Raw genomic sequence first — 144,179 nt, 5'->3', positions numbered from 1 at the left:
ATGTAGGTTTGGCCTGCCACTGTCGACATTGGTTCATTAGATACAATGGCTTTATCTCTTCTTTTGCTTTTGTGAATACTGCTTTTAGCCCTAGAAGTGATGCACATTGTTTAGTGGTGTGATCCTTAGTACAGATAGCAGATGTCTGAACCATATCAAACGGACACTCCTGTTGGCTATGCTTCTTTCGGTAGCGTGGGTAGAAAATGGCCAAGTTTTGTTCTGCTAAGGCTTGTTTCTATTTATCCTGCAGGATGTCCAACTTCATTGTGAGGGTGCCCAGAATGTCTGTCTTGAAATCTTCCAGGAGGTTACCGATTCCCATTCGTGTTACACCTCCACTGTGTGGTTTGCTTCCCCTACTCATGGGATCTCGGCTTCATGTTCCTGTGCATGTGCTTCCTCATGAACACCTGATACACAAGCGAACAATTTCATCATAATATTCTTGAGAAACATCCCCTTTCCCCATGAATTTTAGAGTTTCTATCCATTCTTCTTTCACTCCTTTAATCAATATAGCTCTTAGGACTTCTTTTGGAAAGGTGGTGTATGGAGATCTTTGCAAATTATAATGAAACCATTCGACATATTGTTCTAGAGTTTCATTATCCTTTACATCCATGTTAAATATTTCATCTTTTAGCTCCCTAGTCTTGCAAAAGTCCTGATATCTTATGAGAAAGGAATTTTCATATCATCCTAAGAGTCAATAGTACATCCACCCAGACCCATGAACCATCTTAAAGCTACTCCTTTCAAAGTAGAAGGGAACAATATTAGCTTTTGATGGTCAGTGGTTTAGTCATACCCTCTGTAGAGGACGTCAAACGTGAACAAGAAGGCATCTAGATCCTCTGTGATCATCCCATGAAAATTTGGGATGCTCTGCAAAGGAATGAACTTCATAGGGGCATTGGCCACTTGGTTGACTATGGGATATTCTAATGTCGAGGTTTGACCCTGAGGTGGTTGATTTTCCATTTGGTCAAAGATGTGCCAATATCCTTCAGGGATTTCAAAAGGTGTTATTTGAGTAAGCGGAGGATTAGAAATCCGGGTTGGTTTTGCAGCATTGCCTAGATCTAGGATTACAGGATATCCTTTTTTAGATAGCTGAGGTCCTGCCTTAGCAGTTCCACTGGTTTCCCCCTCTCCTTCTCTTAAGTTCCACGATTTTCCCTCTTATAGAGGATTATAACGTAAAGTTGTTGTAACCTGAAGACTCGGTTCAGATCCTTCAATTTGGCTTTTAATCGTAGCGTAAGCTGTAGATTGTGAGCCTACTGCCTGAGGGATTACAGTAGAAATTTTTCCAGATACAATCCAGAATCCTACTAATGCTTGAGTCTCTGCTTTTCTTATGATTTCATTGATAAAGGTCATTCTCCCAAACTTCACCTATCCCTTGGGTTTTTCGTATTTAGGTCGGGGGTTCTAATCTTTTTCTATCTTTCTATTCCTAGTAATTCATAAAAAACCTATTCCTATTTAGCCTTTAAGCTTTTGCTGAAAAGTGGGCTGGTAAGCAAGCACATTACTTGCTAGGTACGTAGGTCCTTACCTCCTGTTTTTAAAACCCAATTCTTTTACAGCAAGATAAAAAGGAAATAACTTTGAAACACTCTCCCTAGAAACAACACCAAAATTTTGGTGCACTAAGATGTCCTTTTACAGATCATATTAATTCCTACATTAATTGTCAACCCAAGGCAAGTGTTTTTATTTCAAGAGTGTCACCACGATATATGTAGTGAATTCATAGGTTAACTAACAATGAAAGAAATTGGAATCATTACAATAGCTAATGACTATCTCTTTTAAATCCAATCCAAACCACTCTGGAAAAAATAACTCTGAAAGAATTTCATAACACACCTTGCAATTCTACATAACCTGTTATGAAAGAAAATGAATCTGAATCACACTTGGCAATCTTAAACTAACTCGCTTAATCATGAAAGAGAATTATAACAATTGAACAACAAATAGTAATTGAACAGTAAATGCTAATTGAACAACAAATGATAAATGAACAATAAGTAATAAATGAACAACAAATAACCATGTAATCATCCTATGGAAAGAAATCGATTATGTCTCTAAGATCTATGATAACATTACTTGGAATGAACAATGATCTAATCATAACCAATTCAATCAAGAGCATCACACATATCTAACGTACAGCTAAATCTGAATCTTGAATAAACAACAAATATGAATTGGAATAGTAAATCCTCACGGTAATCAAAATGATATTAACTTAACAACAACAAACAGTAAAGAATAGGCAGAAAGAATTATAAGACAGGTAAAGCAGCATATAATCTCTTGACTAGGCCCAAAGTCTCTAGAAGTCCCCACTATTAGATACTCAGAAGATGACTATAAATTAAATGCAATCTTTTTCATTAAAACAAGTAATAGAGTTTCAACATCACCAAGATGAAAGTATTATATGTCCAAAAGAATAGCTACAAATTGTGTATTTCTAAATTAGCCATGTAGTTTGCCTTTCAGCCTTATATATAACATTTAGAAAAGTAAATAGATAAAAGCGAATCCTCGGGATGTCGTCCTCATGATCATGGGATATTGAGGATTTCGCGATACTTGATCTGATTCCATCATAAAATAGGACCTGTCTCCCCAGTCTTCCGTTGTCCTTCTTTGCCTCTAATGCAGTCTTTTTCCTTTATGGGATGCTGTTGTTCTGTTGATTAAACGACCATCGTCCAATTCACATCTTCTGCACATAAAGATAGTAAAATTCGGTTTTTCCTGCTTAGATTCATCTAATTTGTTACTAATTAATTTTACCCGACTTCAACTATGTTTCCTCTACTTTTATCCATAAAATGAAGTTATACATCTGAAAACAAATGCTAAATAAAGCTATTTACAAGCAAAAAATGTACCTTTTTCTTGTCCCAACAGTGGGTTGAGTTACTATTTCTTGGACCCTTGGTTGGACAAGTGCTCTGGAATCCCTGTAACAACTTGGGTTGAGTTACTAGTCTTGTAAGACTTGGTTAGAAAAACACTGTGGAGCCTTTGGTGGGTTGAGTTACTAGTCTTGGAAACCATGGTTGGACAAATTCTCTGGAGCCCTGTAGCAATTGTTGGTTGAATTACTAGTCCTGGAAGCCTTAGTTGGAATAAATGCTCTGGAGCCCTGGACAACTTGGGTAGAGACCGATCAGGTGATCATTAGTGATGTCTGACCATGAGGTGTGTTATCGCTAAGCTAAAAGAGTTGGGTTGTGTGTACCTTCAACATAACATAACTATTTCAAACCACTTGTAGCTAGAAGTTAGCCTTTCTAGAATGGGAGGGTTCTCTCAAGGAAAACTAGATAATATTCTAAATAAAACTCAATTTGAGATGGCTAACTCTGGATTTTTCTATGATTTCTTGCAATTGAAAGAAAGTGTGATAATAACCACCATTGGGCATGGATTCAAAATAAAAACTCAATTACAGATAAACATCGTTTTGTGGAAGCTAAGGTATTTTTTGGTTTATTACTATGAACATGAAAATTTACAGTAATCACAACCAATTGAAGGAAGTTGGAGCAATATAACATTGAATTCTAGGTAATCAAATAAGATATGAAAAATTGTAACAACATAGAAGTATGATGAGATAGAACTGAAACCAACAATGAATCTCAGGTTAAAAACAGAGTATTGTTGCAAATTGTACTTCTTATTAACCTGAAAAAAATATACAAAAGTGGTCTTCTGACATCATCCATCCAACTTTTTCTCATATGTCCCTATGAATATATAAAATGAGAGTATTAAAATACAATTCCTAATAAAAATAAAATACTAAGAAATATTTGACACATATCTTAACACTATGCTTCCACATAATCTAGCTAAGTTGAAATGTCATTCATAAAACTCTAGAATGCTAAGTATAATTGAAAATTCCTATTTAAAATGGAAGTCTTCAAACTATTGGTTTTCTCATGCTACAACCTCTTGACTTCGTAAGAAATAAATCCTAGTATGGGGAGTCGAAATCCATCCTTTGTTGAAGATAGAGTCCTATTACAAACTTCAGGAATAAAATATTTGAAAATTTTGTCCATATCCTGTTATCTAGGATTTGATTTTTGACCCACCAAAAATGAGGAAAATGAAGATTAAATTATGGTATTTGATAAAATATTAATCAGTCTTCATTATCCAAATCAATTTGGAGTCAACCTTGCTGAGATGGACCTCCACCATGTCGAATTTCAAAATGTCTGCAACAAATCTGGCTAGGAAAACTTCTATAAACTAGGCCTCAAAGATAAAAATGTATCTTTCAAACCTAGAGAGTTGTGTAGAAATGGAGAGAGGCTTTTGTATACTAACTCGTGCGGAACAAAAACCACCTTCATATTTCTAAAATTCCTTTCCATGTGGTCCGAAAGTGAGCTTGAAGTTGATTACTAAAACAGTCATTTCCAGAATTTATGTAGCAAAATTTTGGTAGCACATTTCAAAAAACACCTTTCTGTTAGCTATTTGAAATTTCTGACCGTGCCTAATTATTCATTGATGTTTATTATCTAAAAAGAGGTCGTTTACACTCCCTTAGATGAGGTTTAAACTTGCTTTTTTCCTCCATGAAAAGCTACAACAATTTTGTAGCAAATATTCACCTTCAGTATGGGCAGTTGCTATGAATTTTGAATTTTCTACTAACCTGTCTTCCTGAAAAATAATATTCCTTTGATTGATGATGTGGACACTCCTATGAATTCTATCCCATCTAGTTTCCTCGATTTTTTATGCCCAAGAACTTCCAAAACACAGAAAAAACATAGTTTTGACAATTCTGTAGCAAACCTTAGTAGCAAATTCAAAAAACACATTTATGCTACTCCTCTACTCTTTCTACAAGTTCTGAGGTCTTCCTTCATGTTCTTAAGCTAAATACATTCCCTTAGAACTCCCTTTTCTACGTTTTTAGCTTTTATTATCCTCCATGAAAAGCTATAACAGTTTTGTAGCAAAAAGTTGACGGGAGTTGCTATGAAACTGTGCATTTCTGGGTTTTTTTAATTTTCGTTATTTTTTCCACCTCAATGTCTTTTCTAATAGGATGTATAAGCCTGTATACTACTAAAATTATTATTTAAACATAATATAGGAAAAATTAATGGATGTTACCATTTTTAAGGCATCGTCTCTACTTCAGCAAAAATCTTCAGATTCTTGATACTCAAATATACCTGCGATAACATTGGTTTCAACTAGGGATGTTGTCCCCCCTATGGGGCAACAAAGAACAAGAAACTATTGTGCCTGACCATTGGGCTAATCCAAATCTGAAGACTACATTCAAACCCACTCACCAAATTGAAAAGTAAACTGCAAACCAACTAGAAACCAACTACTACTACTACAATATGATATCAAACTGTTGTACAAAATGAAACAGACAACTGCAAAATGTAGTCTAAAACTTAAGGAAATTCTTTCCCAAAAAGGTTATTTATATAGCAATAATCCTACTCTAACATCTGAAAATCCACGTCCTTAATTCAAGTAGTATGAAACCTCTAGTATAACCAATTAAAGAGTTGATTCAATGCTTGTACTGCTTGACTATATTTAAGTGGACCATCTATTGGTAACTGATAATAAAAAATAAATCCATCATCTGAGCTTATAAATCAAATAATCTCCACCTTCACTGATGACTCTAAAAGACTTACCAAAGGATTTTGATAATCATGAAAAATCACCTCTTCTTGATATGTAAAATCATGAGGGATAAATTTATTAATAATTGATAGCTTCTTTTGTCATATGTCTTCAATTCCAAGAACATCATCAAAGAAAAAGACAATAATAGATTCGTCTTCCCTTTCGTGTAAATCAACACATCATCAACGAATCCTTGAACAATTTCAGATATGACATCCATATTATGTGTATCAAAACTAATATTTTTCTTATCAAACAAATCAAATATAATCTTTGATAGTTTTCTTGAGGAATGTCATCTTGATTCTGAACACTAAAATCTCCTATACAAATAACTTTATGCATATCATCCATGTCATTTTAATGATTCCCAAATATAATAGGTAAAACCTGTATATTCAGCTCTTCATGTAGCTTTGGTGTACCTAAAAGTGAACTTTCATGTACTTTAACTGGGACAACATCATTATGATTTTCAATGGCAAAAAGTTATTTTCTAGTTTGACATCTTTCATCATATGTTACTTCACTGTTCAGAATTTTCATGCATGTATTTTCAACAACCTAATCTTGAGGACTTTCTTCTTGACATAAAATCTCAGAAAAGGAATGGGTTGAAAAACAATTTGAATGATTTGCCTCATACCTTTGACTACATATAGATTGACAAGGCTACAAATCCTCATGTATTTCATGTAATATGACTTGACTGTCAAATTGTTGATCCATTTCATCTTCAGCTGAAGAAAATACATCTACTTATTGGAAAATTTCTTGATCATCATGACAACTTTCTTGAGAAGAAAATTCACAAAGTGCCTCTAACATCTCCTCATCCATACCTTATACATCATCATCAATACTTTCAAGATATTGAATGAAACCCTTACAAAAATTACAACAATCTTGAAACAATGGTAAGGAAGGATGAGACTTCCCATAACGTCCAAAGAATATTCTATGGAAATATTTACAAGAACACAAACTTCCTGATGGAAACCCTTCATACCATACTCTAGCTTTGTCTTCTAGGGTAGCCATAAACATCTTCATGAGACAATCCTCATGAAACTCAACCCTCATTCTACATGCATGCATATGAAAATCTAACCAAATGCAAAACAACATCATATTTCTTTTCATCTTTGGACATGGGCAGATGGGTTAACCAATCAACACAAGGCATAGGATTTGGAAAACCATAGATGTGAGACTGATCCATAGGAGCATACCTGGCATTTCTTATTGTAGTAGAACTCATCTTGGAACTTCTTCAAGCTATTGATCTTCAAGCAGTGGAGTCACCATGAAGCTTTGATCTTATATATCTTTTGAGATTGGAGTCACCAGGGTAATATCACAACCTTCAGAAAACTCTGATTTCTTGTTACCCTCAGGAATTAGAATGAAGAGACTCAAAGAAAATCTAGGAAATGGAGCTTTTTGACTCCCGACAGATGCACCAAAATATTATCACAAACCTAAAAGAGTTAGGTTTTGTCAACCTTCAACCTAGTATAACTATTTCAAACCACTTGTAACTAGAAGTTAGCCCTTCTAGCATGAAAGGGCCCTCTCAAGGAAAACTAGATAATATTCTAAATAAAACCCAATTTCAAATGGCTAACCCTAGATTTTTGTATGATTTATTGCAAGCGAAAGAAAGTGTGATAATCACCACCATTGGGCATGGTGTCAAAAGAAAACATCAAGTACAAACAAACATCGTTTTGTGGAAGCTGAGGCATTTTTTGGTTTACTAATGTGAATATGAACATTTACAGTAATCACAGGAAATTGAAGGAAGTTGGAGCGATATACCATCGAATTCTAAGTAATCAAATAAGATGTGAAAATTGATAACAACATAGATGTTAGATGAGATAGAACTGAATCCAAAAATGAATCTTAGGTTAAAAACATAGTATTGTTGCAAATTGTACTTCTTATTAACTCGAAAAAATATACAAAAGTGGTCTTCTCACATCATCCATCCACCATTTTCTCATATGTTTCTATGAATATATAAAATTATATGTTAAAAATCCAATTCCTAATACAAATCAACTACTGAGCAATACTTGACACATATCTTAACACTATGCTTCCACATAATCTAGTTGAGTTGAGTTGTCATTCATAAAAGTCTGGAATGTTGAGTATACTTGACAAATCCTATTTGAAAAAGAAGTCTTCAAACTATTGGTTGTCTCATTCTACCACCTCTTGACTTCCCAAAAATGAAATCCTAGTATGGGGAGTTGAAATCCATTGTTGAAAATAGAGTTCTATTACAATATTTCATGAATAAAATATTTGAAAAATCTGTCCATGTCTTATTATCTAGGACTTGATTTTTGAACCACTAAAAATGAGGAAACTGAATATTTAATTATGGGATATAAGAGAACATTTATAAATATTCATTATCCAAATCAATTTGGAGTCAACTTTGCTGAGTTGGACCTCCACCAAATCAAATTTCAAAATTTTTGCAATAAATATGGCTAGGAAAGATTCTGTAAACTAGGCCTCAAAGATCAATGTGTATCTTTCAAAACTTAATAGTTTTGTAAAGAATGAGAGAGGTTTTCGAAGAACAGATCATCCTAAACAAAAACCTCCTTCACATTTCCAATATTCCATTCCATTTGGTCCAAAAGTGAGCTTGAAGTTGACTACTAAAATGATCATTTCCAAAATTTCCGTAGCAAAATTTTGGTAGCAAAATTCAAAAAATACCTTTCTGCTAGCTATTTGACCTTTCTGACAGTACTGAAGTCTTCATTGATGTTTATTAGCTATATATACGCCATTCTCACTCCCTTAGCTAAGGTTTAAACTTTCTTTTTCCTTCATGAAATGGTACAACAATTTTGTAGCAAATATTCACCTTCAATATGGGGAGCTGCTACGAAATTTAAATTTTCTCCTGACATGTCTTCCTGAAAAATAGGAGTCCTTTGTGTGAAGATGTTGAAACTACTATGACTTGTATCCCATCTATTTTCCTCACTATTTATGCCCAATAACTTCCAAAACACAGAAAAAACTGAGTTTTGACAGTGTCGTAGCAAACTTTAGTACCAAGTTCAGAAAACACCTTCCTGCTACTCCTCTACTCTTTATGCAAGTTTTGAGGTCTTCCTTGACGTTCTTAAGCTAAATACATTCCCTTATAACTCCCTTTTGTATGTTTTCAACTTGTCTTATCCTCCATGAAGAGCTACAACAATACCGTAGCAAACAAATGGATTTACTATGGAGAGTTGATACGAAACTGTGCATTTCTGATTTTTTTTATTTTTCATGATTTTTTCCACCTCCATGTATTTTCTAATAGCCTGTAAAAGCCTGTATACTACTGAAATTATTAGTTAAACATATTATAGGCATAATTTATGGATGTTACCATTTTGAGTGGGTGGTCTCTACTTCAACAAAAACCTTCAGATTCTTGATACTCAAATATACCTAAGATAACATTGGCTGATCCCCATGTTGTCCCCCCCTGTGTGGCAACAAAGAACAAGAAACTCCAGTGCCTCACCACTAGGCTGATCCCAATTTGAAGACTACATTGAAACCCACTCACCAAACTAAAAAGCAAATTGCAAACCAGCTACAAACCAACTACTACTACTGCAATATGATATCAAACTATTGTTCAAACTGAAAGTAACAACGACAAAATGTAGTCTAAAACTTAAGGAAATGCTTTCCCAACAAACTTATTTATATACCAATAACCCTACTCTAACATCTGAAAATACACCTGCTTAATTCAACCAATATGAAACCTCCAGTATGACCAGTCAAAGAGTTGATTCAACGCCTACGCTGCTTGACTGTATTTAATTGGACCATTTATTAGCAACTCAGAATAAAAACTAAATCCATCACCTGAGCTTATAAATGAAATAAACTCCACCTTCATTGATGACTCCAAAATATTTACCAAAGGATTTTGATAATCATAAAAAATAACCTCTTCTTAATATGTATAACCATGAGGACTAAATTTATTCATAGCTAATGCCTTATTTTGTCTTATGTCTTGAATTCCAGGAACGTCATCAAATAAAAAGACAACAATAGATTTGTCTTTCGTTTCATGTAAATCAACAAAATCATCCATGCATCCTTGAACATCTTCAAACATGACATCCACATTTTTGTATCAAAACTAATCTTTTTCTTATCAAATAAATCAGATATAACCATTGGTAGTTTTGATTAAGGAATATCATCTTGATTCTGAATACTAACAGTTCCTATACAAACAAATTTATGCATATCATCCATGTCATTTTGATGATTCCCAAATATGATAGGTAAAACCTATATATTCAGCTCTTCATGTAGCTCGGGTTTACCTAAGACTGAACTTTCATGTACTTTAACCTATTTAACATCATTATGATTTTTAATGGAAAAAAGTTCTTGTCTAGGTAGACAATTGTTGTGTCCCTATAATACTAGTGATTACCCCATTACTATTGTAGTTATACCCCTTATTAATATTGTTGTGCCCCTATTGCCCCCATATTGTTATTACTGTGCTCCATAGAATCCCTCTATTATTATTTTTGTGGCTTTATATTATTATTGTTAGGTCGGCTGGATTATATTGTGACTCCTTAGACTCCTATATATAGAAAGGAGGTTTTGTCATTTGAATCATTGAAGAATTTTTCGTTTATGTAATGTAAAGGAGGTTGCCCCCTCGAAGAGGCTGAATTCTAAGGCGTTGATCTATCTTTTCTATCTCTTCTTGAGCTGGTTTCATAACATTTGGTATCAGAGCTTTGGATTCTAGGGTTTCGCGGCTCCAAATAGGTTATCGTGGAATTTTCGCTATAACTTTTTTTTCTGTGATGTTTCAGAAGTCGCAAAAGGAACCCATATGATAAGAAATCGCTCTGAACCTTGGGTCCGAATTTCAGAGCTTTTCGCGCTATATCTGCGGAGATATGATCTGAGGAAGTTGGTCTTTTGCAGACTCCTGAATTACATTCCAAGCAGGTGACCCGAGCAAAATCATCATAACTTTCTCTCTGGGGATCGGATTGAAATTTCGTCAGAAGGTAAAGAAAGGGAACGGACTATAGTTTCTTGTATGCATTTTTCAGATCCAAAGGTCAAAACAGTGACTCGTCGCTTGTCGTACAAGTTCGCTCTACTGAACTAGTCTATAATCAAGTCACTGTGGGAGATTTCGCATAACTCTTCCTTGGAGAATCCAATTTGGGTCAGACTTGTGGCATTGGAAAGAGGACACAGAGGGCTACTACAGATCACAAATTTAGAACTAGATGATCAGAAAGTACAGAGATACATTAGAGGCAATATCGAGCTCCTACAAAGTGAAAAAAGGTGTTTAGATTTTCTTACATTTTTGCTTAAGCTTGGTTTGAAAAGTTATTTTGAAGGAATTCAAAGGGCATAGTAGAGCATTATTATCGGTAACTGATGCCCAGAGGAAAGAAAATGCAAACACCTAGTAAGGAACCTGAAAGCTCTAGCATGACTCATGAAGAAGAGGAAGAAATGCAACATGATATATCAAAATTACAAGACCAAGTGCAACAACTGTCCCTTACACAAAAAGGAATAGAATCTAAGATGGATGGTTTAAAGAAAGATGTAGAAGCTAAGATGGATGGTTTAAAGAAAGGTGTAGAAGCTAAGATCAACTATTTAAAGAAAGGCGTAGAAGCTAAGATGATTGATGTGGAAGCTAAGATGGATGATTTGAAGATAGATTTGAAGACAAACATGGACGAATTGAAGATAAATATGAATAAGTTGCTACAAGAAATGGGCACTAAGGGTGAAAGGGTACTAGAGGAAACTCATGATGAGAATAAAATAAATGTTAATCATGATTCCATAGATGCTAATGTTGGATCGAAGACTCACCATATTCCAAAAATCGATATGAGGAAGTTTGATGGCAAGGATCCTGCCACATGGATATTACAGATAGAGCAATTCTTCGATCTCAATAATGTGCAAAACACACAAAAGGTACATATGGCAACTTTATATTTGGAACCAAATCAGTTTTTATGGTATCAATGGCTTTGCTCTCATAAACAATTTATCACTTGGGCAATTTTTACAGAAGAATTGATAGCACATTATGAGGATACAAAAAGCAACACTTTTTTAGCCAATTGATAAGTCTCAAACAAAAGGGTTCAATAATGGAGCACATTGAGGAGTTCCAAATTGAACATAAGGGTAAAAGATATTCCAGAGGAGCATATGATTGATGTGTTCATAGGGTCTTTAAAGGATAATATCCATCATGATGTTCGCCTTTGGGAACCTGATTCATTAGAGAAGGCATTCAAGTTAGCAAGAAAAATGGAAAGAAAAACTATGGCAACCAGGAAGCATACCCCTCACAACTATAAAGACGGAAGTGTTGTTGCCCCTAGTCTTCCACAACCTATAAGGTTGACACCACAACAATTGGAAGAAAAAAGAGCAAAAGGGCTTTGTTACAGTTGTGATAGCAAATACACTAAAGGTCATAAGTGTGCTGAGAAGAAATTATTCTACATAGATTATGAAGAGGAAGAAGAAAAGGAGCAAGAAAGGTCAAAAGAAAAGGATATACTCCAGGAACAAAGCCTAGATGAAGAATAAATAAATCCGACCATACCTTGTAATGCATTGGTGGGAATTACCACTCCTCAAGCCATCAAGATAGATGGACTAATCAAGAAGAAAAAGGTAATAGTTTTGATTGATTCAGGAAGCACCCACAATTTTATTCATTGTAAGGTAGCAAAAGAATTGAATTGCTTCCTATATCCAGCACCAGAGTTTCAAGTGATGATTTCAAATGGAGGAACAATAAATTGCTCTGGAAAGTGCCATAATATCAAGCTATCCATGGGAGAGTATGCATTGACTAGACCAATGCTTTCCATTCCAATGGGAGGTGTTGATGTTGTACTAGGAGTCCAATGGCTACAATCCCTGGGTACAATAGCTTTTAATTTTCAAGAACTTTTCATGAAATTTTCTACGGAAGGAAAGGAAGTTGAATTAAGGGGTATTGCAGGGAAACCAGGAAAGATAATCAGCTCTAATGGTATGACAAAGCTTCTAAAAAAGGAGCAAAGAGGTGTAATTGCACAATTATGCTCGCTAGATGTTTCCACATCGGAATCATCTATTTCTCTAGATCTCCAAAAAGTCCTGGACAATCATTCCAAGGTATTTGAGACTCCCAAAGGTCTCCCACCTATGCGTGATCATGATCATGCTATTCATCTGATTCCAGGAAGTGTTCCTCCAAACATCAGGCCGTACAGATATCCCTATGTCCAAAAGAGTGAAATTGAACATATGGTTGCAGAAATGCTAGAGGCTGGTATAATTCAACCGAGTCAAAGTTCTTTCTTTGCTCCAGTAGTATTGGTGCACAAGAAGGATGGATCATGGTGCATGTGTCTGGATTATAGGGAGCTCAACAAGCTCACTATTAAAGGATATCATCAAATCAGAATGAAGATTGAAGACATTCCGAAAACAGTGTTAGCTACCTATACCAATAGGTTTCATATTTCATGTTTGCGAGGGGAAGTGCCAATATGATCTGCTTTGGTGATGGAAAGATCTCATATTTTGATGAAAGACACATGTTTACAGTTGGTTGATGCTGCCCCACTTCTGAATGGGTGATCCAACAGTCTAAGCTGGGTCATGCCATGTTTCAATTTTTGTTGTAGATTAGACAAAGAAATGTGTCCAAACAGTTCAATCTTGGCAGATAAAGTAGTTAGGTAGAGAATGAAGGTTCCCTATTGTTTAATCTGGGGCCTTGGAAGCAATAAGGATAGCCTTAGATACAAAATCAAAAGAAAAGGCCAAAAGAAAAGAAAAGGCACATAAGGGTTTGCAAGTCTAAATGCACCCTCCTTGGAGTAACAAAAAATGCTAGGCAATAGTGTGGTTAGGTAGATGGGGTTGCAGAAGCATGATTTCCTTTTTGTCACTGGCCCAAGCAAAGGAAAAACATGGTGCCAGTGCAGGTCTCTTATTCAGCAGTTTTGCAGCAATACAATGAAGCATGTCTAACTCCCTGATTATCCCCCATTACATTCATTGCTAACATCCCAATACTACCTATGCTCATGGAAGAAGTCAAAGTCTTTTGTTGGTTGTTTCTTTAAGAGCCAGATTTCCTGTGTAAAATTCTTTTCATTTTGATCTACTTCCTAAACTAAGTTGATTTCATATAAAACTTAATGTTTTCCCCCCTCATCCACCTCTTCCACTCATATTAACTCCTAATTTCTTACTACTTAATTCCCTATGTTTCCCTTTCCCTATTACTATAACACCATGGTGTGTAAAACCCCAGCAATATGTATATTCCCTTCCCCTTGGCATTATAGCCATATGTCCAAATTCAGGGATTAAATTGACCTCTGGTCAGTTTAATAACCTCAGTCCTACCCCTTTTCCCCTCTACAACCTTTCGAAATCATTTACCAACTTTACCTACAAAAAACCTTGTATAAACCCATTTTTCCTTTTATCCAAAGTTTGGATGTATAGCGCGCTTTACACAGAAATACATTGAAAAACACATATTCCTTTGGTCTTCAAAGTACCGCCCAGGCGCACATTTCAAAGAATATAATAGAATATTCTCGCCCCGCTGCCGCATGGTCCTTGCATATTATCGACCCGTCGACCGTCGGATCTGGGCTCTCCCATTCAACGGCCCACATCCATATCGGGTCGGCCCCGATGGCCGGACGTTACCTCCCGAGAAATGGCAGAGGGTGACGTCGGGCCTCTGCCACGCGTCGCTCCCAAATCTCATCGGGAGGCCGCCTACCATTACCACCACCGTACCATAAGCAGTCTGATGGAACCACTTACCGCCCTTCATAAACCGCCTGCCCACATAATCGCTACGTCACGCCCACGTCATGCTAACTCAGCGCCGCGTCAACGGCCAGCCCGCCACTGCTCCAACCTGTCCGCCACCTCACAAGTCCCCGTGGACCACTCGCAGGCCGCCACATCACCTTTCCGTACCCGACCCCACCCGGTGACGTCATGCTGACGTCATCCAAAAAAAAGCGCCAATAACCCAAAAAGTCCATATTTTCACCAAAATTCGTGTTTTTTGTCACTTTGACCAAAAGAACTATTGCTCTGGTTTGCATGCAAAATACGATCTTTTCGCCGCCAACCTGCAGAATTCAGCTTAAAGACCGTGGGCGCTTCCAATCCACCTGCATTGTAACCATTGCTGGAAATTCACCAGGTATTTATCCGAATTTCCCCTCCGCGCCTGGTTTTGAGTATAATTTACCAAGCAAGCATAAAAAGAGTCAAAATCACTATAATTACCAGCAATTCTCCAGTGACCAGCTTTATTTTCAGTCGTAAGGTCGAAATTCGCCTACGAAAGGCAGCATTGAGCTAAATTTCCATAAATTAACAGTCAGTCCGCGCATTCGTGGACTTAAAACCTGAGCTGCACTAATTCACCGAGAAAACAGTGGTACTAGTCCCAGTAGTTGCTCATTTATCTCTTGTTGGAGCATTTCAACTGTTCTCGCCTCAATTTACCCCGTTTTCCCCTGCAAATTGCCTCACTCTTGCAAAATACCCCTCTGTGTTGCTTTGTCCAGTAAAACAAGTCCTAATACAAATCAGAGTCCTAATTAGCCATGGAAACACCAGTAACACTGAACATTCCACCTTTGAATGCCCCACACAGAGAGTTAGAGTGGAAGGCCCTGGGTGATAAAGATTATCAGATGACAGAGTCATTCTCAATGAATTCCAAGTTTAACATCCATATGCTAAATGAGTTAAAGGCTCAACACCTTAGTGGAGCTGATATTTTAGGGATTTGGGACTCAAATTTGCCCATTTTCAACCTTCCTCAAGTCAATGTCCTTCCAGACTTGATCCATAGATGTTGTGAGAACTACGATCCATGTCAAAGAGCTATTCTCAGTCCCTCAGAATCAGTTCTGTTCCATATCACCACTGAGGCCATAAATGAGATGTTGCGCTTTCACACTGCAAAGCCTCTAACTCCTCTTTCCATGATGGACTTGTTAAAGAAGGGTGGCGAGCTGTCCAGTGCCCAGATCATCAAGATTAATCAATTATTTGTTCAGCCAAGCTCTGAAGCTATGAGAACACCTCCTATTGGAAATCCATATCTAAATGACTTGGGAAAAATGCTGGTGGACTTGAGCAGTTATGTCCTGGGATACAGGTCCTGTGAGGATGTTGATGACACCATTATGGCCATGCTGTCCATTTTTTCCCCCGGAAAGCCTCCTGCTGTGCACTATGATTATGCTACATACATTGCCAATAAGATTCATGAGCAACTGATGAATCTAGAGAGGGAAAAGGTGTTCAGATACACCTCATACATCTATCACTTGTTCTTATTTTATGAACCTGACAGTTTCCCTATTCCTCTCAAGAAGCTTAATGCTCAGGGAAACCCAAGGTCTGTAGTATTTTGGACTTCAGTTTTTCATCACACCTCCTGTTCACCATACACCTACTGTGAATTCATAGACCTTTTTATTCATCCAGCTATGACCTTGTTATTTGGTGTCCCTCCTCCAAGATTGACCGATGAGATGCAAAGAATACGCCAGCTCTCAAAGACCTACAACATTGGTGATTGGTACTTTTACCAACACCATACAGTAATCAGAATATATGGCTGTGAGTTGGACCCTTATAGGCTACCAAGATATGTCCCTATGAGACTCTTTGCCTTGGAGTATTTCAGGCAGTTTGGAAATGCAGACCAGGTCCATTTCCACAGTAAAAACAAGAAGGAGCAGCTAAAGGTCAGGAACCAGCTAGGCCCATTTCTTTACAACAAAAGGAAGGAGGGATGGAAGGAAGCATAGAGGATCCTAGAGACCCTCCAATTAGAAACCAGTTTCCGTTGGGTACCTTATGAACCTAATCATTTCATTTCTCTCAGAAGGGTAAAACATAAATTGGGTGGCTATGCTCACATCAGACTGCCTCATATTGAGAAATATGCCAATTTGTTAAGTTGGAAAGAGGGCACTCTAGAAGAGGCAATTACTAGAGAGAAAATGCTACAAAGAGAGGCAAAGAATATTGAGAAAGAGGCTGACTTGGAAACTTGTGGGTAGGTTTCCTCTTCCTATCAAAGGCAACTTGGAGCAGTTGCTTCATCCTCTACAGCCCACTAGCAAGCAGCTAGAACTGATCATCAAGTATCAGATAAGGGTAAAGAAAAGCAGATGGAGCAGGAGCAACCACCTCCTACAGCAGAATAGCAACAAGAGCAGCCAATGCAGCAAGAAGAAACAGTTGAGGCCCCAAAATCCAAAGAACTGCAGGCTCAAGAAACTGTGTCTCCTAGGCAGGAAACGACAGTGGAGGCTTCGGTGCTCCAAACTCCACAAAATGAAGAGAGAAACCGAAAGAGGGATAGAGAGCAGGAGACTCCCCTCACCACATCCACAACTCAAGGGGAGAAAAGGCAGAGGATAAATCCCCTTTCAAAAGAAGAGATGCCTATTGGGCAATCCTTGGGCATGGGCCCACCAAGCATAGAGGCATCTGCCAGTTCCTTTCAGCAGGAACAAGAAAGAATAATTGGAGGAGAGGTCAGCTCCTCAAGTCAACAAAGGAGAGCTGAAACAGGCATCAAGCAACAATTCATTGACATAAAAAAGAGAAATGAGCCACTCAAGCTCCAGCTCTATAATCAATTGCTTAAAATGGCCCCTACAAACCAGCAGAGGCTTATGTCAGTTTATGACATAACAGAGGGAAAAATGACCATGAGTCATTTCATGCCAACCATGCTGCAGCCACAGTCAGCTGCAGACTATATAAGGACCAACCTTGAGGTTCTGGCAAAAGACATCCACCCTATGGATCAAATAGAACTTCACAAGCAAACGGGTGAGATGGTCTATTCGACGCTAGCATACAAGACATTCTTGGCACATAGGTTGGAAAATATCCTGAACAATACAACTGCCCAACTTGAGTTGGAGAAGGCATCCTCTCAGGCCAAAGACAACAGGATCAGGTCTTTGGAGGATATAATCATAGAGCTTGGGCATGACCCAAAGGATCCTAAAGCTATAAAGGAGCTGCTAAAGATAAGAGATTCAGACATTGCAGCTTTAAGAAAGATGATAAAGATCCCAGCAACCCTTCACCCTCAAACAGAAGAGGTTGCCCAGCGAAGGCAAGACCAAGATGTAGCAGCCATGTTGGTGTCACTCCATAAGCAACTGGTACAGACAGAGGGAAAATTGGTAGAGACAGAGGCTGCATTGCAGGCAGCCCTACAACAGAAAGAAGGAGGCCAAACATCTCAACCCCCTCAACAAGTAATCAACCTTGAGGACCCCCCTCAAATTGTCACTCCTCCTACAGAACAGACAGTTGAGACAGCTCCATCAACATCAACACCAACACCAACACCAGAGCAGGCTCCAAGCCTGGACATGCAGAAGTTGATGAATGAAATTCAAGTCCTAGAAGCCCAGATGGCAGAGCTAAATGACGCCAAGGAAAAGCTAGCTACTCTTAATGAAAGATATGACAAATCCAAGCAAAGTGTAGCTGAAAAAGGAAGAGAAATAAAAGCTCTTAAGGAGAAGATAAAGGAGCTGGAAAAAGAGCTCACTCTTGACAAAGTAGTGGCCGAGATCAAGATGGTTTTATGGGCCAACATTGGCCAATCAATAACAGACCAATGGCAGTATATAGAGACTATTCATGAGCAGATGGATCTCATCAGCAGGGCTCACAAGGAAATTCAAAAGGCAAGGACATCTCTTGGAAACATGCCTGAGATAGCCAATAGGATGATCAACGTCCTCAACAACCGTACAGGCTCTCAGCTGACAGCCATGGGTATCTCTGGCAAAACTGACACCATATTACTGATAAAAAGAGTGCTCACTTTGAGAAGCCTGGTGCAGACCTTCGATAGAAGGTGCCAGGAGATGCAAACATAAGTAAATAAATTTGTGGAAAAATTCACAGTATTGCATAACAGAGGCCTTCCCAGCTTACTGAACAGCGCAGGAAAGCTACTATCACATGAGAACTATGCAAAAAGGGTAAATGCATTTTCCACTAATCAGATCACTGCAGGATCAAGCACTCCAGAGGAAGTAGGGCCTGCATCTGGACAGAGCCTTTACGAAAAAGTGGAGAATTTGTTTTTTATTATGAATGAAATCAGGCATTTGTTCGAGGTGCCTCCAAATTTCTACAAATATACAGAGGCAGATGAAACCTTAGGTGCAATTTTAAGGCATCAATTGCCTACACAGGAATGGTGGACCAGCATGATACAGTTATTACTATAAACAACAAGCTTTCATCAAAGTTTTTCATCAAAATGCAAGTCATCATGTTTAGAAAATTTGATGCATTCAGTATGACTGGAAAAGACTGGGCTGAGCCAACTCAGTAGATAGATTCAGCCACCACAGCGACACTGACAGCCACAGGTGACATGGCCGAGAACTCTACAGCACGACACAACCATAAAGACACATCATTCAGCATTAATGCAGAACACTCAACCGACTCAGTGGCCTCCAAAGGTCAAAAAGACTTCTGACAAAATTAAAGAGCATTCATTTTGTATTTAAAGCAGCAATAACTTCTTTATCTGCTGTTCTGAAAGTTGGTGAACGCATTTATTGAGTAATTGACTCAGCGTTTAGATATTTTGTAAAACTCATTGTATATATATCCCCTCGCATAAGTTTGCAGAGGTTGTTGATTTTCTCTTCAAGACATCCTATGCTGTAAATGTTCAGAGTTTTAATACAAAGCTGATGGAATTTCCAAAGTTCTGTGTTGTTTGATGCGTTATGGTGTGTTTGCTGAATGCTACAGGATTCCTGCATATTTCATGGAACAATAAGTTGCTTTAACCTCCTCGTTATGTTTGTAATCTCCTTCATAATCCATTCATGTTCTATGTTTCACAATTTAATGGCAAAGAAAAAGAATAGTTTCAGGATTTATTCTTAGAATACCCTGAACTCAATCTATGCTGTTATGAATGTTTTCCTCAGTTATAGTTATAAGAGTGTGATTCTTAATTGCTGCACCTTCAGACTGTACCTTTCACAGTGATTGTTGTTCAGGAATTCAAACCTGCTCCTGAGCAATACATCTCTTTTTCACATCACCAGCTTAGTGGAAAATTCTTAATTGCCTTCCACTGGTTAAACATACTTCATCATCTCAATTTCAAGTTTGTTTCATGAAATATTTAAATGGCCCTGCAGTTTCAACAATCCCACTTAAGCATTTCAAACAGTCTGTAACCACAGACTCCATTTCCTAATGAACTAAAACTGTCTAAAGATATCATCTTAGGTACTGAAAGACATCATTCAACCAAAATATAAAACCAAAATCCTCACCTCATAGCTAGCCTAAGATCCCTAAGAACTTAGTGAAAAATCATAAGAGAGAGCCCTCTCTGATTACAGGTTGGCTAGAACCTGTAATCCAAAGCTTGGTTAGTGGTTACCCCGGCCGTATTCCCTCAGGAGTCAAAGGGAACAACCTGGGTGTTAACATAAACAGCGACTCCGCTAGGGACTGAATAAACTTTATAACCCCCTGTCTGATTCTTAATACTGTAGATAAAGCCTGAGTGACAGCCAGAAAGCCTTAGAAACTACCTCTGCTTTGCATTTGCAGGAGTATATAAAAGCTGCCTCAATTAATCTTTATTCAGTCTTAAGTTCCATATAGTTGCGCTATATCTGATCAGTCCTTATCAAATATCGTTATCCTCCTCGAAAATTCTCCTAAATAAAAATCATAGAAGCTGGCTCCTAAGAAGAAAATTCGCTATACAAGATCTAACCCAGATCCTGATCCAGCACCTGAGTTTCAAAATCCAAACTTGATTTCAAGAATCCTCAAGAGACACAAATCAGAAGGGACTTTATCAGATTCGAGTTCTGAAGTAGGTCTCCAAACTGACATTCCAACCCCTGCTAAGGCTTCTCTACATCCCCATACAACCAATCCACAATCTCCTAGTTCTTCATCCACTTCACAAGGTATCCTTTCAACCACTCCATCAACTACACATACCCCTTTCATCCCCTTTCCCCCACTTCTCCCATTCATCCATGTTATTCATATCATCCCTCCAAACATGGCTAATAGATATGCCCCACTGCAGTTATCGACCAATCGAGCTCCTATGCCTCAAGAGTACCAAAGCAAGATCTCATACTTTGATGGTACTGGCTCTTATTCGACCCTTCAACATACTAAGAAAATGCAAGACTACTTTGAAAACTACGAAACAGATGATGATGGGGTTAGAATGAAAATTTTTGTGCAAAGCCTAGCAGGAGATGTAAGAACATGGTTTAGGTCACTTACAGCAAACTCAATAGCTGACCCTGAAGTCCTGTATCAAACATTTATCAAATGATGGGAGAAGAAAAAGGATCCACTTCATATTTTATCCGAATACAATACAATCAAAAGAGGTCCACAAGAAACTGTCCTAGACTACTGTGCTTGGTTTAACAACGTCTACGATGCTATTCCCCAAAATATTAGACCCCCACCGGATCTGGCCCTATATACCTTTCCTGATGGTTTTGATTCAAATATGGCATACCAATTGAGAAAGAGGGCTCCCCGAACTTTAGCTGAAATGCAAAACATAGCAGTGAGTGTAGAAGCCAACCTGATAGCCAAGAGAAATAGGACAAGAACTGAGAGAAAGACTACCTTTAAAGAAGGGCCTTCAGGCTGGGATCAAAAACTGGATGCAATAATCACTGGTATGCAGAGATTAGGTGACAGAGTAGAATCAGTTGAGAGGAAGTCATCATGCGAAGCACCACAAAATAACCCAATCAGGAATCCCAATTTTAGAAGAAATCAAAATCCTAATGTTGGTAGAGCAACCCCTGAACCAGAAATTAGACCACCATTCCAGGAAAACTATGCTGAAACATCCACTTCAAATGAACAGATAGATGATACCCACATTAACCTAAAGGGCCTGAATGCTGATCAGCAAATTTTTCTAAGTCAAGAAGATCATAAGGATGATGACATTAAGCAGTTCCAAACCAAATCAGGTGAGTCATTTGATTTTAAACAAGGCTATGACACAGCTGTTTATGAAGTTCATAAGCAATACAAGCTAAGGAGCAGAACTATAAATGTGACACAGCCTGACAAAACAAAGGACACTCCACTGCCTAAGAAAACCATTGTCACAGAGCCAATTGACAAAACTGATCCAATAGGAAATGAAGTAACAGTTGAAGAAATAACTGAAGCATCTCCCTCCAAACCACAACCAATGGCTACTTCACCCTTGCAGCATAATCCAGGCAACACTTTTCAAAAGATAAACAAGAAGGACAAGCCTCAAGATCAAAGTGAGAGTCAAGAAGAAAACTTAATTAGTAAAGAAAAAGTTGTTAAACAAGACACCAAGACCCAATCTGAAAGACCGCTTGATTTAGAAGCTGAAATTGGAAAATTGAAGATAGCCATCCCTCTTTTAGAGCTAGCTAAGCATAACATATACAAACAACAAATCAAGAAATCCCTTCAACTCACTCACAATAAAGATGATGTCAATGTGTTAGATGGCATCCCAGAACTACTTTTCGGTCCAGAGGTTGATGGAAAGACAGCAGTTACAGGAATCTTACCTTTTTATGTCAGCCTGCATGTTCATGATAAGGTATTACATAATGCAATGTTCGACTCAGGCGCCTCTCATAACCTTATGCCTAAATCAGTGATGGAGAGACTCAATCTAGACATTACAAGACCATATAAGGACCTATTTTCATTCGACTCCAGCCAAGTTAAGTGTTTAGGTTTGATAAAAGATTTATGTGTATCCCTTGTCCAGTATCCAAACAAAACAATCTTAATGGATGTTGTAGTTGCTGATATCCCACCCAAATATGGTATGCTATTATCAAGATCATGGGGGGCTAAACTCCAAGGTTCCCTGCAATTAGACATGTCATATGCCACCATCTCAGTCTTTGGTCAACCCAAGAGGCTATATAGAGAGTCACTTATGAAATACATGGTGAGCAGTGAAGAAAAGCCTCAAAATTTCCCCATTTATGCAGTCCATTCAGATATGGATTCCTTTATTCTGTTCAATGATGATACAAGTCCAAAGAGTGATAATAAATCTGTCACACTTGAACAAAATATGCATGAGAATGAGCAACCAAGTCCCCAAGAAATCAAGATTGAGAAACCAATTGATGAGTCAGTCCTAGAAGATAAACCAGATGAAAGACAAGAACTCCAACTTATAATCCCAAGTTATAGAAAGGATGTTGAGAATCCCTTAAATCAGGAGATCTTATGGTTTCTTGAGTTTGATGGATCAGTCAACAAATTAGGGGCAGGAGCTGGAGTGTGGATTCATAATAAACAAAGTAATCATGCGCAAGGTCGGGCCTATAGGCTTAATTTCTGATGTACCAACAATATGGCAGAATATGAGGCTCTTTTGCTAGGCCTCAAACTAGTAAAATCATTGTAGGCCATAAAACTTTCAATCATGGGAGATTCAGACCTTATTATCCAACAAGTGAAAGGCAATTTTGTCACCAATGACAAAAGACTAAGGTCATACAGGTCTGCTGCTATTGAAATGCTTAAAACCTTCACTGAATTTCAAATAACCAAAATAGCTAGAACCCACAATCTTCATGCACACAGTTTGGCTACATTCGCTAGCACATGCAAATTGCCTTTTGAACCCAATCATTGTTTCACAGCTGAGATAAAACACAGACCTTCTGTCCCAAACAATGTTAAAGACTGGCAAGTATTTGAGGATGACACACAAATAAATACTTTCTTAACCTTGCAGCATGAATTTTCAAGCTTGAACATTGATGTTGACACTGTGAAAGACACACAACCATTGAGTGAACAGGACCAAACAGCAATATCACCCAAAACAGCAAATCAAATGCTTTGTCCAACTAACTTTGACAAGGAGAAAATACAAGAACTTGAACAATTCCATTTTGATGAAGCAGCTGGAGCAGAGGCTGAAATCATTGAGCTAAAGGATAAATTTCTACCAACAGGCCTAACTCCATTGGAGGATATTTTTGACTCAAATGATGTCCCTAGAAAACCGAAAATGCAGCCCCTCAATGCTGCCATTGAAGAATGCAACATTGGGACCCCTGAAAAACCCAAAATAATAAAATTATCTACATCTTTACCTCCTGACCAGAAGCCTAAATACGTTGACCTCTTTAAAGAGTTCCAAGATGTCTTTGCATGGAGTTATGAGGATTTAAAATCCTATGACACCTCTGTTATCCAACATACTATCCCTCTCAAGCCTGATCAAAAGCCATTCAAGCAGAAATTGAGAAGGATCAATCCCATGCTTCTTCCTTCAATTGAAAAGGAGGTACAAAAAATGTTTAAAGCTGGTATCATAGCACCAATCAGGTTTTCGGAATGGATTTCAAATTTGGTGCCCACAAGAAAGAAAACCGGTGAGATTAGGCTTTGCGTTGATCTAAGGAATTTAAACCAAGTATCCCTCAAAGACAATTATCCCTTACCAAAAATGGATCACATTCTCCAAAGAGTGGTGGGGGCTTCAAGAATATCATTACTTGATGGATTCTTAGGCTTTAATCAGATCCTAGTCCACCCTGATGATCAAGATAAAACAACATTCACAACCCCATGGGGAACTTTCAAATATGTCAAAATGCCTTTTGGGTTGAAAAATACAGGAGCTACATTTCAGAGAGCAATGGATATTGCTTTTGCCAAAGAGATCCATGAGTTCCTTGTTATTTACTTAGATGACCTCACACCTTTCTCAAAATCTGACCTAGAACATCTAAAACACTTGAGACAAATTTTCATAACATGTAGGAAGTATGGTATTTCCTTAAATCCCAAGAAGTCTCTATTTGGTTTGGAAGAAGGTAAGCTGTTAGGTCACATCATTTCAAAGGATGGCATTAGAATTGACCTAGACAGAATACAGGCCATCTTGCAAATGCCCCACCCAAGAAACATCAAAGAATTACAAGCCTTCTTGGGAAAAATCAACTTCTTAAGGAGGTTTATCCCAAATTTAGCAGAATTGATCAGATTACTAAACGACATGCTAAAGAAGGATTCAAAGGTAAAATGGACAGTAGAAGCAAATCAAGCTTTTGAAGGTATAAAATTGGCCCTTACCCAAACCCCAGTCCTAACAAATCCTCAATTTGACAGAGAGTTTATCATTTTCTCTTTTGCCTCCCAGCATACCATTGCTGCTGTCTTATTGCAGAAAGATGACCAAGGAAATGAAAAACCTATTGCTTTCTCTAGTAGAGCCCTTAGAGATGCACCTCTGTAATATCAGATCATGGAGAAGCAAGCTTATGCCTTGGTCAAAGCCATCAAAGACTTTAGGATCTACATCCTATACTCCCATGTTATAGCTTATGTACCAAGTCCCATTGTGAAAGACATACTCACTCAAGAAAACTTAGAGGGTAGGAGAGGAAAATGGATTGCCAACATTTTAGAATTTGACATTGAAATAAAACCTACGAAACTGATAAAAGGGCAAGGCTTGGCTAAGTTAATGTCTGAAACAAATTTTCAAGCCTTGGATATAAACCAACTGGACAATGAACCGGAGCTGGCGACTCCAAAGATCAATGTAGCCTTTGAACAATCCATGTGGTATTCTGATATTTGTTATGTATTGCAAAACCTGTGTGCTCCCCCAGGATTGTCCAGAACCAAATCTAGGTTTCTAAAAACGAAAGCTTCAAAATTCTGTGTTATAGATGGTAATTTACTATGGAAAAATCATGAAGGCATACTGCTGAACTGTTTGAATATGGATGAGACTAACAATGTTATGAAAGAATTTCATGCAGGAGATTGTGGTGGACATTTGTACTGGAAGTCCACTGTGGACAAGATACTAAGAGCAGGTTACTATTGGCCTACTCTGTTCTCTGATGTTAAAAAATTTACCACTTCATGTCACAAGTGCCAAATATTTGAGGGAAAGAGAAAGTTACTGCCACTTCCTTTGAGGCCTATTGCAACAGAGAAGCCCTTTCAGCAATGGGGTTTGGACTTCATTGGGGAAATTCATCCTTCTTCTTCAGGCCAACATAGATGGATTCTAACAGCCACAGATTACTTCACTAAATCGATTGAGGCTGTTCCATGTAGACAAGCAAATGACTCTACCATTATTCAATTCCTTGAGACTAATATCCTCTCTAGATTTGGCTGTCCTGACAAGATTATAACAGACAATGCTGCTGCTTTCAGATCCAAGAAAATGGTGAACTTTTGTCACAAATTCCATATCACTTTGGGTCACTCTACAGCATACTACCCTCAAGGAAATGGGTTAGCTAAATCATCTAACAAAAGTCTTATCAACATCATTAAGAAGGTATTAGAGGAGAATAAGAAAAATTGGCACAAGAAGCTTGTAAATGCCTTATGGGCAGACAGGCTAACAACCAAGAGATCTATAGGGGTCAGCCCATATGAATTGGTTTATGGAATGGAAGCCAAATTCCCTTCATCCTTAGGGATCCCTGTCATGAAACTTCTTCAAGAAAGTCAAGCTGAACCAAATGACATGCAAAGAAGGGTAAACCAAATTATATGCTTACAGCAAACCAGAGATCAAGTGTATAACAGAGTTCAAATCCTACATGAGAAGCTAAAAAAGGCCTTTGATAGAAGAACCAAGGCTGAAGATTTCTTTATTGGTGATAAAGTGCTTAAATGGGATTCAAGAAGAGAAGACAAGGGTAAGCATGGCAAATTTGACTCACTTTGGAGAGGGCCTTTTGTGATTCAAGCAGTACAAGGAAATAATACTTATTTCTTGGAAAGTCTGGATGGCACTGAAACTGAAGAGGGCCCTGTAAATGGCCGGATGTTAAAGCACTACTTTGATTACTTCCCATGTGTATAGCATAGCTTCTCCCCTGTACATAATCTGTTGTATATACTATTTTCTTTCAGCATGTAAATAGCTCAGTTTAAGAAGTATTGTATATAAGCAGGAAAAGGCTTTTAGTTCAGCAAGTTCCACAAGTGTGGCAGATTCCAGTTTTGAAGTCCAAAGAGAAAGTTTTCAAGTTTTGAAGAGAAGTCAAAAGCCAAGGCAGTCTGACCTGCTGTTCTTGGTCTTTCAAAAAGAAAAACCATCCCCAAGTGGAGCCACTGTTAGCTACCTATACCAATAGGTTTCATATTTCATGATTGGCAGGGGAAGTGCCAATATGATCTGCTTTGGTGATGCAAAGATCTCATATTTTGATGAAAGACACATGTTTACAGTTGGTTGATGCTGCCCCACTTCTGAATGGGTGATCCAACAGTCTAAGCTGGGTCATGCCATGTTTCAATTTTTGTTGTAGATTAGAGAAAGAAATCTGTCCAAACAGTTCAATCTTGGCAGATAAAGTAGTTAGGTAGACAATGAAGGTTCCCTATTGTCTAATCTGGGGCCTTGGAAGCAATAAGGATAGCCTTAGATACAAAATCAAAAGAAAAGGCCAAAAGAAAAGAAAAGGCACATAATGCTTTGCAAGTCTAAATGCACCCTCCTTGGAGTAACAAAAAATTCTAGGCAATAGTGTGGGTAGGCAGATGGGGTTGCAGAAGCATGATTTCCTTTTTGTCACTGGCCCAAGCAAAGGAAAAACATGGTGCCAGTGCAGGTCTCTTATTTAGCAGTTTTGCAGCAATACAATGAAGCATGTCTAACTCCCTGATTATCCCCCATTACATTCATTGTTAACATCCCAATACTACCTATGTTCATGGAAGAAGTCAAAGTATTTTGTTGGTTCTTGTTTCTTTAAGAGCCACATTTCCTGTGTAAAATTCTTTTCATTTTGATCTACTTCCTAAACTAAGTTGATTTCATATAAAACTTAATGTTTTCCCCCCTCATCCACCTCTTCCACTCATATTAACTCCTAATTTCTTACTACTTAATTCCCTATGTTTCCCTTTCCCTATTACTATAACACCATGGTGTGTAAAACCCCAGCAATATGTATATTCCCTTCCCCTTGGCATTATAGCCATATGTCCAAAGTCAGGGATTAAATTGACCTCTGGTCAGTTTAATAACCTCAGTCCTACCCCTTTTCCCCTCTACAACCCTTCGAAATCATTTACCCACTTTACCTACAAAAAACCTTGTATAAACCCATTTTTCCTTTTATCCAAAGTTTGGATGTATAGCGCGCTTTACACAGAAATACATTGAAAAACACATATTCCTTTGGTCTTCAAAGTACCGCCCGGGCGCACATTTCAAGGAATATAATAAAATATTCCCGCCCCGCTGCCGTATGGTCCTTGCATGTTATCGACCCGTCGACCGTCGGATCTGGGCTCTCCCATCCGACGGCCCACATCCATATCGGGTCGGCCCCGATGGCCGGACGTTACCTCCCGAGAAATGGCAGAGGGTGACGTCAGGCCTCTGCCACGCGTCGCTCCCAAATCTCATCGGGAGGCCGCCTGCCATTACCACCACTGTACCATAAGCGGTCCGATGGAACCGCTTACCGCCCTTCATAAACCGCCTGCCCACATCATCGCTACGTCACGCCCACGTCATGTTAACTCAGCGCCGCGTCAGCGCCCGGCCCGCCACTGCTCCAACCTGTCCGCCACCTCACCAGTCCCCGTGGACCACTCGCAGGCCGCCACGTCACCTTTCCGTACCCGACCCCACCCGGTGACGTCATGCTGACGTCATCCAAAAAAAGCGCCAATAACCCAAAAAGTCCATATTTTCGCCAAAATTCGTGTTTTTTGTCACTTTGGCCAAAAGAACTATTGCTCCGGTTTGCATGCAAAATACGATCTTTTCGCCGCCAACCTGCAGAATTCAACTTAAAGACCGTGGGCGCTTCCAATCCACCTGCATTGTAACCATTGCCGGAAATTCACCAGGTATTTATCCGAATTTCCCCTCCGCACCTGGTTTTGAGTATAATTTACCAAGCAAGCATAAAAAGAGTCAAAATCACTATAATTACCAGCAATTCTCCAGTGACCAGCTTTATTTTCAGTCGTAAGGTCGAAATTCGCCTACGGGAACCAGCATTGAGCTAAATTTCCATAAATTAACAGTCAGTCCGCGCATTCGTGGACTTGAAACCTGAGCTGCACTAATTCACCGAGAAAACAGTGGTACTAGTCCCAGCAGTTGCTCATTTATCTCTCGTTGGAGCATTTCAACTGTTCTCGCCTCAATTTACCCCGTTTTCCCCTGCAAATTGCCTCACTCTTGCAAAATACCCCTCTGTGTTGCTCTGTCCAGTAAAACAAGTCCTAATACAAATCAGAGTCCTAATTAGCCATGGAAACACCAGTAGCACTGAACATTCCACCTTTGAATGCCCCACACAGAGAGTTAGAGTGGAAGGCCCTGGGTGATAAAGATTATCAGATGACAGAGTCATTCTCAATGAATTCCAAGTTTAACATCCATATGCTAAATGAGTTAAAGGCTCAACACCTCAGTGGAGCTGATATTTTAGGGATTTGGGACTCCAATTTGCCCATTTTCAACCTTCCTCAAGTCAATGTCCTTCCAGACTTGATCCATAGATGCTGTGAGAACTATGATCCATGTCAAAGAGCTGTTCTCAGCCCCTCAGGATCAGTTCTGTTCCATATCACCCCTGAGGCCATAAATGAGATGTTGCGCTTTCACACTGCAAAGCCTCTAACTCCTCTTTCCATGATGGACTTGTTAAAGAAGGGTGGCAAGCTGTCCAGTGCCCAGATCATCAAGATTAATCAATTATTTGTTCAGCCAAGCTCTGAAGCTATGAGAACACCTCCTATTGGAAATCCATATCTAAATGACTTGGGCAAAATGCTGGTGGACTTGATCAGTTATGTCCTGGGATACAGGTCCTGTGAGGATTTTGATGACACCATTATGGCCATGCTGTCCATTTTTTCCCCCTGAAATCCTCCTGTTGTGCACTATGATTATGCTACATACATTGCCAATAAGATTCATGAGCAACTGATGAATCTATAGAGGGAAAAGGTGTTCAGATACACCTCATACATCTATCACTTGTTCTTATTTTATCAACCTGACAGTTTCCCTATTCCTCTCAAGAAGCTTAATGCTCAGGGAAACCCAAGGTCTGTAGTATTTTGGACTTCAGTTTTTCATCACACCTCCTGTTCACCATACACCTATTGTGAATTCATAGACCTTTTTATTCATCCAGCTATGACCTTGTTATTTGGTGTCCCTCCTCCAAGATTGACCGATGAGATGCAAAGAATACTCCAGCTCTCAAAGGCCTACAGAATTGGTGATTGGTACTTTTACCAACACCATACAGTAATCTGAATATATGGCTATGAGTTGGACCCTTATAGGCTGCCAAGATATGTCCCTATGAGACTCTTTGCCTTGGAGTATTTCAGGCAGTTTGGAAATGCAGACCAGGTCCATTTCCACAGTAAAAACAAGAAGGTGCAGCTAAAGGTCAGGAACCAGCTAGGCCCATTTCTTTACAACAAAAGGGAGGAGGGATGGAAGGAAGTAGATAGGATCCTAGAGACCCTCCAATTAGAAACCAGTTTCCATTGGGTACCTTATGACCCTAATCATTTCATTTCTCTCAGAAGGGTAAAACATAAATTGGGTGGCTATGCTCACATCAGACTGCCTCATATTGAGAAATATGCCAATTTGTTAAGTTGGAAAGAGGGCACTCTAGAAGAGGCAATTACTGGAGAGAAAATGCTACAAAGAGAGGCAAAGAATATTGAGAAAGAGGATGACTTGGAAACTTGTGGGCAGGTTTACTCTTCCTATCAAAGGCAACTTGGAGCAGCTACTTCATCCTCTACAGCCCACCAGCAAGCAGCTAGAACTGATCATCAGGTATCAGATAAGGGTAAAGAAAAGCAGATGGAGCAGGAGCAACCACCCCCTACAGCAGAACGGCAACAAGAGCAGCCAATGCAGCAAGAAGGAACAGTTGAGGCCCCAAATTCCAAAGAGCCGCAGGCTCAAGAAACTGTGCCTCCTAGGCAGGAAATGACAGTGGAGGCCTTGGTGCTCCAAACTCCACAAAATGAAGAGAGAAACCGAAAGAGGGATAGAGAGCAGGAGACTCCCCTCACCACATCCACAACTCAAGGGGAAAAAGGCAGAGGATAAATCCCCTTTCAAAAGAAGAGATGCCTATTGGGCAATCCTTGGGCATGGGCCCACCAAGCATAGAGGCATCTGCCAGTTCCTTTCAGCAGGATCAAGAAAGAATAATCGGAGGAGAGGTCAGCTCGTCAAGTCAACAAAGGAGAGCCGAAATAGGCATCAAGCAACAATTCATTAACATAAAAAAGAGAAATGAGCCACTCAGGCTCCAGCTCTATAATCAATTGCTTAAAATGGCCACTACAAAGACAGCAGAGGGTTATGTCAGCTTATGACATAACAGAGGGAAAAATGACCATGAGTCATTTCATGCCAACCATGCTGCAGCCACAGTCAGGTGCAGACTATATAAGGACCAACCTTGAGGTTCTGGCAAAAGACATCCACCCTATGGATCAAATAGAACTTCACAAGCAAACGGGTGATATGGTCTATTCGACGCTGGCAGATAAGACATTCTTGGCACATAGGTTGGAAAATAGCCTGAACGATACAACTGCCCAACTTGAGTTGGAGAAGGCATCCTCTCAGGCCAAAGACAACAGGATCAGGTCTTTGGAGGATATAATCATAGAGCTTGGGCATGACCCAAAGGATCCTAAAGCTATAAAGGAGCTGCTAAAGATAAGAGATTCAGACATTGCAGCTCTAAGAAAGATGATAAAGATCCCAGCAACCCTTCACCCTCAAACAGAAGAGGTTGCCCAGCGAAGGCATGACCAAGATGTAGCGGCCATGCTGGTGTCACTCCATAAGCAACTGGTACAGACAGAGGGAAAATTGGTAGAGACAGAGGCTGCATTGCAGGCAGCCCTACAACAGAAAGAAGGAGGCCAAACATCTCAGCCCCCTCAGCAAGTAATCAACCTTGAAGACCCCCCTCAAATTGTCACTCCTCCTACAGAACAGACAGTTGAGACAGCTCCATCAACATCAGCACCAGCACCAACATCAGAGCAGGCTCCAAGCCTGGACATGCAGAATTTGATGAATGAAATTCAAGTCCTAGAAGCCTAGATGGCAGAGCTGAATGAAGCCAAGGAAAAGCTAGCTACTCTTAATGAAAGATATGACAAATCCAAGCAAAGTGTAGCTGAAAAAGGAAGAGAAATAAAAGCTCTTAAGGAGAAGATAAAGGAGCTGGAAAAAGAGCTCACTCTTGACAAAGTAGTGGCCGAGATCAAGATGGTTTTATGGGCCAACATTGGCCAATCAATAACAGACCAATGGCAGTATATAGAGACTATTCATGAGCAGATGGATCTCATTAGCAAGGCTCACAAGGAAATTCAAAAGGCAAGGACATCTCTTGGAAACATGCCTGAGATAGCCAACAGGATGATCAACGTCCTCAACAACCGTACAGGCTCTCAGCTAACAGCCATGGGTATCTCTGGTAGAACTGACACCATATTACTGATAAAAAGAGTGCTCACTTTGAGAAGCCTGGTGCAGACCTTGGATAGAAGGTGCTAGGAGATGCAAATAGAAGTAAATAAATTTGTGGAAAAATTCACAGTATTGCATAACAGAGGCCTTCCCAGCTTACTGAACAGTGCAGGAAAGCTACTATCACATGAGAACTATGCAAAAAGGGTAAATGCATTTGCCACTAATCAGATCACTGCAGGATCAAGAACTCCAGAGGAAGTAGGGCTTGCATCTGGGCAGAGCCTTTATAAAAAAGTGGAGAATTTGTTTTTTATTATGAATGAAATCAGGCATTTGTTCGAGGTGCCTCCAAATTTCTACAAATATACAGAGGCAGATGAAACCTTATGTGCAATTTTAAGGCATCAATTGCCTACACAGGAATGGTGGACCAGCATGATACAGTTATTACTGTAAACAACAGGATTTCATCAAATTTTTTCATCAAAATGTAAGTCATCATGTTCAGAAAATTTGATGCATTCAGTATGACTGGAAAAGACTAGGCTGAGCCAACTCAGCAGACAGATTTGGCCACCATAGCGACACTGACAGCCACAGGTGACAAGGCCGAGAACTCTACAGCACAACACAGCCATAAAGACACATCATTCAGCATTAATGCAGAACACTCAACCGACTCAGTGGCCTCCAAAGGTCAAAAAGACTTCTGACAAAATTAAAGAGCATTCATTTTGTATTTAAAGCAGCAATAACTTCTTTATCTGCTAATCTGAAAGTTGGTGAACGCATTTATTGAGTAATTGACTCAGCGTTTAGATATTTTGTAAAACTCATTGTATATAGATCCCCTCACATAAGTTTGCAGAGGTGGTTGATTTTCTCTTCAAGACATACTATGCTGTAAATGTTCAGAGTTTTAATACAAAGCTGATGGAATTTCCAAAGTTCTGTGTTGTTTGATGCGTTATGGTATGTTTGCTGAATGCTACAGGATTCCTGCGTATTTCATGGAACAATAAGTTTCTTTAACCTCCTCGTTATGTTTGTAATCTCCTTCATAATCCATTCATGTTCTATGTTTCACAATTTAATGGCAAAGAAAAAGAATAGTTTCAGGATTTATTCTAAGAATACCCTGAACTCAATCTATGCTGTTATGAATGTTTTCCTCAGTTATAGTTATAAAAGTGTGATTCTTAATTGCTGCACCTTCAGATTGTACCTTTCACAGTGATTGTTGTTCAGGAATTCAAACTTGCTCCTGAGCAATACATCTCTTTTTCACATCACAAGCTTAGTGGAAAATTCTTAATTGCCTTCCACTGGTTAAACATACTTCATCATTTCAATTTCAAGTTTGTTTCATGAAATATTTAAATGGCCCTGCAGTTTCAACAATCCCACTTAAGCATTTCAAACAGCCTGTAACCACAGACTCCATTGTCCAATGAACTAAAACTGTCTGAAGATATCATCTTAGGTACTGAAAGACATCATTCAACCAAAATATAAAACCAAAATCCTCACCTCATAGCTAGCCTAAGATACCTAAGAACTTAGTGAAAAATCATAAGAGAGAGCCCTCTTTGATTACAGGTTGGCTAGAACCTGTAATCCAAAGCTTGGTTAGTGGTTACCCCGGCCATATTCCCTCAGGAGTCAAAGGGAACATCCTGTGTGTTAACAAACAACATTTAGAACTCATGAGGGTCATTATGAATTGTTGGTCATGCCTGTTGGCCTTACCAATGCACCTTCAACATTTCAAGGTTTGATGAATTCAATTTTCAAACCATTCCTTAGAAAATTTGTGTTAGTATTTTTTGATGATATACTAATCTACAGCAAGTCTTGGAAGGATCATGTTGAACATGTTGACAGGGTGCTACAACTATTGAAGGAGAAACAATTATATGCAAAAAGATCCAAATGTTTCTTTGGAGTCCAGGAGGTGGAATATTTGGGTCATATTGTATCTCATGAAGGAGTTAAGGTAGACCCTAGCAAAATTAAAGCCATTAAGGAATGGAAAATCCCCACATCCATAAAGCATATGCGAGCATTTCTCGGGTTGACAGGGTATTATCGCAATTTTGTTAAGAATTATGGGAGAATAGCAGCACCTCTAACAACATTATTGAAGAAAGATGCATTTTCATGGACTCCGGAAGCAACAAAGGCCTTTGAACATCTTAAAGAGGCAATGTGCCAAGCATCGGTCTTAGCTACACTGGACTTCACGAAAACCTTTATTGTGGAATGTGATGCTTCAGGAAATGGAATTGGTGCTATTCTAATGCAAGATGAAAGACCCATTGCTTTTTAAAGTCGTCCAATCAAGGGAATGTTTTTAAGCAAAGCTATTTATGAGAAGGAAAGGTTGGAAATACTCCATGCACTTAAGAAATGGCGATCCTACCTAATGGGAAGACACTTCAAGGTAAAAACAGATCATGATATCCTTAAATACTTTTTAGAACAAAGATTATCCTCTGAAGAGCAACAAAAGTGGGTCACAAAGATGTTGGGTTATGACTTTGAAATCATCTACAAAAAAGGGAAGCAAAATGTGGTGGCAGATACACTCTCAAGAAAGGATGAGGATGTGGAAGCATTGTTGTGCACCATTTATATTATCCAACCAGATTGGATAAACGAAGCAAGGGAGGAATGGAAGAATGACGAAGAAGTGTGGGCACTTATTCGAAATTTACAACAAGATTCCAGTACGTCTGATACATTTAGCTGTCAAAATGATTCGTTATGGTAAAAAGATCGCTTATACCTCTATAAGAACTCCCAGCTAAAACAAAAGATTCTTATGGAATTACACTTCTCCCTTAGGAGGGCACTCAGGATTTTTAAAAACTTACCACAGGGTTAAGAAGGAATTTTTTTGGGATGGCCTTAAATCAGATATTCAAAAGTTTGTGGTGGAATGTTTGGTTTGCCAACAAAATAAAGTTGAAACAATTAAGACACCGGGTCTATTACAACCTTTATCCATTCCAAGCCAACGTTGGGAGGAGGTTTCAATGGATTTTATCACAGGTTTACCCAAGTCTGAGGGAAAGAGTGTCATCATTGTGGTAGTTGACAGACTTACCAGGTATGCCCACTTTTGTGCATTATCACATCCATTTAAAGCCAGTACAGTTTCTACTGCGTTCATGGAAACAATTCAAAAGCTACATGGAAACCCAAAGATTATTGTAAGTGACAGAGATCCCATTTTCACTGGAAATTTTTGGACAAAATTATTTTCTTGCCTTGGTACTCAGTTAGCTCATAGCTCATCTTATCATCCTCAATCTGATGGGCAAACTGAGATACTAAATAAATGTTTGGAAGGATATCTTCGTTGCTTTATATTTGATAAACAAACACAATGGGTCAAATGGTTGCCTCTGGCTGAATGGTGGTATAACACTTCCTTCCATAAAACAACAAAAATGACCCCATTTATGGCACTTTATGGGTATCGACCACCATCCATCACATCATATTTAAGAGAAATTCTAAGGTTCAGGCAGTGGAACATCACATCGAACATCAACAAGTCCTCCAACTCTTAAAGGATAACCTCGTGTTGGCACGGAATAGAATGAAACAACAGGCAGATCAACATCGCAGCGAAAGAAGTTTTGATGTAGGTGATTGGGTATTCCTACGGCTACAACCATATAAGCAAATGTCCCTTAAGCAAGCTAAGAAGGATAATAAATTATCACCAAATTATTATGGTTTGTACAAGGTGTTGCAAAAGATTGGTACTATGGAATACAAATTGGAGCTTCCTCCAGCTTCTCGATTGCACCCAGTTTTCCATGTTTCATGTTTAAAGAAGGTTATAGGTGACAAGCTCCCAGTTCAAACAATATTTCCAGAACTTGACGAGGAAGGAAAAATTATATTGGAACTGGAAACAGTCACAGAAACAAGAACTTGACAGCTACGAAATCATTCAATATCAGAGTATCTTATCAAGTGGAAGAACTTATCCGCTGAAGATTCCACATGGGAGGATGAGAATTTTATGCAAAAGTATCCATAACTACTCAAGCGTTGACGACAACTCTTTCTTGAAGGAGAGGGGCATGCTGGGTCCCTATAATACTAGTGATTACCCCATTACTATTGTAGTTATACCCCTTATTAATATTGTTGTGCCCCTATTGCCCCCATATTGTTATTACTGTGCTCCATAGAATCCCTCTATTGTTATTTTCGTGGCTTTATATTATTATTGTTAGGTCAGCTAGATTATATTGTAACTCCTTAGACTCCTATATATAGAAAGGAGGTTTTGTCATTTGAATCATTGAAGAATTGTTCATTTATGTAATGTAAAGGAGGTTGCGCCCTTGAAGAGGCTGAATTCTAAGGCGTTGATCTATCTTTTCTATCTTTTCTTGAGCTAGTTTCATAACAACAACTTTCGTCATATCTTACCTCACTATTCAAAATTTTCATGCATGTATTTTCAACAACCTAATCTTGAGGAGTTTCTTCTTGACATAAAATCTCAGAAAAGGAATGGGCTGAAAAATAATTTGAATGATTTTCCTCATACCTTTGAGTTCATATAGATTGAAAAGGCTACAAATCCTCATGGATTTCATGTAATATGACTTGACTGTCAAATTGCTGATCCATTTCATCTTCAAGTAAAGAAAATATATGTGCTTGTTGGAAATTTGTTGATCATCATGACAACTAGCTTGAGAAGAAAATTCATAAAGTGCCTCTAACCTCTCCTAATCCATATATTTTACATCATCATCAATACTTTTAAGATATTGAATGAAACCCTTACAAAAAATCACAATATTCTTGAAACTGTGGTAATGAAGGATGAAACTTCCCATAATGTCCAAAGAATATTCTATGGAAATCTTTAAGAGAACACAAACATCCTGATGGCAACCCTTCATACCATACTCTAGCTTTGTCTTCTAGGGTAGCCATAAACATCTTCATGAGACAATCCTCAGGAATCTCAACCCTCGGTCTACATACATGCATATGAAATCTAACCAAATGGATAACAACACCATCTTTATTTTCATCTTTGAACCTGGAAAGATGGGTTAACCAATCAACACAAGGCATAGGATTTGGAAAACCATAGATGTGAGACTGATCCATAGGAGCATACCTGCCATTTCTTCTTGCAATAGAACTCATCTTGGAACTTCTTCAAGCTACTAATATTTAAGCAGTGGAGTCACCATGAAGCTTTGATATTCTATATCTTTTAAGATTGGAGTCGTCAGGGTAATATCGCAACCTTCAAAAAACTCTTATTTCCTATTACCCTCAGGAATCAAAATGAAGAGACTCAAAGAAAATCTGGGAAATAGAGCTTTTCGGCTCCCATCATACGCACTAAAATGTTATCACTAAGGTAAAATAGATGGGCTATGTCAACCTTCAACCCAACATAACTATTTCAAACCACTTGTAGCTAGAAGATAACCCTTCTAGCATGAGACGACTCTCTCAAGGAAAACTAGATAATATTCTAAATAAAACTCAATTTTAGATGGCTAACTATGTATTTTGTATGATTTCCTGTAGGTGAAATAAAGTGTGATAATTACCACCATTAGGAATGGAGTCAAAATAAAAACTCAATTACGGATAAACATCATTTTGTGGAGGTTGAGGCATTTTTTGGTTTACTAATGTGAATATGAACATTTACAGTGATCGCAACAAATTGAAGGAAGTTGGAGCAATATAACATTGAATTCTAACTAATCGAATAAGATATGAAAGCTGATAACAACATAGAAGTATGATGAGATAGAAATGAAACCAAAAATGAATCTCAGGTTAAAAACAGAGTATTGTTGCAAACTGTACTTCTTATTAACTGGAAAAAAATATACAAAAGTGGTCTTCTCACATCATCCATCCACCTTTTTCTCATCTATACCTATGAATATATACAATGAGAGGTTTAGAAGCCAATTCCTAAATAAAATCAACTACTGAGCAGTACTTGACACATATCTTAACACTATGTTTCCACATAATCTAGCTGAGCTGAGTGAGTCGAAATCCATCCTTTGTTGAAGATAGTGTCCTATTACAATACCTCAGGAATAAAATATTTGAAAAATCTGTCCATGTCCTATTATCTAGGATTTGATTTTTGAGACAATAAAGAGGAGGAAAATGAAGATTAAATTATGGGATGTGAGATAATATTAATCAAGATTCATTATCTAAATCAATTTGGAGTCAACCTTGCTAAGCTGGACCTCCACCAAGTCAAATTTCAAAATTTGTGCAACAAATTTGGCCAGGAAAAATTTTGGAAACTAGGACTCAAAGATAAATGTGTATCTTTCCAACCATGATAGTTGTGTAAAATGTGAGATATGATTTTGTAGATGTGATCATGTTGAACAAACCCTTCCTTCATATTTCTAAAATTCATTTCCATTTGGTCAGAAAGTGAGCCTGAAGTTTACTACTAAAATAGTCACTTCCAGAATTTCCATAGCAAAATTTTGGTAGCAAATTTCAAAAAACACCTTTTTTCTAGCTATTTGACCTTTCTGACAGTGCTTAATTATTAATTGATGTTTATTACCTAAACACATTCCATTTACAATCCCTTAGCTAAGGTTTAAACTTTCTTTTTCCTCCATGAAAAGCTACAACAATTTCGTAGCAAATATTCACCTTCAGTATGGGGAGTTGCTAAGAAATTTGAATTTTCTGCTAACATGCGTTCCTTTCTGTGATGATTTGGACACTCTTATGACTTGTAGCCCATCTATTTTCCTTGTTGTTTGATGCCCAAGAACTTCTTAAACATAGAAAAAACAAAATTTTGACAGTTCTATAGCAAACTTCAATAGAAAATTCAAAAAACACATTTATGCTCCTCCTGTGCTCTTTCTGCAAGTTCTTATGTATTCCTTGATGTTCTATAGCTAAATTCATGTACTTTGAACTCCCTTTTCTATATTTTTATCTTGTCTTATCCTCCATGAAAAGCTACAGCAACTTCGTAGCAAAAAATTAGCTTTAGTATGGGGAGTCGCTACGAAACTCTTCATTTCTGAGATGTTTGATTTTTCATGATTTTTTCCACCTCCATGTCTTTTATAATAGCCTGTATAAGCGTGTATACTACTTAAATTATTAGTTAAACATCGTATAGGTAAAATTTATGGATGTTACCTTTTTCAAGGGGGTGATCTCTACTTCAGCAAAAATCTTCAGATTCTTGATACTCAAATATACCTGTGATAGCAAGGTGGAATCGTTGCTTGATATTTGAAGTGGTTTGTCCTCTATAAGCCCTTGTTTGTTGTTCTTCGTTTATTCCATGAGATCCCACATTCATGTTTGGAATATGGCGCAGGGGTGATTGGCTGAAAGCGAGATTTGGTTCAGCCCAATCTATGGTTGGGTGGTATGTGGAATTTCCTTAATTGGTTGGATTTTCATATCTTAATAAGAGATCCTTTTCCTTATGTATTTCATTAGTAAATTCTCTTGTCATTATGCAGCTTTAATGGTTGTTTCACCATTGATATGTCTTTGGTTATTTGTTGGTTATAAGCTTGTTTTGTGACAATCTTGATGAATGGATCTCATCATGTTTTGGTTAGTTGATGAAATATTCATTAATGAATGACCTAATACATAAAAATGCAGAAATTGGGAAGAGACATAAGTCCCCCTTGATGATTCTTATATAAGTATGAGATCCTTATGCTCAGATCTATTGTTATGACCTATAGCAAAACTTCTATAAACTAGTCCTCAAAGATAAATGTGTATCATTCAAACCCAGATAGTTGTGTAAAAATGGAGAGGGGATTTTGTAGATGATCTCGTGTTGAACAAAACCCTCCTTCATATTTCCAAAATTCCTTTCCCTTTAATCAGAAAGTGAGCTTGACGTTCACTACTAAAACAGTCATTTCTAGAATTTCCGTAGCAAAATTTTGCTAGCAAATTTCAAAAAACACATTTCTACTAGCTATATGATCTTTCTGACAGTGCTGAAGTCTTTATTGATGTTTGTTATCTAAAAAAATTCCATTTACACTCTCATAGATGAGGTTTAAACTTTCTTTCTCCTCCATGAAAAGCTACAACAATTTTGTAGCAAATATTCACCTTCAATATGGGGTGTTGCTACGAAATTTGAATTTTTTGCTAACATGTCTTCCTGAAAAATAGGATTCATTTGTGTGATGATATGGACACTCCTATGACTTGTAGCCCATCTATTTTCCTTGTTGTTTGATGCCCAAGAACTTCCAAAACAAAGAAAAAACAGAGTTTTGACAGTTCCATAGCAAACTTCAGTAGAAAATTCAGAAAACACCTTTCTGCTACTCTTGTACTCTTTCTGCAAGTTCTAAGGTATTCTTCAATGTCCTTAAGCTAAATACATGTCCTTAGAACTCCCTTTGCTATGTTTTTATCTTGTATTATCCTCCATGGAAAGCTACAATAGTTTCATAGCAAAAAATTGGCTTTATTATGGGGAGTCGCTACGAAACTGTGCATTTCTGAGTTTTTTTATTTTTCATGATTTTTTACACCTCCGTGTCTTTTCTAATAGCCTATATAAGCATGTATAATACTAAAATTATTATTTAAACAGAGTATAGTTAAAATTTATGGATGTTACCATTTTCAAGGGGTGGTCTCTACTTCAGTAAAAATCTTCAGATTCTTGATACTCAAATATACCTGTGATAGCAAGGTGGAATCATTGGTTGATATTTGATGTGGTTTTTCCTCCATAAGCCCTAGTTTGGTATTCTTGGTTTATTCCATAAGATCCCACATTCATGCTTGGAATATGGTGCAGGGGTGATTGGCTAAAAGCAAGATTTGGTTTAGCCCATTCTATGGTCGGGTGGTATGTGGAAGTCCTTGACTTGGTTGGATTTACATATATTAATAAGAGTTCCTTTTCCTTTTGTATTTCATGAGTAAATGTGCTTGTCATTATGTGTCTTTAATGGTTGTTTCATCATTGATATATCTCTGGTTATTTGTTTTTTATAAGCTTGTTTTAGGACAATCTTGATGAATGGCTCTCATCATGTTTTGGTTAGTAGATGAAATATTAATTAATGAATGACCTAATAGATAAAAATGTAGCTATTGAGAAGATACATCAATCCTCCTTGATGATTCTCTAATAAGTATGAGAGCCTTATGCTAAGATCTATTGTTATGACCCATAGATTACATGCTTATGATATGTTTGACGAAATTCCTATCATGGATGGTAGGGTTTAGGTCATGTAATTATTCAATTGCTTGCATTATTAACTTTTCATTATTATTTATCAATTTGGAAGTTTCATGAAGTTCTGGGTAGAGGCCTAGCTCTTAGAATTGAAACACTGGCTCAAAATTTGTGGTCGCTAGCACAAAAAAACCTGAAAAAGGTCACAGTCACATGGATGCCTTGCTATGGGAGTGAATGGAGGGTCTCATTCACATGGAAGGCTTTTCATGGGAGTCACTGAGGTTCCATTTTAGCAATAAATCAAGTCGTCTCAGGGGTTGGGCACCTGGAAGGGTTGGTTGTCTTCTAAAGGTTTTGTAGCTCCTGAGGAAGGTCAGATTGGTCTTGTGTTATCGGTTCCACTTCCTTAACTGTACATGGGGAGTTAAATAATATCATAGTAGCTCTTCATCACATGTTTACCCTGGTGGATCGGTTATCTTATGTAATGTGGGAGGAGGGTGTTATAAAATGGTATCATAGCATGGTTCCATTCTCCTTTGGTGATGTATAGTTTCCCTTTATCTTTGGATGCATATATTGTCATGCGTACATGTAAGTTGCATATATGTTCATTATGATTGTGGACTATGTGTTTGTTATGTATGCATGGTAAGGTACATTGTTTTTATCCTATTTTCATGCAAAAGTTGATGAGGTTGTTGTTGGGATGTGTTCGCTATGAATGCATGTCAGTGTTTATATGTATTGTTTATGCATGCATGTTGTCCATATTTTTGTTATGCATAGTACCTTGTCGGTATTATAATTGTGGCATTATTCATGGTAACTGGGATAATGATTGAGATGACATCTATATACTGTTATGATTATTATTATACATGTGTTGCAGTAATCTAGTTGACATTGCGAATGAGATTCCTCCCCTGAACTATACTGAGGTATGTTGGTTTTTTATAATTTGTTTTAGCTGAGATGATACGCCTTCTAGGAATAGAAGATCAAATATGACTAGAAAAATGGTAGACTACAGTTCACGAGACTCTCCCTATGGATCAGATGAGCAACATGGTGATGGGTACTCTCCTGACATGGCAGACACTTTGAGAAGTTTGAAGGAAGAAATAAGAAGTTGTAAAGAAGATAATGACATAATCATTCAGTCGCAATAAAGACTTGCTAGGGTACATGAGAAACAATCCTAGGTTAATGCAAACATGCTTTAGATCTTGTCAGACTTGCAGAGACAGGGACCATTTAGGATCAATCATGGATAGGAGTATTGGACTAATGGATCATATGGTAGTAGGTCACATGGTGGGAAGAGGTTGGATAGAGATGACATGGTTAAAGATGGAAAATTATTGGATACACCTGATATGTGACGCAGTGAACATGGGCTTCATTCTAGCTCTAGTTCAGACATGTACCATGGTCATCATTGCTATCATTCTTATAGGATAAATGACAGGGGGTTTTTTCTAGGTGATTTCAAGAAAGAAAAGCCACCTACATTTGATGGAGAAATGAAGAAGTCACAAGATGCAGAAGCATGGTTACCTGGAATGAATAATTTCTTCAGATTGCATGATTATTTAGAGGACATGAAGGAAAAAATAGATACATTTAGTCTTAAAGGTAAAGCATACGTTTGGTGGGAAGATGTAAAGAATGTCAAAGGAATTCGAGAAAAGGAGTTGAATTGGAGTGAGTTTGGGAGAAATTTCAGGAATAAGTATCTATCAGAGAGATACTATGATAATAGGGAAAAGGAGTACGATGAGTTGAAGATGGGATCCATGACTGATGAGGAGTACAGTAGCATATTCTTAGAGTTATTGAGGTATGTGCCTTATCTTGAGGAGCGGAAATCAAAGATTCAAGGATTCATGAGTGGGTTGCTAGTAGGATTCAAAGACAAGACTGAGTTTGATGAGCCTAGATCATTGGAGTAAGCCATCAGGAAGCTAAAGAATTATTATGAGAAATCAAAGTACAGATCTGAGACTACGTAGGATTGGAAAGGTAATGAGAATAATAAGGGAAAATCATACAAGAATTGAACAAGACCTCAAAACGTAGGGAACAGAGAGAATGCAACACTACCTAAGAAGTTCAATGTATCTGATAGAGGACAGATATTTATGTTTAAGGAGCATCACAAGAGTGATGGTAGGAATCCCTTACAAATTTGGACTTGTGGAGGAAACTATCCCAACAGAAATTGTCCACAACATTAGGGTGGTAGACCACATGTCTGCAGTGCCCAGGAGGCACATATGGTGGGAGATGTTGGACATAGTATTTTTATCGTGAAATCTAGTGTCTATGCAGAGCTACTAGTCCCACTAAGGCTGGTAGCTACCTTAGAAACAAACAAACTAAAACCACTTTCGTTTTCCTTTATGAGAGATAGATAAGAGCGTAAAGAAGGAGACCAACCTCTATCTTGCGCTTGGTTCCTTGCTTGGTTCCTCTCCCTTCTGATAGACCTTTTCCACTTGCTTCCTCATTTACCCAGCTACAAAGAGTACCTGTAGAATCAAAGCAGCATAACACTATCCAAGAACAAAGATCTACTATCATAAACAATATAGGACCATATATATATTGCGCACACAAATGCATATATCATCGATCATACAAGAATGTGGAGGAAAAATCGAATAGCTTTATTAATAATCAAGAATAGCAAAGAGGATTACAACCAATTGTTCTGACCTAGCGTCATCCTCTCTTCAAGAAAGCTCTTCTTCACCTCATGAAAAGCTTAGATCACCCAACACTATGATGTTACACCAAGAAACCAGCAACACTTCCTTACAAGATACAAAATTCTAGCCTCCGGATCTCTGGGATGAGCGATCCATATATAGATGTGTGTAAGGGGGGTCAGTTAGCTTTTGAGATTTGATTAGTGTCCTCTCTCTGATAGTTCTTGATTCCACTTAGAGATTGATGATCTCTTACTCATCCCTGGGTGAATGCAGAGAGGCAAGTGTCACAGGAGAATTTTCTGGAAGATTCCATGATCCTCCACCTCACAGATTGACCCTACCATTTGTCCACTCTCACCCATCGCACCCCATAGAAGGGATTTTCAGTATGCATCACACCTCCTATGTGCATTTAGGTGGGATGCAGCGCACTTTGACCATGGAGCAGGGGAGATGGTCCGGTTTTGACCAGTTCTGAGTAGTTTTTCATGGAGAACTTCTGGGAGATGATATAATCAGCTGACCTTGTTATATTAGGGGTTGGAAAAACACTTTTAGGGACTTAAGAGCCCTTGGTTTATTGACATTTATGATTGGGGTTGTAGTGCCCAAAAATTTCTATAACAGTTTCCCGCTAAAGCATGAGGTCGTTAATATTTTGATGTCGGGTGAAATGCTTTATCATGAGGATCCGAAGTTTTTTCAAGTTGGAAGGTGACCTGTAATAAGATACAATACAATACATTATCTTCATAATATTTTCATGACCTAGCTGAGGTGGGCATTCCCATGCTTAGCTTTATAAATTCATTTTCATGTACATAAGACAGACAATCGTTTGAGTGCAGACTGCTGATTCTGGTAGAGCCATCATCCCTTGGATTGGATGATTATTTGTGCAGTAATGATGTACATTTGATGTCTTTATTTTCCTAAATATATATCACAGCCCGGATGGATGAAACTAGATCCGGGGTCTTCAATCTCATTCGATCTTCACTCAAAGTACAAGTCGATCCATGTGAGAGATGTTCTGGAGTCGAACATGGAAAGACATCGCCTGATTACCAGCCAATGATGTAATCTATTAACAAGCATGAGAGGAATCACCGATAATGATGATGACCCTCAAGGTACTACAGTACAATTCATGTGGTGTGAATAAGGGACTTGGCATCGAACACCACGCAAAATCTTTCGGTTGAAGGCCATTGATGTAAACCTGTCGCCGGAAGTGAGAAACTTGCCATTGAGGCATGCAAGCTTCAAAGTACTGAAAGGGTTGTTCCTAGATCGACTTCCTGGATAATGAGCTGATGTCGACAAGAAGTGATCCATCATAGGAGGGCCTTAGTGAGTCCCACATCAATGACACGGAATGGAGCAAATGATTTTAATGGAGGTGAAAATGATCTGACGACATAAGGTTCAGGGTGGCAGTCATGAAAGGATGGAGCGTAAATGTATTGCAGTGGATGAGACACAGGTGAATTCTCTGCGCGACTCCTCTTGAACATATTGGTGACACTGACATGATGGATTGGTAGCGTTAACCCCAAATATGGATGGTGTGATGGACCCATGGTGATATGACCAGTGAACGAAACAACCCAACCCGACTCGGATGCGGAGTGAAAGTGTCATGTTCAAGGTCGACTTGCTACCAATAAAGTTTCTTCAAGTTTTCTTCCCAATTTTTCCCCAGGCATTGCTGACCAGTACCTCTTTATTTTTTTCAAGCTTGAGGAAGATAACATATGCTTTTTCTATAATTTTCCCTTCGGGCAAACCCATCGCTATGTTTTAACGAGCCTAGCGATAGTGAAACTCGTTCTTGTCTGTATGGACAAGTTTGTCGCTATTTGGTTTTAACGAGTTTAACGACAAACATAACTCGGTCCTTTTCAATTTTAGAGAGTCTGAAAAGGGACGTAAAGAAAACTCCAATAATCCTTTTTCGTCATATAATCCCTTGAGTCCGAAAATGTATAAAACAATACAAAAGGGATGAATTTTCGGTACTTTTAACGAGCCGAACAAAACAAGTGCTCGATATTTTTGTGTAATAATCCCTAAAGTCCAAAAAGATTAAAATCTAAAGGAGGGATAGCACTTCCGGTCACTTTAATGAGTTGGACATGCCAATTACTCGGCAATCTTTTCATATTTTATGAGTCAGTTGAAAAGAGCTTGAAGGAGACTCGTTTTTTGAGGAACGAGTGATAAATTTGGGTAGCAGCTAATTCCAGGTAAGGTTTGGAATTTTCCAATCATGGCAGTGTCACAAGGATGGCTAACAGGATCACTCTTCGCAGCGGTTCCTCAAAAAGGGTAAACAATCAAATGTAGGTGAATGATCAGCCAATACAGAGTGGAGGTGATGATGAGAACACGACCAAGGCTTAAAAGACTGATGATAATGCATTCATGATGACTATTTCTAGAAATTGGTTCATTTTTTAATGAGCTTAAACTCTAGGGGAACATTTGCTCATTGCTTATGTTTATTTTTTAACGAGCTTGAATTCCGCGTTAAAACTGCTCGGTCCAGTTGTATAATAAGGACGTCTCATTTAAAATGGCATTTTTTCAAAGATTTGCCCTGCATCCTTTCTTTATGAAAGTTAGGAAATGACCAATCCTACAAGTTTAAAGGGTTATAAGACCTACAAATTTAAAAAATAAATGGTCGCTCTTTGCTTGCATGCCCCCAGGTATAACGAAAGATTTCCAGGTTACCAAAGATTGTTCTATCCATACTTCAAGCAAAACACTTCCTCGGTGATGTCTACTGAAATAAACAAAGGTGAGTGGCGCAACTGGCTCCACCCACATAAATTTGATGAAGGAATCTTATTCCAGTCTAATTTCATAAACTAGTCATATATCCTCCGCGAAATCCTAGCCTATACCCAAGGTTTTCCTGTCGAAACAGACTAGGGTGGATGCACCCTGGGTTTCAGTCATGTCCTCCGAATCACTCGCGCTCTTCAGGTCAATGGACTGGGGATTGATGAGACATTCCTTGCGTGAAAAGACCATTCAGGGATGGTATTTGACTATTTGCTATGTGTGAACCAGGGAATGAAAGCTAGTCTATGAGCTTGACCACTCTTCCTTCATGCAGAAAACACATTACTCTAAAGAGTGAGGAGACAATGGCTCCCATGCAATATATATAGTCACGTCGAAGGAGTAGATTACAATCCAGGGGTCCTTGGACTACCATTACGTTCATGTGAATGATTTTCCTTCTCAATGTTATCGGCACATTGGGGAGGATCCCTAACCGTTGACTGGTTCCTTTGTCAAAGCCTGTTAGATTTTTCATTTCAGGCAAAAGCAATGGCGAACCAAGTTCTTTCCAAGTAGTTGAGGAAAGGATACTCACAGAAGCCCCTTCATCTATGATGGTACCGACCATGACCATTCTATACATTTGAGCAATGATTCGAAATGGTACACTAGCCAGTAAATGGGGTCTACCTAGGAGATTCCAATCGAAGGAAACAACTAGGTTGCTTGGAGGTGGGACCGAATAGACGGCTGGATACGACTCTGACGAACTTCCTTCCTGCGGTAAAGGAACGGGTAGACTGCCCCCATGTTCATCGGAGTCTGTGCTTATGAAAAGAATTTGGACGGTGTCATTCTTGTTCTCTCCAGTGACTGTATCATTTGAAGATGGATCCTCTGAAGGCAAGACCGGGTCAACTGCCACCTCGACCTTTTGACTTTCGTCTGGTGTGGATTTAGATGGTTTACCTTCAATGATAGACGCTTCGGCCGACCACAATGGCGTGTCAGCCGCATTTTCAACTAGTGACGGACTCGGCAAGAGCTTCTTATACCCAGGAGGAAGCCGTAACGGTGAAACCGGACGGTCGTCCAAAACTCTTTTAGCTTCGTCTAAGAAGGGACAATGTGGACGGCGTGATCGCCTTCACACAGTTTAGAAGGAAATTTATATTTTCCTTTTTGTCCAGGGGCTTCACTTTCACTAGTTGACGATGTATCCTCAACATGATCATCAGAGGTTGATGACACCGGATTGTGCAAACAAGGAGACCAGTCCCTTAAGATCCGAGGGATGCAAGGAAAATCTCGATGATAGTGATCTCCTTTGCAAATGACACATGTCGATTTAGGCATGGACGGTGCAGTGTGTGGATTTTTGCTATACGATGCCTGGTTTCCCCTTTTCGTCTTTGGCTCCTTCTTCTTCTTCTCTTTCTTCTTCTTCTCCTTCTTCTTCTCAGCTACTTGATTTTTGGCTTTATCAGCTTCATCAAGCGAAGATGAAGGAGGAGAGGGAGAATTGGACGAAGTAGAAGGTTCAGGGGCAACTCTGGTATCATTTAGTTGCTGATTTGATTGTTCAGGAGTCACGGTGTTCTGAACGACAGAGGTCGAGAAGAGCCATACGGGCAAGCCGATTGTCAATCCTAGAAGCGACAATGTGGCCATATGGGGTGCACCAACATCTGCCCAAGAGGAGAAAGAACTAGGATTTCCTCCAAGGGAGAATCCTTGGTTGGTGGAATCCATTTTTCTCAACCTAAGACCAATGTAGGAAAGGTGATGTTTATTCAGATTAAAATAAATTTTAGATGCTTTGACAGAACTTGTTTTTTCAATTTTTAAGATTTGAGAAAAAACAAAAGATGACTCTAGTCACCTTTGATTTTTAATGAGCTTGAAGTGACAAGTGCTTAGATGGACCTTTTCCTTTAAGGAGTTTGAAAAGGAACGAAAGAGACTACTATGGAAATCTAGACAGAGGGATTACCGAAACAATCGCAAAACTGTAGAATACTTTTTATGGTATGGCAGTCAATCTTCCCAAATGATGTGTTCAGTGCATTGCGATCGATAGGGCGGCAGACACAGCTTCCTATGGATAAAGGATAAAGCCTATTGTGGTCTCCCAATATATACTCGACGGTATGTGGGAGCACAAGTCCGTACTAGCACTTATCGTCTCAAAGTGGAGGAATCACCCAACCAGCAATGAAAACAACAATTACGAGGCTTTACGACGCCGGAATACGTCTCTAGCCTAGACTTCTAAATGTTGTGCGTTAGGTTCCAAAGCATTTTTAGATTCATTAAATTTATTTTACAGTTGATCTTGCTTAAGAAATTTTCCTTTCAGGTTCACCACGTGATGTAGATATACAATTCCTAAAATGCAATCTAAGATGATAAACAATCGTTTAATCTTCTTTTTGCAATGAAAATCCTAGCTACTAAGGAAAGAGAGATGATATTCTTTCAACATAGAGCAGAGAGCACACATTATATGCATTGTCCTCAATCAAACCAACAAACAGTCTAAATGCAAATGCACATGGATGTATTTGTTTTCAGCCTTCTTAATGTGTGAATGATAAAAAGAAAGCTAGGCGCAAATCTAAATTATTTTTCAAAGTGACATTACTAACAAGTTTCTTTTCAAGACAAAATGAAGACAACGACGACACTTTGTGATTTGGAATTGAAAACTTTCTTTCGACATTTGAAAAACTATTAATTCAAATAAAATACAAGAGTAACAGTGTAATCGACTGTCGAGAACAATCGGATTCTCTTCTATGACTAAAAATGACACTTGCGACACTTCCAAATCAAAAAACGGAAATTTAATTACGCTACTTCTTTGTAAAAGAGAACTGAAAATGGATCACAATACATAAAAACATTTACAGTTATTTGCACAATAGAGGCGGAATAATGGCAAAAAAGGGGGTTTCCAATAGAGGTATAATGACTATAGACAGCAAAACTCCTGAATAGAGCTGAAAAGAGTGAAAAAACCAAAGTCTGCAGGCAAAATTAGCCCTTTCTGATCAGCGCACCTATTACACAGGGATTCCAGTATGCATCCCACCTACAGCACATGGGAAGTGTGATGCATACTGAGATCCTTGAAGAGAGGGTGCGATGGTACAGTGCAAGACTTTTGATCCAGTTCTTGATCACAGTTTGCAGCACAGTTCAAGGATTTAGGTCGAGAAAGTGGTAATCAGTAAATAAATCATAGGGGTAGATCTAAGGAGGTTACTAGAGCCACCATAAGGGAAATTAGAGAGATTGTAAATCGATTGTTCAGTTCATAAACAAAACCCAGAGATAGACTGAAGTAGCATTGATCTACTTTGCACTTGCATAGCAAATGCAGTTCAAAAGCTAGCTGGCTTGACTTCAGGCTCCGTCTGTAAGTTTATAAAGCAAACAAATATAGAAAAACAAACAATCTATTCGCTCCCCAGCATAGTCTCCATTTTGTTATCGGGAAATCTAGTGTCTATGTAGAGCCGCTAGTCCCACTAAGGCTGGTAGCTACCTTAGAAACAAACACACTAAAACCACTTTCGTTTTCCTTTATGACAGATAGATAAGAGGGGAAAGAAGGAGACCAACCTCTCTCTTGCACTTGGTTCCTTGCTTGGTTACTCTCCCTTCTGATAGACCTTTGCCACTTGCTTCCTCGTTTACCTAGCTACAAAGAGTACCTGTAGAATCAAAGCAGCATAACACTATCCAAGAACAAAGATCTACTATCATAAAAAATATAGGACCAGATATATATTGACCACACAAATGCATATATCATCAATCATACAAGAATGTGGAGGAAAACTCGAATAGCTTTATTAATAATCAAGAATAGCAAAGAGGATTACAACCAATTGTTCTGACCCAGCGTCATCCTCTCAGCAAGAAAGCCCTTCTTCACCTCATGAAAAGCTTAGATCACCCAACACTATGATGTTACACCAAGAAACTAGCAACACTTCCTTACAAGATACAAAATTCCAGCCTCCGGATCTCTGGGATGAGGGATCCATATATAGATGTTTGCAAGGGGGGTGAGTCAGCTTTTGATATTTGATTAGTGTCCTCTCTCTGATAGTTCTTGATTCCACTTGGAGATTGATGATCTCTTACTCATCCCTGGGCGAATGCAGAGAGGCAAGTGTCACAGGAGAAGTTTCTGGAAGATTCCATGATCCTCCACCTCACAGATTGACCCTGCCATTTGTCCATTCTCGCCCATCGCACCCCATAGAAGGGATTTTTAGTATGCATCGCACCTCTCGTGTGCATTTAGGTGGGATGCAGTGCACTTTGACCATGGAGCAGGTGAGATGGTCCGGTTTTGACTAGTTCTGAGTAGTTTTTCATGGAGAACTTCTGGGAGATGATGTAATCAGCTGACCTTGTTCTTTTAGGAGTTGGAACAAAAATTTTAGGGACTTAAGAGCCCTTGGTTTATGGACATTTATGATTGGGTTTGCAGTGCCCAAAAATGTCTATAACAAGTATTCCTTGGATTTATGCAATGTTGGATAACGGGCAAGCAGATCACTGGGTATGTCTTATCGAGATGGATAGTAAGCTTTGTGATCAAGTTGTTTCTATTTTGATTGACTCTAGATCTAATTATAGTTATGTTGATCCTAACCTAGTGGATAAGTTTTGTTTGACTAAAGAAGTGCATGCGGAATCTTGGTTAGTGTAGTTGGCTACAGGTACAAAGAAAAGAGCTCATCATTGGGTAAGAGTTTGTGCATTTGAATTGAATGGTATGCCTACATCAGTGAACTTCAATGTTCTTCCTTTGGGACCATATAATTTTTTGTTGGGTATGGATTGGTTGTACCTTTATAGGACCAAGGTATATTTTTATAACAAGGCTATTAAGTGCTTGGATGACAATGGAGAACAAAGAATCCTACAGGGTAAGAAGAAGTCTACATCAGTTAAGATGGTGACAGCTATGCAAGCACAACATAGTCACAGAAAAGCGTGTGTGTTATTTGGAGTGTATATTTATAGTGATAAAGGTGAAGATGTTTATGATGTGGAGGTACTGAGTAGGTACCTAGTTTTACAATAGTTTCAAGATGTATTCACAATAGATATTTTGACAGATTTTTCACCTCACAGGGAAGCAGACCTTTTTCTTGAGTTGGTACCAACATCAAAGGAACCATACAAGATGAACACACAAAACTTAGTCGAATTGAATTTGCAGTTGAAGGAAATGCTTGAGAAGCGATACATCAAGCAAAGTTTATCTCTTTAGGGTGCACCAATGTTATTTGCGAAGAAGGATGGTACTCTCAGGTTATGCATCGGTTACAGGTAGTTGAACAAGGTGACCATCAAGAACAGGTATCCGTTGCTGAGGATTGATGACTTATTTGACCAGTTGAAGGGAGCAACAATGTTCTTGAAGATTGACTTGAGATCTGGATATCATCAAGTACACATTAAAGAATAGGATATCTACAATACTACTTTCAGGACTAGGTATGGGCCTTATGAGGTTTTTGTGGTTCCTTTTGGTCTAACTAATGCTCCAACTACTTTTATGTGCTTGATGAATAGTGTGTTGCATCCTTATCTGGACAAGTTTTTATTATGTTCATTGATGATATATTGATATATTCCAAGAATGAGGAAGAGAATGTCGAAAATTTAGGAACAGTGTTGAGATTACTAAGAGAGCATTAGTTGTATGCCAAGCTTTGCCACTGAATTTTACCATATATCCTACCATTACCATTCAAGGGATTCCTATTCTCAATCGAGGTGTTTACATTCAGGCTTTACTGTGTATCGCATCTCGGGATTCCTAGGCCTTGTGAATAATCCTAGGACCACCCCACTCAACTTTGAGTTTATTTTCCAATCTAGGTCAACCACATACAAAAGAACCCACCACATCATGTCTATCTAGAAATGGCAAGGCTAGGCTGAAAAACGTTATCATACCTGGAAAAACCCATTCCCATGACATAAAGAGAACTAAGAACACACATGCATAACCATGCATGATAAATCTAGCAAGGAAATCACACATGCAAATCGATACCTACAAATAATATCATTGTAGCTTTTAGATCCTGCCCTTCCTTTCTTGATCTTTTCTTCCTCTTGCCTTATTTTCCTTTCTTAATCCAATGCTAAATTGCTCCAAGAAAACTCTAAGTGTCCAAGAGTGAGTGAGAGAGAGAGAGAATAGAGAGAGAGCTCCAAAACTGAATTGACCAAAAGTTGAGCAAAATCTTTCCAATTGATCCTCATAACCTTTTTATTAATGAGGCCTCTATTTTCTTCATTTTCAATTATTTTCCTTCGATTTATTTCTCATATGCAAGATGTGACCTTTCACCTTCCATTTCTCCTAATTTCCATTATTTTCTTAAATAAAATGCCAATTAATTCCATTTTTCCTTCTAAAGCCTTTCCCAATTTCCTTTAGCCATAATAACCAAAATGAACACCCACTATGATGTTTTTCCCACCATTTAGCTTGGAATACGTGTCCCAAGACCGTGGTCTTATATACTTTTACATGGATGTTTAACCAGGGTTGTTATAGAACCCTCCCCCTTGGGGGAACACTGTCCTCGGTGTTCAATGAAACCTACAATTAGAAAGATCGCTGAAAAGAAAAACATACTACCCATGGAGCTTTATAACATGGCTCATTGCAGTATTTACAATGATCACTGTTGAAACATGAAAAACATACTGTTTACTAGAGAATTATAACATTTCTCATTATAGTATTTACAATAACAACCACATATACTCATGCACATCTAATTCAACCAACAAATAACCATACTGTCTATGGAGCTTTATAAATCCAGCTTGATATAGTGTTTACAATAATATACACATATACACATATCCTCAACCAGCAAATAAAAGGATATGATATCTGCATCAGCAACAAGGGAATCCATAGCCTCACACCTCCACCCTCAAAAGTAGTATCGAGATTCATCTCCTTCCTAGGATGTCCAAAATTCACTACCAAAGTCAAAGCTACATCCAATGTCCAACGCTACAATCATGCACCACTTGTCCTCTCAGCGAATAGTTACCGACTCATTGTTCTAGGGCACAATTCCAATGTGCATCTAATTCCATCTAGCAATGCTAATGACCAAAACAAATCCATCCCTAACCCTGCCTTCTTTGCTACATAGTCCCTCGGGAAATCCAGTCACCCTCTTCTGTGCAGTCACTCACCTTCCAAGTTCCCCAACATCCCCTATCTTGGGCAATCCATCCCTTGGCAAGGTTTCTATTGGCTTGAAGGGCCTTGGACCTAGGTTCAGAGTTGGTTGTGCTAACCAACAAAACCCTACAATACCAGCCCTTTTGGTAACAACCCGCATAGCACAACTATAGTCTCACTCGAGGCAGTATTGGGGGATGCTAGAAATAGGTTTCTATATCCATAGGACTATGAGATGTCTTTATGCCAACTTATGGCTTTATCTTGACCTTCACAAACCGTAACTCTTGAAACCCAAAATTTACAGTAATTAACAGTTAGCAAATTTATGTTCTTCGTCGATTGTGCTAAACATGCATAACATCATATAAATAAATATAACTATGTCTTCACGAATCTATTAAGTACTTTTCCTGATTAAATGCATTCAATAGAACATAAGTACAGTAAATTCATAGATAAAAAAGTAATATGAAGATGCACAGATAATTCTTCAAAATACATCTTTTATTATACTTCATATCTTCAATTAAAACTTCTTCCAACTTTGCGCACACAACTGCAGTAGCTCGCACACTGAGCTACGAACTTACAAAGGTCTCCTTGCATGCAAATGCAAGAACCTTCCTCTTCACCCATGTACAAAATAGATAAAATCAGATTCGACTTATACACTATTTTTACTTCTATATCTTATGACTCTCCTATGACTCCCTTTTATATTCTTCTTCATTATAATACCATTGTCCACGAATCATGGGCGGGTCTCAAGACAACTTGACTCTAAAAAAATAAGGGACTTTGTCCTTCCTAAAGCTTCTTTGACTCCTATCGACCTGCACTACTCATGCTCTACTCCATAAAATGCAAAGACTTTACAATATTTAACAAAACTTAACAAAATTTGACCCAGGGGTCCCCGTCCCAAGACGCCCCCAACACAAAGTTGTGACTCATCTCGAGTCACTATGTTGTTGTTGCCTCAACTTTTTCTTTCACGTCATTGAATTTGATCTTCAATGCTTGAAGATCTATTGTTCCCTGCACAGCGACCTTATGAACTTCCTCGACCATCTACTCTGTTATTGGACCTTTGACCGCAAGGCCCATGTTTCTCTGCATCTGCTAAAGTGATTTTCACTTGCTATAGACTATCTGTGATAGTTGGCTTGCTTTGTCAGCCCATGGTTGCATCCTGGATGAAATAATAGAGGCCTTCTGATGCAACTCATCAATCTAGGTCTAGATGAACTTCCCTTCCTCAAGTTTGGTGAACCTTTACAGAGGTGATAAGGTCTCTATTGTCGCCCTGATGTCATAAAACTTCAGTTGATTTTCACAGATGTCTTCTTTGATCGTCTGCAAGTGTGGGTCCTCCTACATTAAGGTCCACATGTCCATTGTCTGCTCAAACAATTGGATGCAATCCTTGAATACGATTTCCAGAGTGTTCATGTATTCTTTAAGAGCATCCTTGCGCTACTCTTTGACTTCCAGAGGAGTGGTTGGCTGCAGCTTCAATTGAAGCTTTGAAATTTTCAACTGTTGTTCAAACGATACCTTTCCAATTTCTTATTTGTATTCCTTCACTGCATTAGCTAACTTGTGAATTTTCTCTATGGAGGCCGCCTCTGCTGGAATTTGGAGCTCGTGACATACTTGGGTAAGGGATGCCTCTAGCTACTAATTGCATGGCATCACCTCGTCGTGGGCCTACAAGACCTACTCTTTCTCTGCAAAAATCTATTGATTCCTAGTTTTTATCTCGTCAATAATCAACAATGCTCATTTCTCCCAGACATGGAGCTCATCTAAAACTCCTTGTTGCAGCTCATGCAAGGTTTGGATCAGAAATGTTGCAAGGTTAATACTTAGATTTTTACAGTATTGACTTCTAGTCTTCATCTATCTCAAACTCGAGAGATCCCCCTGGTAGGTGCACTTCTCGGAGCTCGGATGTGATCTCAGCAGAACTAAATTTCAGCACGCTCACTTGGTCTACGCTTGCTTGTCCAACACTTGCCTGGATCGCCCCTGTCTGGACCTATAATTACTTTAGGCCCTATTATAATTTGTTTAATACCTGGTGGTACTGGTCCTCAATGTGTCCCCATATAGTTTCAGTAGCAAAGTAGACAACATCACCTATCTCATCAAGGTGCCCCTCCATGAGGACTAATGGTGTTGTACTCGCAGACTTATCGAACTTCTGCTTCTTGTGACGTCTCATGGAACTTTTCTTTTGCCTGTTCTTGAGCCTGAAGGGAGACTCTAAGTCCTCTGATCTGAGATAGGGGTCTACACCCTATTCTTCTTCATCTCTGGTTTCGACCTCTACATCAGTGCGCTCTATCCCAAGTTCCTCAAGGTCAATGGTGACCTACGATGTTATTGCTTGTGCATCTTTTTCCTTCTCCACTTCCTTCTCTTTCGCAGAATCGTTTTTCTTCTGCACTGCCTTTTATTTTGTAGAAGTCTTATATTCTTCTTTCTCTTTGTATTTATGGGCCACTGTTGCAGCCGTTGTTTTCTCCGCACCTCCTTCTGTGACCTTACTTGTTCTTGCAGCTTCACCAGATGGGGTAAGCAAATCACTCAACCATTTGCTGATGACACCCATAATGTCATCCTCTATGACTAGATATGGAAACTTATGCCATAATGTTGCAGCGTCCTTCTTCATGCGTATGGACAGATTGTGAAAGTCTTCCTTGAAATATGTGATATTATTGTACTACACATGTAGGCTGGGTGACACTCATGGTCGTTGGTTGATCAACATCCATAAATCTCAGGATTCTTCGTCACCCATAGCAAGGTGAATTTCGCAACCTCACATAGGTCCGGATCTTGTGTTGGGAACTGACTATCCTCAGGTGTCCTCCAGGCTACCAATGTGATCAGAAGCAATAACACACATAGTGAAATGCCTTTCCATCCTCCTCGGCTTCACGAGAAGCTTCCAAGAATTCATGACAGAGCTACTTAGCCCAATTGAATTTCACCCCTTGGTTGCACTACGCAACTAAAGATACCATTGGTGTCGACACTTCATTGACACGACACTTTTGCATAATATTTCTTGCCAAAATTTGTGCATTAAATTGCATAGTGCCAGTTGAGATAGAGCGAATAGCGTATCCACGTGAATTCTTCACCAAACCAAAGTCACTCTTCATGTGATCCGCGAGATTATTTTTCTTGTGACTTCACCACAAATGTGTCTATAGGGTTCGTGCCATAATAAGGTAACAAGGTGATTCTGTGGACTAGCATATCGTCAATTGGAATGGTCCCTCCCAGCAAGATGCATCCATCATGAATGAGCACTAAGAATTGATCCATATAGATAGTATTTATGATGTAAAGTGTGGGACCCACAACATATTGAGGAATCCTTCATGCTCAATTTCAGCCACCCACTTCATTGGCTCAAGCCTTGTGACACCTGCTTCCTTGTAGTAGACCTATTTCAAGTATTTACTAGGTTTAAATGCGGAAACTTCACATGATCACCCATATCCCACTCATCCATCTTAAAAAATGCTACCCAGGCCAATGGTGTGAATACTTTGTACTTCAGTGAGTCAGGATCCTTAGTGACCTTGCTAGTGGATTTTCTAGGGGGTACATAAGGGGGTAGTTCAGTAATTGGCACTGCTTCCTCTGTGTCGATATATTCAACCCCCATAGTCAATTATTCTTCATCCAGGTCCATGGGTTCTGTTTCTTGCTTGCTTTTGTCTATCTGACCCTTATGTCTAACCTCAGTTGGGTTTTTACGTAGAGATAGCTAAACCAGAGCTTGCTATGGCTTCTTTTTGTTCTTCTCTCCTACTGCAGAGGTAGTAGGTTTCAGCCTCGGTGACCTAGGAGTTGTGGTAGGGACTGGTGGTATTGAAGTCATTTTGTTAATGATCTCCTAGAATATTTTCTTCTACCACTCAAAAAAAGTTGCCTCAAACCTAAGCCCTTGCTGTGAAAACTCCTTCTCTATCCCTTCCCAATCTCATCCAAACATGCAGCAATTGTCTCTGCTCAAACTGAGGCACAAAAGCTCAAGGTAATCTCCCTAGAAGAAAATTGTTCGAATTTGGAGCAAGATGTGGTATTTATAGCCCTTTTCGAATTCAAATCCATTGATTCCATCGAGATCTCCCTCATTAATGCTTTTTTTTGCAGAAAATTTTGAAAGATATGCTCCTTAAATGCTTTCCCCCCGCTCCCCTTAATGGAAACATAGCCATGAAATCATCTACAATGCTTTCAACAGTCACTTTCTGGCTAGGCTGCATGGGACCCACCTTGCTAGCGCATCTCCTTCATCACAACTCCAATCTATGCCTTCCTCCTAACCTTCATGCAACCCAATCTTGTTGCAAGACTCTTCTTCTAGCAGAGTGGTTTATAGTCTGGCACTTCCTTGCAATTGCCTAAAGTACTAATACTGTCTTGCATTCATATAGTCATCACATAGGGGCGAGATTACCCCCATACAACTTCAACCAGATCCAATTGATTCTTCCCAGAAATAGCTCGCCATTCAGCTTCACCAGTTGAATAACTCCCCCATCCGTAATATCCTTGATGATGTATGGTCCTAGCCAATGCATCTGAAACTTTCCTGGAAACTTAGTGAACTTGTTATCATACATCAGTACTAAATCTCCATTTTTAAAGGTGTGTTTCTTAATGTGGAAATCATGCCACACCTTTTCGCGAGCCTTCTGCACCTGCTGATGAAAACCTACCAAGAAGCGATCTTATTCTAACTCAAGTATCTACACGAGGCATTCTTCCATTATATCCTAATCTACCATCTCTGTGGCCACAACAATCCTTAAACTTGGCACTATGTACTCCATTTGCATCATCTCTTCTTGTCCATAAACCAACATAAATGGTGTCTGCCCAGTCAGCTTCTTGTAGGTACTTCTATATTCCCAAAGAATATCTGGTATGCGCGCATCCCAATTGTTCCTATTTGCATTACAAATCTTCATCAAAGAATTATCCAAGATTTTATTGAAAGCTCCAACTGTTCCATTATCTTGAGGATGGTATGACATGATTTTTTGATGATACAGCTAGAATTCTTCTAGTAGAGCAGCAATCATTTCATTCAGGAAATGCGAACCCCTGTCACTCATCAAAATCTTAGAACAACCAAACCTCAATAGAATATACTAAAATATAAACTTTGGAACTATAGATGCACTGCAACCCTTCACAAGATGCTCCTCAGCCCAACTGGTCAAGTATTTTGTCGTCGTGATGGTGTAGTGTGTTCATGTCTTCCTTCCTGGCGGCTGAATAGGTCCCACAAAATCTATTGCCCATTTATCGAATGGCTGTAATGGGACTTGCGGGTTCAAAGGAAATTCATCCCTTCGTGAAAGTTTCCTGATCCTCTGATAGACATCACATTACCTATAGTATTCATTGGGATCTTTGTGCACAGTTGGCCACCACAACCCAGTGCGTAGCATCTTCTACGCAGTTGCTTTTCTAGCATAATGTCTTCCAGCAACTCCTCCATGTGCTTCAACAAGGATACTTTGTCTTTCATAATCTGGTACATACCTGCATAAAACTTCATCTAAGACCATTTTATACAAGTGCCCTACAATTATGGAGAAATCCATACCCTAGACCACCAACTCCTTCTTCTACTGCATTGTATATCCTTCAGGGGCTACACCTGTAGACAGAAATTGGATGACATTCATAAAATGTTCATCTACAATGTGCATAGAAAAGAGATGCGAATTAGGCAATCCTTTATCAAAACTTGTAGGTTCTTCACCATTCTCAATCTACAAAAGGTGATCAAGTCCAGCATTTAATCTCCCTGGATTCACAATTACTTTGAAGTCATACTCCTAAAATAGCAGTAACCACCTACAAATTTCCCCCCCTAACACAGGCTTGTTGACTAGGCACTTCAATGCCGAATGGTCTGTATACATTTTGAAGTGTGCACCCAATAGATAATGCTTAAAATTGTGGAGTTCATATATCATCGCCAATCCTTCACACTCCATGATTGAATATTTATTCTCTTCCTTAGAAATTTTTCTACTTGCAAATGCAATCAAATGGTCAATATCTCCTGTGCCTGGTTGGTTTAACAATGCTCCTAATGCTATGCAGGAAGCATACACATGGAGATGGAATTATTTCTTCCAATCGGGGAATACTAGAATAGGTGTTGTGACCATCTTCTCCTTCAAAACATCTAATATCTTATGGAAATCATCATCCCAACAAAATGTCGCATCCTTCTTCAACAATTTTTCCATGGCCACATTGATTTGCGCATATGCCTTGATGAAATTTCTGTAGTATCCTGTATGGCCCAGTGTTGCGTGCAACTTTTTTACATTCCTTGGGGCCTCTAAACTGATAATCACTATAATTTTAGTAGGGTCCACCATAAACCCTTGTGTTGATGGTGCTGGACCTGCCAACATTTCAAGGGGATCTCCCTGGTAAGAAGTCCAAATTAGACCTCAAGCCATTTGGTATAGGAGTCCCAGCAGTGGGTCATAAGGTAATGCCTTGACCACGATGTCACACAGAGGCAAGATAAATCTGTCAGTAGCAAGGGTCTGACCATGACAGTGAGTCAAGGAAGGTTAATGAGAGGTTCTAACACATGGGGTTTGAGATGAGTGTGCCCCTTGGCAACCTGTAGCAGTACTCAACTGAGAAGGGAATACACGAGTGAAGATGCATGACAAGTTGGAAAGCAAATTGGTTGGCAATCCAAAGTGAATGTTAAACCAACAACACACCTGCAACAAGATTCATATAATTTCATACGAAGCAGTTCATACAAAAATACGTAAGTTAAACAACATACATTGCTAAGCAACCGAAACAATCGAACTACAATAATAACATATGCATGAAAATGTGTTGGCTCTTATTATATAAAGAAGTGTAGGTCCCAATCATACAATACATCCATGTAAACCTACTAACCCCAACAGTAGAATGTTACTACCACATCTGCCTACTCCTCCAAAGAGATGAACTAGCTCCATGCAGTGGAGAAGCCAAGGCACGTTACAATACTGTCCAAGCTTTCTCCAAGATAGTCTTATCAGAATCTTGGCTGACCAAAAGCCCATACAATGAGTTATGAGTGACTATTTATAGCAAAGGGTGGGGTGACCCTTGAAATTCCCCTTTTTGATAGTTCAACTACCCTCATGACTCTTCACCTACTCTATGACTATTACATCCAACTATTGACACTTGACTTACACTTGACATGACTCAACATTACAAGGCACATCTAGTCACGTGACCCAACATGGCTTGAGCAAGCTATGCAAGACATCACTGACACTCGGTCCATTGTGATGAGACCAACTCTTTGACATGCTTGTGATGGTGAAGGTGGTGAGCTGATGCTAAGCTTGGTCATCCATGATGGTTTCCATGCACTTCATGGTGACATCTTGTTGAAGCAAACTCCTACCTCCATTGTAATCGGTGCATTGGTTCAGAACCTTCGTCCAACACGTCTTCTAACATGCGCATGGTCTTCTTGGGTGCGACTGAATCGAAAACACACTGATGCATAGTGTCCATGCTGATCTTCAGGTGTGTGTTGGTGGTCATGTGCATCAACTTGACGAAGTACATATTCAAATCGAGTTGGACTTGCTTCTTGTCTTCACCTTAGTGATTGTGTTGAATGGGTTGGATTGCATGCATGCACACAATGACATGCATGTTGTTGAATCTCTTGCATGTGATCAAAAACACTCCTCACAATGTCTGCTTCATGTTAGCTGCTGGGATGGATATTTAAATTGTATGGGCATAGTTTGATCCGTGAGTGCATGTTGCACCCACTGTTGTTCCTATTCCTACTGCAACTCACTCATATGTCTATGCAGCTTCATTTTCATCTTGAGTTGTTGCTTTAGCACATGCAACTCCTTCTTTGTTCCATTCTCTATCTTCCCGCGATCTTCATGTCAGCCATCATCTCATGGATCTTCTTGATCTTGCAACTTTGTTCCGCCTATATGTTGTCAACAACCTTCCTCTTGCATTCATTGCATTCTCTGCGTTCATTGTATTTGGTGCATGCGATATGCTTTTGTTCCTAATCCTCCTTGCTGTAATATCTTGATGTTCTTTTATACGAACAACTTGATATCTTCGTGAGTAGGCAAGCTCATAAACATTTTATCGACTGCATCTTGAATCATTCTTCGAATGGTGTCTTCAACTTTGCCCTCTTGGAAACCATTGTACCTGCACTGCTAAGAGGCAGATGAACACCTTTGATACCTAGAGACATGGAAACACTCATGCCAAGCAATATGTCACTTGAAAACCAAACTGAACTTGAGAATTGACTTACAACATACATGTGTGACTTATCATGAAGGCTACACAATTTGGGCAGGGAGGTCAAGAGATTGACTGCCAAGAGTGCTTGAGGTATAGTCTGGGCTACTACGAGACTGAATGACTACTGGAACTATGCAATGCATAGTCAAGTCTGGCTATTGACTGTTGGAATTGAGCAATGCGCAATCTTAGCTAGCAATGGTTGCAGTGTCAGTGACTGTATTGTGCAATTTTCTTGGCCAGTAGTCACTGTCCCTTAGGATTGCACAAGGTAGGACTGGGGAATAGTTGTTGGGAAGAAATGAACATTTCTGGAGAGGAAGGCAAAGCCTTACCTCTTAGGATTGTGCAATGCTGTCTAGGGAGGTAGAGTCTGGGCCAAGGTTGGCTAGACTTGCCAACAGGAAATTGAACGTGAATGTGAATTTGAATTCATGTTGATAATGAGTGTAAGCATAAGTGAATGATCATGCATGAAAATGCTGAATTACAAATTCAGAAAATGGAACAACATGCATGTGGGTGATGTGAGTCACCGAATCGGTGATCATTCACGAAAAACAATTTCATGCATGTGACAATAGTGAGATGCTGATGAAAACTAAAATGGTTCTAGGACAAGCTAATATACATGTAAATGATAACAAGCATTAAAATACATCAAGAAAACAATACTCATACAAGCGAAAACACAAAAAGTTACTTAAATGGAACGCAAGGCATGGGAGGCGGGCTTAACCCAAAACAACTAAGTTGAATGTTGCAACTACTCCTAGATGTGATGTGGGATGTCAGAGTTGCAAGGTTGATGTGAGGAATGAGCTCTACAGTGTCTGGTTGATGAGTTTTGATAACATCGAGGCTGTGACGCGCATGCAACAAATATAGGGAAAGCAACACTTGGTGGAAGGTTTCTGAAATGATCCTTGCATGTAACCTCCATTTGCTAAACATAGATCCATGAAACAAGTGATTCCTTTGCATGCTGCCTTGGGAGAAGTAGCCCATGCATGTGAGTTTATTTTGCTCAGTCTCAGAGGGAGCCGAACAACTCAATTACACATGTAAGAGGTTGTTCAACTGCTTGAAAGAAATGCGCATTTTTGGCTCGGAGTTGGGTTGACTACCCAAGAGGTTTGTGAAATTTTTGGGCAGAGCAACTGACTGCTTCCCAGATTTGCACAAATTATGGGCTGAGCAACCCTACTAGGGAAATTTACGCAGTTTCTGTGGGGAGTGTTGGTTGGCAGAATTGTGCAATTCTGGAGCCCAGTAGGCTGTCAGACAGAATTGCGCAATTTCTGAAGGGAAGGTTGGTTTCCCTCCAGAAATGCACAATTTTCTTGGGGAAGCTGCTTAGCCTGCAGTTAGACCAAGTCCAGGTGGACAACCTGTGAGGGAAGTGGATCAAGTTGTGATTGATAGGCTTCCTTTGTGTATGAAAAACATTGAAGCTTGTGTACTTGATGAAGTATGACAAGATGCTGTCAAAGGTTGGTAGGGAGGCACCAAGACGGGCTAAGGAAAATTTTTTTGGGGTGGTTGTAGCCACTACAACACCTGGAGATACACTGGTAGAACTCCAACTCTCTGAATGGACCTTGTTCATGAAAAGCAAGTCTAGCACCTCTAAAAGTATTGTTCAGTTGTCAGCTCATCTTGGTTTCACACTAGCTTGATTGTAAGATGTAGCATCTGCTAAGATCTTGGTCGATTGACACATATTCCAAGCCAAGGCAACATAGTTGTTTTGATTGGGGTTGAGGGGTGTATAGGTGCACAAGTAGTATAGTCGTCAGAGTCTTAGTTTCATCTCTGGTGTTGCTCCGCTACAAGCAGGCCTAGACAGTACCCGACGGAGTCACATAGGAACACAAGCATTGCTTCGCTGCCAGCAAGCCTGGTCAGTACCCCGGTCGAGTTACTTACATCACCTCCCAACATAGGGAACCTTTCTCTTCTTTCGCCTTATTCATTTTTCATTTTGAATTTTTTGACTTCTCATTTCGAATTTTTTATTTTTTTAACTGTGCATAGCACTTATTTATTTCAGAGGTAGAAGAGGGATCCTAACTTATTGAGAGTAGAAGAGGTTGTTCCAGTAGGGAAGTAGCTTATTTGTATCTTTGATGTGCCTGTTAAGGTTTTCCCCCTCACCTTACTCTACTTGACTGCAGTGACAAGGGTTAAACCAAAAATAACCTACTAGAGAAGGTAACACTAGTTAGCGCACAAGTATTATGTTTTCATGAAGGTTCACTTTGAAAAGTATGTATTTTCCTTCGACGTATCATGGACTAAAATTAACAAGCTCTTCATACAGAGGTAATATGATAGGTAACCAAGTAGTGATAGTTGTACAAGCCCTCTTGTACTTCACCTAGCTCATTTCAAGAGTCATACATGGTTTCATGCAAAACTAACCTATGGACGAAACAAGCGAACTATACGAAACAAGTGAACTAACAAGCAAGAGCAGAAGAAAAAGTGAAAGCAAATCATGTAAGAAAACAAGCAAGCAAACAAACAAGAAAACAAAGCAAATAAGTAAACAAGCATGCAAGAAAACTGACTAGAAGCAAACACTACTCCTACTCTTACACTAACAGTGCATGGGCCTAATCACGTGAAGTGATATTTCCAATGCAGCCATCAGTGCATTTTTAGACCTATTGTGGTGAAGAATTGGTCCACGAGAAACCCAGCTATGTGAACCAGCAAGTAAGAAAGATATAACGATGAAGACAATCACACTTCGTGTCTGACAATGCCCATAGGACATAAGTGAGTGCAAGTGCATGACGAGCAGTTCGTGGACTTATCATGGTGTTGTGTGACACTGCGTGCAACTTTTAAGCATAAGCACACTCTTGACTGAGACATGAAAGCAAATGAAAGAAACAAATATAACTTGTATCGTACACGTGTGCTTGCAATGTAAGATTCCTCCACTGCATGAGAAATGGGATCATACAGTTCGAGTGGAGGAAATGTGATCTATGTGTGAGATGGATCTTCAACGCATACTAATGAGTGATGAGGAGCCTTAGGTGATTGGATAATTTCCTAATCTGAAGTGAGACTAACCCCAAGAGAGCAAGGACCTAACCATCAGCTCGAGATGTAGTGCCTCGATAGTCTTAGGTGTTTCAACTTCATCATCAGGTAGATCATCATAAACTAGTGGTTTCAAAAGATCAACTGTGATAGAGTCATGATCATGATCAAATATGGAAACAAATGGATGACGACCGCCATGATTAAAAAAATCAATGATTTCATCGGTATGCTCGTGATCAGATAATTAAACATAGGGGTAGATGGAAAGTGAATAAACTCATCCTCTATGTTTCCAGAAAAGACAGATGAAAGATCAAGTGGATTTTCAACGCACAGCTTATCCTCTTCATTTTCAAATGATGGACCAACATCCGGTGAGTCCTGTGAGTGATCAACAATGGGTGCATTTGTGGATGAAGACACACATGCGAAATCATGGATGGCAAGTTCACCAAAGATGTTAGGAAAGAACAGAGGGGGCTTGGACAGAAGGGAGTCATCCTTCTTCGAGTGTTGATGCTCAATCTCCCACTCATACTCTTCATGAATGACAGTGCATGTTCGTTGTGAAAAACCAACTCTGTTAATGGGTTTTTCCTTGTTCACAACAAGTGAAGAGTGTGGAATGGATGAACACAAGACAGTATCATCTAGAGGAACACCCGAGTGTGAAGACGGAGGTTGCAGAATAGAATTCATATGAGAACTTGAAGGACTCACAACTAAATCTACATGAAAATTAAGTGAAGTGATGTTGGGAGAATGTGAAAGATAAACAAGTGTGTGAGCATGATCTTCAACATCACTTAGTAGTGGTGGAGTTGTTGAATGAGAGGAAGGCGGATCGTCAGTCAAGACAGTGGCCACATCCACATGAGATTGTGCAACTCCATCAATGAATAATATTGAGTGAGGCTTGATCTCAAGATTCTTCTTGGGACGGGTATATTTCTTAGGGAAATACTCGAGCTGGTCCCAAAGATAAGAAAATTCCATTTGGCTCCTCGGAGCCTAAAACTGCAAGCCACGAAAGTGCTACCAAAAGTCAATAACTGATTCATGTAGAGCCTTCCGTTGTTGTAACAGTGTTCAGTCAAGATGTTCTGGATCAAAATTATAGAAAGTGTCTTCAATAAGATCACATAAGTGCTCAAGTGAGTGCACACTATTAGCTAATAGGCTGAGCAACGAACGACGTGGAGATTCATGAAGTGTGTGTGCAAGCAACAAGTTGGCCTATTCATTAGAACACCCATATTCCTCATGAAGCATGGAAAGAAAGGCATGTAAGTACTTAGGCCAGGCCACTTCCCCTTCACCATCATAAGTGAAAGTGGACAAGAAATAGAAAAACTCCCTCGTGATGGAGACATCTTTACGATTCGAAAAGCATCGTGGAGGGCGAAGAGTGCAAGAATCCATGAAAGGTATGCAAAGGTTCAAAACTAGACGAGAGTACATAGCTTGTCATCTGGCCCTCCTTCTAGCACTAGAAATTTTGACAGTGCTGGACCTGCCAACATGTCAAGGGGATCTCCCGGTAAGAAGTCCCAATTAGAACTCAGACCGTTTGGTGTAGGAGTCCTAGCAGTGGGTCGTAAGGTAATGCCTTGACCGTGATGTCACATAGAGGCAAGTAAGATAACTCTATCAGTAGGAAGGGTGTGACCACTGCAGTGAGTCAAGGAAGGTGAACGAGAGGTTCTAACACATGTGGGGTGAGATGAGTGCACCCCTTGGGAACCTGTGGCAGTACTCACCTGAGAAGGGAACACACGAGCGAAGACGCATCACAAGCTGGAAAGCAGATCAGTTGGTAATCCAAAGCGATGGTTAAACCAACAACACATATACAACAAGAATCATATAATTTCATACGAAGTAGTTCATACAAAAATATGTAATTTAAACAAAATACATTGCTAAGCAACTGGAATAGTCCTACTACAATAACAACATATGCATGAAAATTTGTTGGCTCTTATTATATAGAGAAGTGTAAGTCCCAATCATACAATACATCCATGTAAGCCTACTAGCCCCCACAGTGGAACATTACAGCCACATCCATCTGCTCCTCCAAAGAGATGAACTAGCTTCGTACAGTGGATAAGCCAAGGCGCATTACAATACTCTCCAAGATAGTCTTATCAGAAGCTTTGCTAACCAAAATCTGATAAAATGAGTTATGAGGGACTATTTATAGCAAAGGGCATGGTGAACCTTGACATTCCCCTTTGTGACAGTTCAACTACCCTGACGACTCTTCACCTACTCTATGACTATTACATCCAACTATTGACACTTGACTTACACTTGACATGACTCAACATTACAATGCGCATGTGCTCATGTGAGACAACATGGCTTGAGAAAGCCATGCAAGACATCACTGACACTCGGTCCACAGTGATGAGACCAACTCTTTGACATGCTTGTGATGGTGAAGGTGGTGAGATGATGCCAAGCTTGGTCATCCATGATGGTGTGCAGGCACCTCATGGTGACATCTTGTTGAAGCAAACTCTTACCTCCATTGAAATTGGTGCATTGGTTTGACTCCTTCATCCAACTCATCTGTTAACATGCACATGGTCTTCTTGGGTGTGGCTGAACCGACAACACATTGATGCATAGTGTCCGTGATGATATTCAAGTGTGTGCTACTGGTCATGTGCATCAATTTTTTGAAGTACATGTTCAACTCTAGTTGGACTTGCTTCTTGTCTTTGCCTTGGTGAGTGTCTTGAATGGGTTGGATTTCATGCATGCGCATAGTGACATGGATGTTGTTGAATCTCTTGCATGTGATCAACAACACTGCTCACCATGTCTACTCCGTGTTAGCTGGTGGAATGGATCTTTAACTTGTACGGGTGCAGTTTCATCTATGAGTTCATGTTGCACCCACTATTGTTCCTATTCCTACTGCCACTCACTCGTTTTTCTATGTAGCTTCATGTTCTTCCTAAGTTTCTTCTTCAGCACATGCAACTCCTTCTTTGTTCCATTCTCTTTCTTTGCGTGATCTTCATGTCACGCCGTCACCTCATAGTCTGAGTCTCCAAAGTTTCTTTCATTATCAGTGGATCTGCTTGATCTTGCAACTTTGTTCTACCTATTTGTTTTCAACAACCTTCCTCTTGCATTCGTTGTGTTTGCTACATTTGCTGCATTCATTGCGTTCATTACATTCTCTACATTCGTTGTATTCATTGTGTTCGGTATGTTGTTGTTCATGATGCTGCTTGATGTGATATCTTAATGTTCTTATCTACGAACAACTTGATATCTTTGTGAGTAGTCAAGCTCATAGACATTTGATCGAATGCATCTTCAGGGATGCTCTAAATGGTGTCTTCGAATCTGCCCTATTGGAAACCATTGTACCTGCACTGCTGAGAGGCAGATGAGCACCTGCGATACTTGGGGACATGGAAACACTCATGGCAAGCAATCTGTTAGTTGAAAACCAAACTGAACTTGAGAACTAGATTGCAACATACCTGTGTGACTGATCATGAAGGCTACACAATTTCAGTAGGGAGGTTGGGAGGTTGACTGCCAAAACTGCACAAGGCATAGTCTGGGCTACTGGGATACTGACTGAATGTTGGAACTGCGCAATGTAAAGTACATTTTGGTTGTTGACTGCTGGAATTGCGCAATCTCAGCTGGCAATGGCTGCAGGATTCATGACAATATTATGCAATTTTCTTGGCCAACATTCATTGTCCCTCAGGATTACACAAAGAAGGCCTAGGAAATAGCTGTTGGGCAGAAATGTGCATTTATTTAGGGGAAGGTAGAGCCTTTCCCGTCATGATTACGCAATGTTGTCTAGTGAGGCAGAGTCTAGGGAAAGGTTGGCCAGACTCACCGACGGGCAACTGAACGCGAATGTCAATGCGAATGCATGATGGTAGTAAGTGTAAGCATAGGTGAATAATCATGCATGAAAATGGTGAATGAAAAATTCAGTGGAACAACATGCATGTGGGTGAGGCGAGTTGCCGAATCAGCGTTTGTTTGCAAATAATAGTTTCACACATGCGACAGTAGTGAGATGTTGACGAAAACTAAAATGGTGCTAGGACAAGCTAATATACATGTAAACGACAACAAGCATTCAAATAAATCAAGAAAAAAATACTCATACAAGGGAAAACACAAAAATAGACAGAAATGCAACACAAGGCATGGGAAGCGGGCTTACACTAAAACCACTGAGTTGAATGAGCCAACTACTCCTAGATGTGATGTGGGATATCAGAGCTATAAGGTTGATTTGAGGAATGATCTCTGTAGTGTTTGGTTGATGAGTTCAATAACATTGAGGTTGTGACGTGCATGCCACAAATTTAGGGAAAGCGACACTTGGTGGGAGGTTTCTGAAATGATCATTGCATGTAACCTCCACTTGCTAAACATAGATCCCTAAAACAAGGGATGCCTTTACATGCTACCTTGGGAGAAGAAGTGCATGCATGAAAGTTTATTTTGCTCAGTTCCAGAGGGAACCAGTCAACTCAGTTGCACATGCAAGAGGTTGTTCGACTGCTTGAAGGAAATGCACATTTTTGGATGGGAGTTGGGCTGACTGCCTAGGGGTTTTACACAATTTCTGGGTAGAGCAGCTGACTACTACCCAAATTTGTGCAAATTCTAGGCTGAGCAACCATGATGGGGAAATTTGCACAATTTTTGTTGTGAGTGTTAGCTGGGAGAATTACGCAATTCTAGAGCCCAACAGGCTACCAGACAGAATTACGCAATTTCTAGAGGGAAGGTTGGTTGCCCTCCAGAAATGCGCAATTTTCTTGGGGAAGTTGCTTAGACTGTAGCTGGGCCAAGTCTCGATGGATAGCCTATGAGGGAAGTGCATCAAGCTTTGATTAGCAGGCTACCTTTGTGCATGAAAAACATTGAAGCTTTTGTACTTAACAAAGCAAGACAAGGTGTTGCGAAAGGTTGGTAAGGAGGCTCCAAAACGGGCTAAGGAAAAATTTTGAAGGGTGGTTGTAGTGCTACAACACCTTTCTTACAAACAACAAAATTATTCCATATGGTATGCAAAACATACACTTCTTCAGATTTAGGGAAATCTGATACTTCATACATGTATCCAACATTAGGTGAAGACTTGCAAAATGCTTTTTAACTAACCCAAACACCATCCAATCATCAAAGTAGACCTCCAAAAACTCATGAATAAACTCTTTAAAGGATATGACTACCACCCTAGAAAATATCGCAGGGGCATTCTTACTTCGATATTTTGGCGCGATCTTGATCTGGTGATATTTTGAGAATCAATTTTTAGAAGAGTATGCTTCTTGACTTCCAATGCTCTCTAAGACTTTATATGTGAACTACATAGGGAATGGATCATGTACACAAGCATCATTCAGTTTCTTGAGATCTACGTAGATCCTAATTTTCTCCTTTGTCTTCTTCTTTTGAACCACCATAGGGCTAACCCAGTCTAATTCTTCTACAGGCTCAATAATTCCTTGTTCGAGCATCTTATCCAGTTCCTCACGCACCTTTTCTTTGTATTTAGGATTCAATTTCTATGGACGTTGTTTTACCGGCTTCGCATCCAGATTTAGATTTATCTTCATAACACCCATGTCACCTATTATCCCTTTCAAATAAGAGAACTTTATTGGAAACAGGTCCTGATATTCTCGTAATAACTCTGTAATCTTGTCAACTGTGTCCTCATCCTAGTAATCATCTATATTCTTGAATTTTGGCTATGCTTCTGACCCAATATTCACTTGCTTGGTTTTTAATGGTTTTGAAATGTCAGGAACCTATACCTTGGGCCCAACAACTTCGTGTTTTCCCTCTAACTCAGGGATACTGATGTTCCTGGGGTCTTCCTCACCTTCTTTTGTGGTAACATTGTAGCATTCTAGAGCATGGTGTAGCTGTGTAAACCAGTAGCATTGTATCCATGTGACAGGCTGTACAGGTGCTCTGAATATCACAGCCTTGATCTCTTGTAATGCTTCATCAATACACTCAAATCCATCCTCAAAACTAAAGGTTAGCATAAATCCTTCCTTCAAAACATTTCACTCTGCGGTTCCATGGCACAACTCCGTTTCTAAATACCAATTCATTAGAATAGTATCCAAGGTATGGAACAATATAAGTACCCATTCAAGTTGAAGTTCCTCTCCCCAAGATTTCGTCCAATGAGCTAGATGCTCATGTGGATCATCCTTCCTTATATATTTTTCAGAAATACAACTATTTTAATATCTAAACAACAACTTCATCATCCTTCGATACTCCTTCCAATCTGAAAAAATGTTCATATGTCTACCCACCATGTAGAAATTTTGAATAATAAACACATATTCAATGGAGATTATCCTGATAATGTACTATTTTGGAATACATACACAATACATAAGCTCCTCTACGTTGATCATCAATTTACAGAAGCAGAAACAATAACATGCGCACATAGAAGCATCAATCACACATATCAACACAGTATTTTCCCGGGGAAAGCATCTCACTAAAAACCCCAACTATCTGTATATTATATTGATTGAGAACATGTAAGAACCATAGTACAATACTCCTCACAAGTATCCAGCACTATCTCCACCTGTTACACACAATACAGCTCAGATCTGATCTCCAAATCTCCTCCTGCTGCTTGCCTGCCTCCACTGCACAATACCTGCTGAGAATGAATGAGAATGGTTTACCAAACTCGTATTTAACCTCCAAAGAGTCACTCACACTGGGAAAGACGTGAGAAGAGGCTATAATACCTGGTATTGGCCAATTCATTGGCATACTCAATCCCTTTGATTGTGCAAATCATCATGCACAACTATAGTCACAACTGATAGCAATATGATCCTCTAACACCTGTCCATGCTGAATTGAACATGCACTGACATGCAACTGAGTTAACTGATGTATTCTATAGTTTCATTATGAGTTAATAATTAGTTTAACAACTCATCATTAGTCTATTTTCAGTTAGACTAATTACAACTAGTTTAACCAAGTCAAACTGAACACAACTTCATTAACTCTACAATCAACTCCACCAAACTCAACTGATTGAGTTCTAACTGAAGTCATGCATGCAACAACTCAACTGACCCACAAAGAAATCATACTTCCTTCTAACAGCTGCATGTGCCACATCTGTAGCTCAAACTGAAGTGCTCCAAGAGAATAAGATCAAGTTCACAGTCCAAATATTATTATGAGACAATAATACCTGACTTTTCTATTTTTGACATCCAGTCTAAAAATAGACATTGATCACTCCTGCTGTGATCACTCCTGCTGTGATTGCTCCTGCTGTGATCACTCCTGCTGTGATCATCCCTGCTGGGATCTAAAAATAGAACTTGCGCCATAATTTGCCTGCGGGCCCACTTAGTGAAGGCGACTCTTTTCACTAAGCTCCATCATCTTGTTACATTCTCAACAAGAATTTCTTGTTGCACACTTTTCAACACTCCCTCTCAACAAGAAAGGCTTCCTCTCAAACCCAATCTTGTAACTCTGGAATGTTCTCCATGCAACACATTTGGCCGGTCCACTTGCTCTATCATCAAAGTCTCTGGCTGTTATTTCCTCTGTCGACTGAAGACTCTACATCTCTGTGCTCTTCAGTATCTGATTGCTCTAGCCTCTATCACTTTGATCTCTGATTGCATTCGTGCTGTTGCTGGTTCTATCTCCCAGCATTGCATCCACACTGCACCTCCCAACTGACCTCCCTGTTGGGCTAGAAACACCCTCTGATGCTGAAACTCTACCTGCTACTGACAAGTGCTCCCTCTCTGACATCTGCGCTACTACAACATCTCCATGCATCTCGCACCATTGCACACCTCTCTGTGCCACCTAGCACTGTGCAAAAAACTTGTGCCTCTCGCATTGTAGTAGCCTACTAGCTATGCGCTGTCTTGGGATTCCTTGCATTGTCGCTCTCTCTGCTGCTCCATCCGCATCTGTCTCTACCCAATCAGTCAGTTCCTGCTACTACACATCGGGGCTCCCGTAGCAAGGTCTCATCCAAGAGGTTGGGTACCTCAAGGATCCTACCCCTCCTCCTTGGGACAATCAATCCACATCACCTCACCTCCTACCTGGAGGTATGGCTGCATGCGATCCCTCAGCCCACCTGGCTCGAAGTTTTCCCCTACTGGAGCTCTCTGAATGAGTAGATGTCTCTACTCGATCTCCTCTCAGCTTCCCTTGTTGTGGCTGCTCCACAACCTCCTGAAGCTGTTGCACCAATCGTGGCTCCTCCACAATTGTCTGAGACTTCTTCTGGCTCTGCATGTTGAGAGGTAATATATGCTCTCTCTCAACCACCAAGTCTCCATCAGTTGCCTCACTACTCAAGGCTTTGCATGCATCTTGAACCTCAAGAGCATAGAGGTTCTTGACCCGTGAACCAATCTGCTTCACCTGTCTAGTGATGATGTGTCTAAGGAAAACCTTTCCATTACTGAAGACTACATCATAGCCTCTGTCTTCTGGCATCGCGATCGACACCAAGTTTCTCTTCAGTCCTAGTACATACTTGACATCGGTCAAGGTAAGGCGAGCTCCATGCTCCCTTTGAAAAATAACCGTGCCTACACCTGAGACACTATACTTCTCATCATTACCCATCCCTATGAGTATCTGGAGATCTTTCTCCTCCAAAGTACTGAACAAACTTTTGTCACTGGTCATGTGGACAGAAGCTCCACTATCAAGAAACCAACCACTTCCCATCATGGATCAAACCATGCATGCGAAGAGTGTGAAATCCAACTCAAACTGTGAAGCAAGTGCCTCACCTTCAGATCCTTCCTCGGATCCCTTCTTGGACTTCTTCTTTGGGCAATTAGTAGCATAATGACCCAACTCATGAGAACGAAAGCATCTCACCTTTGACTTGTCAACCTTCTTCCCATCATTGGAAGAACTGGATTCAGAAAGAGAACCCTTCCCCTTCCCCTTCTTCGCCTTACTCGCTAAGGCACAGTTCTTCTCATCATGCATAGATGAAGAACTGTCTCTGGTGTGCTGTCTAATCTCCTCCTACATCAAATCTGACCATAATCGTTCCCAATTTGGCAGTTTCTCCCTTTCATTCACCGAGTCCTGGTAGCTATGCCAACTCTTAGGAAGGTCAAGGAGTACTAGACTCACCATCCTCATCCGACAGTCACCCCCACACTTCCCAGCTCATCCCGGCATTGGGTGAACTTCGTGAGATACTAGGGCATACTGTATCCATTCTCACACTGAATGTTTCTGATTTTTACCTCTTGCTTTGGAATTAAATTCGAATTCCACCAGCTCAAAACTCAACCGCTTCTGATCTAGAATTCGTGAGAACAAAGTATTTCTTGTATAGAGATCGACTGTATGGGCATTCACCGGATATCTCACCTTCCAAAAGAAGGATGAATCCAGAGGCTACCTGGCCTGATTACAGACTCTACCTGAAGAAGTAAATTGTAAACACTTTCTGAATAGTAGATCTGATGATCAATCCTCGCTTTGATATCCTATAGAACTTTTCCTACAAATCAAAGGGCTCCAATACCATGTAGAAATTTTGAATAATAAACACATATTCAATGGAGATTATCCTGATCATGTACTATTGTAGAATACATACACAATACATAAGCTCCTCTATGTTTATCATCAATTTACATAAGCAGAAACAATAGCATGCACACATAGAAGCATCAATCACACATATCAACACAGTATTTTCCCAGGGAACGAATCTCGCTAAAAACCCCAACTATCTGTATATTCTATTGATTGAGAACATGTAACAACCATATTACAATACTCCTCACAAGTATCCAGCACTATCTCCACCTGTTACACACAATATAGCTCAGATCTGATCTCCAAATATCCTGCTGCTGCTTGCCTGCCTCCACTGCACAATACTTGCTGAGAATGAATGAGAATGGTTTACCAAACTCGTATTTAACCTCCAAAGAATCACTCACACTAGGAAAGACGTGAGCAAAGGCTATAATACTTGGTATTGGTCAATTCAGTGGCATACTCAATCCCTTTGATTGTGCAAATCGTCATGCATAACTATAGTCACAACTGATAGCATTCTGATCCTCTAACACCTGTCCATGCTGAACTGAACATGCACTGACATGCAACTGAGTTAACTGATGTATTCTATAGTTGCATTATGGGTTAATAATTAGTTTAACAACTCATCATTAGTCTATTTACAGTTAGACTAATTACAACTAGTTTAACCAAGTCAAACTGAACACAACTTCATTAACTCTACAATCAACTCCACCAAACTCAACTGATTGAGTTCTAACTGAAGTCATGCATGCAACAACTCAACTGACCCACAAAGAAAGTGTACTTCCTTCTAACAGCTGCATGTGCCACATATGTAGCTCAAACTGAAGTGCTCCAAGAGAATAAGATCAATTTTATAGTCCAAATATTATTATGAGACAATAATATTTGACTTTTCTATTTTTGACAGCTAGTCTAAAAATAGACTTTGATCACTCCTGCTGTGATCACTCCTACTGTGATCACTCTTGCTGTGATCACTCCTGCTGTGATCGCTCCTGCTGTGATCACTCCTGCTGTGATCATCCCTGCTGGGATCCAAAAATAGAACTTGCGCCATAATTTGCCTGCGGGCCCACTTAGTGAAGGTGACTCTTTTCACTAAGCTCCATCATCTTGTTACATTCTCAACAAGCATTTCTTGTTGCACACTTTTCAACACACCATCTAGTAGGCATAGCCCTCAATGCGATGTCCAATGCCTAGAACGGATGCTCCTCTAGCACATCCATTTCAAATTTATCAGGAAACAAAATTACATCTTCTAAGCCATTATAATATGGTCAATTTTGCACCTCAGTGGATATACACCAGAGTGATCTATTAAGTCTTTTACATCACCGCGTTGACACTTCATGCAATCTATTATGCCAATCCTCTAGCTCCTCATCTGAATATATTAAGTTGTAGGATTTTTCCTTTTCCTAAGTAATTCTTTCATCCCCTATAGGGTTGATCCAATCCTCATTCTGCACAGTGATCTTATAGATCTATTCAATATCATCCTCCTCATAGTAATCTCAGACTAGTTCTTTATACAGTGCACCCTTGGCTGGTTCCAGAGGAACAATGACTCTCAGTTCCTTCTTCTCAATCGTCATGTTGTGCTTCTTCAGGTTGATGACTGCATTAATATCAAATTCCCAATCGATTCCAAGTAGTGATGTGTGGGGATTACTATCATCCACTATTTCAATTATCTCAAAATCAGTTATAGCGCACACCCCTTCAATGTCGATAGTTACTCCATGTAAACTCCCCATAGGAATAATTTTTGTTGGTTCACCATACGCAGTTGAATTGGGGACCACTATAGCGCCGACTTTTCCATTCGTTCCCAGGTATGTTTAGGAAAAAAATTTGCATCAGATCCCAAATCTAGGATGACCTGGTCCATTTCATATTCTCCAATTTGTGCAATCAATCTCATCTCCCACCTAGTCCTTTTCTTACTTTTGCCTACTTTATGCACTGTGCACTATTCAGGCAATGACTTACCCTTGCTAGTGCAGTTGTCTATCAACTCTTGTAGTCCCTCCACTACTTTCTAGTCCCTTAAGAGATTCATGTAGGTCTGTAAGAAGGACGTCAATATTGCAGGATCTATTTCCTATGCAACAATGACTTCTTCATGCTTTGTTGTTCGTGCACTCTGATTCTTTGATGTGGAAGCTCTTGAGTCCACAAAGCTCTTCTTCGCCTCCATAAATGTTTCTTTTTCCTTATGCAAATCAAATTCAATATCCTTGTCAGCAACCCTGCACACCCACTAATTATCTTTTGGTTTTTTTCCTGCAGCTCTATCTTCCCCAGTAGTTATACCACTCCTCATAGCTATATTAACACTGGGGCCATCCTCACGTGGTTCTGACCTCATCATTTGGATGTTCTGAGTGTACAGTTGGTTTCTCTTCTCTTGCATCTTTGTGATGAGTACAGTACAATCCTCTATAACATGGTCAAACTGTCGATAATACTGATAAGAGGGGTGTGTTGGGTTCTGACAATCTCGTGCAAAGTGGACTGGTTCCCCATAATTGTAACAAATAATATGTCTACGACCTTTACCAGGTCCTCTTCCTCGTCCTCTTCCTCCTCCTTGGAATCCTTCGAATGCTATAGGTGCACCTTGGTCCTGTTGTGGACAAGTCTCAACCTATACTCTATATGTCAGAGTTTTATCCATCATTAACTCATAGCTTTGGAGGTTGCGCTCATCACAACCTACAAATTTACAGAAATTGCAAAATCGTTGTTGGGGAGTCCACACGAACTTCTAGAACAAATGGAAATTGTATGTTGAGTGTTTTCCATTTATTTGGCATATAGCACACCATGGCATTACCCCGTTACTTGATCCGATGAAATTTTTTGGCTTCAAGGGGATAGGAAACCCCCCCAATTAGATAGTTCTGATATACCAGGCAATGATCCTTGCCATGACCATTTTCTTTGCACTTTAAGCATCATACTTCAGAACTAGTCTCATTTTGTACCTTTTTCCCCTTTTTGAGATCTTGCAACTCCATATGTAGGGTAGGCAACTACAACTAAATATGTTGTACTCACAGATTTGTATCCTGAATAGGTGAAGCCTCCAACTTCATAACAATTTCCAATGCTTCAGCCTGCGCTCAAAGCTTCTACTGTGACAATCGTAATCTCAAATGAGGTAATAGCGGAGCAATATACCAATCCTTATGTTTCTCATCCAAGATCTATAGATTAGCCTATTGTAGTAGACATTTCAACCTTAGATAAAATCCCATGAATATTCATTCACCTTCTGCTTAATTTCTTTGACCTCGGACATAGACTGGGCTTGATACTTAGGCCTTCTGAAAGGATGCAGCTAGATGAGTCATATTGTACTTAATCTACCAACTCAGTGCCATATCTTGTAATGATGTGACCAGCTGCGCATTCTTCAGATCATCATATATTATCTATTGTGACTTCTACACAACATCTGCTACAAACCAGAATTGATCAGGGTCTTTTGTCCACAGAATCTTCATAATGTTCACCATACTGAATAGCGGAGGTGGAGGTGTCAGTGTGTGAGGTGTAGGTGATGGCATAGGTGGAGTGGATAGATGTGGTATTTTCATAATGCCTTGATCTACCGATTGTTGTTCACCTCTGCGCGTCTTTGGACTACTATTTTCTTCTTCGTTATCATATGCTCCCAATAGAGGATTGTACTCAGCAATTGTATCTAGATATTTTCTAGACTATTTCCCACTTCGCATAGCTCCCGTCAAGTCTTGTCTAAACATCAACTTAGTGGCATAACCCATTTCTCACACAATAGAATTTTAATCCACGTTTTCAGAGACTTCATATACTTACCTCTTGGTCCTTTGAAAACCGGCATTTAGCTTCGCTATAGCTGGTAGACGCACCAATCACAAACTCAGTAATAATTCCACCCAAAATACTATCGATCCAATAATTAAAAACCTTTGCAACCTTGCTTTCTAATTCTCCCAAGTGCTTCACTAACTTTGGAGTCCACACAATAGGGTTATCCGACTTCAAGGTAGGTTGATCATCCTCGAATTTATCTAACCATTCGTATAATTCACATGGAAACGAGTAGAAGAAAACTTTGTGGTCCTCTGTATATAGATACCTATGCAACCACTCTTCTTTCGATAGGCACATATTCCTATTTTCTTGGGCTAAAAACTCATGCAGCTTCCGATCTATCCACTTTTCAATCTCCTTAGTTGGTATCCACTTATGCCAACTCACACATCCCTCAAATAGATCCTGGTCCCAACAACGGAACCATTTTTTGGCTTGACGGGGCTTGGACCCAAGTTCAGAGTTAGCTACACAAACCAACAAAACCCTACATTATCGTCCGTTTCGGCAACAACCCGCATAGCGGAGGGTGCAGTCTCACCTGATGCAGTATTTTGGGATGCTAGAACCAGGTTTCTACATCCAGAGGACTATGTGATGTGCTTCTGCCAACTTAGGGCTTTATCTTGACCTTTGTAAGCCCTGACCCTTGAAACCCAAAATTTATAGTAATTAATAGTTATTAGATTTATGTTCTTCACGGATTGTGCTAAACATGCATAACATCATATAAATAAACATATCTATGTCCTTGCAAATCTATTAAGTACTTTTCCTAATGTTGACGGTGTTGGACCCACTAACCTGTCAGGTGATCTACCCTGTAAGAATTCCCCATTAGACCTCAAACTATTTGGTGTATGAGTCCCAGCAGTGGGTCATACGGTAATGCCTTGACCGCGCTTTCACACAAAGGCATGTAAGATAACTTTGTTGGTAGCAAGGGTGTGATAGTTGCAGTGAGACAAGGAAGGTGCATGAGAGGTTCTAACACACTGAGGGTGAGGTGAGTGAACCCCTTGGAAACCTGTAATAGTACTCGGCCTAGAAGGGAACACACGAGCAAAGATGCATCACAAGCTGGAAAGCAAGTTAGTGAGAAATCCAGAGTGATGTTTAAACCAACAACAAATTTCAGAGAGATTCATACATACTTATATAGAATATTCCATACATGCATGAGTAAGAAAACAATACATATATCATTTAAAGTAAACTAGATAGCGTATAATACAATACAATATATTCATGGAACGTGCTAGCTCTGTTATATTAAGAAGTGTAAGTTCCAATCATACAATACATCCATGTCCAACCACTAGTTCCAATAGTGGAATGTTATAGCCACAATTGCCTGCTCCTCCAAAGAGATGTACTAGCTTTGCGTAGTGGAGAAGCCAAGGCTCATTACAGTACTGTCCAAGCTCTCTTTAAGATAGTCTTATTGGAAGCTTGGCTGACCAAAATCCTATACAATAGTTATGAGGGACTATTTATAGCGAAGGGTGGAGTGAACCTTGACATTCCCCTTTGTGACAATTCATCTACCCTCATGACTCTTCATCTACTCTATGATTGTTACATCCAACTATCGACACTTCACTTACACTTGAAAAGACGTTACATTACAATGCACATGTGTCCATGTGAGACAAAAAGGCTTGAGAAAGCCATGTAGGACATCACGGACACTCAGATCATTATTGTGAGACCAACTCTTTGACATCCTTGTGATGGTGAAGGTGGTGAGCTGATGCCAAGTTTGGTTGTCCGTGATGGTGTGCATGCACTCCATGGTGACACCTTGCTGAAGCAAACTCTTGCCTCCATTCCATCTGGGCGTATTGGTGTGGCTCCTCCATCCAACTCGTCTGCTAACATGTGCATGGTCTTCTTGGGTGTGGCCAAACTAGAAACACATTGATGCATAATGTCTGTGTTGACCTTCCAATGTGTGCTGGTGGTCATGTGCATCAACTGTCAACTACATGTTCAGCTCCAGTTGGACTTGTTTCTTGTATTCACCTTGGTGAATGTTTTGAATGGGTGGGATCACATGTGTGTACATAATGACATGCATGTTGTTGCATTCCCTTGCATATGATCAAAAACACTTCTCACCTCGTTTGTCCTTGTTTGTTCCGTGCCAACTGCTAGGATGAATCTATAACTTGTACGGGCACTGTTTCTTCCATTTGTGCATGTTGCGCCCCTTGTTGTACTTGTTCTTGCTGCAACTCATTCTCTTGTCTATGCAACTCCTATTCTTCCTTGATTTGCTTCTTGAGCACATGCAAATCCTTCTCTATTCTGTTCTCTTCCTTTGGGTGATCTTCATGTTGCATCGTCACCTCATAGCTCGAGTCTCCAAAGTTGCTCTCATCAAAAGTGAATCTTCTTGAGCTTGCAACTTTGTTTCGCCTCTGTGTTGTTAACAACCTTCCTCTTTCATTCATTGTATCCGATATGTTGCGTTTAGCTGCTGTTCATGGTGTTTCTTACTGTGATTTTTCTGTCATCATATCTTGATGTCCTTGTCTACGAACAACTTGATGTCTTCGTGGGTAGGCAAGTTCATGGACACTTGATCAACTACATCCCAAAGTGTGCTCTGAACATTGTCTTCAACTTTTCTCTCATGGAAGCCATTGTACGTGTACTGCTAAGAGGCAGATGAACACTTGTGATACCTAGAGACATGGAAACACTCATGGAAAGAAATATGTCAGTCGAAAACCAAAAAAAAACTTGAGAACTGACTTGCAACATACCTGTGTGACTACTCATGAAGGTCACGTAATTTTGACTAGGAAGTTGGGAGACTGACTACCAGACTTGTGCAAAAGAAAATCCGGGCTATTCGGGAGGCATGATTGGCTATTGGAATTGCACAATGCACAATCGAGTCTAGCTACTGACTGTTGGAATTATCCATTGTGAAATCTTAGATGGGAATGGTTGAAGGCTCACTGGCTGCATTGCGTAATTTTCTGGTCTAGCAGTCACTGTCCCGCATAATTACACAATGGAAGACTAGAGGATAGTCACTGGGCATAAATGTGCATTTCTTGATAGGAAGAGAGAGCCTTCCCTCTCAAGATTCTGCAATGCTATCTTGGTGAGGCAGAGTTCAGGCCAAGTCTCCCAAGACTCGTCAACAGGCAATTGAAAGAGAATGTGAATGTGAATGCATGGTGATACTGAGTGTAAGAATAACTGAATGACTGTGCATGAAAATAGTGAAAGAAAGTTTCAGAAAATGGAACGGCATGCATGTGGGTGAGGCAAGTCGCTGAATCAGCGACCATTTGTGAAAAACAGTTTCATGCATGAGACAACAGTGAGATGTTAATGAAAACTGAAACGGTTCTAGTACAAGCTAGTATGTATCAAAACTACAGCAAACGCTAATTGAAATCAAGCAAACAACCTTCATACGAAGTGAAACACAAAAAGCACCAGAAATGCAACATAATACATGGAAGGCGAGCTTACCCTAAAACAACTAAGCTAAATGTGGGAATGACTCCTAGATGTAATGTGGGATGTTAGAGTAGCAAGGTCGGTGTGAGGAATGAGCTCTGCAATGTGCGGTTAATGAATTTTGATAAAATTGAGGTTGCGAAGTGCATGCCACAAATCTAGGAAAAGCAACACTTGGTGGGAGGTTTCTGAAATGATCCTTGCATGTACCCTCCAACTGCCAAAAATGGCTCCCTGAATCATGGGATTCTTTTGCATGTTTCCTTTTGCTATTCTCGAAAAGAGAAAGCCATGGATGAAAGTCAAGTTTTCTTGGTCCCGGGTGGAACTGGTCAACCTAACTACTCATGCATGAGGCTACTCAACTGCTGGAAGGAAATGTGCATTTCTGGCTGGTAGTGGGGTTGGATTCCCAGGAGATTTACATAATCTCTGGGCAAAGCAAGTGAATACTACCCAGGATTGTGTAATTCCTTGGTTGAGTAGCCCTACTCAGAAACATTGCACAATTTTCATTATGAGGGTTGACTGGCAAAATTGTGCAATTATGGATCCCAGGAGGCTGCTAGACAGGATTTGCGCAATTTATGGAGGGAAGGTTGGTTTCCCTCCAAAATTGCACAATTTCTTTGGTGAGCTACTCAGCCTGTAGCTGGACCAAGTCCGGATGAACAGCCTATGAGGGGAATGCATCAAGCTTTGATTGATAGGCTGTCTTTGTGCAAGAAAAACATTGAAGCTTGTGTACTTGACGAAGCAAGGCAAGGTGTTGTGAAAGGTTGGTAGGGGGGCTCCAAAATGAAGCTAAGGAAGAATTTTGGAGGGTGGTTATAGCCGCTACAACACCTAATTAAATTCATTCAATAGAACATTAGTATAGTAAATTCATAGATAAAATAGTAATATGCAGATGCACAGATAGTTCTTCAAAATAAGTCTTTTATTATTCTTCAGATCTTTAATTACAACTTCTTCCAACCTTGCGCACACAGCTCTAGCTACCCACACACTCAGCTACAGACTTACCAAGGTCTCTGCACACATAGCTCTAGGAGGCTTCCCCTTCGTCCAAGTACAGAATAGATAAAATCATATTTGACTCATGCACTATTCTTACTTCTATATCTTATGACTCTCCTATGACTCCCTTTTATGTTCTTCTTCATTACAATACCATGGTCTACGAACCATGGGCCGGTCTCAAAATAGCTTGACTCTAATGAACTAAGGGGATTTCACCTTCCTAAAGCCCCTTTGACTCCTATCGACCCACGCTACTCGCATAATAAAATTTCACCCACGGGACATTGTCCCAATAGTTTCCTTGCATCGGAAGTTCAAATAACCAAGGCATATACCTACCTCAAAACCATCATACCGATCATAGCATGCTCATGGAAATCAATGGACAGTATTGGGTACTAGTGTCCCACAATGGCCTTGCTCATGAAGTGCTTTACCATCTTACTAGTGCTTGTTCCAATTCCTTTCATTGTTGATGCTACTAATTCTTGCATTCAGTTTCAACCATCCAACCGGGCATTTCCATGCTTCATGTACCAAGCACATAACTTCCATTAGATTTAAATTAAATTGAAATAAATTCACATCATACCTCATTGGTAGCTCGTTAATACGGTACACTTGCAATCCTATTTACTTCCTATCACAACAAGTCAAACTAGAATCTGTGATCAAATCATTATGTATAAACATATTACATCTGATTAGCTCGAAACATAATCATCATAGATGAAAATCATGAATCACGTGCAATCATCATTAACTAGAATCATAGATTGAATGTAACCATCATAAACTAGAATCATAGATCACATGCATAATTAAAACTAAAATAAAATATCAATACTTATCCTTCAATACACACACCAAATCGATTTCCACACTTGGCAAGAACCTAGTGCCTTTTCTTCCCTTCAATCACGTACACATATGCACAGTGTAAACCACACGCATAGAAACACAAATGAAATACACCACCATACAATACATGTCCCTACCACTAACGTACAACACAACACATACACCCAACAAACAACACAATACATAAACCTACATCTAGTGTATGAAACAACACCTACACATACACCTAGTTTATGATACAACACAATACATATATCTACATCTGGTGTAAAACATAACACAATATATACACCTATACTCGGTGTACAACATGACACAATACATACACATAGTACAACACAACAATACACATGACACCCTACCACATCTACAAAATACACGAACATAGTACCGCATGCCCACAACACAACATGTACGACATGCACACAATACCACATCTACAACAGTTCCATATGTACAACATGTACACAGTACCACTTGTACACATCACACCTACACAGAGTGTGCACAACATCACATGTACACGGCACCACCTGCAAAATGTGTACACAATGCCACATGTACATCACACCTCCTGTACAACATGTACACAATATCACATGTACATAATACCACATGCATGACATGTACACAAGACCACATGTAGACAGTGCCACATGAATGACATGTACACAGCACCACATGCACACAACACCACATGTACAATCATGCACTCAACACCATATGTATATAACACCACATGTACAACATACACACAATACCATATGTATATAGAACTACATACACAACATGTACATAGCACCATATGAACACATCACCACATATCCAACATGCACACAACACCTTATGAGCACAAAATTACATATCCATCATTCGCACAGTACAATATGTACACAACACCACATATCCAACATGTACATAGCACCATATATACCCAACACTGCATATGAAATACGCACACAACAATATATGTACCACCCTGTACATAACATTACATAAACAAAACATACACACACTATATATACACAATATCACATGCACATAACATCATAAATGAAACATGTACAACATGTACAACCTATGCACAACAGTAGTACCAGAAATCCAGAGACCACATTGTCTCTACTAGGAAACCTTGTTTCAAGTGTCTTTCCACCATCCATTCTTATCCCAACGTGTTTTAAATCACACTACTTTCATTCCATTGATGTACCCCTCAGCATTACCTGCCATAACATAGACATAATATAATCACATAATATCAATTCATATCCCCATGATACTGACCTTATAGATTTGTTAGGCTACTCTTCCCAAATGATTCTTCGTAAGACCAAGAACCCCTTCATGCCATTCACTTGCATAAGCAATTATTCCTCCATAAGAATGATCCCTGACAACCTCGTCAGAAAGTGACATAGATACATAGATACATACATTTATATAAGAATTAACATAAAAAATCATAATCCTGTCAGAAAATGACATACATACATAAATATATACATATAAATATTAGCATTAAACAAATATTATTTATGACGGCCTTGTCAAATAATGAAATACATATATAGAATCATGTATACATATATAGACACCAACACAATCATGATCATAATATAATTACCAGATAGCATAAGGTCAAGTTTAAGAGAACTCTATTTATCCATTAACAACATGCACTATTTATCCATTAACAACATGCACAAGATCGAGAACAACAGTTCCCAACATAGCCGAGCCATCTAACAACTCCAATATATTTACCTTACCTTTCTTGTTACCTTTCTCATGATTGTCTTGCCATCGTCCATTTCCACCAATGGCCCCAACCAATCCAACTGATTGTCATATTCTTATGTTCAACTTCCCTTACTCATGCTCCGAGCTTCATTTGAGTCTTACATTACCTGCTATGTTTCATTTAGCTCTCCCTGAGATCCATTAAATTTCCTCTTCCCCAACCAATTCCTAAGAGCCTCAAAACATAAAAGGAAAGAAAAAATGAAAACAAGAAGAAAACCATGAAAATCAATAACAATATGACACCACAAACAAAGTGGAATAGTTATGCACTGGACATAAACAAATCTGCAATTCAAACACAAAAAAAATCACAGAAGGAAAAAATCACAAGACTAGCAACAAACACCATGACTCAATCCCCAAGTCTTCCTAATACTTCCAAAGCAAAACCCAACCTAAGCCTTCTTCAAGATTTCATGGCAGTCTCTTTGCCATGCAATTTCCTACATCATACTTTCATAAACACATAACTATTAGTGCATAAATAAATATACAATATAATAGTTATTTTCCCTTGTTGTGGCAATCACGTTGCCTTGTAGCTGAACACATCTATACCATCTCTCAAGGGACTCCAATTCCCTTGACAGATCTAGTTATAGCTAGACACCAACTGTTATACCTATAATGTCCATGAATATAGCACATATCGACAGAATTTAAGACAAATTAGGGTTAATTAGACTTCTTGTATGTAAAGAAATCATTGGTTTGGAATTAGGGTTTCCAACACAATTCCTTTCTTTTACGATTTACCTTGTTGCAATTAAGTTTTACTACGTACGATCACATCACCCCATTGTTATTTATATAAATAATTCATCTATTACTTTGTCATGTTGATACCAAGCATGTTGCCCTGCAACTGTTCACACATGTTAGTCACATGTTCCAAAGATCAAGACAAGATATCTGTTAATCTAAAATGAACCTTTACCAAGTCTAACAACCATTTCTTAATCAACAATCAACTCACATTCATAATTCATAATACATAATGCTACAACTATCACCTACTTACACTCAAGTACATATTAGTTGTCTCAACACATATGTATTAGTATAACCATCTTAAAACAAGATCAATTCTTCATGCAATATTATAGACAGATACTCATATCGTGCAATTAATCTAACATTCAAAAAATAGGTTGATGACATAATAAACACCAAACACTCAAAAACCAAATAGACAACATAATCAAACATTCAAACGCCAAGTAGACGACATAAGAAAACTCATACATTGATGAATCTTAGGGGAGGCTATCTTGTCTACACAATCAATCTAGATTATTATGATATAACTTCACAACACATCAACTTAAACATAAATAAGGTCATTATGTCCATAACAATAACTAGCTAACATGTTCACATCATAAAATCATGAAGAATTGTTATTCATGCATGATAATCACATAAGCATAGTCAATTTAGATTAGTACAACAAAATGTCACAAATAAGTTGAATCATACCTAAATATTGTAACCATGACCATTTTCATAGGCCAATCAAATTTAGCATGATACATATAACATCAATATATTAATTTAATAACCTTAATCATCAAGTTAACTATGATATAGCAATCAACAGGTTAACATATAACATACTTATCAACAACATATAACATAATCATCAAGTTAACTAACATAAAACAACAACAACAATGCATATAACAACAAGTTACTATCATTCGTGACTATCCAATGCATGTACATCTGATCACATAGATTAACTAACATCTATCATGGATGTAGGCATAACATCAATGCACTAAAAGGCATACACATAACCATGATGCATATAACAAACCTTAACCTACATGCTCGCATACCCAACATATAAACCTATATGACAATATGCATTTACCATGATATCTATTGTTGCAACTAATGAGGCTAATCAATAGGTACATTATACGGGTCATGATGGCATCCTCCACCTTTAGAACTTTCTCTTTCTCGCATTTATTTACATTTTTCGTTATACTATGCTTAGTGAGAAGGATTAAAGATGTCTTTCATGTCATGTGGCCTAATATGATTTAATTGCAGGAAATTGAGAAATTTTTGAGATGATTTCTATGCAGGGGCTCAGAGTAGATAGAAATGAGAGAATCTAGGGGGTTTTCCACCTCTTTAACTCCCTCAATCAGCCCAATATCACAACACTCTCTCTCTCTCATCATCTCGAGGTCATTGGTAGACAAGCAAGTGAAAGTAATAAGGAACAAGATCCACCATTCTCGAGTTGTAGGAGACAAATATTCCTATTTTTTAGGGAGATGCTAGTAGCTACCCTCTTCTATAAATAAGCATGTAGAAGAGCTCATTAGGATTCAAGTTTTGTTTTCATCTAGGTAGCTATTGAACTCAGGAACTTGGCACTATTATTTTGACTATTATTTGATGTATTAGACATTGATTCAATGATAATGAGAAGCTTCTTATTGATTCATCATCGAGTTAGCTCCAGAGGGATGAGGCTCTTTGGTTTGGGCCCAACCCAGTGGCTTATGTCCCTCTTGTGTATTTGTATCTCTTTTAGTTTTAGATTATTGCTTAGTTTCTTGCATTTCAGTAGAGAATAATCCATCAAAATATGTGATTGCAACCTCTACCTCATCTCTCTCATGGGAGCATGAATAGAAGGATTTATAACCACATCCCAAAAGAATTATGTTTATGATTTCTTGGAAGAATATTTGTGTTAGTCATCTTATTTTTCATGTGCTTGTTGTAGCTTAGGAGTTGGTTTATTTATTAGATCATAGTTATGGCATAGATTAGATAGTATTTAAATTTAACTCATCTTTTCCACTACTAGTTGTTTCATTTTTGTCAATGATAAATGGGCATATGCATGTGATGATTGTAGGGTTATTTGGATCTGTAGGAAAGGGAACCTTCACCACCTCCATCTCGGATTCCCTCACCTTATCTTGTGAACCTCAAATTCTATCCCAAAAATTTTGTTTCATGAGATCATTTTCTTAGGGTCACCGAGAGCATGCCACCTAGTGAAAAGCAAACCTTCAAAAGGATTTGAGCTTAGCTAGGGGCTTTGGCGACCCTTCACTCATTTACCTCACCCTCCATCCACCTTTTCCATACCCTTAAACCATCATTTTCACCTCTTAAACCTTCTCAGAAACCCTCCTGTAGTAGCCACCTATAAGACCTCTTTCTTCCACCAGTTGTGATCCTTACTCCAACTTGGAATTAGTTTAGAAGGATATTGACCCCCAATTTTGATTTCATGATCAAGGGAAACTCCTAGGCCACTCCAAACCCTCCTTTTCCCTCATTGCAAAAACATAATAATGTTAGTTTTCTTATCACAGATTTGGCACAAATAGAATATTGATTTACATGCAAGTGTGAGCTAGTTAGATGGTACATAGAATCTTGAATTACAATTTGGTAGGTTATGCAAGAGATATTAGCTTCCTTTCTACAAGTAGATTTGATATCTTGATGAATGTTGCAAGATAATGTAGTTTCCTTTCTGCAAGTAGTTTAGCTCTTGTCTTTTCATGAATGGTTTCAATAGAATTTACAAGTTGAATTCAATAGCATTTTTCTTGTCATAGTTAGAGGTAGCTTCTGAATTGCACCTTCATTAGCCAGCTTTCATTCTAATTCAGTGGGAGGAATGGTCTTGGAGCACTATTGACCAGATGTCCTAGTTGAGGGTGGCATGAGTAGAAAACCATATACTATTCATATAGAATTGTCACCTTGAACTTTGTATGAACCCTGGGTTGATAAATAGAGTTGAAGATCGCTAGGGAGTTGTAACACTGTTGGTGCAATACCAGGGATCACTGGCAACTTCACTCTAATGATCTACATCTTTGCTCTATCTCAACCAACACATTAGTATCATAACAACCAACAACATCATGTTGACAAACTAAATACAATGACCTCACAATGCATGTCTAACCTACTATACATGAATAACTATAACCATGACAATGCATGCATAAAACACACAGACATTGACATGCATAACAAAATCATATACATCCGACATGCATTCATGAAAATGCATCCCAACAACAACATCAACAAATTCTACATGAAAACACAACTACAACAATGACCATCACCATGCACACATAAAAAGCACATATACAACTTAAATGCATGCATGACAAACACATTCTACTCATCCAGTCCAAGTGTTGAACCATGCTCTGATACCACTTTGTAACACCCTCCTCCCACATTTATCCAAGTTAACCAGTCTGCTGGGGTAAACATGCGATGAGAGGCTAAAACAAACTGATTCAACCTCCTAGGTCACCTTAAGGAAGTGGAACTAACACAACACAACCAATTTGACCTTCTGCACATACCACAAAACCTACAAGAACCAACCAACCCTTCCAGGTGATCAACCCTTGCAACAACTTGACATTTCATTGGCCTAGAGCATCATTTTCTCCCATGACATGCGCATGCATGTGATTGTGGTCCTCTAGTTTCTCTCGCAGCATGTGCATGTAAGCAACTGGGGTCTCTTTCAGCTAGTTTTGAGCTTGTGACCCTAGATTGTGTGCCATTTTTTCAGGGCCAGGACTTAGGCCATTGTCAAGAACTCCATGAAACTTTCAAGAATGAAAAGTAACATAGAAAAAGTGATACAAATGAAAATACTTGAACAAAGACTTGACTATACCCCTACTAGCCGTGATGGGAATTTCATCAAACATGTCAAAAATATGCATTCTACATGTCATAACAACATATCTGAGCATAGGGGTCTCATACTTATATAATAATCTCTAAGAAGCATTGATGCCCTATCACATTAGGTACATTATCCTCTATTAGATCATATATTCATTTTACATTCATTTACAAATCAACACATGATGAGAACCATACATCATCACTATCATAAAACATGCACATAAACAACATATACCTAATAGAAAAATCAAGGATAGATCAACCATAAATGTCTCATATAAATGAGTACATTTGATCATAAAACAACAATGAGAAATAATTCTCATTAATGAATAAAAAAACCAACCTGATATGGGACTACCACGTTCCACTTGAGCATAGATTGGCTGAGCCAAGTCTCTCTTCATCCAATCATCCCCATGCCATATTCCAAGCATGAATGTGGGACTTATCGCCAAAATCTACTAGGGCTTCCTGAGGCTACACCACCTCACCCTCAACAATAGAACTATGCTTTACCACAATCTCCACTAGATCACTAGGCCATAAACAATAAACATACAATACCAGGCTTTACCGCAATCCTCACCAGATCACTCGGCCAAAACAACCATGGATGCCACTGAATCATGCCATCTACAACGTGAGGAATTTTCCCGTCCCCAACTCCTCAGCTTTATTGTGTATCCCACCATTACTGGTTAAGGGATTCCTAGGCCTACAAGGTCTTCACCCTTTGGGATTTACCATGTATCCCATCTCAGTATTCCTAGGTCTAATCAAGGGTGCTCACCACTGATATTTACCATGTATCCCACTATTACTAGTCAAAGGATTCTTAGGCTCAATCGAGGTGTTCACATTTATGCTTTACTGTGTATCCCATCCTATGTTTCCTAGGCCTTCTGAATAATCTTGGGACCACCGCACTCAGCTTCGAGTCCATCCAGAAATCTAGCCCAGCCACATACAAAAGAACCCACCACACCATGGCTATCTGGAAACGGAAAGGCTAGGCTGAAAAACACTATCAAACAAGGAAAAACCCATGCCAATGATAGCAAGAGAACTAATAACACACATGCCTAACCATGCATGCTAAATATAACAAGGAAATCACACATACAAATCAATACTTGCAAATAATCTTGTTGTAGTTGTTAGATCCTGCTCTTGCTTGCTTGATTTTTTCTTCCTCTTGCCTTTTGATCCAAAATGGATTCAGTTTTCCCTCCAGATCAAAGTATTCAAATTCAGTTGAAAGTAGAATCAAGTCGAATTTCTCGACGAGATGATTCCAACGGTGCAAAGGGTGCATAAATCTGAGTTTAGATGAAGAAGTTAAGACCAGTCAAAGTTTCAAGGCAAAGTAGGGCAAAAAGTCAAAGTCAAAGTCAAATTCAAACAGGTCAACAATCAACGCTTACATCAGTAGGACATGTGTCGTTCTGGGAATGCACCACACGTTTTTTATGATGTCAGCATGGAAGGTGACATGGCAGTTTTTGATTGGTTCATATGGGCCAATCCAGTGCTGACACGCGGCAGCCCAGATTTTCCCAATATTGGCATGCAATCCCAAAAATTTTGGGGTTAGGGAGGATCAAACCCCTGACCTCCCAGAAAGGTTGAGACCTCACTGGATTCCATGCACCGAGCGGGCTATAGTTTGGATATTGTTAACTGAAGGAATGATATGGTATTTATTGTTTTGGGTTGCTGACCGCTGGAAAAGGGTCGGACGGTCAGGGTCAACCCCATGACCGCCGGTCCCTTAAGCATTTGTTGTTATCATAACCACCGGACTACACCATAGTCGCAACCATATATACGTATTAATCCATAGTTCCAAACCATATCAAATGAACCACATAAATCTCGACAAAAACCATATCATATCGTATAATATATATGATATATATATATATATATATATATATTACATGCGATATAAAATGTTGGAGTGTTTGGCGAGGTTTTCGACCTGTAAACCTCCCAAACTATATATGTCATCACAACAAAGCACTTGCCAACACGCCAAATCCATGGGCTTGTCAACAAGCCGTTGGACATTCTTTTTTAAATTCTAGTCGCAGGTATAGTCTGCTGAGGAGAGTGTGGCTTTCCAAAGCGGTTTTTACATGCAGAGGTGGTTTTGTGCAAAGGAAAGGTGGTTTTTGTAGGTGTATGGTGGTTTTTGACTTTCCAGGGGGTCTAGAGGTCACTGTGGCCAAATATGGTCGATTTTACACTCGTTTGACTCAAAATTTCGAGCTGGACATAGTGGTGATGTCCATTTTATCATCTGAGACTCTGTTTTTGAGCTCATGCCTGTAACAACATATTGAAGACAAAATAAAGAGGTCAGCACTGGAAGCAAAAGGACCAGGAGACGTAGCCAAAAAGTCTAGTGAACTCCTTTATTAAATTTGGCTGTGTTGATGTGTTTAAATGTGTCTTCAAATTGTTTATGTGTTTATGTTATTCGCAATCTTTTCAATCCATTGCGTTAAGTAACATAAGAAAATTCACACATAGTCTATAATAAGATTTTCATTAATTGATCAAGTGGTATTAGAGCAGTAAGGTTTTTAAGGTTTGACAAGTATGTGTGAAGGTTTGGAGGCTTACTAGGTTGAGGCTCAAACGAGGCGAAGGAGAGCTTGTTGAGCTGAATCCAGAGATTGGAAGGGTCTTTTCACAAAGAGGGATGGTGGATGAAACTCCACTTGGGTCAAAATCCCAATTGTTGGATAGTTTCATGATGATACGTGCCATGGTGGAAGAGATGTATCATGAGTTTAAAAAGGGTAAAGGTGAAGGCACTTCATCACCTAAACCAAACAAAGGAGTAGAGGAACCTTTTATTTTTACTCCTCCAGATAAAGAAGATAAAGGAAAAGGAGAAAAGCCTCCTCCATCTCCTCCATCATCACCACCATCATCATCATCATCGTCTTCTTCTCATAAAACTAGTTCTTCTAAGAAGAAGAAAAAGAAAGCCACTTTGATCAAATTAAATGTAAAACTTGATTTGCCAATTTATGATGGAGAACTTAATGTTGAAAAGCTTGATAATTGGATAAGGCAAATCGATGTCTATTGCAGGGAGCAGAAAGTTGATTCAAAAAGAAAGAAGATCTAGCTTGCTAGCCTTTGACTTGGAGGAACCGTACTTGTATGGTGGGAAGGCAAGACACAAGCAGACCTCAAAAGCATGGTAAAATCATTTTCAACTTGGAATGAATTTGTTTCTGCTATTAAAAATAAATTTTATCCTTTGGCTTATATGCAACAAGCAATGGTGAGTTGGCAAACACTACGTCAATTAAAAGGTCAAAGTGTTCAAAGTTACACTCAGGAATTCCATAAGAGAGCTTTAACACTAGGCATTTCATTGGACTCACCAGAAACATTGTTGAAATACATAGGTGGTATTCATAGTTATTTGAGGCATACCATACTTGTGTTTAATCTAACAAGCTTAGATGATGTATATGTTCAAGAAACTCATCTAGAAGCTAGAGGAAAAAATCTAACCCATGATGTTGGGAAATCATCCAAACCTATTGAAAGAAAGAATAAAGGCAAGAAGAAACTGAAATGGAAGGAGAAGAAAACAAACACTGTGAAGAAAGACAAACCTTCATGCACTCATTGTAAGAAGGAAGGACACGATGAGGCACACTGTTGGTCATTGCATCCAGAATTGAAGCCTAAGAAGTTTGGAGGTAAAGAGAGAAAGAATGTTGCTACCATTCAAAAGGACTTGGGATCAGATTTAGGTGATGAGACAACAACTACAGCTAAAGGTATAAAAGGTAAAGATTCTAAAGCATCTACAAGTACTTCTTCGCATTCTGTTGATAACGAAAATGATGAGAGGAAAGGAAATGAGCCATTTCACATAAGAGTCATTTCCAAGCATACTAAAATTGATACTTTATTTGATAGTGGGTTACAAGTTAATTTGATTTCTGAAGCAATTGCAAAGAAGTTGGGCCTAGAAACAAAACCTCATAAAAAACTATATCCATTAGGTTGGGTGTGTGATAAAACTAAGGTACAAGTTACGAAACAATGCAAACTTTGTTTTGCTATTGGGTCAAAGTTTGTAGATGAGGTTGAGTTAGACATAGTCCCAATGGACATATGTGGAATTGTATTAGGAAGTCCATACTTGTATGATAGAAATGCTATCTTCTATCAAACTGAAAATAAGTATCAACTCACTAAGGATGGAATTGAATATATTGTAAGGGCTCATAAACTCAAAGATAATTTCTCCCTCATAAATTCAGGACAGATGAAAAGAATTGTAAATGCAAGTAAACAAATTTTACTTATGATTGTAAAAGCAAAGGATATTGATAAATCCGATGCATTCCAAGGTTGTAATCCTAAATAGAAAGAAGATCTAGTTAAAGTTGTTTCCGATTATGATATTCTATTTCAAGAGCCTAAAGGGCTTCCACCCAAGCGAGAGATATAACATGAAATTTATTTGCAGCAAGATGCTCCACTACCTAACATTGAAATGTATAGGTTATAAGCTCTAGAGAATGCAGAAATAAGGAAGCAGGTACAGGAGTTGCTCGATCAAGGGTTTATTCGACCAAGCACCTCACCATACAGATCACCTATTGTGTTAGTGCGAAAGAAAGACGGATTGTGGCGAATGTGCATTGATTTTAGAGCATTGAATGCAATCATACATACAGATCATCAACCACTTCAATATTTACACTCACAAACTAAATTGGCTTAACTAACACTCCAGCTACATTCATGCGAGTCATGAATGATGTATTTAGGCCATTCATTGATGATTTTGTAATAGTATATTTAGATGACATTCTTGTTTTCAATAGAACATGGGACGAACATGTTAAGCATGTAAAGTAGATTTTAGATGCTTTGGAAAGAGAAAATATCTATGTAAAACTATCAAAATGTGAATTTGGCAGAACATCTTTAAATTATTTGGGTTATATTGTAGGGGGTGGTGAATTGAAGATAGATCCCTCTAAGGTCGAAGTCATTGTAAATTGGCCTAAGCCCAATACTGCTATAGAAGTTAGAAGTTTCTTAGGGGCAGTGCAATATTGGAGAAATTTTATTGCTAACTTTTCTTTGATTGTAGCTCCTTTACATGCTTTGACAAGTTTGAAACAGGTGTTTTAGTGGGGAGGAAAATAGCAGAAAGCATTCGACACGTTGAAAGAAAGGATCAGTATAGCGCTAGTACTAGCACTGCCAGATCTTCAACATCCATTTGAGATCGACACAGATGCAAGTGAATATGCCATGGGGCCAGTGTTGATGAAGCACGAAAAGCCTATATGCTTTCATTCTGAGACATTCACATCAGTAGTAGTTAACTATCCCACATACGATAAGGAATTATATGCATTAGTCCAGAGTGTTAAAAAGTAGAAACATTACATAATGGGTAAAGAAGCAATCATACATATAGATCATCAACCACTTCAATATTTACACTCACAAACTAAATTGCAACAATCACGACATTACAAGTGGATGGGTTTTCTACAACAATTTCATCTTGTTATCAGATACAACAAGGAAATACATAATAAGGTTGCAGATATGTTATCAAGACCAATCATAAATGCATCCACAATACTTAAGCGTAATTCAATAATTCATGAAAGTTACATTGAACAATATGCTCAAGACACAAATTTTAAGGATGTATATGCAACTTTATGTCATGGCAATCAGGTATAAGAATTGGATTATTACATAAAGGACAAACACATATATGATTTGGGAAAGTTATGCATTCCACAGATTGAAAGAGTTAACATAATTCGAGAAGCACCTACTTCTCTCATATCAGGTCATTTTGGTGTAAGTAAAACAGTTGCACAATTACAAAGATTCTGCTATTGGCCACGAATGAATGAGACAGTTTCTAGATATATTAAAGGATGTACTATGTGTGCTACAAGCAAGCCAAGTAATAGAAAATTAGGCTTCTATACTCCATTACCAATTCCTTCTCGTCCTTGGGAAAGTGTTTCCATGGAATTTTTTGAGGGATTGCCAAAGTCTAGAAAGGGTCATGATTATTTGTATGTAGTTGTGGATAGGTTCAGTAAAATGTGTGTTTTGACACCATGTAATAAATAGGTCACAGTTGAAAAAACTACAAAGTTGTTCTTTCAAAATGTATGGGATCATTTTGGGTTACCCACTTCTATTGTATCCGATCAAGATTCTCGATTTGTCGGGAAATTTTGGTCAAGTCTATGGGAGTTAATGGACATAAAGTTAAAGAAGAGCATGACATTTCAATTGAAAATAGATGGTCAGATAGAAGTGGTTAATAGGAAAGTGATACAGTTGCTTCGAGGATATTGCCGCAAGCATACCAAACTTTGGAATGGGCATTTGTGTTATGTGAAGCATTCTTACAACCATGCAAAAAATTCTTCTACTCAAAGATATCCTTTTGAGACTTGTTTTGGTTTTATACCAAAGTATCCCTTGGATTTTGTCTTTGGTAAAGACATAGTAGTTGATGGACACAATTATGTGGACAAAGCAACCAAGTTCATTGAAAAAATCCAGGAAATTCACCAGGCAGTGCAGGAACAGCTGGAAAGAAGCCAAGAAAAGTATAAAGTGCGGCATGAAAAGCATTGAGTTGAGCATAGTTTTCATATTTGTGATCAAGTCTGATTGTATATCAATAGAGAAAGACTGCAAGGGGAAGGTAAAAAGTTGAAACCAATTAGATATGGTCCTTTCAAAATACTTGACAAAATTGGTGAAAATGCTTTCCGCCTAGATCTACTAGCTTATATGCAGATCTATTCCATCATCAATGTTGAAAACTTGAGATTGTACGAACCTTCATTGATTGAAAATCCCAAAGAGCAAGGTCACCTACCTTCCATCAAAGATGTCTTGCTTGAGTATCTTAATGAGCTACAGGAGGACACAGTTCTTGACAGGAGGATAAAGAATTCGCAATGGGGAAATGTTAAGTATCTTCGAGTTGGAATCAAAGGTACAAATATAAGTAAAGCACAATAGATAGAAATTGGAAGAGTGAGGGAACTTTATGCTCACTTACTCGATAACTAAAACCAACTTTTTGTGGTCGAAAATATTCCAGTGGGGAGGAGTGATCCAAATGGATTCGGTTTTACCTCTGGATCAAAGTCTTCAAATTCAGTTGAAAGTGGGATCAAGTCGAAGTTCTCGATGAGATGATTCCAATAGTGTGAAGGACGCGTAAATTCTAATTCGGATGAAGAAGTTAAGACCATTCAAATTTTCAAGGCAAACTAGGGCAAAAATTCAAAGTCAAAGTCAAAGTCAAACCGGTCAACAGTCAATGCTTACGTCAGTAGGACATGTGTCATCCTGGGAATGCACCACATGTTTTGGACGACATCACCAGGGAAGGTGACGTGGCAATTTTTGATTGGTTCACATGGGCCAATCTGATGTTGACACATGGCAGCTAAGATTTGCCCAATATTGGCATGCAATCCAAAAATTTTGGGGCTCAAGGAGGATCAAACCCCTGACCTCCCGGAAAGGCTGAGACTTCGCTGGATTCCATGCACCAATCGGGCTACAGTTCGAATCTTGTTAACTGAAGGAATGATATGGTATTTATTGTTTCGGGTTGCTGACCGCCAGAAAAGGGTGGTCAGGGTCAACCCCATGACCGTCGGTCCCTTAAGCATTTGTTATTATCATAACCACCATACTACACCATAGTTGCAACCATATATACATATTAATCCATACTTCTAAACCATATCAAATGAACCACATAAATCTCAATAAGAAACCATATCATATCGTATAATATATACGATATATATATTACATGTGATATAAAATGCTGGGGTGTCGGGCGGGGGTCTCGACCCAGTGACCTCCCAAACTATATATGCCTTCACAATAAAGTGCTTGCCAACACACCAAACCCACGGGCTTGTCAACAAGCCACTGCCCATTCTTTTTAAAATCCAGTTGTAGGTATAGTCTGCCAAGGAGCGCGCGGTTTGCCAAAGTGGTTTTTACATGAAAAGGTGGTTTTTGCAAAGGAAAGGTGGTTTTGCAGGTGTATGGTGGGTTTTGACTTTCCAGGGGGTTCAGAGGTCACTGTGGCCAAATATGGTTGAGTTTACACTCATTTGACTCAAAATTTTGAGCTGGACGTAGTGGTGATGTCCATTTTATCATCTGAGACTCTGTTTTTGAGCTCATGCCTGTAACAACATATTGAAGACAAAATAAAGAGGTCAACACTAGAAGGGAAAGGACCAAGAGATGTAGCCAAAAATTTTGGTGAACTCCTTTATTAAATTTGGCTATGTTGATGTGTTTAAATGTGCCTTCAAATTGTTTATGTGTTTATGTTATTCGCAATCTTTTTGATATGTTGCATTAAGTAACATAAGTGAATTGACACATAGTCTATAATACCTTTTTCATTAATGGATCACCTTAATTTCCTTTCTTGTTCCAATATTTAAGTGCTCCAAGAAAATTCTAAGTGTCCAAGAGTGTGTGAGAGAGAGAATATAGAGAGATCTCCAAAATAGAACGGACCAAAAGGTGGGAAAAATCTTGCTAACTGATCCTCAGAAGCGTTTTTATTAATGAGGCCTCTATTTTCTTCATTTTCCATTATTTTATACCAATTTAATCCTCACATGAAACCTATGACTTTTCACCTTCCTTTTCTCCTAATTTCCATTATTTTTATAAATAAAATGCCAATTAATTCCATTTTTCCTTTCCAAATCCTTTTACATTTCCTTTTACAATTTCCTTTAGCCATAATAATCGAAATGAACACCCGCTAGGATGTTTTTCGCACCATTTAGCTTGGAATATGTGTCCATGATCGTGGTACTATATATTTTTGCGTGGATTTTTAACCAGGGATGTTACATTGCCTATCCCATTACATCATTGTAGAGGAAAGGTAAGAAATTTGAATGGACAGAGGAATGTGTAGCCAGTCATGAGAGGTTGAAGCAGTTGTTGAAAATGCTCTAGTTTTAAAGGTTACAGATTCAGAAAAGGAGTTTATGGTATGTAAATATGCTTTCAAGAGAGGACTTGGTGGAGTCTTGATGCAGGAAGGACAAGTAGTGTACTATGAATCAAGGAAACTGAATGAGAATGAGCAAAATTATGTGATGCATCATCTTGAGTTGGCAACAATTGTCCTTCCATTGAATATGTGGAGACATTATCTTATTGGCAGGAGGTTTGTATTGATGAGCGATCATAGTGGATTGAGGTACTTGTTTGAGAAACTGAATATGAATTCCATGCAAGCTAGATGGTTAGCCATGATCAGTAAATTTGACTTCGAGATCAAGTACATTAAGGGTAAATAGAATAGGGTTTCATATGCTCTTAGTAGGTGGACATAAGTAAATCACATTGCAACTATGAGTTCTTATGGGACAGATTTATAGGATTGGATCTTATAGGCACGTGAGTAGGATGATAGGTATAGGGATCTTAGGCATAGTATATAGCAAGATACAAGTGATTAGGATATGGACTATCATGTCATAACAGATGGTTTGGTCATATTTAGGAACATGATCTATGTGTCGAACAATAGTGAGCTCAAGAATATTATCTTCAAAGAATTTCATGCTAAGTCGTATTCAGGTCACCCAGGATATCATATTACATTGACAATAGTGAATAAGTTATATTATTGGATGAATTTGAAGAGGGAAGTGGTAGAGTTTGTGGCTAGATGTTTGGATTGTCAACATGTAAAAGTAGAGTGTAAGCATCCAAGTAGATTACTACAGCCAATTCTGATTCCAGAGTGGAAATGGGAGGTCATTTCCATGGATTTCATTACAGGTTTTTCAACGACATCCAGACAACATGATTCTATTATGGTTGTGGTTGACAGGTTGAGAAAGGTATCACACTTCATTCCAGTAAAGTCTACTTATTTTGCTAATGATGTAGCGTAGGTATTCACCATATATGTAGTAAGATTAAATGGTGTTATGATGAAGATTGTGTCAAACAAGCGTGCTAAGTTCACTTCTAGGTTCTTGAAAGAGTTATTTAAAGGTTTGGGTACAAAGTTGGCCTTCAGTAAAACTTATCATCCAGAGACTAATGGATAGATAGAGAGGGTCAATAGGATTTTTGGGACATGTTGAGAATGTACGTCATGCATCAACAATGGAAGTGGGAAGAGTATCCTCCATTGGTTGAGTTTTCTTACAACCATGGGTATCAAGAGTCTCTAAGGATGATTCTGCTTGAGGAAATCTGTGGGCAAAGTTGTAATACTCTCATCAGTTGGAGTCATCCAGTGAACATGGTATTGATGGGACCAGACATGTTGGTAGAGATGGAACAAGAAATGTGGGTAATGAATAAGAATCTAAAGGAAGCACATGATAGATAGAAGTGTTATGCATATAAGAACAAGATGTTTAAGGAGTTTCAAGTTGGGGAACATGTGTACTTGCACATAAAGACTAAGAAGAGATCCTTGAGGATTGGATCATGTGTGAAGCTGGCACCTTGATATTGTGGACCTTTCAAGATTCTTGAGAGGATTGGATCAGTAGCCTACCAACTTTCACTTCCTACGACAATGAAAGTCCATGATGTTTTCCATGTGTCATTGCTTAAGAATTATGTTAAATATGTTGATCATGTGATTGAATGGTTTGTATTGCAAGTGGATACAGAAGGATAATTCCAGAGGAACGTCAATGCATTTTGTAGAGAAATATGCTCATGTTCTAGAACAAAGCAATCAAGCAGTGGATGGACTTTGGGCCCGATGAAGCTACATGGGAGATTGATGATCAGATGTGGGCTATGTAGCCTTCATTGTTTTCTGGTAAAGGAAAAGAAGATTTTGTGTGTGTGTGTGTGTATATATATATATATCTATATATATATATATATATATATATATATATATATATATATATATATATATGGATGTAAATATCACCATGAGTTATGTTATAAAGCTCCAACAAGTGATATGGTTTTCATGTTGTTATGTTGGTCATGATGGTTTGTTTTTCATGAGGTTATTCATTTTAAATACTGCAGTGAACTAAGTTATAAAGCTCCATGGGAAGTATGTTTTGCTTTTCAGTGGTCTTGCTAGTTGTAGGGGTCATTGAACACCGAGGACAATGTTCACCCAAGGGGGAGGGTTCTGTAATAGCCCTAGTAAAAAATCCACGTAATAAAGTTAATAAAGGAAAATAATAACCAAGGTCATGGGACATGTATTCCAAGCTGAATGTTGGGAAAAACATAGTGATGGGGATCACTTGTGATTAGTTAATGGATATGGAAATTGGTAAAGGAAAAATGGCATTAATTGTCATTTATTTATTAAAATAATAGAAAATAGGGGAAAAGGAAGGTGAAATATAATAGGTTTCATGTGGGGAGGAATATGAAGGAAAATAATGGAAAATGAAGAAAATAGAGGCCTCATTGATAAAATGGCTTCTGAGGATCATTTCACAACATTTTGTTAGTGTGATAACCTTTTTGCCAGTTTTAGCTTGGAAATCTCTCTTCTATTCTCTCTCTCATACTCTTGGACACACAAACTTTTCTTGGAGCACTCTTGGAGGAGTGTGACATAATTGGTATTTGGAGTAAGAAGGTAAAGGAAGAGTGGAAAAGTAGAAAGGGATAGCGAGATCAATAGCTACATCGTGTTTTTCTTCCATGTACCAAGTTGCATGTATGATTTCCTTACTAGTTTTGGCACGCATGGCATATGCATGTGGTTTCCTGGTTATGATATGTTATTGGCATGGAGGATTCCTTGGATTGATAGTGGTTTTTCCAACCCTTTCCATTTCCTAGATAATCATGGCATTATGGGTTTTTCATTTTATTTTCTAGTTGGTGCTCATGTTCCTTATGGTTGTGGGTTGCGTTACTAGTTCTCGGAGAATTGGTTGGACAAACACTCTCAAATCCATGTAATGAATTTGGTTGAGTTACTAGTCCTACTTACCTTACCTTTGGCACAATAAATCATCATACTAGTTACCTTACCTTATTGTGCCTTGGTTACAAAAATGCTCTAGATCCCTTGGTTGGTTGAGTTACTAGTCCTAGAAGCCCTGCTTGGACAAATGCTTTGGAGCTTGGCAGTAGTTGTGGGTTAAGTTACTAGTCCTAGAAACATTGGTTGGAACAAATTCTCTAGAGCTCTAAAGAAATTTCTTAGACACTGATCTGGTGATGGTTATTGATGTCTAACGTTGAGGTGGAACCGCTGGTTGAGGGTTGAGGTGGTTTGGCCTCTGTAAGCCCTGGTTTGATGTTCTTGGTTTATTCCATGAGATCCCATATTCATGCTTGGAATATGGGGCGGGGATTATTGGCTGAAAAAGGTATTTGGTTCAGACCAATATATGGTTCGGTGGTACATGGAAGTCCCTAACTTGGTTTGATTTTCATACGTTAATAAGAAATCCTTTTCCTTTGGTATTTCAAGAGTAAATTCTCTTTTCATTATGTGGCTTTAATGGTTGTTTCATCATTCATATATCTCTAGTTATTTGCTGGCTATAAGCATGTTTTATGAAAATATTGATGAATGGATGTCATTTTGTTTTGGTTATAAGATGAAATATTAATGAATGAATGACCTAATAGATAACAATGCAACTATTGGGAGGAGACACCAATCCTCCTTGACGATTCCGAAATAAGTATGATATACCTATGTCCAGATATGTTGTTATGACCTGTAGATTACATGTTGATGATATGTTTGACAAAATTCATGTCATGGTTGGTAGCAGCCAAGTCAAGTAATTCTTCAATTTTTTAAATTAGTAGCCTTATTTCATTGTTATTTATCAATTATGGAAGTATCATGAAGTTACGGGTAGAGGCCTGAGTCCTATCTATGAAAACGTGGCTCAGAATTCGGGGACACTAGCACAGAACTAGCTAAACAAGGCCATAGTCACATGGATTTCTTGCTCTAGGAGAAATTAGAAGGTCTCGGTTGCATGGAAAGCTTTTTGTAGGAGTCACTGGGGGTCTAGTTCAGAAAAAAATCAAGTTGTCTGAGGCGTTGGGCACATGGAAGGGTTGGTTGTTTTTTGAAGGTTTTGTAGCTCCCGAGGAAGGTCAGATTGGTCTTGTCTTATTGGTTCCACTTCCTTAATTGTACATGGGGATTTAAATAATATCATAGTAACTCTTCATCACATGTTTATCCCGGTGGACCAATTAGCTCGGGTAAATGTCGGAGGAGGGTGTTACAATCCTTGCCTAAAAAAGTGGCTTAAATCTTGCGATCGCTAGCACAAAACTAGTTGAAAAAGACTACAGTCACTGAGAAGAATGCCTATGGGAATGACTAGAGAATTTGAGTCACATGGAGGGCTTGTCAAGGGATCGAATGGAGATTAGCTCAGTTAAAAAGTAAGTTAACTAAGGGGTTAGGGACCTGGAGTGGTTGGTTAGCCCCTAGGGTCTTATAGCTCCCAAGGAAGGTTAGCTTGGTTTTGGTTTGTCAATTCCACTTCCTTAACTATACTTGGGGAGTTTAATCATATCATTATAACTCTTCATCACATATTTAACCCAGTGGACCGGTTAGCTTTGGTAAGTGTGGGAGGAGGGTGTTACAGAGTGGTATCAGAGCAGGTTGCACTCTCTTTGAGTAATATCTGATACTACAAAGTTGTATCACAGCATGGTTCAATCCTTGGACTGGATGAGCTAAATTTATTTTTCGCGCATGCATGTAGGTCATATATGTTCTTGTTATGTATGCATGGTGATCGTAATTATTGTAGTTGTGTTGTGATGGAGAAGTTGATGAAGTTATTCTTGGGATGTGTTTGTCATGCATACATGTCGATGATATATGTAGTTGTTATACATGTCAGTGTCTATATTTTGTTATGATTGCATTATCATGGGCATGTTTTCCATGCATGAGGTCATTGTATGCATTTTATGTCAACATGATGCTAGTGTTGGTCGAAATAAAGGAGGAGTGCAGATTTCTAGGAAAGGTTGCAACAATGGACCTTGTCGTAAGAGAATATCGTCATACAAGTTGGTATGTTGGGCATATAAGTATGTTGGTTAATTATTTTATATTTATTATGGTTATACACATGCCTTTAATTCTATTTTTGTTGTGGTTACATGCATGATAAATGCTAGTTAATTAGTGTGATCATATGCACATGCATCGGATAGTCATGAATGGTAGCAACTTATTGTTATATGCATTGTGTTCATACACTTGATGATTATGGTAACTGCAGTTAAGATCTTGATGTTATATGTATCATGTTAATCTATATTTTCCTATGAATGGTTATGGTTATGATATTTAGGTATGAGTCGATATATACTTGTGATATTGTGTCGTACTAATTTGGGATAACTTTTCCAAATGCAATAGCCTCCCCTAAGATAATTTGAGGTATGAGTTTGATTATGTTGCCTATTTGGTTTAGCTACATGGTATGTTTATAGGTTATTTGAATGTTTGATTAATTGCATTTTATGAGCATGTGTTGGTATCATCCCAAGACCCTTTTTCCTTCCCAAAAACATATCATTTATCCATACATTTTCATCATATATCCCTCAAAATCCTTGAATACTGATTATTAATCGTTTTATAGTTATTAAATCGCATAGAAATTAATTTAGGGGTTTTATGTTCAAGAATTGGAAGTTTTGATGACATGGTTACAGGAAGTACCTACATCCTGTAATGAGCTTATCGTTTGACATGTGGCGCTGAAGATGAGCTAGAACGAAAGGCATGGGCGAAAAGCAGAATGTCCAAGCATGGACAAACACCTATCTCCTAGCCAAATCAAACCTCCTATGTATGCGGTCAACTCAAGTCAAAGCAGGGCACTCTGACAGACAAAAGCAGCAACAGCATCGTTCCATTTTCATTTTAGTTTTTTTGTTCTTTTTGAAACACTTAGCATGGAAACATTTTGAAAAGGCTTATGTGATAAAAGCGGCAACAGCCGAATGTACATTCATTGTATCGATGACATGGCTGTGCGTACGCATATGTAAATACAGTCAGGTTAATGTTTGGGAGTTTAGTGGTTGAATCGTTTTTCTCAGAACAGAGTTTTTAAGTTAATACAAAAGACTTATTCACAGTCACGACGTGTGTATACCTCTTGCATTGATTTGATAGCTGATCGGTTATAGCCAGTGTACCCTTAGGACGCGGACGGGCCCTGCGTTCTTCGATTGGTATACTGTTCATTTGTTTTGTTACATTTCGGTTATCACATGTTCGCACAGTATTTATATTGGATTTGATTTATATAGCATATGGTTTGCATCGCAGTTACATAGCTTTCGATTTACATAGCCTTTGATTTTCATTGCATGTATATGGTGTGCGCTTATGAATGGTTTATGGTTATGTTGAATGGTCAGCACTAGGATCTGGAAGGGAGTCTTGTAAGGGATTCAATCCCTGTGTGACTTATATAGACATTATCATAAACTCTGTTTTGTTTCACAGTTCATTTATGTTCTCTTTATATAGTTTGATAGTGTAAATATCTTTGTATGCTGTGTGTGTTTACCAAACAAGGGTTTTCTGGGTAATATCTCTGTAAGGAGGTTAAAATCATTGTTACAGTCATACACAGTACTTAGGTTCATGGTTTGATTTGATAGATGCATCTCATAACAAGCACTGTAATCAAGCATATCAATAGGGTAATCTAGGTGTGTGAATGATAGGCTACATATTCCGGTCTTCCGTAAAGAAGCCTTGTAACCTACATCATAATCACTTGGCCAGAGATTCTTTATGTCTATATATTTTAGACCACGCCTCTAAGCTTACGCACCTCGGTCGATATTAAATATAGAGTCTAGTCTAGTACCCTAGCTGGAACCACTACAACATGTTTCTACAAGATTTCATGAAGTAATGATCTTATTTTAAGACAATTTCATTAATACAATATGTTCTGAGATAGCTTGTATGAACTTGAGCGCTAGTAAGTGCTATTTGTAGTATTATAATTAACGAATGATAGTTTATTATGACATGGTTTTTAGTCTTGGTAAAGGTTGATTTAAAATGGATTGACATGATGTATTGATATTTGGAACATGTGGCTAACCTGTGTGATTATTTGCAGCGCAACATGCTTGGTATTACCATGACAAGGTAATATTTGATTTGTTTATACAACTAATAGTTAGGTGATGTGATAGAAGATAATAAGACTCAATGGAAACAAGGTAAAATTTATAACAATGGGCTTCTAGTTATGGCTATATTCGTCAAGGAATTGAAGTCCCTTGAGAGCTGATATATGTATGTGTTCAGTTACATGGCAACATGCTTGGCACAATAAGGTAAGGTAACTAGTATGATGATTTATTTATTTATGATTGTCAATTATGTGTTTATGGCCATATGATGCAGGGATTGCATGGAAAAAGAGAATGTCACGAAATCTTAGAGGAGGCTTGGGCTAAGCTTTCCGTTGGAAGCATTAGGAACCCATGCATATTGAGTCATGGTATTTATTGCTAGTTTTGTGCTTTCACTGCTTTGTGATTTGTTTGCACTTGATTTGTAGTTTTTCTTATGTCTGGTGCATGGACATGCCACTTTTCTTGTGGTGTCGTACTACTATTGGTTTTTCATGGTTTTCTTCTTGTTTTATTTTTCCCTTGCGTTTTAAGTTTTGATTGTCTTGGGAATTGGTTTGGGAAAGAGGAAGTTAATGGAGCTTGGGGAGAGCTATGTGGAACCCTGCAATTAATGTAAGACCTAGATGAAGTCGGTGCATGAATACCGGGTAGCTAAAGGAAAGAATGTGACAACTAGTTGGATTGATTGGGTCCATTGGTGTAAATAGACAATGGCATCACAATCATGAGAAAGGTAACATGAAAGGAAAAGTAAATGGGCTTAAGGTAATAGATGCCTTGGATAAGTTGGCAATTGTTGTTCTCCATGTTGTGCATGTTGTGCATGGTTAAAGGGGGTTCTCTCAACTTTAATATTATGATATATCGTAATTATGTTGTGATCATTATTATGCTTATGTCTATATATATACATGTATGTCTATATGTCGTTGTCTGATAGGGTCGTTAGGGACCATCATTGTTTTATGTTAATGTTTATATGTATATATGTATGTATGTATGTCATTGTCTGATAGGTTGTTAAGGATCATTCGTGTGGATGAATGATTACTTATGTAGGTGAATGACATGAAAAGGTTCTTGGTCTTATGAAGAATCAAGTGGGAAGAGAAGCCCTGACAAATCTATGAGGTGAGTATCATTTGGAAATGAATTGATATTGTATGCATATGTTATGTTTATGTTTATGCTACGGTAGGTAATGTTGAGGGATACACTAATGGAATGAAAGTAGTGTGATCTACAACATGCTTGGAGAAGCATGGATAGTGGAAAGACACTTGAGGAAAGGTTTCTTAGGAGAGACAGTGTGGTCTCTATGTTGTAGTACTAATGTTGTGTATTTGTTGTACATGTTGTACCTATAGTGTTATGTGTGTGTTGCATATGTGGTACTGTGTATATATAGTGTCGCATGCATGTTGCATATATGGAATGATGTGTATATAGTATTGTGTACATGTTGTATACCAGTGTTATGTACACATGGTGTTGTGTATATGTTGTATATCCGGTGTTGTGTACATGTTAGATATGCGATGTTGTGTACATATGGTGTTGTGGGCATGTTGGATATGTGGTGCTATGTACATGTTGCATATCCAGTGTTGTGTACATATGATGTTATGTACATGTTGTATATGCAGTGTTGTGTACATGTGGTGCTATGTGCATGTGGTGTTATGTACATGTTGTACATTGGGTGTTGTGTGGAGGTTTTGTTGTGTACATGTCATGCATGTGGTGTTATGTACATGTCATGCATGCGGTGCTATGTACATGTGGTGTTGTGCACACATTGTGTAGGTGGTGTCCTGTATAGGTGGTACTATGTACATTTTGTACATGTGGTATTGTGTGCATGTCAAACATGGTGTGTTGTGTACATTTGGTATTGTGTGCATGCCATATAAGTTGCGTGTGTATATGTCTTATTGTGTTACAAGTATTGTGTAGTCATTGTATCATGACATGTGTATTCGTTGTGTTGTACTTTGTGTATGTATATGTATTGTGTTGTACACTGGGTGTAGGTGTATTTGTTGTGTTGTACAGTGGGTGTAGGTGTATGTGTTGTGTTGTACAACAAGTATAGGGTTATGTGTACACCAGGTGTAGGTGTATGTGTTGTGTTGTACACTAGGTGTAGGTGTATGTATTGTGTTATGTTGTACATTAGGTGTAGGTGTATGTGTTGTTTGGTATACCATGTGTGGGTGTATGAACATGATGTGCATTGTGCTTATGTGTATGTGATTGAAGAGAACCGAAGGAACTAGGTGATTTCCAGGTGTGGCAACTGATCCAATGTATGCACAAAAGGGACAAAGGTAGAAGCAAAGGATCGATCAAGGGATAACTATCATTAAGCATGTGATCTATGATTTTGATTTATGATGATTACATGTGATCAATGATTTTGATTTATGATGATTACATGTCATATATGATTTTGATTTATGATGGTTGCATTTTGAGCTAATCAGATGTGATATGCTAATACATGATGATTTGATCGAAGAGCTAGTTTGACTTGTTGTGATAGGAAGTAAATAGAATTGAACTTGTACTTTATTGATGGGCCACTAATGAGGTATGATTTGAATTTATTTTAAATCTAATGGAAATTATGAGCTTGATATAGGAAAGCATGAAAATTCCCAGTGTGGGTGGTTGGATTGACTTCCAAAGAATTAGCAGTAGCAGCAAAAGGAATTGAAACAAGCAGTAGTATGCTAGTAAATCACTTTGGGAGTAGGGCCATTGTGAGACACCAGTACCCAACAGTTTCCATTGATTTCCATGAGCATGCTATTACTGATATGATGGTTTTGAGGTAGGGATATGCCTTGGTTTTTCGACCTTGCAATGCGAGGAAACCTTTCCAAGGGATGGATTTCCTGGGATAGGGGATGTCAAGTAACTTGGAAGGTGAACGACTCAACAGAAGGGGTGACCGTATTTCCCGAGGGACTTTGTAGCAGAGAAGGGAAGGCACGAGAATACATTGGTTTTGGTAATTAGCATTTCCATATGGAATAATATGCACATTGGGAGTGTGCCCTGGTTAATGGATCAAAAACTGTTCACTTAGAGAAAAAATAGTCCAAAGATTATAGCACTAGACATTGGATGTAGATTTGATTTTGAAAACGGATTTTAGACTTCTTGGGAAGGAGGTGAATCCTGGTATTACTTTGAGGGTGGAGGTGTGAGCCTCTGGATTCCCTTGTTTCTGATGTGGGTATCATATAATTTTATTTGTTGGTTGAGAAAATGTGTATATGTGTGTATTATTGTAGATATTGTATTGAGTTAGATTTATAAAGCTCCATAGATAGAATGATTATTTTTCGATTGAAGAAAATCAATATGATTATATATGTGGTTATTATTTTAAATATTGTAATGAACTATGTTATAGAGCTCCTATAAATGGTATGTTTGTCATGTTTCAGTAGTGCTCCTTGTAAATACTACAACTCGCTATATTATAAAGCTCCATGGGCAATATGTTTTGTTTATAGTAGTTTCCTAGTTTATAGGTGTCATGGAACACCAAGGATGGTGTTCCCCTAAGGGGGAGGGATCTGTAATAGCCCCAACTTAAAAAATCATGTAATAAAGTTAACAAATAAAAAATATTAGACCAAGGTCATGGGACACATTCCAGGATGAATTTTGGGGAAAACATCCTAGTGTGGTGTCACTTCGGTTTATTATGGCTAAGGAAATTGGAAAAAGCATTGGAAAAGGAAAAGAGGCATTTACTGGCATTTTATTTATGAAAATAAAGGAAATTAAGAGAAAAGGAAGGTGAAAGGTCACATGTTGCATGTGAGGAGGAAGTTGAATGAAAATAACGGAAATTGAAGAAATTAGAGGCCTGAACAATAAAAAGGCTTATGAGGATCAGTTCATGGCTTTTTTTCAATTCAGTTTTGGAGCTCTCTCTCTATTCTCTCTACTCTTTCATACTATTGCACACTTAGAGTATTCTTAGAGAACTATAGCAATGGAAAAAAGAAGGCAAAGAAAGGACAAGGAAGCAAAGGGAAGCAAAAGATAAAGAAAGGAAGAGTTGGATCAAGCGACTACAATGAGATTACTTGTAGTTATCGAGTTGCATGTATGATTTCCTTGTTATTTTTGGCATGTAGAGTTTATGCATGTGTGTATTTGTTTCTCTTATTGTTATTAACATGGGCTTTTCCAGGTGTAACAATGGTTTCAGCCTTACCTTGCCATTTTCGGATAGTCATGGTGTGATGTGGTTCTCTTATCTGGTTGAGATGGATTGCTGATGGTTTCAAAATTAAATGGGGTGGTCTCATGAAAAATCATAAGGCCTAGAAATCCATGGACCGATAAAGGTGGGATTTCGGTAAAGCCTAGTTGTGTATCGCCTTGTTGGGCCTAGGAATCCTTGAACGATAAATGGTGGGATATATGGTAAATCCTAGAGGGTGGAGATACACTAATTCCTCACAGTTTAGGTGGTGAGATCCAGAGGAATCCATGCTTGTATAGGCCTAGTGATCCCTAGACCATTATATGGTTGGATTGCGGTAAAGCCTCGTAGTGTATGTTTCTTATTTGGGCCTTGGAATCCCTTGGCAAGATATATAATAAATCGTGGTTGTATAGGTGCTTGCTTCAGGCCTAGAAATCCTTGACCAATTTTAGCAGGATATACGGTAAAGCGTGGGAAGCATGATCGATTTGTTGTGATTCCTAAATTCATGCTTGGAATATGACATGAGGGTGATTGGATGAAGGAAAGATTTGGTTCAACCCAATCTATGGTCAGGTGGTACATGCAAGTCCCTCAATTGGTTGGATTTTCATATGTTAATAAGAGCTCCTTTTATTCTTGTGTTCTATGTGTAAATGTACTTGTTATTATGTGGATTTATTAGTTGTTATATCATTGATATTTCTCTAGTTAGATGTTGGTCACAAGCATGGTTAATGACATATTTGAGTTATGGCTCTCTGTTGACGGGAAAAGTGTCTATTCAGAATGACCCTATCCCACTAAGGTGTGACAGTGACCTTAGAAACAAACAGAGAAACCTACTTTCGTATTCTTCTTTATGAACTATAAACAAAGAGGAATAGGATGAACCAACCTGTGTCTTGCGCTAGTCCTTTGATCCAATCTCTCTCCTCTTTGACAGCTTCCAACTACCTGCTCCCTTACTTGCCCAGCTTCACCAAGTTCCTATAAGATCACAGAAGAAGAAAAATACACAAAGACATGGATTTATATTCATAAATAGCTTAGGGTCAGATTTAAGCTAAACATACAAATGTAACAAACATCAATGATACACAAGCATGTAGGAGAAACTCAAATAGTTTTATTGATATAACAAGAAGATCCAGGAGGAGTTACAACCGATGATTCCTGATCCAACATCAACCTCCTAGCATAGAATCCCCTCTTCACCCCCAACAAACCATAAATCACGCAATACTCTGATATCTATCTCTAAACCAACAACAATTATCTTCAATGTACAAAATTCCAGCCTCTGGATCTCTGGGATGAGGGATCCATATATAGATGTATGCAAGGAATATGAGTCAGCTTATGATTTGACTAGTGGCTTTTCTCTGTCAGTTCTTGCTTCCACTTGGAGACTGAGAGCCTCTTACTCATCCTTGGTCGAACTCAGTGAGGCATGTGTCATTGGAGAAGATTCTGGAAGCTTCCATTGTCTTTCCGCCTCACGGAATGGCACTGCCATTTGTCATTTCCCACTCAATGCACCCTGGTAGTGCATTTAGGTGCGTTGCAACGCACCTAGCTAGTGTACTTGGGTGCTATGCAACGCAGCTAGCTAGTGGAGTAGCTGAAATGATCCTGATTTGACTGATTCTGAGCAGTTTCTGGTGGAGAACTTCTGGGAGAAGCTGTAATTTGTTGACCTTGTTCCTTTAGGGGTCGGAACAACACTTTTAGGGACTTAGGATCCCTTGGTTTATGGACATTTCATGCTTAGAGCTGTAAGGCACAAAAATGTCTATAACAGTTGCCCCCTAAAGTATGAGGCCGTTTATCGGGTGAAATGCTTTATTAGGAGGATCCGAAGTTCTTTCAATGCTGGGAGGAGACCTGTAATAAGATACAATACAATACATTATCTTCATACTGTTTTCATGATCTAGCTGAGGCGGGCATTCCCATGCTCAGCTTTATAAATTCATCTTCATGTACATAGGACAAACAATCGTCTGATGGTAGACTGATGATTCTGATAGAGCCATCATCCTTTTGGTAGGATGATTATCTGTGCTGCAATGTTGTACATTTCAATGTCTTTATTTTCCTGAATATATATCGCAGCCCGGATGGATGAAACTAGATCCGGGGTCTTCAATCTCATCCGATCTTCACTCGAAGTACAAGTCGATCCATGTAAGAAATGTTTTGAAGTCGAACATGCAAAGACATTGCTTGATTACCAGTCAATGATGTAAACTGTTAACAAGCGCGAGAGGAATCACCGATAATGATGATGACCCTCAAGGTACTGCAGTACAATTCACATGGTGTGAATAAAGGACTTGGTGTCGAACACCACGCAAAATATTTCGGTCGAAGGTCATTGATGTATACCTGTCGCCGGAAGTGAGAAACTTGCCATTGAGGCATGCAAGCTTCAAAGTACTGAAGGGGGTGTTCCTAGATCAACTTCTTGGATAATGAGCTGATGTCGACAAGAAGTGATCCGTCAAAGGAGGGCCTTAATGAATCCCACATCAATGACACGGAACGGAGAAAATGATTTTGATGGAGGTGAAAACGATCTGATGATATATGGTTCAGGATGGCGGTCATGAAAGAATGAAGTATAATGTATGGTAGTGGATGAGACACAGGTGACTTCTCTGGATGACTTCTCTTGAACATGTCGACGACACTTATGTGATGGATTGGTAGCATTTACCCCAAATGTGGATGGTATGGCATGACCATGGTGATGTGACCGGTGAATGAAACAACCCAACCCGACTCAGACACGGAGTGGAAGTGTCATGTTCAAGAGCGACTTGCTACCAATAAAGATTCTTTGAGTTTTCTTCCCAATTTTTCCCCAGTCATTGCTGACCAGTACCTCTTTATTTTTGTCAAGCTTGAGGAGGATAACATATGCTTGTTCTATAATTTTACCTTCGGGCAAACCCATCGCTATGTTTTAACGAGCCTAGCGATAGTGAAGCTCGTTCTCGTCTAAAGACAAGTTTTTCGCTGTTAATCTTTTTAACGAGTCTAACGACAAAGATAACTCGGTCCTTTTCATTTTTAGAGAGTCTGAAAAGGTACGTAAAGTTAACTCCAAAATTCCTTTTTCGTCATCTAATCCCTTAAGTCTGAAAAAGTATAAAACAATACAGAAGGGATGAATTTTCGATAGTTTTAACGAGCCGAACAAAACAAGCACTCCATATTTTTGTGCAATAATCCCTCAGGTCCAAAAAGATTAAAATCTAGAGGAGGGATAGCACTTCCGGTCACTTTAACGAGCTGGAAGGCCAAAACTTGGCAATCTTTTCATATTTTACGAGTCAGTTGAAAAGAGCTTAAAGAAGACTCGTCTTTTGAGGAACGAGTGATAAAATGGGTAGCAGCTGATTCCAGGTAAGGGTTGGAATTTTCCAATCACGGCAGTGTCACAAGGATGGCTAGTGAAATCACTCTTCGTAGCTGTTCCTCAAAATGGGTAAACAATCAAATGGAGGTGAATGATCGTCCAATGAAAAAGTGGAGGTGACGGTGCAAACATGACCAAGGCTTTAATGGCTGAAATGCTACATTCACGGTGGTTATTTACCGGGGAATAGTTCATTTTTTAATGAGCTTAAACGCGGGTGGAAACATTTGCTCATGCCTTATGTTTATTTTTTAATGAGCTTGAACTATGTGCTAAAATTGCTCGATTAATCCAGTCATATGATAAGAATGTCTCATATGAAAATGGCAATTTTTAGAGTTTTGCCCCACATCCTTTCTTTATGCAAGTTAGGAAACGACTAATCCAAAAAACAGATAAATAATCGCTCTTTGCTTGCACTCCAAAAGGTTTGCATGCCCCTAGGCATAAAATATGGTTTCGAGGTCTCCCTCTATTCGAGCTAACAAAACATTCATTTAATCAGCAAGGGTCACCCTTTATTCGAGCTGACAAAACATTTGTTTTATCAGGAAGGGTACTACCTCTTACAGGTTACCCAAAGATTGTCTTGTTTACGGTGTAAACAAAACACTTCTTTGGCGATGTCTACCGAGATAAACAAAGGTGAGCGATGACGTTCGCCAACTCACATAACTTTGACAAGAGAATCTTATTCTAGAATAACCCCTCTTCCAATCACGGACGGGGTACAGACTAGTCATATTCTCCCGCGGAAACCTACCCTATACCCGAAGTTTTCCTGCCGAAGCAGACCAGGATGCATGCCCCTGGGGTTTCAGTCATATCCCTCCGAATTACTCGCGCTTATCGGGAGGCGGACTGGGAATTGAGACATTTCTTGCGTGAAGAGACCATTTAGGGATGGTATATGACTATTTGCTATGCGTGATCCAGGAAATGAAAGCTGGTCCACGAGCTTGACCACTCTTCCTTCGTGCGGAAAACACATTACTCTAAAGAATGAGGAGACGATGGCTCCCATGCAATAAATATAGTCTCGTCCAAGGAGTAGGTTATAATCCAAGGGTCCTTGAACTACCATTACGTTCATGCGAATTGTCTTCCCTCTCAATGTTATGGGCACATCGGGAAGAATCCCTAAAGGTCGACTGGTTCCTTTATCAAAGCCTGTCATATTTCTCATCTCAGGCAAAAGCGATGGCGAACCAAGCGCTTTCCAAGAAGTAGAGGAAAGGATACTCACAGAAGCCCCCTCATCTATGATGGTACCAGCCATGACCATTCTATATATTTGAACGATAATTCGGAATGGTATGCTTGCTGGTAAACGGGGTCTGCCTAGTTGATTCCAGTCGAAGGAGACAACTAGGTTGCTTGGAGGTGGGACCGAGTAGACGGACGGGTACGGCTCTGACGAACTTCCCTCCTGCGGTAAGGGAATGGGTAGATTGCCCCCATGTTCGTCGGAGTCTGTGTTGATGAAGAGAATCTGGATGGTGTCATCCTTGTTCTCTTCAGTGATTGTATCATCCGAAGATAAAACCTCTGAAGGCAAGACCGGGTCAACTGCCATCTCGACCTTTTGAATTTCATCTGGTATGGATTCAGATGGTTTATCTTCAATGATAGGCGCTTCAGCCGACCACTTGAGCGGGCCAGTTGGATTCTCAACTAGCGACGGACTCGGCAAGAGTTTTTTATATCCAGGAGGAAGTCGTAACAGTGAAACCAGACGATCATCCAAAACTCTTTTAGCTTCGTCTAAGAAGGGACAACGGTGGACGGCATGACTGCCTTCGCACAGTTTACAAGGAAATTTAGCTTTCCCTTTTTGTCCTGGGGCTTCACTTTCACTAGTTGACGGTGTGCTTTCAACATGATCATCAGAGGTTGATGACACCGGATTGTGCAAACAAGGAGACCAGTCCCTTAGTATCTGAGGGATGCAAGGACAATCTCTGTGAAAGTGGTCTCCTTTGCAAATGACACATGGCGATTTAGGCCTGTTCGGTGCAGTGTGTGGATTTTCATTAGACGACACTTGTTTTCCCCCATTCGCCTTTGGCTCCTTCTTCTTCTTCTCTTTCTTCTTCTTTTCCTTCTTCTCCTTAGGAACTTGACTTTTGGCTTTGCCAGCCCCATCAAGCGAAGAGGAAGGAGGAGAGGAAGAATTATAGGAAGTAGAAGGTTGGTGGGTAACTCTGGACTCGTCTAATTGCTAATTCGATTGTTCAAGAATAGTGGTGTTCTGAATGACATTGGTTGAGAAGAGCCATACCAGAAAGCCAATTGTCAGTCCTGGAAGTGATAATGTGGCCATATGGGGTGCACCAACATCTCCCCAAGAGGAGAAGGGACTAGGATTTCCACCAAGGGGAATTCCTTGGTTGGTAGATTCCATTTTCTCAACCCAAGATCAACGTAGGAAAGGGGTAATGAATATTCCGTTTAAAATAAATTTTTTAGACGCTTTGACACAACTTGTTTTTTCAGTTTTTAAGAGTCGAGAAAAAACAAAAGATGACTCTAGTCTCCTTCGATTTTTAATGAGCTTGAAGTGACAAGTGCTCAGATGGACCTTTTCCGTTAAGGAGTCTGAAAAGGAACGAAAGGGACTGCTCTGGAGATCTAGGTAGAGGGAGTACCAAACCAATCGCAAAACTGCCGAATACTTTTTACGGTACGGCAGTCAATCTTCCCGAATGCTGTGTTCGGTGCATTGTGATCAGTAGGGCGGCCGACATGGCTTCCTATGGATAAAAGGTTTTAAGCCTATAGGGGTCTCCCAATATATACTCGACGGTACGTGGGAGCACAAGTTCGTACTGGAACTTATCGTCTCAAAGCGGAGGAATCACCCAACCATCAGTGAGGACAACAGTTACCAGGCTTTACGACACCGGAATACGTCTCTAGCCTAGACCTCTAAATGTTGTGCGTTAAGTTCCAAAGCGTTGTTAGATTCATTCAATTTATTTTAAGTTGATCTTTCTTATGAAGTTTTCCTTTTGGGTTCACCACAAGATGTAGATGTAATTCCTAAAATGCAATCTAAAGATGATAAGCAAACTTTTTATCTCTTTTCAGCAATGAAAATCCTAGCTACAAGGGGAAAAGAAAGACACAATCTTTTCACAAAGAGCAAAGAGCACACTATGAATGCACTTTCCTAAATCAAGCCAAACAGACTGTCAATATGCAAATGCACATGTGCATGTATTTGTTTTTCACTTTCTTAATATTGATGCCTAAAAAGAAAGTTGATGTACAAATCTGAATTTGCTTTCAAGTGACAAACACAAACAAGCTTCTTTTCGAAATTAAAAGGTAGAGATGATTACGACACTTTATGACTTTAAAATAAATACTCGTTTCGACACTAGAAAGTCACAAATTCAAACCAAAGGCAAAAGTAAAAGCATAATCGACTGTCAACAGCAAATAAACTTTCTCCTAAGATCAAAATCGACAGTTACAACATATCTAAATCAAAGGATGACAGTATGACTATTCTACTTTTGCAATGGAAAACTGTAAATGATGCCACAAACACACAAAAACATCTACAGTATTTTGTACAAAGGAGGCGGAATTACGGCAAAATGGGTTTTTAAACAGACACATACACTGATCACAGGCTGCAAAAATCAGAGACAAAACTGAAAAAATGAAGCAAAGAACCTCAGCTGCACAGGGCTAGGCTAATCAGCGCACCTGTTACACAGAGAAACTGGATTGCAGCGCAGGTAGCCCTCTCGGGAACTGCGTTGAAATGCAGAATCTCTTCACAGAGCCTACGCTGAGGCAGAAACGAGAATTCTATCTGGGTTCTGGGTCACGGCTTGCTGTTTAATCTATGGTTTTTGGCCGAGTAAAAGCAATCAGTAATGCACAATCAGAGGGTAGATTTAAAGGAGGTGTAAGAGCTATCACAAAGGGCAATCAGATCATTTGTGAATCAGCTGTTCAAATCATAAACAGATCCAGTGAATGGATTGAAGTAGCGGATGTCTACTTTGCATTTGTTAATGGCAAATGCAGTTCGATTGCTACTTCTAAGTTTATGAAACAAACAGCAAGAGAAACACAAATAAACTAATTAGACACGATCCCTAGTGGAGTCGCCATTTTGTTGACGGGAAAAGTGTCTATTCAGAACGACCCTATCCCACTAAGGTGTGACAGTGACCTTAGAAACAAACAGAGAAAACTACTTTCGTATTCTTCTTTATGAACTATAAACAAAGAGGAATAGGATGAACCAACCTGTCTCTTGCACTAGTCCTTTGATCCAATCTCTCTCCTCTTTGATAGCTTCCAACTGTTAACACCCAGGTTGTTCCCTTTGACACCCAAGCGAATACGGCCGGGGTAACCACTAACCAATCTTTGGATTACAGTTTCTAGCCAAACTGTAATCAGAGAGGGCTCTCTCTTTATGATTTGTCTCTGTTATGATAGTATTTTAGGCTAGCTGTGATGTTCAGGGTTTGGTTTTATATTTTGGTTGAGGGATGTCTTCTGTACCTAAGGTGTAAACCTTCAGATAATTCTAGTTCATTGGGCAATGGAGTCTTTGGTTACTGGTTGTTTGAGAAGTAGATTATGATTGTTGAAACTGCAGGGCCTTTTGAATATCTCATGAAACAAACTTGATATTATAGTGATGAAATGTGTGCAACCAGTGAAAAGCAATTAATAATTTTCCACTAAGCTGGGTCGTGAGAGGGAGATGTATTGTAGAGGAGCAGACTTGAATTCCTAAACAATAATTTCTGTGAAAGATACAGTGTAGAGGTGCAGCAATTAAGAATCACACCTTTATAACCATAACTGAAGAAAACATTTGTAATAGCATAGATTGAATTCAGGGTATTCTATGAATAAATCCTGGAATTAGTCTTTTTCTCTGCCATTAATTGTGAAATCTAGAACATGGATGAGTTATGAGAAAATAACAGAAAGAAACATAACGAAAGTTTAAAGGAAACTTATTGAGCCATGACAACATGCAGGAATCCTGTAGCACTCAGCAAATCGCATCACAATCCCTCAGACAACACAGACTTTGGAAATTCCATCGGCCTTTGTATTAAACTCTGAAAATTTACAGCAAAAGAACTCTTGAAGAGTAATCAACAACAACCCCTGCAAGCTTATGCGAGGGGCAAATATATACAAACGGTAATACAAAATATCTAAGGTGTTGAGTCATCTGAGAAATAAATGTTTCACCAACTTTGTACAGAACAGCAGATAAGAAGTTATTGCTGCTTTTAATACAACATAACTGCTCATTTCTATCAGTCAGAAGATATTTTGGCCTTTGGAGGCCACCGAGTCGGTTGGAATGATCTGCTTTAAATGCTGGAAAATGCGCTCATGTGGCTGCTCTACTGTAACTTTTCGGCCCTGTCACCTGTAGCTGTCCATCTTGCCTTGCTGGCCGAAAGCTCTGCTGAGTTGGCTCAACTTTCATCTTTTCATGCACGCTGATTTTACTAAGTTTTCCTGTGCATGCCACCTTGTATTTTTGATGAAAAAACTTTAGTGAATGGCTTCCTAGTCTATAAGATCATCTGTATTGCCTTATTCCACCATTCCTGTGTGGGCAGTTGATGCCAAGGAATTGCATCCATAGTCTCATCTGCCTCTGTGTATTTATAGAAGTTAGGAGGCACTTCAAACAGGTGTTTAATTTCATTCATTATAAAGAATAAATTCTCTACTCTGTTGTAGAGACTTTGTCCTGTAGCTGACCCTGTTTCCTCTGAGGTGCTGGGCCTTTCAGTGATCTGACTTGTGGTGAATGTATTGACCCTCTTGGCATACTTCGCATGGGTAAGCAGTCTTCCTGCACTGTTCAGTAAGCCAGGGAGTCCTCTGTTCTGTAATACCACAAATTTGTCCATAAATCTGTTCACCTCGGTCTGCATGTCTTGGGTCCTTCTCTCTAATGTCTGCACTAAGCTTCTCAGTGTAAGGACCCTCTTTATCAACAAAATAGTCTCAGTCCTGTTAGAAATTCCCATAGTTGCTAACTGAGCACTTGTTCTATTATTGAGCACATTGATCATCCTGGTGGCAACTTCAGGCATATTGCCTAGAGCTGCCCTTGATCTCTGAATTTCCTTATGTGCTTTTGCAATGAGCTCTAACTGCTCATGGATTGTGTCAATATACTACCATTGGTCAGTAATAGACTGGCCAATATTGGCCCATAGCACTGTCTTGATCTCAGCCACTACTTTATCCAGTTGGAGCTCCTTCTCTAGCTCCTTTATCCTGTCTTTGAGGGATTTTATTTCCCTGCCCTTTTCCGCCACAGTCTGCTTGGATTTGTCATATCTTTCATTTACCTTGGCTAATTTCTCCCTGGCGTCATTTAGTTCTGTCATTTGTGCTTCCAAGGCCTGAATCTCATTTCTCAGCTTTTGCATGTCCAAGCTTGGGGCCTGCTCTGTTGTTGGTGATGGTGCTGAGGTGGATGGTGCTGCCTGTTCTGTTTGTTGAAGAGGAGGAACAGTAGTTGGAGCAGCTTCCTCAAGGTTAATTATTTCAAGAGGAGGCTGGGAGGTCTGACCTTCTTCTTTTTGCTTCAAAGCTGCCTGTAATGCTGCCTGTGCAGCCTCTGATTCTCCCAGCTTTTCTTGTGTCTGGATTAGCTGCTTATATAGAGACACCAGCAAAGCTGTGGCATCTTGATCATGCCTCTGCTGGGAAACTTCATCTGTTTGAGGGTGAATTGTGGCTGGAATTTTGATCTTTCTCCTCAAAGCTGCCATGTCTGCATCCCTCAACTTCAATATTTCTTGTATGCCCTTGATATCCTTGGGATCATGCCCAATCTCTATGATTATATCTTCTAAGGACCTAATTCTGTTGTCCTTTGCTTGAGAGGATGCTCTCTCCAACTCAAGTTGGGCAGCTGTATTATTAAGGCTATTTTCTAGCCTATAATTATCCAATGTCTTGTCTGCCAAGGAGGCATACACCATCTCACCCGTTTGTTTGTGCAGTTCAATTTTGTCCATTGGGTGGATGTCCTTAGCAAGGACCTCAAGATTAGTCCTTATATAATCTGCAGGGGACTGGGGCTGTGCTACAGCTGGCAAAAAATGACTCATGATCATTTTTCCTTCACTAACATCATACACAGACATCAGTCTTTGCTGGTTCGTGGGAGCCATTTTCAACAAATGATTGTATAATTGTATCTTTATTGGCTCATTCCTCCTCTTTATGTCAATGAACTGCTGTTTGATTCTCAGTTCACCTTCTCTCTGCTGGCTTGAGGAGCTGACTTCTCCTCCCACTGTTATGTTATGTTCCTCTTGGAAGGAACTTGCGGATGCTTCCCTGCTAGGTGGGCCCATGCCCAAAGACTATCCCATTGGCATTTCCTCCTCTGAGAAAGGATTCATTCTCTGTCTTTTCTCCCCATAAGTTGTCGATGTTGTAAGGGGAGTCTCTCTGTCCCTTTTCCTGCTTGTATCCTCCTTTTGTGGAGTTTGGAGGATTGATGCTTCAGCTGATGTTTCCTTCCTTGGAGACACAGTTTGTTGTGGCTGTTGCTCAGAGGATTTTGGGGCTTCCATTGTTTGCTCTTGATGCACAGGCTGCTCCTGTCTTTGTTTTTCTTGCTGTTGGTGTTATGGTTGTTGATGCACTTCCTGCTGCAGTACTTCTTCTTGCTGTTCCACCTCTTTTTCTGTTTGCTCTTCAGTCATGGGAGGTGGCTGCTCCTGCTCCACTTGCTTTTCTTTGCCTTTGCTGGATGTCTGTTGAGTGTCCATGGCAGCTTGCTGATGTGTCGTTGAAGATGAGGCAGCTGCTCCAAGTTGCCTTTGATATGAGAAGGAAACCTGTCCACAAGTTTCCAAGTCAGCCTCTTTTTGAATATTCCTAGCGTCTCTTTCTAGCATCTGCTCTCTAGTAATTGGATCTTCTAGAGTGGCTTCTTTCCAGCTCAAAGAATTGGCATACTGCTCAACATGAGGCAGCCTTACATGTGCATAGTTACCCAATTTGTATTTTATCCTCCTGAGGGAAATAAAATGATTACGGTCATAAGGTGTCCATTTGAAACTGGTTTGTAATTTGAGGTCCTCTAGGGTCATATCTGCCTCCTTCCATCCCTCCTCTCTTTTGTTGTATAGAAAAGGACCTAGCTGGTTCCTTACCTTCAGCTGCACCTTCTTGTTTTTACTTTGGAAATGGATGTAGTCAGCATTTCCAAACTGCCTGAAGTATTCTAAGGCAAAAAGTCTCATAGGGACATACCTTGGCAGCCTATAAGGGTCCAACTCACAGCCATATATTCTGATTACTGTGTGGTGTTGGTAAAAATACCAATCACCAATGCTGTAGGCCTTGGAGAGATGGAGAACTCTTTGCATGTCATCAGTCAACCTTGGAGGAGGAACACCATACAGCAAGGTCATAGCTGGGTGAATGAACAGGTCTATGAATTCACAGTATGTGTATAGTGATTTAGAAGTATCATGAAAAATTGAAGTCCAAAACACAACTGACCTTGGATTCCCCTAGGCATTAAGCGTCTTGAGGGGAATGGAGAAACTGTCTGGTTGATAAAATAAGAACAGATGGTAGATGTATGAGGTGTATCTGAACACCCTTTCCCTTTGTAGACTCATTAGCTGTTCATGGATCTTTTCTGCAATATATGTGGCATAGTCATAGTGTACAGCTGGAGGCTTTCCAGGAGAAAATATGGACAGCATTGCCATTATAGTGTCATCAACATCCTCAATTCCCTTGTACCCCAGGACGGAGCTGATCAAATCCACCAGCATTCTGCCCAAGTCATTCAGGTACTGATATCCAATAGGAGGATTTCTCATAGTTTCAGAGCTTGGCTTTATGAATAACTGATTAATTTTGATGATCTGGGCACTTGACAAATTACTCCCCTTCTTTACTAAGTCCAGCATGGAGAGAGGGGTCAATGGCCTTGCAGTGTGGAAATGCAGCATCTCATTTATGGTTTCTGGGGTGATATGGAACAAGATTGAGCCTGTAGGACTGAGAATAGCTCTTTGGCATGGATCATAGCATTCCTGGCATCTGTGGATCAAGTCTGGAAGGGCATTGACTTGAGGGAGGTTGTAAATGGGCAAATTTGAATCCCAAATCCCTAAAATATCAGCTCCACCAAGGTGTTGGGCTTTCAATTTATTTAGCATGTGAATATTAAACTTAGAACCCATTGGGAACCAGTCTATCATCTGATAATCTACATCTCCCAGGGCTTTCCATTCTAACTCCCTTTGAGGGGCATTCAGAGGCTGGATATTCAGGGCTATTGGTGTTTCCATGGCTAGTAAGGCTTCTAAATTGTATGTAAACTGTTTTGAGTGAGCAGAACAACGCAGAGGAGTTTCTTTACAATGTAAATGTGAATTGTAGGGAACAGAGGGCGAATTGAGCAAACAGCAATTGAAATACCGTTTATAGGAATGACTAAAATAGTAGCAGGACTAACAAGAGTGTTTCTATGGTGAATTTATGCAATTGAGGTTTCTAGTTCACGACTGCGCGAACTACCTGTGAATTCAGGTCAATTTTGTCAGATGCAGGCTTGGCAGAAGGTTTATTGCCTCGCCAGTTGGAAATGGGTGCAGGTCACTGGATGCTTGATGGTGATTTTAGTGCTTTACACTCTCTTAAACAGTTTGCTTGTAGAAATATAGATAAAACCAGGCGCAGGGAACGATTTTGAGAAATACCTTACGAATTGCCGATAACAGTTGCAAATGCAGGTACGACGGAGGCGCCCACGGTTTCAGAGTCGATTTGTGCAGGTTGGCGCTGATTTGGTTGTGAAATGCATGCAGGAATAAAAATAGTTGCTTGGCAAAAAGTGAAAAACACGAATTTTTGGCTAAAATATGGATTTTTGGCATATTGGCGCGTTTTTAGGATGACGTCAGCATGACGTCATCCGGTGGGGTCAAGGTCGGATGACGTCAACATGACGTCACCGGGTGATGTGGCAAGCTGTGATTTGTCCACAGGGATAATGAGGTGGCAGACATATCAGCGCAGGGGTGGACAAGAGTGCTGACGCGACGGCGGGGTGGCACTGATGTGGGTCTGACGTGGTGATGACGCAGGCATAGCAGAACCGGCGGTAAATCATAAGCGGTAATGGTTTTTTCTCGGACCGCCTTAGATACGGTCGCGGTTTTGTTAGAGGGCGACCCGAGAAATTGTGAGGGCAACGCGTGGCAGAGGCCTGACGTCACCCTCTGACAGTTTCTCGGGTGCTAATTTTCGGACGTCGAGCCCAACCCGATATGCATAATGGCCGTCTGATCAAAGGCGCTTGATCGGACGGTTGACGGATCAGTGAGGTGATCGGACAATACGGAAGGGGGGCGGGATTAAAATAATATATCTTTTGGGACTGGTGCTCGGCGGAAACCTTTGGGATGTGGCGGATTTTGATGGTTTTTCAATGTATTTTCAAATAAAAATAATGTCGCGCCGATACTTTGGATAAAATGGAAAAAGTGGGTTTTTGTGTGCTTTTTTGCAAGTGAAGCGGGTTATGGGTAAAAGGGGTTTTTTTCATAAGGTTTTTCTTAGCAAATGAAGGTTTAAATGGGGAAAATGGCTTTAAGAGGGGAAAAAAGGGTAAAGCTTAGGGTTCTCAAATTGACCAGCTGTCAATTTGATCCCTGACAGAGGACATATGGCTATAATGCCAAGGGGAGGGATATTTATACAATGTTTGGGGTTTATACACCATGGTGTTATAATAGTAGGGAAAGGGTAACATAGGGGAATTATATAATAGAAGTTAGGGATTAATGTGGATGAAAGGGTGGATTAGGGGTGATATCACTAAGTTTATTTGAAAATCACTTAGCTTAGGGAGTAGATCAAAATGAAAAGATTTTTAGACAAGAAACGTGGCTTTTAAAGGAATAAGGACCACCATGAAACCACAAATTCTTCCATGAATCTCAACTGATGAGGGGATGTTAGTAATGAATGGAAAAGGGGAAAATTGGGAAGTTAGACATGCTTCTTTGCTTTGCTGCAACCTGACAGAGAAGAAGACCTTCTCAATCCATTGATTTTGCTTTGTGGAAATAGGTTAGCACACATTAAATTGTAAGGAATGACATTTCTGCAACCCCTATCTGCCTACCCATCTACTTGCCTAGCATTTTTTGTTTCTTCTTGGAGGGTGCACTTAGACTTGCAGACCCTTATTTGCCTTTTCTTTTCTTTGGCTTTTTCCTTTTGATTTTCTATCTAATGCTACCCTTATTGCCTCCAAGGTCCCAGATTAAGCAGTTGGGAACCTTACTTCTCTACCTAAGCTACTTGTCTGCCAAGATTAAACAGTTTGGACAGACTTCTTTCTCTATTCTACAACCGAAAATTTAAAACATGGCATGATCCAGCGTAGGTTGTTGGACCATCCATCAAAATTGAGTACACATCAAGCTATATACACACCTTGTCTTCTCTTGGAAATATGGGATCTTTGCATCATCAAAGCAGAGCATATTTGGAACTTATTTGCCAATCATGAAATATGAAACCTATTGGTATAGGTAGCTAACAGTGGCTCCACATGGGGATGGTTTTTCATTTGAAAGACCAAGAACAGCAGGTCAGAATGCCTTGGCCTTTGACTGCTTTCACCAACACTTGAAGTATGCTGCTTTAAAATGCCAAAATTGTGCTCTTCCCATCTTGGTAGATCTCTGATCCTATTTGCCTTTTGCTAATAGTTAATAAAACTTGAGAAACTGCATTTTTACATCCTACAGAGAGTAATATATACACTTGAATATGTACAATGGAAACTCAGATTGTACTTATGGGCCGTAGTCAAAATAGTGCTTCAGCATCCTGCCATTCATAGGACCTTCATCGAAATCAGTTTCATTAAGACTTTTAAGGAAATAAGTATTGTTTCCTTGTACTGCTTGGACAGCAAATGGTCCTCTCCAAAGGGAATCAAATTTTCCATGTTTTCCTTTATCTTCCCTTCTTGAATCCAACTTGAGGACCTTGTCACCAATGTTGAAATCTTCTGCCTTAGTCCTTCTGTCAAAGGCCTTCTTTAATTTTTCTTGTAAAACTTGAACTCTGCTGTAGACTTGATCTCTAGTTTGCTGCAAACATATTATTTGATTGATCCTTCTTTGCATATCATTTGGTTCAGCTTGACTTTCTTGAAGAAGTTTCATAACAGGAACTCCTAGTGATGAAGGGAATTTGGCTTCTAATCCATAAACCAACTCATATGGGCTGACCCCAATTGATCTCTTGGTTGTTAGTCTATCTTCCCATAAGGCATTGACAAGCTTCTTATGCCAATTCTTTTTATTTTCTTCTAACACCTTCTTTATAATGTTTACCAGGCTTTTATTTGATGATTCTGCAAGGCCATTTCCTTGGGGATAGTATGCAGTAGAATGGCCCAAGGTAATGTGAAATTTGTGGAAGAAATTCACCATCTTCTTAGATCTGAAAGCAGCAGCATTGTCTATTATTATTTTGTCAGGGCAACCAAATCTAGCCAATATGTTGTTCTCCAAGAACTGAATGATTATTGAATCATTCGCTTGTCTGCATGGAGCAGCTTCAATCCACTTAGTGAAATAGTCTGTAGCTGTTAGAATCCATCTGTGCTGGCCTGAGGATGAGGGATGAATTTCCCCAATGAAATCCAAGCCCCATTGTTGAAAAGGTCTCTCTGTTGCGATAGGCCTCAAGGGAAGTGGTAGTAACTTTCTCTTTCCCTCAAACACTTGACATTTGTGACAAGAGGTGGTGAATTTCTTGACATCAGAGAAAACAGTGGGCCAATAATAACCAGCCCTCAGTATTTTATCCACAGTGGACTTCCAATACAAGTGTCCACCACAGTCCCCTGCATGAAATTCTTTCATGATATTGTTAGTTTCATTTTCAATCAAGCAGTTCAGTAATATCCCTTCATGGTTTTTCCAAAGAAAATTACCATCCATAACACAAAATCTTGAAGCTTTCATTTTTAAGAACCTACATTTAGTTTTGGACAATCCTGGGGGAGCACACAGGTTTTGCAATACATAACATATATCAGAGTACCAAGAGGATTGTTCAAAGGCTACATTGATCTTTGGAGTCGCCAGCTCTGGTTCACTCTCCAGCTGGTTGATGTCTAAGGCTTGGAAGTTTGCTTCTGTCATTAGTTTGGCCAAACCTTGCCCTTTTATTAGTTTTGTAGGTTTTATCTCAATATCAAATTCCAAAATGTTGGCAATCCACTTTCCTCTTCTGCCCTCTAAATTTTCTTGGGTGAGAATGTCTTTAACAATGGGACTTGGTACATAAGCTATAACATGTGAATAGAGGATGTAAATCCTAAAGTCTTTGATGGCCTTGACCAAAGCATAAGCTTGTTTCTCCATGATTTGGTATTTTAGGGGAGCATCTCTAAGAGCTCTCCTAAAGAAAGCAATGGGTTTCTCATTTCCTTGGTCATCTTTCTATAACAAGACAACAGCAATTGTGAGTTGGGAAGCAAAGGAGAATATGATAAATTCCCTGTCAAATTGAGGATTTGTTAGGACTGGGGTTTGGGTAAGGGCCAATTTTATACCTTCAAAGGCTTGATTTGCTTCAACTGTCCATTTCACTTTTGAATCCTTCTTTAGCATATTATTCAGTAATCTGATCAGTTCTGCTAAGTTTGGGATAAACCTTCTCAAAAAGTTGATCTTTCCCAAGAATGCTTGCAATTCTTTGATATTTCTTGGGTGGGGCATTTGTAAGATAGCTTGTATCCTATCTGGGTCAATTCTTATGCCATCCTTTGAAATGATATGTCCTAACAGCTTGCCTTCTTCCAAACCAAACAGAGACTTCTTGGGATTTAAGGAAATTCCATATTTCCTGCATGTTAAGAAGATCTACCTTAGATGTTTCAAATGTTCTTGATCTGATTTTGAGAAAGGTGTGAGGGCATCTTAATAAATGACAAGAAAGTCATGAATCTCCTTGGTGAAAGCAATATCCATTGCTCTTTGAAATGTTGCCCCTGCATTTTTCAATCCAAAAGGCATTTTCACATATTCGAAAGTTCCCCATGGGGTTGTAAATGCAGTTTTGTCTTGATCATAAGGGTGTACCAGGATTTGATTAAAGCCTGAGAATCCATCAAGTAGTGAGATCCTTGAGGCACCTACCACTCTTTGGAGGATGTGATCCATCTTGGGTAAGGGATAATTATCTTTGAGGGATACTTGATTCAGATTTCTTAGATCTACACAAAGCCTTATTTCACCAGTTTTCTTTCTTGTAGGGACCAAATTTGAAATCCAATCAAAAAACCTGATTGGTGCTATGATGCCTGCTTTAAACATTTTTTGCAATTCCTTTTCAATTGAAGGGAGGAGCATGGGATTAATCCTTCTTAATTTTTGTTTGAATGGCTTTTGATTAGGCTTGAGAGGGATAGTATGCTGGATAACAGAGGTGTCATAGGATTTTAAATCCTCATAACCCCATGCAAAGACATCCTGAAACTCTTTGAAAAGGTCAATGTATTTGGGTTTTTGATCGGAGCCAGAGATGCAGATAGCTTTATTATCTTGGGCTTATCAATCGTGCCAATGTTGCACTCTTCAATGGATGCATTTAGGGGCTGCATTTTTGGTTTTCTAGGGATGTCATTTGAGTCAAAGATGTCTTCTAATGGAGTTAGGCCTGTTGGGAGAAATTGTCTTTCAGCTCTATGATTTCAGCCTCTACAACAGTTGCTTCCTCATGATTGGTTTGTTGAATTTGTTGTATGTTCTCCTTGTTGAAAATAGTTGGATTTAGCATTTGTTTTGCTGTTTTGGGTGATATTGGGTGGTTAGTCTGTTCAAATTGTATTTGTGATTGACTTGCTCTTTCAAGTATTTGTGATTGACTTGCTCTTTCTATGTCAATATTTAATCCTGCAAATTCTTGTTGCAAGGTCAAGAAGTTGTTTATTTGTGCATCATCTTCAAATACCTGCCAGTCTTTGACATTGTTTGGGACAGAAGGTTTGTGTTTTACCTCAGCTGTAAAGCAATGATGGGGCTCAAAAGGCAGCTTGCAGGTACTTGCAAATGTGGCTAAACTATGAGCATGAAGATTATGGGTCCTAGAAATTTTGGTGATTTGGAATTCAGAGAAGAAGCTTAGTATTTCAGCCACAGCTGACCTATAAGACCTCAGTCTCTTGTCATTGGTGACAAAATTTCCCTTTACTTGTTGGATGACTAAATCTGAATCCCCCATAATTGAGACTTTTGTGGCTTGTAAGAACTTTACTAGCTTGAGGCCTAGTAAAAGAGCTTCATATTCTGCCATATTATTAGTACACTTGAAGTTCAGTCTATAGGCTCGGCCTTCTGCATGACTGTCTTGTTTATTATGTATCCAAACTCTAGCTCCTGCCCCTAATTTGTTGACTGGCCCATCAAATTCAAGGAACCATAGGATCTCTTGTTCCAGGGAGAACTTAATGACCTCCTTGTGTGCTGGAATTGTAAGTTGAAGCTGTGGTTTGCCATCTAGTTTGTTTTCTAGGGCAATCTCCTCACTTGATGGAACCTGTTCGCTTTCTTGAGCAGCAGCCGTGTTTAATGTTTTCTTAATCATTGTTTCTTGGGTAGCAGTTTGCTCATTGGTGTCTTCCTCTTGTATGAGTGTCTTGGGTTCAACCTCATTATCTGAGAGAGTTGTATTATCATTGAAGAGAATGTATGAGTCTATGTCTGAATGGACAGCATATATGGGAAAGTTTTGAGGCTTTTCTTCACTGCTGACCATGTATTTCATTAATGTTTCTCTGTATAATCTCTTTGGTTGCCCAAAAACAGTGATGGTGGCATATGACATATCTAACTGCAGGGAACCTTGAAGTTTAGCCCCCCATGACCTTGATAACAGCATCCCATACTTGGGTGGGATGTCAGCAACTACAACATCCATTAGAATTGTTTTGTTTGGGTACTGAACAAGAGACACACATAGATCTTTTATTAGGCCTAAGCACTTGAGAACAGGTCCTTATATGGTCTTGTAATATCCAGGTTTAGTCTTTCCATGACTGATTTGGGCATTAGGTTGTGAGAGGCACCCGAGTCAAACATTGCATTGTGTAATATCTTGTCATGAACATGCAGGCTGACATAGAAAGGTAAAATGCCTACACCTGTTGTCTTTCCATCCACCTCTGGGCCGAAAAGTAATTCTGGGGTATCATCCAACACATTAACATCATCTTTGTTGCTAGTAAGTTGGAGGGATTTCCTGATTTGTTGTTTGTAGATGCTGTGTTTGGCCAATTCCGAGGGAGGAATTGCTATCTTTAATTTCCAAATTTCAGCCTCTAAGTCAAAAGGTTTATCAGATTGAGTCTTGGTGTTGTGAGTGGCAGCCTTTTCTTTGTTAACCAGGTCCTCCTCTTGTTTCTTATCTTGATCTGGAAGCTTGTCTTTCTTACTCACTTCTTGAGAGGTGTTACTTAGGTTGGGCTTCAAGGGTGAGGGATCTACTGGCTGCTGTTTTAAGGAAAAGGTTTCAGCTATTTCCTCAACGGTTACCTCATCTGTATTTGGACCAGTTTTGTTACTTGGTTCTGTGACAATGTCTCTTTTGGGCTGCTGGTTGTCCTTTGTCTTTTCAGGCTGAGTTACATTTACAGTTCTGCTCCTTAGCTTGTATTGCTTATGGACTTCATAAACAGCTGTGTCATAGCCTTGTTTGAAGTCAAATGACTCACCTGATTTGGTTGGGAACAACTTGATTACATCATCCTCATGGTCTTCTTGTGTCAAAAAGACTTGACTTTCACCATCTAGACCCATTAAATTAATCTGAGAATCTTCATTGGGTTCACTTGATGTGGACGTTTCAGCATAGTTTTCTTGGAAAGGGGGTCTTATGTCTTGGTCAGCACTGGCCTTGCCAACGTTTGGGTTTTGAGTTCTCCTAAAATTTGGATTCCTAGGAGGGTTGTTTTGTGGTGCTTCCCATGATGACTTTCTCTCAACTGATTCTACTCTGTCACCCAATCTCTTCATACCAGTGAGTATTGCATCTAATTTTTGATCAAAAGCTGAGGGTTCTTCTTTGAAGGTGGTTCTCTTTTCCAACCTTGCTCTATTTCTTTTGGCAATCAGGTTAGCTTCCACTGTGACATCAACCTTTTGGGAATCTGCAAGGGTTTGAGGGTCTCTCTCCTTCAACTGATAGGCCATATCAGGGTCAAAACCATCAGGAAATTTGTACAAGGCCAAATCAGGGGGAGGTCTTAAATTTTGTGGGATTGCGTTATATACATTGTTAAATCTTGCACAATACTCCAAAATAGTCTCTTGGGGACCTCTTTTGATAGTGTCATATTCACCAAGTATGTGCAGAGGATCTTTCTTTTTCTCCCAACTGTTAGTAAAAGCTTGATAAAGTTCATCAGGAGTTGTGATGGAATCTGCATTCAGGGATCTAAACCAAGTTCTTACATCCCCAGTCAGACTTTGAACAAACATCCTCATTCTCACACTGTCATCATCTATTTCATAGGTCTCAAAATGGTCTTACATCCTTTTGGCATGCTGAATAGCTGTGAAAGGGCCAGTAGAGTCAAAATATGAGAGCTTAGTTTGGTAGTCTTGGGGTAGAGCTGCAGCATTAGCAGGTAACTGTAAGGGTGCATACCTATTGGCCATATTTGCAGGGTTTATGGGATTGATAGGGACAAATGGGATAACAGGGACGATTGGTACAACAAGGGTAGTGGGAAAGGTTGACACTAGAGTATTGGTCAAGGGAATTTGTGCAGTGGAAGAAGGTGTGAAAGGAGGGGTTTGAGATGGAGATGGTGAACTGGGGGAGACAGGGGTAGACCTAAATAGAACCTTGATTAGGGTTGGAACTGGTTCAGGGTGGGCTATCTCAGGAGTCAAATCAGTAGGATTTTCCTGCCTTTGCTGCTTCCTAATAATTCTAGGGATTATATTAGGATTCTCAAACACAGCTAGTGGATTTGGGTCAGGGTTTGACCTAGTGTGCTTGGCTTCCCTTTTAGGAGCCAGCTTCTGAACTTCTTTTTGGTATTTTTTAAGATATTTTTAGGACTATTTTAAGGGAATGCTCAAGCTTTTAAAACCACCATCTTGGCAGACATAGTTGAAAAACAATATGCTCACTCCCCAGTGGAGTCGCCAATTATGTTAACACCCAGGTTGTTCCCTTTGACTCCCAAGGGAATACGGCCGGGGTAACCACTAACCAATCTTTGGATTACAGTTTCTAGCCAAACTGTAATCAGAGAGGGCTCTCTCTTTATGATTTGTCTATGTTATGATAGTATTTTAGGCTAGCTGTGATGTTTAGGGTTTGGTTTTATATTTTGGTTGAGGGATGTCTTCTGTACCTAAGGTGTAAACCTTCAGATAATTCTAGTTCATTGGGCAATGGAGTCTTTGGTTACTGGTTGTTTGAGAAGTAGATTATGATTGCTGAAACTGCAGGGCCTTTTGAATATCTCATGAAACAAACTTGATATTATAGTGATGAAATGTGTGCAACCAGTGAAAAGCAATTAAGAATTTTCCACTAAGCTGGGTCGTGAGAGGGAGATGTATTGTAGAGGAGCAGACTTGAATTCCTAAACAATAATTTCTGTGAAAGATACAGTGTAGAGGTGCAGCAATTAAGAATCACACCTTTCTAAACATAACTAAAGAGAACATTTGTAATAGCATAGATTGAATTCAGGGTATTCTATGAATAAATCCTGGAATTAGTCTTTTTATCTGCCATTAATTGTGAAATCTAGAACATGGATGAGTTATGAGAAAATAACATAAAGAAACATAACGAAAGTTTAAAGGAAACTTATTGAGCCATGACAACATGCAGGAATCCTGTAGCACTCAGCAAATCACATCACAATCCCTCAGACAACACAGACTTTGGAAATTCCATCGGCCTTTGTATTAAACTCTGAAAATTTACAGCAAAAGAACTCTTGAAGAGTAATAAAAAACAACCCCTGCAAGCTTATGCGAGGGGCAAATATATACAAACGGTAATACAAAATATCTAAGGTGTTGAGTCATCTGAGAAATAAATGTTTCACCAACTTTGTACAGAACAGCAGATAAGAAGTTATTGCTACTTTTAGTACAACATAAATGCTCATTTCTATCAGTCAGAAGATATTTTGGCCTTTGGAGGCCACCGAGTTGGTTGGAATGATCTTCTTTAAATGCTGGAAAATGCGCTCATGTGGCTGCTCTGCTGTAACTTTTCGGCCCTGTCACCTGTAGCTGTCCATCTTGACTTGCTGGCCGAAAGCTCTGCTGAGTTGGCTCAGCTTTCATCTTTTCATGCATGCTGATTTTACTAAGTTTTCCTGTGCATGCCACCTTGTATTTTTGATGAAAAAACTTTAGTGAATGGCTTCCTGGTCTATAAGATCATCTGTATTGCCTTAGTCCACCATTCCTGTGTGGGTAGTTGATGCCTAAGAATTGCATCCATAGTCTCATTTGCCTCTGTGTATTTATAGAAGTTAGGAGGCACTTCAAACAGGTGTTTAATTTCATTCATTATAAAGAATAAATTCTCTACTCTGTTGTAGAGACTTTGTCCTGTAGCTGGCCCTGTTTCCTCTGAGGTGCTAGGCCTTTCAGTGATCTGACTTGTGGCGAATGTATTGACCCTCTTGGCATACTGCTCATGGGTAAGTAGTCTTCCTGCACTGTTCAGTAAGCCAGGGAGTCCTCTGTTCTGTAATACCACAAATTTGTCCATAAATCTGTTCACCTCGATCTGCATGTCTTGGGTCCTTCTCTCTAATGTCTGCACTAAGCTTCTTAGTGTAAGGACCCTCTTTATCAACAAGATAGTCTCAGTCCTGTTAGAAATTCCCATAGTTGCTAACTGAGCACTTGTTCTATTATTGAGCACATTGATCATCCTGGTGGCAACTTCAAGCATATTGCCTAGAGCTGCCCTTGATCTCTGAATTTCCTTCTGTGCTTTTGCAATGAGCTCCAACTGCTCATGGATTGTGTTAATATACTGCCATTTGTCAGTAATAGACTGGCCAATATTGGCCCATAGCACTGTCTTGATCTCAGCCACTACTTTATCCTGTTGGAGCTCCTTCTCTAGCTCCTTTATCCTGTCTTTGAGGGCTTTTATTTCCCCGCCCTTTTCCGCCACAGTCTGCTTGGATTTGTCATATCTTTCATTTACCTTGGCTAATTTCTCCCTGGCGTCATTTAGTTCTATCATTTGTGCTTCCAAGGCCTGAATCTCATTTCTCAGCTTTTGCATGTCCAGGCTTGGGGCCTGCTCTGTTGTTGGTGATGGTGCTGAGGTGGATGGTGCTGCCTGTTCTGTTTGTTGAAGAGGAGGAACAGTAGTTGGAGCAGCTTCCTCAAGGTTAATTATTTCAGGAGGAGGCTGGGAGGTCTAACCTTCTTCTTTTTGCTTCAAAGCTGCCTGTAATGCTGCCTGTGCAGCCTCTGATTCTCCCAGCTTTTCTTGAGTCTGGATTAGCTGCTTATATAGAGACACCAGCAAAGCTGTGGCATCTTGATCATGCCTCTGCTGGGAAACTTCATCTGTTTGAGGGTGAATTTTGGCTGGAATTTTGATCTTTCTCCTCAAAGCTGCCATGTCTGCATCCCTCAACTTCAATATTTCTTGTATGCCCTTGATATCCTTGGGATCATGCCCAATCTCTATGATTATATCTTCTAAGGACCTAATTCTATTGTCCTTTGCTTGAGAGGATGCTCTCTCCAACTCAAGTTGGGCAGCTGTATTATTAAGGATATTTTTTAGCCTATAATTATCCAATGTCTTGTCTGCCAAGGAGGCATACACCATCTCACCCGTTTGTTTGTGTAGTTCAATTTTGTCCATTGGGTGGATGTCCTTAGCAAGGACCTCAAGATTAGTCCTTATATAATCTGCAGGGGACTGGGGCTGTGCTACAGCTGGCAAAAAATGACTCATGATCATTTTTCCTTCACTAACATCATACACAGACATCAGTCTTTGCTGGTTAGTGGGAGCCATTTTCAACAAATGATTGTATAATTGTATCTTTATTGGCTCATTCCTCCTCTTTATGTCAATGAACTGTTGTTTGATGCTCAGTTCACCTTCTCTTTGCTGGCTTGAGGAGCTGACTTCTCCTCCCACTGTTCTGTTCTGTTCCTCTTGGAAGGAACTTGCGGATGCTTCCCTGCTAGGTGGGCCCATGCCCAAAGACTGTCCCATTGGCATTTCCTCCTCTGAGAAAGGATTCATTCTCTGTCTTTTCTCCCCATAAGTTGTCAATGTTGTAAGGGGATTCTCTCTGTCCCTTTTCCTGCTTGTATCCTCCTTTTGTGGAGTTTGGAGGATTGATGCTTCAGCTGATGTTTCTTGCCTTGGAGGCACAGTTTGTTGTGGCTGTTGCTCAGAGGATTTTGGGGCTTCCATTGTTTGCTCTTGCTACACAGGCTGCTCCTGTCTTTGTTTTTCTTGTTGTTGGTGTTGTGGTTGTTGATGCACTTCCTGCTGCAGTACTTCTTCTTGTTGTTCCACCTCTTTTTCTGTTTGCTCTTCAGTCATGGGAGGTGGCTGCTCCTGCTCCACCTGCTTTTCTTTGCCTTTGCTGGATGTCTGTTGAGTGTCCATGGCAGCTTGCTGATGTGTCGTTGAAGATGAGGCAGCTGCTCCAAGTTGCCTTTGATATGAGAAGGAAACCTGTCCACAAGTTTCCAAGTCAGCCTCTTTTTGAATATTCCTAGCCTCTCTTTCTAGCATCTGCTCTCTAGTAATTGGCTCTTCTAGAGTGCCTTCTTTCCAGCTCAAATAATTGGCATACTTCTCAACATGAGGCAGCCTTACATGTGCATAGTTACCCAATTTGTATTTTATCCTCCTGAGGGAAATAAAATGATTACGGTCATAAGGTGTCCATTTGAAACTGGTTTGTAATTTGAGGCCCTCTAGGATCATATCTGCCTCCTTCCATCCCTCCTCTCTTTTGTTGTATAGAAAAGGACCTAGCTGGTTCCTTACCTTCAGCTGCACCTTCTTGTTTTTACTTTGGAAATGGATGTAGTCGGCATTTCCAAACTGCCTGAAGTATTCTAAGGCAAAAAGTCTCATAGGGACATACCTTGGCAGCCTATAAGGGTTCAACTCACAGCCATATATTCTGATTACTGTGTGGTGTTGGTAAAAATACCAATCACCAATGCTGTAGGCCTTGGAGAGATGGAGAACTCTTTGCATGTCATCAGTCAACCTTGGAGGAGGAACACCATACAGCAAGGTCATAGCTGGGTGAATGAACAGGTCTATGAATTCACAGTATGTGTATGGTGATTTAGAAGTATCATGAAAAACTGAAGTCCAAAACACAACTGACCTTGGATTCCCCTGGGCATTAAGCTTCTTGAGGGGAATGGAGAAACTGTCTGGTTGATAAAATAAGAACAGATGGTAGATGTATGAGGTGTATCTGAACACCCTTTCCCTTTGTAGATTCATTAGCTATTCATGGATCTTTTCTGCAATATATGTGGCATAGTCATAGTGTACAGCTGGAGGCTTTCCAGGAGAAAATATGGACAGCATTGCCATTATAGTGTCATCAACATCCTCAATTCCCTTGTACCCCAGGACGTAGCTGATCAAATCCACCAGCATTCTGCCCAAGTCATTCAGGTACTGATATCCAATAGGAGGAGTTCTCATAGTTTCAGACCTTGGCTGTATGAATAACTGATTAATTTTGATGATCTGGGCACTTGACAAATTACTCCCCTTCTTTACTAAGTCTAGCATGGAGAGAGGGGTCAATGGCCTTGCAGTGTGGAAATGCAGCATCTCATTTATGGTTTCTGGGGTGATATGGAACAAGATTGAGCCTGTAGGACTGAGAATAGCTCTTTGGCATGGATCATAGCATTCCTGGCATCTGTGGATCAAGTCTGGAAGGGCATTGACTTGAGGGAGGTTGTAAATGGGCAAATTTGAGTCCCAAATCCATAAAATATCAGCTCCACCAAGGTGTTGGGCTTTCAATTCATTTAGCATGTGAATATTAAACTTAGAGCCCATTGGGAACCAGTCTATCATCTGATAATCTACATCTCCCAGGGATTTCCATTCTAACTCCCTTTGAGGGGCATTCAGAGGCTGGATATTCAGGGCTATTGGTGTTTCCATGGCTAGTAAGGCTTCTGAATTGTATGTAAACTGTTTTGAGTGAGCAGAACAATGCAGAGGAGTTTCTTTACAATGTAAATGTGAAGTGTAGGGAACAGAGGGCGAATTGAGCAAACATCAATTGAAATACCGTTTATAGGACTGATTAAAACAGTAGCAGGACTGAAAAGAGTGTTTCTATGGTGAATTTATGTAATTGAGGTTTCTAGTTCACGACTGCGCGAACTACCTGTGAATTCAGGTCAATTTTGTCAGATGCAGGCTTGGCAGAAGGTTTATTGCCTCGCCAGTTGGAAATGGGTGCAGGTCACTGGATGCTTGATGGTGATTTCAGTGCTTTACACTCTCTTAAACAGTTTTCTTGTAGAAATACAGATAAAACTAGGCGCAGGGAACGATTTTGAGAAATACCTTGCAAATTGCCGATAACAGTTGCAAATGCATGTACGACGGAGGCGCCCACGGTTTTAGAGTCGATTTGTGCAGGTTGGCACTGATTTGGTCGTGAAATGCATGCAGGAATAACAATAGTTGCTTGGCAAAAAGTGAAAAAACACGAATTTTTGGGTAAAATATGGATTTTTGGCATATTGGCGCGTTTTTGGGATGACGTCAGCATGACGTCATCCGGTGGGGTCAAGGTCGGATGACGTCAGCATGACATCACCGGGTGATGTGGAAAGCTGTGATTGGTCCACAGGGATAATCAGGTGGCAGACATATCAGCGCAGGGGCGGACAAGAGTGCTGACGCGACAGCGGGGTGGCACTGATGTGGGTCTGACGTGGTGATGACGCAGGCATAGAAGAACCGGCGGTAAATCATAAGCGGTAATGGTTTTTTCTCAGACCGCCTTAGATACGGTCGCGGTTTTGTCAGAGGGCGACCCGAGAAATTGTGAGGGCGACGCGTGGCAGAGGCCTGACGTCACCCTCTGACAGTTTCTCGGGTGCTAATTTTCGGACGTCGGGCCCAACCCGATATGCATAATGGCCGTCTGATCAAAGGCGCTTGATCGGACGGTTGACGGATCAGTGAGGTGATCGGACAATACGGAAGGGGGGCAAGATTAAAATAATATATCTTTTGGGACTGGTGCTCGGCGGAAACCTTTGGGATGTGGCGGATTTTGATGGTTTTTCAATGTATTTTCAAATAAAAATAATGTCGCGCCGATACTTTGGATAAAATGGAAAAAGTGGGTTTTTGTGTGCTTTTTTGCAAGTGAAGCGGGTTATGGGTAAAAGGGGTTTTTTTCATAAGGTTTTTCTTAGCAAATGAAGGTTTTAATGGGGCAAATGGCTTTAAGAGGGGAAAAAAGGGTAAAGCTTAGGGTTCTCAAACTGACCAGCTGTCAATTTGATCCCTGACAGAGGACATATGGCTATAATGCCAAGGGGAGGGATATTTATACAATGTTTGGGGTTTATACACCATGGTGTTATAATAGTAGGGAAAGGGTAACATAGGGGAATTATATAATAGAAGTTAGGGATTAATGTGGATGAAAGGGTGGATTAGGGGTGATATCACTAAGTTTATTTGAAAATCACTTAGCTTAGGGAGTAGATCAAAATGAAAAGATTTTTAGACAAGAAATGTGGCTTTTAAAGGAATAAGGACCACCATGAAACCACAAATTCTTCCACGAATCTCAACTGATGAGGGGATGTTAGTAATGAATGGAAAAGGGGAAAATTGGGAAGTTAGACATGCTTCTTTGCTTTGCTGCAACCTGAGAGAGAAGAAGACCTTCTCAATCCATTGATTTTGCTTTGTGGAAATAGGTTAGCACACATTCAATTGTAAGGAATGACATTTCTGCAACCCCTATCTGCCTACCCATCTACTTGCCTAGCATTTTTTGTTTCTTCTTGGAGGGTGCACTTAGACTTGCAGACCCTTATTTGCCTTTTCTTTTCTTTGGATTTTTCCTTTTTATTTTCTATCTAATGCTACCCTTATTGCCTCCAAGGTCCCAGATTAAGCAGTTGGGAACCTTACTTCTCTACCTAAGCTACTTGTCTGCCAAGATTAAACAGTTTGGACAGACTTCTTTCTCTATTCTACAACTGAAAATTTAAAACATGGCATGATCCAGCTTAGGCTGTTGGACCATCCATCAAAATTGAGTACACATCAAGCTATATACACACCTTGTCTTCTCTTGGAAATATGGGATCTTTGCATCATCAAAGCAGAGCATATTTGGAACTTTCTTTGCCAATCATGAAATATGAAACCTATTGGTATAGGTAGCTAACACCAACTACCTGCTCCCTTACTTGCCCAGCTTCACCAAGTTCCTGTAAGATCACAGAAGAAGAAAACTACACAAAGACATGGATTTATATTCATAAATAGCTTAGGATCAGATTTAAGCTAAACATACAAATGTAACAAACATCAATGATACACAAGCATGTAGGAGAAACTCAAATAGTTTTATTGATGTAACAAGAAGATCCAGGAGGAGTTACAACCGATGATTCCTGATCCAGCATCAACCTCCCAGCATAGAATCCCCTCTTCACCTCGAACAAAGCATAAATCACCCAATACTCTATTATCTATCTCTAAACCAACAGCAATTCTCTGCAATGTACAAAATTCTAGCCTCTGGATCTCTGGGATGAGGGATCCATAAATAGATGTATGCAAGGAATATGAGTCAGCTTATGATTTGACTAGTGGCTTCTCTCTGTCAGTTCTTGCTTCCACTTGGAGACTGAGAGCCTCTTACTCATCCTTGGTCGAACTCAGTGAGGCAAGTGTCATTGGAGAAGATTATGGAAGCTTCCATTGTCTTTCCACCTCGCGGAATGGCACTGCCATTTGTCATTTCCCGCTCAACGCACCCTGGTAGTGCATTTAGGTGCGTTGCAACGCACCTAGCTAGTGCACTTGGGTGCTATGCAACGCAGCTAGCTAATGGAGCAGCTGAAATGATCCTGATTTGACTGATTCTGAGCAGTTTCTGGTGGAGAACTTCTGGGAGAAGCTATAATTTGTTGACCTTGTTCCTTTAGGGGTCGGAACAACACTTTTAGGGACTTAGGATCCCTTGGTTTATGGACATTTCATGCTTAGAGCTGTAAGGCACAAAAATGTCTATAACACTCTCATCATGTTTTGATTAGTAAATGAATGGTTAATTAATGTATGACCTAAGATAATGCAACAATTTTGAGAGGGAATCAGACCTTCTTGATGAATCTCAGATAATTATGAGCTCCCTATGTTCATGTGTGTTTATATGACCTATACATTACATGTTTATGATGTGTTTGATGAAATTCCTGCCATGGTTAGGATGAGTCTGGTCATTTCCTTGTTAAAGTTTCTCATTAGAGGCTTTGTCTTCCTATTATTTATCATTCTTGAGGGTTTCATCAAGTTTTGGGTAGAGGACTGGGTCCTCACCCAAAAAAGTGGCTTAAATCCCGCAGTTGATGGCATATAACTAGCTGAAAAAGACTATAGTCACTGGGAAGCAGGCCTTTGGAAGCCAATGGAGGGTTTATGTCACATGGAGGGCTTGTCATGGGAATGACTAGAGGTTAGATCAATTAAAAAGCAGGTTAACTCAGGGGTTGGGCACCTAGAGTGATTGGTTAGCTCTCGGGGGTCCTGTAGCTCCTGAGGAAGGTCAACTTGGTTTTGGTTTGTCAATTCCACTTCCTTAACTATACTTGGGGGGTTGAATCATATCATAGTAACTCTTCATCACATATTTACATTAGTGGACCGATTAGCTTGGGTAAGTGTGTGAGGAGGGTATTACAGTTAGGGTCTACCTTAACACCTTCATGTGATACAATATGACACAAATATTCCACTTCCTATACCCCAAAGAAACATTTGGAGGATTTTGCATACAATTTTTCATCCCCTAGTAGTTTAAGCACCTTGTCGACATGTTGAACATGATATTTCTAAGACTTATTGTAGATTAATATATCATCCAAAAATACTAGCACAAATTTTCTAAGGAAGGATTTTAAAGTGGAATTCATCAAAACTTGAAATGTGGAAGGTGCATAGTAAAGGCAAAAGTCATGAACAAAAATTCATAATTACCTTCATGAGTTATAAATGTTTTTTTCAGAATGTATTCTATCTTCATTCTAATTTGATGATATCCTAAATGAAGATCCAACTTGTTGAAGTAAATTGCTCCATGTTGTTCATCGAATAAGTCATCAATGCCAGGAATTAGAAATTTATATTTAATAGTGATCTTGTTGATCTCTCTATAATCTGGAGACATATGCCATGATCCATCCTTCTTGTGCACCAATACTACTAGAGAAGAGAAAAAAACTTTGGCAAGGTTGAATTATACCTTCCTCTAGCATTTCTGCAGCCATACGCTTAATTTCACTCTTATAGGCACAAGGATATTTGTAAGGTTTAATGTTTGGATGAGAACTTCTTGGAATCAATTGAATAGCATGATCATGATAATGAATAGGCGGGAGACCTTAGGGAGTCTCAAATACCTTAGAATGATTGTCAAGGTCTCCTTGAAGATTTTGAGAAATGGATGACTTAGATGTTTGAACATCTAGTGAGAATAATTATGCAATCACCCCTCACTGTTCCTTATTCAAAATCTTTGTTATGCCATTAGAACTTATTATCTTCCCAGGTTTCCCTGCAATACCCCTTAATTCAATTTCCTTTCCTTTCAAAAAAAAATTCAAGAAACGTTCTTGAAAAAAAAAGTTGTCATTCCCAAAGATGGTAACCATTGGACTCCAAATTGTAAAATCAACACCACCCATTAGAATAGAAAGCATTGGACTATTCAATACATATTACCCCATATTTAAATTTATATTATAGAACTTCCCTAAGAAATTTATAGTTCCTCCATTTGCAACCATGACTTGACACTCTAGTGTTGGGTGATAAATATAAAGATGCAATGTGTACCTTTTGTGTGTGTTTCATATTGTGTAGATCAATGAGCGACTCCATCTATAGCAGGGAAGATTTTAAGGATTTATATTTATTTGAAAGTTTGGAAACCTTGGAAAATATTATTAGTCTTTAATATGGAAACAATAAAATGTTTAGTAATATATTTGTGAAAACACTCAAATTTCTAATAATTTTACATATATTCTCTACAAAATTTGGACGAATTTTAGGGTAAAATAATTTTGTACTGTAAAATTTGGTCCAATATTTAAAAAAAAAGATGGAAATTAGTGAATATTCTTTTTGAAAAATCATGCAAAATTGACCTACTTGCGAATATTAGCCCCTAAAATTTTACATATTCTATAGTATACATGTTACTAGATCCTTGTCATCAAACTTCTTGATATCTATCTTTTGAATGGTTGGTATTTATACCAAAGTTGGAGTCTCTAAAATCATGATTCACATTCTTGTTGTTTCCATCATGAGTTTCATGGAATACCTTGTCACCATTAGAAAGCCTTTCTTGTAGAAATTTTGTGAAACATTCCTTCAAACCTTCCACGTATGCTTTTAAATTATCCATATCTCCTTTTATTTCCACTTTTAAGCCCTTCATCATCATTTCCCTTTCATCTTTGGTTGCTCTTTCTGAGAGCGAAATTTGTTGCACTTGGTCTCATAATTTTGATATGTCATGTTCTAGTTCTTCTTCTTCATGCATCATAGTAGATATTTTTGAGAGCTTAGTGTGTATAATTTTTGTTTGGGGGGGATTTTGGAACCAATAAATTTCATCTATGCTTCACTATTCCCTTTGAATCACTTCATTTTATTTTTCAAACAAAATTTATTCAAATTTAAAAATACACACCTTTGAAGAGCTTGA

Source organism: Pinus tabuliformis, chromosome 3_1 (assembly GCF_031772625.1).
Source record: "Pinus tabuliformis cultivar Carrire ecotype Pingquan chromosome 3_1, CPIR1, whole genome shotgun sequence".
Taxonomy (NCBI): domain Eukaryota; kingdom Viridiplantae; phylum Streptophyta; class Pinopsida; order Pinales; family Pinaceae; genus Pinus; species Pinus tabuliformis.
This window is presented reverse-complemented; position numbering follows the sequence as displayed.